The sequence below is a fragment of the Conger conger genome, chromosome 12 (genome assembly GCF_963514075.1).
Source record: "Conger conger chromosome 12, fConCon1.1, whole genome shotgun sequence".
Taxonomy (NCBI): Eukaryota; Metazoa; Chordata; class Actinopteri; order Anguilliformes; family Congridae; genus Conger; species Conger conger.
This window is the reverse complement of record NC_083771.1, coordinates 996,863-1,118,878: the sequence shown is the minus strand read 5'-3', so window position 1 is coordinate 1,118,878 and position 122,016 is coordinate 996,863. Positions and strand designations below refer to the sequence as shown.

The following is a 122,016-nucleotide window of genomic DNA, read 5'->3' as shown; positions in this document are numbered from 1 at the left end:
CAGGCGGCTCGCAGCTCCCCTGGAATTACGCCAGGTGAAGCCTGGAGCCGCCGGATGTGCTGCCCGGAAGGAGTCGACCAGGCCGTAGTCCCTGACCAGCTCCGCCAGCGCTCTCGCTGAATAATCCCCCCCAGCAGCGCTAGCCCCACCCCCATCCAGCGACACGTTAAAGTCCCCCCCCAGGATGATCCGCCTGGAGGTGGACAGACTGGGCACCATTTCTCTGAGGACCTCCAGTCTCCGCCCACTCCGAGTTGGCCCGTACACGTTAAAAACTCGTATTTTAAAAAGACCCTGATTAATGTCTGTGTACATCGCCCGACCTTCCACAATGTCCACCGACTCCTGGATTTCTAGATCAACGCCCTTCACCAAAATCCCCAGCCCATCGGCATGAACGCTGCCCACCGACCACGCCGATGGGCCCCACGTCCACTCCTCTGAGAAACCCAGTACATCCCCCATGTCCCGAAGGTGCACCTCCTGTAATAAAAACACATTGCCTCTTGTTGCCGCTAAAGAGGCAAAAAGTGCCTGCCTCTTCCCCGAGTTTCGTAAACCCCGTACATTCAATGTGATTACATTCAAACCCATTTTTTAAACAAAATTTTTACAAACCTTCAATCTCCTTCCTTCTCAGAGGAGTCCCCCCCTCCCTCGAGTCCTTTCTCCATCCCCATCACCCCTGTGATCCCCGCCACGTCCCAGCCCGCAAACTGGGAAGCCGGGCTGACTGCCGGTCCCGCTGAGGCCGCAGAGGCTCCGGATGACTCCTCCAGGTCCACCTCAATGTCCACCTCCTGGGCCTCCCCCTCCGCCGAGTCCGATAGGGCCAGGAACCTGTTCTGCAGAGGGATGCCCGGTCCCGCCTTTGCTTCCCTCCCGTTCGTGTCCCCAGAGCGAACCCGCTTTCGTGCTGCCACCTGCGCCCACACTGGCACCGCCCCCTCTGGAGGAGGGCTGTCCCCCCACGCCAACGGGGTCTGCAGGTCCGCTGTGGTGCACATGGCAGCTCCTTCCGCCTCTGGGGACAAAACCTCCTCCACAGGAGGCGCCGACAAAGGGGAGAATAGCTCTGGCGAGCCCTCACTTGGGACCCCGGACTCCTCCGCCAAGGCCCTCGCCTTCATCACCACTGCCCCCAGCCCCAAACCCAGGCCAGGACGCGAGGAAGGCCCGAAGATCTGCTCTCTCCCGGACCTCCAATCCATGCCTCCCAGAACCGGAGCAGGGTCCCGATCCCGCAGCCCCATAGCCGGTGAGTAGGCCCGGACCGGACCGGAATCCGGACCCAGACCGGAACCCGGAACCGGACCAGAACCCGGACCGGAACCCGAACCGGAATCCGGAGCCGGACCGGAACCGGAACCGGAACCCGGAGCCGGACCGGACCCGGACCGGAACCCGGAGCCCGCACGGAATCCGGAGCCGGACCGGAACCCGGACCGGAACCCGGAGCCGGACCCGGACCAGAAACCGGAGCCCGACCGGAAGCCGGACCCGCACCGGAACCCGGACCCGACCCAGACCCAGCCACCATGGTCTCACTGGACCCCCTTGCCTCTTTCTCTGGACTCCCATCCGCTCCACTCCGTGGCTTATCCAAGGCTGAGGCCTCGCTCCTGTGCCCAGGATGCAGGGATGGTTCCGGAACAGGAGCCAGCCCACCAGGCCCCACCCCTTCCTGATCCGGCCTAGTGGCCAAGGCCGCCGCAGAGCCTGGGCTAGTAGTGCTGGAAGGCCCAGCCCCGTGCTCCGAGGCCTGCCCTCCCTCCGTAGCCGACTCCCCTGCTTCTCGCCCGGCCTTCTTGGTGCTAGGCCGTGCTCGACCTCCAGGAGGCCCAGAGTAGGCCCCAAACTCACCCTGCACCAAGGCCGCAAACGACCTCACCCTTTCCGGGCAGGCCCGGAAAAGGTGCTCCACACTCCCGCAGAGACTGCAGGTTTTCGGGGCCACACAGTCTTTTGTAGCGTGCTCCGTCGATGCGCAATGTCTACATCGGTCGGTGGAGCACACCGCCTTAACATGCCCATACATTCCACACCGACGACAAAACAACGGTTGCCCTGGGTAGACTAGGTCTCTTGGTTCTGTTATCTCTTCCCACGGCTTTTCTTATCACTCCTACGCTGATGACACCCAACTCTTCATTTCCTTCCCCCCCGACACCCAAATCACCACACAGATCTCTGCCTGCTTGGCTGATATCTCTGCGTGGATGACTTCCCATCACCTGAAGCTCAACCTTGCCAAAACTGAGCTTCTCTACATCCCTGCTAAGTCCTCTCCGTCAATCGACCTCTCATTGACTGTTGAGGACTTTGTAGTTTCCTCCTCCCGTACGGCAAAGAATCTTGGGGTGAATCTTGATAACTGCCTCACCCTGGCTCCACTAGTATCCTGCACTGCCAGAACCTGCAGGTTCTTTCTGTATAATATACGCCGTATCCGTCATCTCCTGACTGAGAAAGCCACCCAGCTCCTAGTCCAGGCGCTCGTCATTTCCCGCCTGGATTACTGCAACTCCCTCCTAGCCGGTCTCCCAGCGTGTGCCATCAAGCCCCTCCAGCTGGTCCAGAATGCTGCAGCCCGCCTGATCACCAATCAGCCCAGGTCGGCTCATGTCACTCCGCTTCTCATTGGCCTCCACTGGCTTCCCATTGCCGCACGCATCCGTTTCAAGGCCCTAGTGTTGGCATTTCAGGCTGCTAAGGGGACTGCCCAACCTTACATACAATCCCTGATCACTCCCTACTCCCCAGCTAGACCACTCCGGTCTGCCTTACGGTTCCCTCTCTACGTGCACCTGGCGGTCGAGCTGCACGTTCACGCCTGTTTTCCGTTCTGGTTCCTCAGTGGTGGAATGACCTGCCTACCACTGTCAGAACAGCAGAATCCCTCCCCCTATTTCGACTCAAAACCCACCTTTTCAAACTCTACCTTAGTCCTCCCTCCTGATTTCCCCTGCCCCTCCTTTCTGATATCCCTATCCTTGTCTAACCCCCCCCCCCCCAAAAAAAACAAAAAACTACAACTTAAATCGCTACTCTAACCTCCTGCTCGGGGGTTTTGACTTCCGAGCGGAGGTGGAGGAGACGAGGCGCCTCATGGCTGCCATGGCGGAAGCCCAGGGGAAGGGCGTTATTTTTAGGAGCAGGGAGAGGGACATAGATGAGGGAGAGGCCTGCACCAGGTACCTTTTTAAAAGGGTGATGGCGCAGGGAGCCCTCATGAAGGGTTTGAGAAAAGAGGATGGCTCCTTGGCTCAAACGAGTGAGGGTTTGAGGGAGGAGGTGGAAAGGCTCTACTCCAACCTCTTCTCCACCAAGGAGGTGGTGGAGGAGAGGTTGGAGGAGTTTCTGAGGGTAATAGACAGAACTGTTGGAGAGGGGGTGGGTCTTGAGGCCCCCATAGTTTTAGCCGACCTGTCCACCGCCCTGAGGTCTTTTAAAAAAGGGAAGGCTCCAGGGGCAGATGGCTTGCCCCTGGAATTTTACGAGACCTTTTGGGATCTGGTGGGTCCAGATTTGGAAAACGTTTTTAAGGATTTTGATTTTAGGGAGCAGCTCCCAGACAGTTTTAAGGAGGGAGTTGTGACCCTATTATTTAAAAAAGGAGAGGTGACGGACCTAAAAAACTGGCGTCCGATCACACTTTTAAATTTTGATTTGAAACTTTTTAGCAAAATTTTAACAGGAAAAATGAAATCGGTTTTAGGGGGATTGATACACCCGGATCAAACCTGTGCAGTGGCCGGAAGGAGGATCACGGACAGCCTGGTGTTGGTGAGAGATGCCATCTGTCTGGCGAGAGACAGAAATCTGAAATTAGCTCTTCTAAATTTAGATTTCGAAAAGGCTTACGATCGGGTCTCGCACCAGTACATGTTCAGTGTACTGCAAAAGATGGGCTTTCCGGCCAGGTTTCTAGCTCGGGTGGGACTCCTTTACGCGGGGGCGAGGAGTAGATTCTTGGTTAATGGGACCCTAACCAGGGCAGTGAAAATCAACTGCGGCGTCCGCCAGGGGTGTCCGTTATCCCCCCTTCTGTTTGTGTGCTGTATAGAGCCATTTGCAGAGGTCTTGAGAAGGGAAGCCTGGATAGCGGGTTTAAAGATCCCGGGTAGTGGGGGGAGGGAGGCCAGGTGCATCTTTTATATGGACGATGTCACAATTTTATGTAGTGATGCTCGCTCTGTAAAAAAGGTCTTAGAGAAGGCGGGGTTGTACGGGGAGGCCTCAGGGTCGAGGCTGAACCAGGGGAAATCGGTCCTGAAAACCCTTGGAGTGTGGGAGGAAGGAGAGCGCCAAGCACTCCCCCTGGTGGGGACTCGGGGGGATGTGCGGGTGCTGGGACTCATTTTTAATTCAGAAGGGAAGGGGGAGGAGAACTGGGAGGTGGTGCTGAGGAAGGCTGAGCGCAGGCTCCAATTTTGGCAGCTCCGGAGGCTCACCTTCCAGGGGAAGATCCTGATTTTAAAGTCTGTGTTGGTCCCGTTATTGTCTTTTGTGGGTGTCATTTTTGTTCCGTCGCGTTCTGTCCTGTCTCGTCTAAATCGGTGTGTGTTTCGGTTTTTATGGGGAGGGGGGTGGGAACGGCTCCGGAGGGAATGGGTTAGGCGGGAGCCTGAGAAGGGCGGGAGGGGGGTCCCAGATTTTTACCGGGTGATGTTGAGCCAATTTGTAGCTCTACATATATCTATGGTTTTAAAAATGGAAACGAAGGGATCCTTTTTAGTACGTTTTTTTATAGGGAGGTACCTGAAGCGGCTGGGCCTTATTAAGGTGCCCCTTACGGTGCCCATGGCGTTTGAGATGCCCAAGCCATATCGGCCGCTTCAGGCCTTTCTGGGGAAGTGTGGGTTGGAGGGGGAGGGGGAGGGTACCCTGGCCTCTCACCGTGCTATCCTCTCTTTTGTGCAGGGCAGAGACCAAGTGTGTCCAGTGCGCGGGCTGGCGGTAGGCCAAGCAACAACCGTTTGGAGCGCGGTCACCCATCCGGATCTGCTCCACAAACACAGGGACCTGGCGTGGTTCGGCGCCCACGAGGTGTTGCCAGTGCGGGCAGTTATGCACGCGAGGCGCCTGGCTACTGTTGCGGGGTGCCCCCGGGATGGATGCCAGGATGAGGAGTCAGTCCGCCATGCAATGTGGGACTGTGAGGCCGCCAGGGAGCTCTGGAGGCTGGCCGACCCCCTGCTGAGCCTCTTCTTCAGAGGCGGGACAATTACCCTGCAGCACGCCCTTTACGGGGCGGGGAAACAGGCGCTGGGGACCAGGAGCTGGAGGGCCATGTGGCTCACGGCAAACTGCTGCAAGGAGGCCCTCTGGACAGCCAGGACTCTCTGGGTGGAGGAGAGGAGGGCACTGGAACCTGAGGCAGTGTGGCGGCTGGCAAAATCCCGGGTCAGGGACTATATGAGGAGAGACCGGAGGAGAAAAGGCGCGGACGAGGCCCGGACGATGTGGGGCCCCGCAGCATGGACTCTCGTGGGTGCGGACTGAGGAAGAGCAATGGGCGGTTTTTGTGTTTGTGGAATAGAAGGGAGAGGAGTGTGTTTTTTAAGGACACAGGGCTGCCCATTACAAAAGAGTGGAAAGGCTAGGGTCTTAAAGTGGGATTTTAATAGGTCTTTTGTGGGTTGTGTTTTAACAGTCTTAAAGTTTATTTATTTATTTATTTATGTTCTTTTAAGACTGGTGTATTTAATGTTTTTAGTTTTGGAAAGGTGTCTGGTGAACCTGTTTTGCCCCAGTGGGAGAGGGGAAAATGAAACCGTTTTTGTCTTTTACTTTTACCTTTTGGGGTGGTGGCGGGAAATGTTTTTTTTTTTTTTTTTTCTAAGTCTTGGTTTTTGTTGGTGTTGTTTAGTCTTTGTATTAAAGTTTTAAAAATGATTTGAATATAATGTAAAAATAATGTAAGCCCAAGGAACATGATGTAATGTAAACTGAGGGCAGATATAATAAAAAACTTAAAAACAAAAAATCTGTTCTTATCAGTTTAATATCTGATACGTCCCCTATCAGGGGACTATATATTAAACGGATTTTTGGCACAGGGAGTCGGAGAAGGAGCTTGCTCCGTCCGCTTCAAGCATCGACCCGTTATTGCAGTGCGTTCGGGAACGGTGCGCCTCTCCAAGTTTTGTGCAAAAAAAGGTTGTGTTTTGTTGTCCTTTACTAGGTGGGTGGGTTGCCGTGTTCTTCCCCCTTTTTGTTTGTTTGTTTGTTTTTTTGTATGTATGTATGTAAATTGTGTTGTAGATAGGGTGAATATGTGCCCTTGTTGTAAGTGTGCTTGCCTCTGTTTTTTAGCAAAACGATGTAGCAGTTTTGTGTGCGGGACGTAACCGTTTGTTATTGCGCTGTCTCGCTTTTCCCACCTTCCCTCTCGGATTGTCCGGCCGGCTGGCAGCAGTGGCAACCCCGGGTCAGTGGGAGTGGCTGGGAAGGGGGTAGTAAGTACGTAACAGTGTAACAGTGTACTCGGTATGTGTCGAGTGTTTTTGGCGGCTGTGCCTGCCAGTGGAGGACAGTGTATCTTGGTGGGAGGAGCAAGCTGAGTCCGGCCAGTCAGTGCGTGCGCAGGGTTCTTGGGAAGGCGGGGAGGGGGGCCGGGTGGCATCTGCCCCGAGCGCGGTCCGGGGGCACCGGGAGGGCCCATTTGTGGTTATCGCTTCTCGGCCTTTTGGCTAAGATCAAGTGGTTTGTGGTGGAGAGAAGCGACAGAAAGTAAGTATGTCTTCAGGCAATTGGAGAGCTGTAAGAAACACTGCAAGGGTGAAATGGGCAGGAGCCCCAGGGAGCATGCCCCAGAGGGAAGAATTTGTGAAGAGCTCTCTTTCAGAGAGGGATATTCTGGGCATCCAGAGGAACGGGAGAGAGGAGTTCGTAGACGTGGCCTTCAGAGGACCGGAGGCTTTCCAGGCGTTCATGGAGAGGTGCAAAAGGGAAGATCTGGGGGCTTTCCGGGTGGAGTCCATGGAGAGGAGGAACCACAGGGTGGTCATCATCAACCTGTTTGACATGAACGTGCCAGATGAGGCTGTCGGGAGGTACCTGGAGAGGTACGCCAGGGTGGTGGCCGGACCCAGATACCGGAGGGACGTCTACGGCTTCTGGAATGGCCAGAGGGTGTACGAGGTCCTGCTCCGGGAGAGTGACCATGGCTACGAGGGCTACCTCCATCCTCCAGCCCTCTGCATGGTCGAAGGAGTGAAGGGCCACATCTCGTATTCCAGGCAGCCTCCTTTCTGTCGGCGGTGCATGGAGGTGGGCCACGTCGACGCGGGGTGCAGGTCGGTGGTGTGCCACAACTGCCGGCACCGAGGGCACATGGCGGTCGAGTGCAAGGAGCCGCGCACCTGCAACGTATGTGGCTCCGGGGACCATCTCATGAGGGCATGCCCTGAGCGCCGCCGCACCTACGCCGATGCAGCCAGGGAGAGAGCAGCGCCTACACCAGGGCCAGGGGGGGCTGAGAGGCCTGTACCAGGCCCAACAGAGGCTGAGAGGCCTACACCAGGCCCAACAGAGGCTGAGAGGCCTACACCAGGCCCAACAGAGGCTGAGAGGCCTACACCAGGGCCAGCAGAGGCTGAGAGGCCTACACCAGGGCCAGCAGGGGCGGAGAGGCCTACACCAGGCCCAACAGAGGCTGACGGGCCTACACCAGGCCCAAAGGAGGCGGAGAGGCCTACATCAGGCCCAGCAGGGGCTGAGAGGCCTACACCAGGCCCAACAGAGGCTGAGAGGCCTACATCAGGCCCAGCGGAGGCTGAGAGGCCTACATCAGGCCCAGTGGAGGCTGAGGGGCCTACACCAGGCCCAACAGAGCACAGCAAGGCGGAAAGCAGGAAGGGGGAGCAGAGAGGGCCTGCACCGGGCTCAGCGGGGCCTAGCACCGAGGAAGGCCCGATCCCAGACACCGATCTGGAGCTCGGCAGCAGGGAGGGGAGGGAGACGGCGGATGAGGGCAGCGACGACTCCGACATGGAGCTGTCCATGGAGGAGGATGCCGTCATCAGGCTGAGGGGAGAGAAGAGGAAGGAGAGGCCTGAGATGGCTGGAGCTCCACCAGGGGGGAGGCAGGCAAAGGCCAGGGCCCCGACCAAAGCCAAGGCTAGGCCCAAGGACTGGGCCGAAGAGGTGGAGAAGGAGATGGGATTCGGACGTTCCATTGCCGGCGGAACCCAGGATGGGGATGGAGAAAATTTTTGGAAGGAGGTAGGCTGAAGGCCAGCACCTTTTATTACATTTTAATTAATGGAAAAAAATTTCTTGTCTCTTAATGCCAGGGGCATAAAAGACCGGGACAAAAGGTTGGCGCTGTTTTTATCTTTAAAAGAGGCGCCATTCAATGTACTTTTTTTGCAGGAATGTCATTTGGGAGGGGGGAGGGATGTGGCCATTTTTCGCAAGGATTGGGATCTGGGGCCTTCAGTGTGGTCAGTGGGCAATGTCCACGCTGACGGTTTGGGGATTTTGTTTAAAGGAAGGGGGGTAGAAATAGAAGAGTTCCTGACGATAGTCCCAGGAAGGCTCATGTGTGCGGATGTTTTGTGGGAAGGGGAGAAAATGAGATTTGTTAATGTGCATGCCCCGTGCAATATTTCTCAGCGGTATGATTTTTTTAAACTTTTGCCAGAAGTTTTGGCTACAAATAGGAGTATTATTTTGGGGGGGGATTTCAATGTGTCGGTGGATGAGGGGATAGTGGGGGGGAAGGAGGGATTTTTCAGTTCTTTATTTAAAAAAAGAGATTTTGGTTAAGTTTTCTTTGTTTGATTGTTTTAGGGAAAATGGCTGACAGGGGGAGGGGTTTACATGGGCAAATTCCAGGGGCTGCAGGAGAAGGCTGGATTATTTTTTTGTGTCCAAAAGTTTTCGTTTGAAAAAATTTGTGGTGATGCCAAGCTGGTCATCGGACCATTGTTTAATAAAGTGCATTTTGGAGGGAGGGGAGAACGAAAGAAAAAGGAGATGGAGTTTTAATGCCGAACTCCTAGAAGACTTTTGTTTTATAGAGCAATTTAAGGAGTTTTATTTGGGTTGGAAGGCCTTCAAAGCCCAGTTTTTATGTGTTTTGGATTGGTGGGAGCTGGTGAAAATCAGAATAAAGGAGTTTTGCATGGCCTACGGGATAGCCAAGAGGAGGGAAGAGAGAGAGACAGTGTGGGCACTGCAGAGTGAACTGCAATACTGGGTGGGCGTGGCAAACAGGGGAGGGAGGGTAAAGACAGAAGAGGTAAAGGCTTTAAAGGAACAAATAAGGGCCTATTATATAGAGAAAGCAAGGAGGTTTGCCTTCCTGGCGAGGGTGGAGAGGAAGGAAAAGGACGAGAGGGTAACGCCTTTCTTTTTCAAGGCGGTGAGTGCGCGCCAAAGCGAGGGATGGATGGAGGCGCTAGCTACAAACCAGGGGGAGGTGAGGCTGCAGGAGGAAAAGCTAGACGCTGCAGCGCGTTTCTATTCTGTGCTGTTTGGTAGGGAGGAGAGGGACACAGAGGAGGGGGACAGGCTGGTGGCGCGGCTCTGGAGGAAGGTAGGGGAGGGACGACAGGAAGCTCTGGGGAGGAAAATAAATAAGGAAGAAGTAAGGGAAGCCTTGTTCTCCCTAAAGGCGGGGAAAACTCCAGGGAAGGACGGGATAACAAGGGAGCTATATACCCACTTTTGGGGAGAGATGGCAGAGGACCTGGTGGAGGTGTTTAACCGGGTGGGAGAAGTGGGGAAAATGCCCCAGTCAATGAGGGAGGGGGTGATACACCTCCTATTTAAGAAGGGAGAGAGGAAAGACCTGGGGAACTGGCGGCCAATCACACTCCTCTGCACCGATTACAGGGTGCTGGGGAAGGTGCTGGCCAACAGGGCCAAGGGAGTTTTAGGGGAGGTTCTGGGGCCGGACCAAACTTGTGCGGTCCCGGGAAGGATGGGGTCCCAGAACCTAGTGTTGTTGAGGGATGTGCTGGCATGGGCTAAAAGTAGGAGAGTGGGGATAGGAGTGATTGGCCTGGACCAGCAAAAGGCTTTTGACCGGGTCGACCACGCCTTCCTGGTACAGGTCCTGGACAGAATTGGGTTTGGAGGGGGGTTTGTTGCCTGGGTAAAGGCCCTCTACAACGGAGCCTTCAGCCGGGTGAAAGTTAACGGGGCTTTGAGTACGCCGGTGAGGCAGGGTAGAGGGGTGAGGCAGGGGTGTCCCCTGTCCCCGTTGCTGTATGTGTGTGTGATAGAGCCCCTGGCAGAGCTGATGAGGCAGGACACGGTGTTTAGGGGCCTGCAGATCCCAGGCAGTGGGGGGGAGAGGGTAAAGCTGCTACAGTACGCCGATGACACCACAGTGGTGGTCTCCTCAGAGAGGGACGTGGAGAGGGTCATGGGCCTGGTGGGCCAGTACTGTCGAGGGTCAGGGTCGAAAATAAACTATGGCAAGTCGACAGTGATGGTGACCGAGGGATGGAGAGGGAGGAGGGGGGAGCAGCATGGCCTCGCAGTGTGTGAGGACGGGATGAAGGTGCTGGGGATCCGGTTCAGCAGGGAGAGGGCAGACAGGCTGAACTGGGAACAGTGCCTGGAAAAGGTAAGGAAGAGGTTAGGCTTGTGGAGGGCGAGAACACTAACCCTATCAGGTAAGGTATTGATAGTGAAGGCGGACATTTTGCCGCAACTCATTTATTTAGGGAGAGTTTTCCCGATCCCGGCGGGGTGCAAGATCATTTTAAACCGGATGATTTTTAATTTTCTGTGGGGAGGGCGTTTGGAACCGGTAAAAAGGGAAATTTTGTTTTTGCCAGTGGAGAGGGGAGGGCGGGGTCTAGTGGACGTAGGCCTGAAGCTTGAGGTGTTATACCTCAAAAGCATCGTCGACACCTTGGTGGGAGCGGAGAGCCACAAGAGTAGGCATCTCATGAGGATGTGGGTGGGGACAGCCATGAGAGAGCTGGTGGGGTGGGACAATAGGGGACATCCCGTGGTGCTACACGAGGGCAGTGCTGTTTTTGAGAGCAAACAGCGAGACCATCATGGCGCAGGGGCTGAAGGACCACAGGGCCCTATATAAAGCGCTCTTGGGCAGGAGGGTGAGGGAGGTAGAGAGGGAGGTGGAGAGAAATGGAGGGCAGTGGAAGTTTTTGTCGGCCAGGTGGCTCCCAAACCGAGCAAGCGACCTGAACTGGTTGGGCGGTCTGGGGAGATTGCCGGTGAGGGAGAGGATGCACAGGGCTGGCACTGCCAGGAGCCCGGTGTGCCCCAGGGGCTGTGGGAGGGAGGAGACAGGAGGGCATGCCCTGTGGGAATGCCCTTTTGCTAAGGTCTTTTGGGGGAGGGCAAATAGGGTGGTGTTCCTCCCGATATGAGCCACAGCAGTGGACAGAGCAGCAGCCATGAAGGCTGTTGGTTTGGAGAGGGTGAAGGCTGAGGAAAGGGAGGTGTTCAGCCTCCTGGTGAGCTGGGGGAAGCTGGCCTTGTGGGACAGCCGAAATAGGAAAATTGTGAACCCCTCAGACGGCATGACGGGGGTGCAGTGCTACAAGGGTTGGGAAAGAAGGGTGGCGGTGGAGATAAGGGTGTGCGCCCAGGTAGAGGGACAGGAGAGGTGCAGAAATAAATGGGGAAAGGTGAAGGCCGCCTTAGGCCTAAAATAGTGGCCTAATAAAATTAGGCCGATGAAAGTGTAAATAGTGTACATAAATTGTAAATAATGAATGTATATGTGTTGTGTTTGTAGAAAGCGTGAGGGGTTTGTATATTGTTTGTGTTATGTGTGTTCAATGTAAATACAATGTAATGTGATATGTGTGGAAATAAAAGTTTATAAAACAAAAAAATCTGTTCTTATCAGTCTACAACTTCCAGCGATTCAAGGACTTGCGGGAGGATTTCGAGGGACCATGACAGCCCCAGGACCGGAAATGGAGGGAGGAGGATTAAAGAGGAGGAACACCATTCGGCTGCAGGTGGAGGCGGAGAAGAGAGGAACCATTGACCTACGCTACATCATACTGAGGGTATTTAAAGATTTTTTTGGTGTGGGAGTCGAGCGCATGTACTGTGTGCAAGATCACCAGGGAAGAGGCCTATATGATGTTACTTTGGAAAGTGAGGCGTTGTGTTTGGAGGTTTATGAGGCCTATAAGGAGAAGAGGAAAGAGGAGATATTGGAGGGCCTTTCCATGGAGCCACTCTTTTCAAGGGATGTGAAGCTGGTTACCGTACTAATGTACAACCCGTTTGTCACGGCAAAAGAGGTGGAGGTGTTTTTGGGGCGATACTGCACGGTGTTGAGGCCCGAGGTGAGGATGAGGAACTACTTCGGTGTCTGGAATGGGAAGAGGCAGTACCTTGTGAGGCTAAGGCCTGAAGAGGAGTCGGTGGGCGGTGTGAGGCATCTGCCTGCAGTTTTTTCCATCGGGCAGGATAAGGGGTTCCTAACTTACCCAGGCCTGCCCACGTACTGCAGGAGATGCCTCAAATACGGCCACATGTCAAAGGACTGCAGCTCTTTTGTTTGTTTGGCATGTGGGGAGGAAGGCCATGCGGCACGCGAGTGCCCCAGAGGAAGGAAGTGCCATCTGTGCGGGAGTCTGGAACACCTGATCCGGGACTGCCCCGCCCGGAGGCGCACTTACGCCGAGGCAGCCGGAGGACAGCCAGCTCCCCCTGGTGGAGGGGAGGAGGAAGCGCAGCAGAGCCAGGCAGAGGAAAGGGGACGGGAGCAGGGCAGTGCTGCTCCTGCCGATGCAGCGCCCCCTGGAGGAGAGGAGGAGGGAGCGCCGGAGGCAGCTCCTGCAGCAGAAAAGGCGGGTGAGGAGGTGGTGGAGGAGTCGGAGCTGGAGGCCTCGACTTCATCAGTGCCGTCATCAGGAGAGGTGGGCCCCACCCCACGTCCTCGGGGCAGGAGGGGAGAGGCGACGGCAGGCAGAGCAGTGCCGGCCCCGGGCGGAGCAGAGGTGGGGGCAGGAAAGGCACCCCCAGAGGGAGCCCTTGTGGCAGGGGCAGCTGGGGCTGAGGAAGGAGGCCTGGAGGGAGGGGTGAAGCGCAGCCGCACCCTCACGTGGGCGGAGGCCACAGAGGAGCTGGCGGTGGAGAGCACCAGCGGGGAGAGCGGATCTCCAGGGGAAAAGGAGAAGAAGAAGAAGAAGAAGAAGAAGGTCAGGCTCGGCGTGGTCAGGGGGGGATTGCACCTGGACTCTGGGGACTCCACTGACGTGTCGAGCAGTGAGAGCCTGGTGTGGGACATGGCTTCCCCCCTGTCCGAGTGTGGGTACGACGAGGGGCCGGTAAAACAGAGGGCCCCGAACGAGGTACCGTTTTTAGATTGCGAGGAGGGAGGGGGAGGGAGGGTGGGGGGGTTTGGCCTGTGAGGCTGGGAGGGAGGAGGTTTTTTGTTTTTCGTCAGGTTTCAGTCATGGCTGGAAATTTAACTGTACTGACCTGTAATGTGAGGGGTCTGAGAAAGGATGGAAAGAGGAGGGGGGTTTTTCATTTTTTGACGGGACAGAGATTTTTTGTTTGTTTTGTGCAGGAGGGGCACCTGAGGTCCAGTGAGGACGCTCAGAAATTTGCTTTTGAGTGGAAGAGGGGGCTTTCTTTTTGGAGTGTGGGAGGGGTACATTCTTCAGGGGTGGGAATTTTGTTTGGAGGGAGGGAGATAAAAGTTATAGATGTGTTCTCATGGGTTCAGGGGAGGGTCCTCGTGGTGGACGGGGATTGGAGGGGAATCAAACTGAGGTTTGTGAACGTGTACGCTCCAGCCTTGCTACAAAGGCGAAGGAGTTTTTTTTTGTCTCTGGAGCAGGTGTGTGCTACAAGCAGGTATGTAGTGATGGGGGGGGATTTTAATGTTTCTTTTGAGGCACCAGATGCTTCGGCAGCACACCTGAAAGGGGTGTTGGGGAGGTTCTCCTTGAAGGACGGTTTTAGGGAGGTGTGGCCAAGGGACCCGGGGCTTACCTGGGGGAACAGCAGGGGGGCCAAGTCCCGTCTTGATTATGTTTTTGTTTCGGGGGGGCAGAGGGTGAAGGCGGCGGAGGTGATCCCGCTGTTTTTTTCAGATCACAGCGGGGTGGCGGTGACAGTGGGGTGGGATGCGCCAGCGTTTGGGAGAGGGTGCTGGCGCATGAACGTCCAGATCCTGGAGGAGGAGGCCTTTTGTGTGCGCTTCAGGGAGGCGTACCGGGGGTGGAGGAAGCTGAAGCCATTTTTTAACACGGCAACAGAGTGGTGGGAGCTGACAAAGGCCAGGATTAAGGCCTTAGCTATCGCCTACTGCCAGGGAAAGAAGAGGAAGGAGCAGAGGTACTCCCTTAAGCTCCAAAGGGAGCTAGAGGGGCTCTATGTGGGATGGAACAATGGGGGGGAGTTTGATGAGGGGAGGTGGGAGTTGTTAAAGGCAGAGCTGAGGGCTCTGCACGAGGACAAGGCGCGCTCCCTGGCTTTTAAGAGCCAGGGAGAGAAATATGAGAAAGACGAGACCTGCTCCTCGTATTTCTTTCAGAGGGTGAGGGCGATGAGGGCAAAGAGGGTGATGGAAGGGCTGAGGGGGGAGGACGGGAGGGTGCAGAGAGGAACGCAGGAGATGATAAAGGTGGCCTCCTGTTATTACTCTCACCTTTTCGGGGAAAGAGAGGTGGACAGGAGTGCCTCTGAGAGGTTTCTGGGTCTGGTGGAGCAGAGGGTGCCGGAGGGAGTGAGGGCAGTCCTGGAGGTGCCCTTCAGCTCGGAGGAGCTCAGAAAGGCACTCTCCGGGATGAAGGGAGGGAAGGCCCCGGGGAAGGATGGGATTCCCAAGGAATTTTTTTCTAAATTCTGGGAGGTGGTGGGCCCAGACTTTTTGGATGTCGTGGGGGAGATATTCGAGAAGGGGGAGCTCGCCCCATCGATGAAGGAGGGAGTGGTGGCCTTGTTACATAAGAAGGGCGATGAGCTTGATTTGAACAACTGGCGCCCGATAACACTTCTGGGCGTCGACTACAAGCTCATCGCCCGGGCACTGGCGGGTCGGCTGAGTTTGGCCATGCCGTTCCTGGTGGGGGAGGACCAGACCTGTGGGGTGGAGGGAAGATCGGCGGCATGGAACCTCCAGCTCACGCGGGACGTTTTGTGCTGGGTGGAGGAGAGGAACCTGCCATTAGTCATGGTTTCGCTAGATATGGAGAAGGCGTTTGACAGGGTCAGCCACAGTTTTCTGTTTGGGGTTTTAGCGCGGTTGGGTTTTGGGGAGGGTTTTTTGAGGTGGCTGCAGCTGCTGTATAGGGGTGTGGGGAGTAGGGTAGGGGTGAACGGGCATTTGGGGGATATGGTGTGGCAGAGGGGGGGGGTAAGGCAGGGGTGCCCCTTATCACCCCTCCTCTTTGTACTATACATGGAGCCGGTGGCAGAGGCAATAAGGAGAGATGGAGGGATCAGAGGGGTGCCAATGCCAGGGGCGGGGGGGGAGGCTTTGAAGGTGGCGTTATACGCCGATGACGTGTGCCTGTTTCTGGAGGGGGACAGGAGCGTGCGAAGGGCGATGGAGGTGGTGGGGGACTTTGCCAGGGGGGCGGGAGCCGCTATCAACCTGGAAAAGTCCACCATTAAATATTTAGGGGTGTGGAAGGGGAGGAAGGATAGACAGTGTGGGCTGCAGGTGTTTTCAGAGCCAGTGAAGGTTCTGGGGGTGGAGTTTGGGGAGGGGGTAAGGAGGGACGCGGGGAGGAACTGGGAGAAGAGGGTGGCGGGCGTGAAGGCCAAATTAGGCCTTTGGTCCACACGCCGGCTCACACTGTCTGGGAGGGCCCTGGTCCTAAAGGCCGACATCCTGCCCTCCTTAATTTATTTGGCCTGTGTGTTCCCGGTGCCCGTGCGGCTTAGGAGGGAGCTGGTGCGGGCGGTGTTTAAGTTTTTGTGGGGAGGCTACGAATACGTGAGGAGGGAGGTGATGTACATGGCGGTGGAGGAGGGAGGGAGGGATGTGCTTCACCTTCCCCTCAAGTTAGATGTTTTGTTTTATAGTAATTTGTGTGTTTCTTTGGTTTCCCCACAAAGGCATAAGTTTCAGTTTTTTGTTCGTTTTTGGTTCGTGTCTTGTGTGCGGGGTTTGGTGGGGTGGGACAACAGGGTGCCAAGGGGGCAGGTGGCCCCTGCTCATTATGCGCAGGTAAGTCGCTGGGCCAGGAGGCACGAGGAGTGTGCGGACAGGGAGTTGGTGCTGCACCACAGGGCCCTGTACAAGGCGCTAAAAGAGCGGCTGAGGCCGGGGGGGGGGGACAGGAGTGCCGGTGGGGCGGGAGGTCTGGGCGGCGATCCAGCCAAAAGGCCTGGAGAACCGCCTGAGGGACCTGAACTGGCTGGTGGCCTACGGGAGGCTGCCTGTGAGGGACGTCCTGTACCGGCACAGGCTGACCCAGAACAGGTTCTGTCCGAGGGAGGGCTGTGGGAGGGAGGAGGAGACCGTGGCCCATGTCTTCTGGGGCTGCCCCTTTGCCCAGGAGGTGTGGCAGCTGATGGGGAGGAGGTACAGGAGCATAAGGGGGGTGACACGGGAGGGAGTGTTGTGTGGAGAGGGGTTGGGGAGGGAGAAGGGGAGGGCCAGGTTTCAGACGCTGCTGCTGCTGAGCCTGACAAAGCAGAAGCTGTGGGGGGCGCGGGGGGAGAGGGGAGCGGTGAAGACGGGGTGGACAGGGAGGGGGGTGGTGCGGATGGTGGAGGCGGAGGTGGAGCGGCGCTTCCGATGGGAGGTGCTCAGGTGGGGTTTCCACGCCGCGTGGGAGCGATGGAAGGGGGTGAGGTAGGGTTTTTGAAGGGTTTTGTGTGTAGGGCTGTTTTTGTTTGTTTTCTTGTTTGGTTTGTATTGCTGTCTCTGTTTTTTGAGATTTTTTGGTTTGAAATGCGTTTTTGTATGGTGGGAATGTGTTGGGAAGGGGGAGGGGGAAAGAATGGGTTTTGGGACTTTGGGACTTGGTTGGGAAGGGGTGGGGTTTGGGGTTTTTTCTGTTAAAGAGAGATGTAGAGAGGTTTTGGTTTTGGATTTTGTTGTAAAGTGTGTGTATGTAAAGTGATGTCTGAGCGGACAATAAAATAATTTAAATATAAAAAAAAAAAAAAAATCTGTTCTTATCAGTTTAATATCTGATACGTCCCCTATCAGGGGACTATATATTAAACGGATTTTTGGCACAGGGAGTCGGAGAAGGAGCTTGCTCCGTCCGCTTCAAGCATCGACCCGTTATTGCAGTGCGTTCGGGAACGGTGCGCCTCTCCAAGTTTTGTGCAAAAAAAGGTTGTGTTTTGTTGCCCTGTTCTTCCCCCTTTTTGTTTGTTTATTTTGTATGTATGTAAATTGTGTTGTAAATAGGGTGAATATGTGCCCTTGTTGTAAGTGTGCTTGCCTCAGTTTTTTAGCAAAATGATGTAGTTTTCTGTGCGGGACGTAACTGTTTGTTGTCATTGCGCTGTCTCGCTTTTCCCACCTTCCCTCTCGGATTGTCTGTCTGTCCGGCCGGCTGGCGGCAGTGGCAACCCCGGGTCAGTGGGAGTGGCTGGGAAGGGGGCCGGAGGCGCCTGGTGCGCTGAAAGGTCACATTTCGCTCGGGTTTCTCTTCAGCACGAATTAACCTGTTGCCTACCACTGGCTTGCTAGTGGTAGACAAGGGGTTTTCGGCTGTTCCTTGAGAGGCTTCTCAGAGCTTGTGTCCCTTCTCTCTCTCCCTTTTTCCTCCCTTTCTTGGCTCCTTCGCCCCTCTCTTTTTTCCACCTGGTTTTTCCTCCTAACCTGACGGGCTGCGAGTTCCGTTCCCAGTACGTGGCTTGACCGCGGCTGGTGCGGACTCGCAGTTCACGGACCACCCCCGGAACAGCTGTACCTGGAGCGAGGAGAGAGTACCAGTGGCTTGACCGCGGCCCTCTCTGACCTCCAGGTACCCCAGGGCCTGTTGGGAGGAACCAACCAGGTGGCTGGAGAGAAGGAGCGAGGGAGCTGATCCAGGAACTGCGGAGGGAGCTGCCGTTGCCAGAGCCTGCCACCAGAGGGAGCCGGACCCGGAGGAGCCTCGAGGATCCAGAGTGCCAGCCAAGAAGCCCGGGACTCCACCACCTTTTCCTGGACTGAGGCGGCGACGAGGATCCTCGAGAGCCAGCCAGCGGAGGCAGAGACTCGCCTGGAGGCCACCCTGCCAGAAGACTCCCGCCATCCGGAGGACGAGCTCCACTGCTGCAGAACGCTTTCCTGCCGAAAGCCAGAGGCGAGTACCAGAGCTGCCCGGAGAGAACGCCCGGAAGGGCTGCTCTCCGGGCCTGTACCAGCCTTGCTGGGCCTTCGCCGGTTGCTCTCTCTGCCTCTGGTTTTTCAGGCCCTGCAGCAGATCCAGCGGGACCCCTCCGGAGGACGAGGCGTGCGGAGCAGGCAGAAAGGGGGATCCGTGGACCTCCCCCCAGAAGACGGCGGCGCCCTTTGGATCCGGACCTGCTTGCTGTGTACCGGACCAACGCTTGGCGCCCCCCCACCGGAAGGGAGGTTCACTAGCGGCAGGGGAGCTGAACCATCGGCCCCCCTTGCATGTTCGGTCCCCCTGGGACAGGCCATCAACCTCAGGCGTTTCTTGTTTCTCTGCCTACAGCTGGACTCCGGCCCCCAGCAGGAATGGCGACGGCGGCTCAGCCAGGTGTGCGGCGCCACAATGCCGTCCGGCTAACCCTCCTGAACAGCGGAGAGGGGGGCAGCAGCGACAGGGTAGGCCCCCTGGTGGAGCACGGGGTGAATGGCGCAGCTGTGGAGGGCGCCACCGAGCCAGCGTCCACTAGGGGGGGAACCAATGCTGCTGCCCCAACAGCCAACAGCCAGAGGAGAGTGACAGGTATGACCCGCCTGGAGTTTAGCCGGGCAGTGCTTCAGCGAGCCATGGGCTTCGTGCCAGGCGACCTGAACTGCCTGGTGAAGGTTCCAGGTAACGCTGATATCTTTGAAATTAGCTTTAAAAACGCTAATGTCCTGGAGAGGTTCTGTCCCCAATCACCACAGTAAAGGAGGAGCCTGACTCCGACATCCTCATCACGGTGGAGGAGTCAGACTCCTCAACCACAGACACTGATGACACCATCACACCCTGGCAGAAGGCGAAATCCAAAAAGGGCAAAAGAATGAGATCACCAAAAACTACAGTTCAGCACAATTTTCCCACCCAGCCTGCAAATCCAGCAATAACACGCCAAACCAAACTAGCCAAAAGAGCCGTTGTGACAAACCAAAAAGAAACCCCACAAACTTCCGTTAGGCCAAATCCCCTACCACGCCCAAACAAACCAACCCCACCACCATCAAAGCCGAGACAGACCGGTTACCACACCTTTAGCACTCTTCATCCCAGAACCACTAAGGACCAGCCAGTCCCTGGTCCAGACTCTGTAAACGGGACCCAAACAACATCCGCCTCTCAGGGCCCTCCAGGGGCTGGGGGGAAGCCTGGGGTAAGAACATCTGCCCCCACCTCTCCAGGACGGAACCTCCCAGGCAGTCGGGAGGGGAGACCCATGGGAGCACATGGTCAGGGGGTGAGTAGGCGCCAAAATAACCCAGACACAATTTTTTCTACAATTGACCAAATGTGCCAGAAAATTTCCAGTAACAACTCCGGTACACCAGACACACACCAAAAATAAACTTTATGGAAAACACAATCACATTAACAACACTCAACACTCGCAGCATTAAACATCCAGACAAACGCTCAACAGTTTTCTCCATTCTTTCACAAATCCCCTCGGACGTCGTCCTGCTCCAGGAATGTGGTATCCCGTTCCGGGAGTTGGATGGCGTTCTGGGGGGGGAATGGAGAATGGGAGACTCTCTCTGGTCTGGCTCTAACATCGCCAGAGCTGATGGGGTCGGCACGTTGACGAAGAATCCCTTTGTTAAAACAACAGCACACAATATTGTGGAGAGTGGGCGAATCCTCGTCACTGATTTCGATGTCGGGGGTTCCCCACTCAGGGTCGTCAACGTGTACGGCCCCACCAGTGTGGCCGAGAGAGTCTCCCTTTTCACAAAATTACGCTCCATATTACACACTACAATGCCCGTCGTCGTAGGGGGAGATTTCAACTGTGTTTTAAGAGATGAGGACCGCAGCAAACCAAGGCCGGACCGCTCCGGCACCCTGCTGCGGTCCCTCATCGAGGATTTCTCCCTCTGCGACGCCGGGGGCGCCTCTCCTCCCCAGCATACGTTTGTGAGTTCCTCTGGCTCCTCCTCATCCAGAATTGACATGTTTCTGCTCTCCCCAGGCCTGAGGGTGCACAGCTATTCCATCAAGGCGGTGCACTTCTCGGACCACCACATGGTAACCGTGTCCCTGGTCTGGGAGAAATCGATAACCGTGGGTAAGGGGCTCTGGCGAATGAACATCAGCCATCTCCAAGACCCCCAGGTGCGTCTCTCCTTCTCGAGAAGATACCAGGAGTGGGTGAGTCTGAAACATCTCTTTGACTCCCCGGTGGAGTGGTGGGAGATGGTGAAGGAGCGAGTGCGGGGCTACTTCCGGGCAGTCGGGCGGAGGAAGGCGAGGGAAAGGAGGGCAGTTTTTGAACGCCACAATGCTGCCCTCCAAAGACTAAGCCTCCTCCAGTCCCGAGGCCTGGATGTTAGCAGCGAAATCGCACAAGCTCGGCAGAGCCTCACCACCCTCTACCGGGAAGAGCGGAAGAAACAGACCTTCCGCTCCAAACTCCAGGGCCTCGAGGAGGATGAGAAATGCACACGGTTTTTCTTCCGCAGGGCACGGACCAAGACGAATAACATCTTGTCTCTCTATAACAGCAGAGGTGTGGTGGTGTCTGAAGAGGCGGAGGTCCGGGAGGTGGCCAGGGAGTTCTACGAGGGCCTTTATAGCGAGAGGCCCTCAGACGGGGCTCTCATGGACACCTTCCTGGGCTGCCTGGACAGACGCCTGGGAGATGAGCAGATGGAGGCGGAGTTGAGCACTGAGGAGCTCACCAGGGCCGTGCACTCCCTGAATACACACAAAGCTCCGGGCCCTGACGGAATCCCAGCTGAGTTTTACCAGGCTCACTGGGATCTCCTGAAGGGGGACGTGGCGGAAGTGTTCAGGGCTGCGTACAGGGAGGGGCGGTTAGGCGCCTCACTGAGACAGAGCTCAGTAGCTCTTGTCCCAAAGAAGGGGGACCTGAAGGACCTCCGCAACTGGCGGCCGATCAACCTCCTCTCAGTCGATTATAAGATCATGGCGAAGGCGCTGATGGGGAGGTTCCAAGGCCTGATAACATCGGTGATCGGACCGGACCAGACCTGCAGTGTGCAGGGGAGGTCCATAAATGACAACCTGCTCCTCGCGAGGGATCTAATCATCCACTCCGGGGAGCGGAGGTCCCCCTTGTGCCTTCTCAGTCTCGATCAAGAGAAGGCATTTGACCGGGTGAGTCACGTGTGCTTGGAGAGAGTGCTGGAGAAAATGAACATTCCTGGCCCCCTCCTGCGCTGGACAAAGATCTGTCTGACAGACATAACGGGCAGAGTGGTTGTCAATCGACAGCCCTCTGCCCCGTTCGATGTCAGGTCTGGCGTCAGGCAGGGGTGCCCTCTAGCATCTCTCCTGTACGTCATCTACCTGGAACCGTTCCTCCAGGCCATCAGGGCCAATCCAGGAGTGGTGGGCTATCCACTCCCTGGAGCGGGGGGGGAACGGCTAAAGGTGATGGCGTACATGGACGACATTGCCATCGTCGCCACAGACAGTCGTTCTATCGCTTGTGCCACCAAGGTGTTGGACGACTTCTGTGTGGCCACTGGCGCCCTGGTCAACAGGGACAAGAGTGAACTGTTTCTGTCTCCACATTGGAGTGAGGAGCTGACCGTTTCCTTCCCTGTGCGTAGGAATACCATCAAGCTCCTGGGGGTGACCTTCCAGGCTGACGGAGGAGGGAGAACCAGCTGGGAGGGAGCCCTCCGCCACGTCCAAAATAAAATCAGGAGCTGGAGTGCACGGCCCTTGACCATGGCGGGTAAGATCCTTGTCCTGAAGGCAATTGTCCTACCCATTCTGCTCTATGTGGGGAGGGTGTTTCCCCCAGACAAAGCCACCGGGAAGCTAATCACCCGGATGGCTTTCCGCTTTGTCTGGGGGAGCACCATGGAAAAACTTAAACGCGTCACCCTCCTCAAAGAGGAGCGGAATGGGGGGCGGGGGGTCCCAGACATTGTGAACATCATTATGGTGCAGGGTCTGGCCACCCTTGTCCAGAATGCAGGGAAGGTGGGTAAGGCCTCTGGTACCTTTGCCAGGTACTATGCCACCCCCTTCCTCAGAGCAATGGGCTTGGGTGTGCTGGACCTCACCATACCCTACAGCTGGGACCCCCCCTATGTCTATCGAGCCCTGAAGGACTTTGCCTACAGGACGGGTCTGCCCAGGGCTGGCCTAACCTCGTGGAGCTACAAAATGATCATGGCTCATTTACGATCTGGCCAAATTGTAACGCTCCCGAGGGGGGGGCCAGACCTGGACCCGCAAGTCATCTGGGCAAATGTGACACATAAGTGTCTCACAAACAAACAAAAAGACATTGCCTGGATGACAGCCCATAGGTGTCTCCCCACTAGAACATTTATGTATCGCCGGCACTTAGCCCTGACTGAACGCTGCCCCCACGGATGCACTGACTCGGAACACATCCACCACCTGTTCTGGGAGTGCTCCGTGGCCAGGCGGGTCTGGGGCCTTGTTTGTTCCTCTGTCCCCCTAAGCAGGTTCCTGCCGAGGTCCTCCCTGATGGCTGAGGGCATCCTCTACGGTCCGCCGGGGGGATGCAAGACCACCGTGCTCCAGCGTCAGTGGAGGATCATCAACACAGTGAAGCAGGTCCTGTGGGAGACGAGGAACATCAAGGTCTACCAGAAAACATCTGTAGACCTGATCACTCTCCGGAGGAGGATCCAAAACCTCCTCCAGGACGGCATTCTGGTGGACATCCGCACTAACAAGAACCTGGCGAGAGAGAAGTGGGGGGTGGACCACTGGAAAGAATTCATCATATAGTCCACCCCCCCAAGGGACACAGAAGGGACACAGAAGCCTCTCGGGATAACCAAACCTGAGCGGAATGGACTCTTTCTTTACTATTTTTCTCGTCTTTTAATTCACCTTAGTTTCTTTATTGTTGAAATTGATTTTGTTAAGTTTTGTAAGATCTCTTTGGAATATTTTGTAATCACTCTCTCTTTAAGTTTGTTTTCATTCCTTTGATGTCTTTGTTTCATTAGTTTAAGTTCTTGATTAAATGATTATTTTGTGTTAATTAGTGTGTTTTAAAAAAAGAAAAAGAATTTAAAAATGTAAAGAAATGTAAAAAAACCAATAAAACCACATTTTACTAAAGATTTCCGTGGAGAGGAACGCACCTGAGTTTGTGCTATTTTTGGATGCTCCGTCCACAGGACGGGGCAACTTCGAACGGTTTAAGGACAGACGGCAATGTGCGACAGGTATGCGGGTTGCTTGCGAGTCGCCGACTTGCTCGTTTCTGGCTTATCGCGTGCGATCGATGCCCCGCTCGCTAAATAGCTTTGGTCGCTGCCTAGAGAGCAGCTATTCAGTAAGTAACTCGGTAGTAAGTACGTAACAGCGTACTCGGTATGTGGTGAGTGTTTTTGGCGGCTGTGCCTGCCAGTGGAGGACAGTGGATCTTGGTGGGAGGAGCCAGCTGAGTCCGGTCGTTACGGTAGCTCGCCGACCGGCCAGTCAGTGCGTGCGCAGGGTTCTTGGGAAGGCGGGGAGGGGGGCCGGCCCCTGGGCCAGGTGGCGTCTGCCCCGAGCGCGGTCCGGGGCCACCGGGAGGGCGCCGTCGGCAGGGGCCAGTGTGCGGTTATCGCTTCTCGGCCTTTTGGCTAAAAGAAAGAGAAGAGGATGGAGACACCAGACGGTGGATTGCCGGCCTATCGGGTGCGGCTGCAGAACACGGTTCGTGTGGAGATGGAGGAGGGAGAGAAACGCAACGGCTTTAATTTGGATTTTTTTGTTGAAAAAGTTTTGAAAGATATTTTGATGGTGGATCGGAAAACGGTGTTTTGTTTGCAGGATTTTTCCCAAAGAGGGTTTTTTGATTTAACCTTTTTTTCGGAAGCGGCATGTTTTAATTTGCATCGAAAGTTCTTGGAGTGCGAAGGAAATCCGGCGCTACAAGGCATTACGATGCATTTGCTTTACACCAAGGCCCTGAGACCTCTTACCGTCCACATGTACAACCCTTTTGTGCGGGAGGAGGACATCTTGGCTTTCCTGCAGAGGTATTGTTCGGAGGTGAAGGAGGCAGTCAAGCTGAAGGACAAGTTTGGCTTCTGGAACGGTAAGAGGCGGTTTTATGTACGTTTTAAGCAAGATCCCTCAGGTGTGGGGGGGATCGCGCATCCACCAGGGGCCTTCTCCATAGGCCCGGACAGAGGCTACCTGGTGTACCCAGGCCAGCCTTTGTACTGTAGACGGTGTGGGATGTACGGGCACGTTAAGGCGGTGTGCTCCACCGACCGATGCAGACATTGCGCATCGACAGAGCACGCGACAAAAGACTGCGTGGCCCCGAAAACATGCAGTCTTTGCGGGAGTGTGGAGCACCTTTTCCGGGCTTGCCCAGAAAGGGTGAGGTCGTTTGCGGCCTTGGTGCAGGGTGAGTTTGGGGCCTATTCTGGGCCTCCTGGAGGTCGAGCACGGCCTAGCACCAAGAAGGCCGGGCGAGAAGCAGGGGAGTCGGCTACGGAGGGAGGGCAGGCTTCGGAGCACGGGGCTGGGCCTTCCAGCACTACAAGCCCAGGCTCTGCGGCGGCCTTGGCCACCAGGCCGGATCAGGAAGGGGTGGGGCTTGGGGGGCTGGCTCCTGTTCTGGATCCGTCCCTCCGTCCTGGGCATGGGGGCGAGGCCTCAGCCTTGGAGGAGCCACGGAGCGGCGCGGATGGGAGACCGGGGCAGGAAGCAGGTGGATCCAGTGAGGTCATGGCGGCTGGGTCTGGGTCGGGTCCGGTTTCCGCTGCGCCCCCGAGCTCCGGTCCGGGTCCTGCTCCTGGGTCCGGTCCGGCTCCGGATTCCGGTTCGGGTTCCGGTCCGGGTCCGGATTCCGGTCCGGGTTCCGGTCCGGGTCCGGATTCCGGTCCGGGTTCCGGTCCGGCTAGGAGTTCCGGTTTGGGTCTGGATTCCGGTCCGGTCCGGGCTTTCGCCGCGAGGCCAAGAGATCGGGATCCTGCTCCGGCGCTGGGAGGCATGGATGGGAGGTCCAAGGGTGAGCAGATCTTCGGGCCTTCCTCGCGTCCTGGCCTGGGCTTGGGGCTGGGCGCAGTGGTGATGAAGGCGAGGGCCGTGGCGGAGGAGTCCGGGGTCCCGAGAGAGGGTTCGCCGGAGCTATTCTCCCCCCTGTCTGTGCCTCTTGGTGAGGAGGTCTTGTCCCCGGAGGCGGAGGGAGCGGCTATGTGCACCACGGCGGACCTGCAGACCCCGTTGGCGTGGGGGGACAGCCCTCCTCCAGAGGGGGAGGTGCCGGAGTGGGCGCAGGTGGCAGCGCGGAAGCGGGTTCGCTCGGGGGACACAAACGGGAGGGAAGCAAAGGCGGGACCGGGCATCCCTCTGCAGAACAGGTTCCTGGCCCTATCGGACTCGGCGGAGGGGGAGGCCCAGGAGGTGGACATTGAGGTGGACCGGGAGGAAGCACCTGGAGCCTCTGCGGCCTTAGTAGGACCGGCAGTCAGCCCGTCTTCCCAGTTTGTGGGCTGGGATGTGGCGGGAATAACAGGGGTGATGGGGATGGAGAAAGGACTCGAGGGAGGGGGGGACTCCTCCGAGAAGGAAGGAGATTGAAGGTAAGGGTGGGTAGGTAAAATAATTTGTTTAAAATAATGGTGTTTAATGTTTTTACTTTGAATGTGCGGGGGTTGCGGAGCTCGGGGAAGAGGCAGGCACTTTTTGCCTCTTTGGCGGCAACAGGTGGAGATGTGTTTTTGTTGCAAGAGGTGCATCTTCGGGACATGGGGGACGTACTTCTCTTTACGAAGGAGTGGACGTGGGGCCCATCGGCGTGGTCGGTGGGCAGCGTTCATGCCGATGGGCTGGGGATCCTTGTAAAGGGAGTAGGGATGGAAGTCCAGGAGTCTGTGGACATTGTGGCGGGGCGGGCAATGTTTACAGACTTGGATTGCGCTTCTTGCAAATTACGGGTGGTTAATGTGTACGGGCCGACTCGGAGTGGGCGGAGGCTGGAGGTTTTCAGGGAGCTGGTGCCCAGTCTGTCCACCTCCAGACGGATCATCCTGGGGGGGGATTTTAATGTGTCGCTGGATGGGGGTGGGGCTAGCGCTGCTGGAGTGGAACATTCAGCGAGAGCGCTGGCAGAGCTGGTCAGGGACCACGGCCTGGTCGACTCCTTTCGGGCAGCACATCCGGCGGCTCCAGGCGTTACCTGGCGTAACTCCAGGGGAGCTGCGAGCCGCCTGGATTACATCTTCGTACCAAAGGAGTGGGCGGGGGTGACCGCCACGCTGCAGCCTTCATGGGCATCGGACCATGACATGCTGCAGGTGGCGGTCCCCATTCCCGACACGCAATGGGGGCCGGGGTACTGGAAGCTGAATACCTCCCTAATAAAATCTAGGGTATTCCAGGAGGCTTTTAGAGGGCTGTATAAGGCCGTGAGGGCTCTGCGGGGCTTGTACCCCACAGCGGTGGAGTGGTGGGAGGCGGCCAAAGGGCGTTTCGGGCTGTTCTGCCGAAACTTCAGCATGGCGCAGCGGCGGAGGGAGCGGGCTGAGGTGAGGAGGTGGTTAGATCTCCTCGCCTATATGCACGCCCAGCTCAACAGGGGGAGGGCAGTGAGGTGGGAGGCGTATGAGGGGGCGAAGGAGAGGGTGAGAAGCCTCCTGGAGGGAAGAGCTAAGGCCTCGGCCTTCCAGGGCCGGCTGAGGGAGATGGAGGAGGGGGAGAAGGCCACCGCATATTTTTTTCAGGCTGCTGAGGCTCGGAGGAGGGCCGCCGTGATCACCGGGTTGAAAGGGGAAGCGGGGCTGGAAACGGGGGTCCCGGAGATGCTGGGGATCGCGGAGGGCTTCTTCCGAGACCTCTTCAGCAGGAGAGAGTGCGACCCGGAGGAGCAGGAGGCACTGTTGGGGTGTGTGGTGCCCCGGTTGGGGCGGGAGGAAGGGCAGGCACTGGAGGCGGAGCTCAGTTTGGAGGAGCTGACAGGGGCGCTCCGCTCCATGAGGGAAGGGAAGGCCCCGGGGCATGACGGACTCCCGTGGGAGTTCTACAGGGAGTTTTGGGACATCATTGGTCCGGATCTCGTGGAGGTTTTTCAGGCGCTTCTGGAGGGGGGAGCGCTGTCGGCCTCCATGAGAAAAGGAGTGGTGTCGCTGCTCTTTAAAGGAGGGGACAGGGCTGACCTAAAGAACTGGCGTCCAATCACCCTGCTGACGGCGGACTATAAGCTGCTGGCCAAAGCAGCTGCGGTCCGCCTGAAGCAGGTGATGGACGTCCTGGTCAGCCCTGACCAGACTTGTGGGGTACCTGGGCGGTCCTGCAGCTGGAACCTGGTTCTGCTGCGGGACACAATTGACTGGGTGCGCGATCGGGGCCTTCCTCTGGCGGTGGTTAGCATCGACCAGGAGAAGGCCTTCGATCGGGTGCAGCACGCCTTCCTCTTCCGGGTCCTGCAGCAGATGGGTTTGGGCCCCCATTTTCTGTCCTGGTTGCGCATTCTGTACAGGGGAGTGTACAGCTGTGTGAAAATAAATGGGTTTCTGAGCGGGGCTGTGGAGCAAGCGGGGGGGGTGCGGCAGGGGTGCCCAATCTCCCCGCTGCTCTACGTCCTGTTCATGGAGCCCTTCGCAGAGCTGGTGCGTCGGGACCCAGGTGTGGACGGGGTGAGGATCCCAGGGGCTGCAGGGGCCGAGTTGAAGATCCAGCAGTATGCTGATGACACAACAATTTTTGTGTCTTCAACTCGGTCCCTGGCAAGGGTGAGAGTCCTGGTGGACAGGTTTGCGGCAGGGACGGGCTCCAGGGTGAACCTGTCCAAGTCCTCAGTCCTGCTGTGTGGCCGGTGGAGAGAGGAGGTGAGGGACTATGGTGGCTGGGAGCGGTGCCAAGGGGGACTGAAGGTGTTGGGGGTGCGCTTCTTTCCCCAGGGCAGTGGTGAGCGGAACTGGGAAGAACGTATGGCGCTGGTGAGATCGCGGCTGGGGGTGTGGGCACGCAGGCGGCTGTCGCTGACTGGGAGGGTGGTAGTGGTGAGGGCTGTCCTGCTCCCGCTACTCTTGCATCTGGCCTACGTCTTCCCAGTTCCTGCTAGGATCAAGGTGGCCCTGACCAGGGCCATGTTCAAGTTTCTGTGGGGAGGGAGGTACGAGTACGTGCGTCGCGACCTCATGTACATGCCAGTGGACATGGGGGGTCGCGGCGTGCCGAGAATCCCCCTGAAGCTTGACGCGATATTTACAGCTTTCGCATGTAGAATGGTCCTGGAAAGGGTCCCACATAAGTGCTACCACTTCGCCCGTCTCCACCTGGCAAACGCGCTGAGGCACTGGGTGCCGCTGACCCACGTGGCTCCACGGGCAGAACAGCAGTCCCCGGCCTATCAGGCGGTGCTGCGCTTTCTTAGGCAGTGCCCGGCTCCAGTGGAGAGGGAGAGACTTCTCCAGCACAGGCTGCTGTATAAGAGCATTGCGGGCAGGCAAGTGGCAGGTCCTGAAGGGGTGCCGCTGAACCTCGAGTGGGGCAAGGTGAGCGGGGGGAGGGCACCAGGGGTGGTGCGGGACCTCCACTGGCTGTGCGCGATGGGCAGGCTGTCGGTGCGGGAAGTGTTGCATCGCCATGGGTGCAGTGCCTGCCCACTCTGTCCAAGGGGCTGTGGGCTGGTGGAGTCGGTGGCTCACGCCCTATGGGAGTGCCGGTTCGCAAGGGTGTACTGGGGGTTGGTGCAGGGCCTCCTCAGTGGGATAGGGCCTGCCTTCACCCTGAGCAGAGAGAGAGTCCTGTATAGGCGGGGGCTGGCAGCAGTGGGAGCTGTGGCTGAGGGTGTAGTGTGGGAGGTGATAGGGTATGGCAAGTGGGTGCTGTGGGAGGACAGGATGGCAGCAGTGGGGACGAGGCTGAGGGTCCTGACTCCCAGCCAGCTCTACTATAGGTTCTCGGGGAGGGTAGCGGAGAGAATAAGGGGGGATGGGGTGGTGCACGGGTGGGAATGGGTGCGGGAGTACTGGGGAGGCCTGGAAAGGCTCTTCCTCTGGGAGGGGGGTTCCGGGAATAGGTAAAGATGTAAATATGTAAATATAATGTATGTGATTGGGGTGGTCGGGTTTGGGGTTTGTGGGGTGGGGCTTGCTTGTGGGGAGGGGGGAGGGTGGGGTTCTTCTTGTTGTTTTTGTATTTGTATTGTTTTTGTTGTTGGAGTTGTTTGTTTGGGGTTTTGTAATTAGGGTAAGTGGGGGGTGGGAGGGGGTGGGGTGGGGGGTTGTATGGTTGTTTCGGTTCTGTTTTTGTTTGGTTTGAAATGTGTTGATACAGTGGGAATGTGTTGGGACTTTGGGACTTCAGGGGAGGGTGGGGTTTTGAGTTTACAGTTGTTAAGAGGATGTGGTTTGGAATTTGTTTGTTTATTGTTTGTATGTAAATGTAATGAGGTTGGTGCGGACCAATAAATTAATTTAAATACTACAAAAAAAAATCTGTTCTTATCAGTTTAATATCTGATACGTCCCCTATCAGGGGACTATATATTAAACGGATTTTTGGCACAGGGAGTCGGAGAAGGAGCTTGCTCCGTCCGCTTCAAGCATCGACCCGTTATTGCAGTGCGTTCGGGAACGGTGCGCCTCTCCAAGTTTTGTGCAAAAAAAGGTTGTGTTTTGTTGTCCTTTACTAGGTAGGTGGGTTGCCCTGTTCTTCCCCCTTTTTGTTTGTTTGTTTGTTTGTTTGTTTTTTTTGTATGTATGTAAATTGTGTTGTAAATAGGGTGAATATGTGCCCTTGTTGTAAGTGTGCTTGCCTCTGTTTTTTAGCAAAATGATGTAGTTTTCTGTGCGGGACGTAACTGTTTGTTGTCATTGCGCTGTCTCGCTTTTCCCACCTTCCCTCTCGGATTGTCTGTCCGGCCGGCTGGCGGCAGTGGCAACCCCGGGTCAGTGGGAGTGGCTGGGAAGGGGGCCGGAGGCGCCTGGTGCGCTGAAAGGTCACATTTCGCTCGGGTTTCTCTTCAGCACGCACAAATCTTTCGCCTTTTACTAAAGATTTCCGTGGAGAGGAACGCACCTGAGTTTGTGCTATTTTTGGATGCTCCGTCCACAGGGCGGGGCAACTTCGAACGGTTTAAGGACAGACGGCAATGTGCGACAGGTATGCGGGTTGCTTGCGAGTCGCCGACTTGCTCGTTTCTGGCTTGCCGCGTGCGATCGATGCCCCGCTCGCTAAATAGCTTTGGTCGCTGCCTAGAGAGCAGCTATTCAGTAAGTAACTCGGTAGTAAGTACGTCACAGTGTACTCGGTATGTGGTGAGTGTTTTTGGCGGCTGTGCCTGCCAGTGGAGGACAGTGGATCTTGGTGGGAGGAGCCAGCTGAGTCCGGTCGTTACGGTAGCTCGCCGACCGGCCAGTCAGTGCGTGCGCAGGGTTCTTGGGAAGGCGGGGAGGGGGGCCGGCCCCTGGGCCAGGTGGCGTCTGCCCCGAGCGCGGTCCGGGGCCACCGGGAGGGCGCCGTCGGCAGGGGCCAGTTTGCGGTTATCGCTTCTCGGCCTTTTGGCTAAGATCAAGGGTAAGAGCCATGACGGTTCATGGTTCCCCTTGAGTCTCTGCCTTAGGCCTGGAGCTTGCCAGATCGGCTCTCAAGCCAGGCTTCGGCCTGGTGGTGAGGAGCGGTCGGGGGGTGTTGTTTTTCCCTCCTTATTGTGGAGTTAGGACCCTACGGGGCTTGAGTGATACCCTGCGGGGTCTGAGTGAATACCCTTCGGGGTCTGAGTGAATACCCTACGGGGTCTGAGTGAATACCCTTCGGGGTCTGAGGGAATACCCTTCGGGGTCTGAGTGAATACCCTTCGGGGTCTGAGTGAATACCCTTCGGGGTCTGAGTGAATAAAAAATTTAAGAAATCTGTTCTTATCAGTTTAATATCTGATACGTCCCCTATCAGGGGACTATATATTAAACGGATTTTTGGCACAGGGAGTCGGAGAAGGAGCTTGCTCCGTCCGCTTCAAGCATCGACCCGTTATTGCAGTGCGTTCGGGAACGGTGCGCCTCTCCAAGTTTTGTGCAAAAAAAGGTTGTGTTTTGTTGTCCTTTACTAGGTAGGTGGGTTGCCCTGTTCTTCCCCCTTTTTGTTTGTTTGTTTGTTTGTTTGTTTTTTTTGTATGTATGTAAATTGTGTTGTAAATAGGGTGAATATGTGCCCTTGTTGTAAGTGTGCTTGCCTCTGTTTTTTAGCAAAATGATGTAGTTTTCTGTGCGGGACGTAACTGTTTGTTGTCATTGCGCTGTCTCGCTTTTCCCACCTTCCCTCTCGGATTGTCTGTCCGGCCGGCTGGCGGCAGTGGCAACCCCGGGTCAGTGGGAGTGGCTGGGAAGGGGGCCGGAGGCGCCTGGTGCGCTGAAAGGTCACATTTCGCTCGGGTTTCTCTTCAGCACGCACAAATCTTTCGCCTTTTACTAAAGATTTCCGTGGAGAGGAACGCACCTGAGTTTGTGCTATTTTTGGATGCTCCGTCCACAGGGCGGGGCAACTTCGAACGGTTTAAGGACAGACGGCAATGTGCGACAGGTATGCGGGTTGCTTGCGAGTCGCCGACTTGCTCGTTTCTGGCTTATCGCGTGCGATCGATGCCCCGCTCGCTAAATAGCTTTGGTCGCTGCCTAGAGAGCAGCTATTCAGTAAGTAACTCGGTAGTAAGTACGTAACAGCGTACTCGGTATGTGGTGAGTGTTTTTGGCGGCTGTGCCTGCCAGTGGAGGACAGTGGATCTTGGTGGGAGGAGCCAGCTGAGTCCGGTCGTTACGGTAGCTCGCCGACCGGCCAGTCAGTGCGTGCGCAGGGTTCTTGGGAAGGCGGGGAGGGGGGCCGGCCCCTGGGCCAGGTGGCGTCTGCCCCGAGCGCGGTCCGGGGCCACCGGGAGGGCGCCGTCGGCAGGGGCCAGTGTGCGGTTATCGCTTCTCGGCCTTTTGGCTAAGATCAAGTGTAGTATCTGTTCTTATCAGTCTACAAACTTTCAGCGATTCAAGGACTTGCGGGAGGATTTCGAGGGACCATGACAGCCCCAGGACCGGAAATGGAGGGAGGAGGATTAAAGAGGAGGAACACCATTCGGCTACAGGTGGAGGCGGAGAAGAGAGGAACCGTTGACCTACGCTACATCATACTCAGGGTATTTAAAGATTTTTTTGGTGTGGGAGTTGAGCGCATGTACTGTGTGCAAGATCACCAGGGAAGAGGCCTATATGATGTAACATTGGAAAGTGAGGCGTTGTGTTTGGAGGTGTATGAGGCCTATAAGGAGAAGAGGAAAGAGGAGATATTAGAGGGCCTTTCCATGGAGCCACTCTTTTCAAGGGATGTGAAGCTGGTTACCGTACTAATGTACAACCCGTTTGTCACGGCAAGAGAGGTGGAGGTGTTTTTGGGGCGATACTGTACGGTGTTGAGGCCCGAGGTGAGGATGAGGAACTACTTCGGTGTCTGGAATGGGAAGAGGCAGTACCTTGTGAGGCTAAGGCCTGAAGAGGAGTCGGTGGGCGGAGTGAGGCATCTGCCTGCAGTTTTTTCCATCGGGCAGGATAAGGGGTTCCTAACTTACCCAGGCCTGCCCACGTACTGCAGGAGATGCCTCAAATACGGCCACATGTCAAGGGACTGCAGCTCCTTTGTTTGTTTGGCGTGTGGGGAGGAAGGCCATGCGGCACGCGAGTGCCCCAGAGGAAGGAAGTGCCATCTGTGCGGGAGTCTGGAACACCTGATCCGGGACTGCCCAGCCCGGAGGCGCACTTACGCCGAGGCAGCCGGAGGACAGCCAGCTCCCCCTGGTGGAGGGGAGGAGGAAGCGCAGCAGAGCCAGGCAGAGGAAAGGGGACAGGAGCAGGGCAGTGCTGCTCCTGCTGATGCAGCGCCCCCTGGAGGAGAGGAGGAGGGAGCGCCAGAGGCAGCTCCTGCAGCAGAAAAGGCGGGTGAGGAGGTGGTGGAGGAGTCGGAGCTGGAGGCCTCGACTTCATCAGTGCCGTCATCGGGAGAGGTGGGCCCCACCCCATGTCCTCGGGGCAGGAGGGGAGAGGCGACGGCAGGCAGAGCAGTGCCGGCCCCGGGCGGAGCAGAGGTGGGGGCAGGAAAGGCACCCCCAGAGGGAGCCCTTGTGGCAGGGGCAGCTGGGGCTGAGGAAGGAGGCCTGGAGGGAGGGGTGAAGCGCAGCCGCACCCTCACGTGGGCGGAGGCCACAGAGGAGCTGGCGGTGGAGAGCACCAGCGGGGAGAGCGGATCTCCAGGGGAAAAGGAGAAGAAGAAGAAGAAGAAGAAGAAGGTCAGGCTCGGCGTGGTCAGGGGGGGATTGCACCTGGACTCTGGGGACTCCACTGACGTGTCGAGCAGTGAGAGCCTGGTGTGGGACATGGCTTCCCCCCTGTCCGAGTGTGGGTACGACGAGGGGCCGGTAAAACAGAGGGCCCCGAACGAGGTACCGTTTTTAGATTGCGAGGAGGGAGGGGGAGGGAGGGTGGGGGGGTTTGGCCTGTGAGGCTGGGAGGGAGGAGGTTTTTTGTTTTTCGTCAGGTTTCAGTCATGGCAGGAAATTTAACTGTACTGACCTGTAATGTGAGGGGTCTGAGAAAGGATGGAAAGAGGAGGGGGGTTTTTCATTTTTTGACGGGACAGAGATTTTTTGTTTGTTTTGTGCAGGAGGGGCACCTGAGGTCCAGTGAGGACGCTCAGAAATTTGCTTTTGAGTGGAAGAGGGGGCTTTCTTTTTGGAGTGTGGGAGGGGTACATTCTTCAGGGGTGGGAATTTTGTTTGGAGGGAGGGAGATAAAAGTTATAGATGTGTTCTCATGGGTTCAGGGGAGGGTCCTCGTGGTGGACGGGGATTGGAGGGGAATCAAACTGAGGTTTGTGAACGTGTACGCTCCAGCCTTGCTACAAAGGCGAAGGAGTTTTTTTTTGTCTCTGGAGCAGGTGTGTGCTACAAGCAGGTATGTAGTGATGGGGGGGGATTTTAATGTTTCTTTTGAGGCACCAGATGCTTCGGCAGCACACCTGAAAGGGGTGTTGGGGAGGTTCTCCTTGAAGGACGGGTTTAGGGAGGTGTGGCCAAGGGACCCGGGGCTTACCTGGGGGAACAGCAGGGGGGCCAAGTCCCGTCTTGATTATGTTTTTGTTTCGGGGGGGCAGAGGGTGATGGCGGCGGAGGTGATCCCGCTGTTTTTTTCAGATCACAGCGGGGTGGCGGTGACAGTGGGGTGGGATGCGCCAGCGTTTGGGAGAGGGTGCTGGCGCATGAACGTCCAGATCCTGGAGGAGGAGGCCTTTTGTGGGCGCTTCAGGGAGGCGTACCGGGGGTGGAGGAAGCTGAAGCCATTTTTTAACACGGCAACAGAGTGGTGGGAGCTGACAAAGGCCAGGATTAAGGCCTTAGCTATCGCCTACTGCCAGGGAAAGAAGAGGAAGGAGCAGAGGTACTCCCTTAAGCTCCAAAGGGAGCTAGAGGGGCTCTATGTGGGATGGAACAATGGGGGGGGTTTTGATGAGGGGAGGTGGGAGGTCCTAAAGGCAGAGCTGAGGGCGATGCACGAGGACAAGGCGCGCTCCCTGGCTTTTAAGAGCCAGGGAGAGAAATATGAGAAAGACGAGACCTGCTCCTCGTATTTCTTTCAGAGGGTGAGGGCGATGAGGGCAAAGAGGGTGATGGAAGGGCTGAGGGGGGAGGACGGGAGGGTGCAGAGAGGAACGCAGGAGATGTTAAAGGTGGCCTCCTGTTATTACTCTCACCTTTTCGGGGGAAGAGAGGTGGACAGGAGTGCCTCTGAGAGGTTTCTGGGTCTGGTGGAGCAGAGGGTGCCGGAGGGAGTGAGGGCAGTCCTGGAGGTGCCCTTCAGCTCGGAGGAGCTCAGAAAGGCACTCTCCGGGATGAAGGGAGGGAAGGCCCCGGGGAAGGATGGGATTCCCAAGGAATTTTTTTCTAAATTCTGGGAGGTGGTGGGCCCAGACTTTCTGGATGTCGTGGGGGAGATATTCGAGAAGGGGGAGCTCGCCCCATCGATGAAGGAGGGAGTGGTGGCCTTGCTACATAAGAAGGGCGATGAGCTTGATTTGAACAACTGGCGCCCGATAACACTTCTGGGCGTCGACTACAAGCTCATCGCCCGGGCACTGGCGGGTCGGCTGAGTTTGGCCATGCCGTTCCTGGTGGGGGAGGACCAGACCTGTGGGGTGGAGGGAAGATCGGCGGCATGGAACCTCCAGCTCACGCGGGACGTTTTGTGCTGGGTGGAGGAGAGGAACCTGCCATTAGTGATGGTTTCGCTAGATATGGAGAAGGCGTTTGACAGGGTCAGCCACAGTTTTCTGTTTGGGGTTTTAGCGCGGTTGGGTTTTGGGGAGGGTTTTTTGAGGTGGCTGCAGCTGCTGTATAGGGGTGTGGGGAGTAGGGTAGGGGTGAACGGGCATTTGGGGGATATGGTGTGGCAGAGGGGGGGGGTAAGGCAGGGGTGCCCCTTGTCACCCCTCCTCTTTGTACTATACATGGAGCCGGTGGCAGAGGCAATAAGGAGAGATGGAGGGATCAGAGGGGTGCCAATGCCAGGGGCGGGGGGGGAGGCTTTGAAGGTGGCGTTATACGCCGATGACGTCTGCCTGTTTCTGGAGGGGGACAGGAGCGTGCGAAGGGCGATGGAGGTGGTGGGGGACTTTGCCAGGGGGGCGGGAGCCGCTATCAACCTGGAAAAGTCCACCATTAAATATTTAGGGGTGTGGAAGGGGAGGAAGGATAGACAGTGTGGGCTGCAGGTGTTTTCAGAGCCAGTGAAGGTTCTGGGGGTGGAGTTTGGGGAGGGGGTAAGGAGGGACGCGGTGAGGAACTGGGAGAAGAGGGTGGCGGGCGTGAAGGCCAAATTAGGCCTTTGGTCCACACGCCGGCTCACACTGTCTGGGAGGGCCCTGGTCCTAAAGGCCGACATCCTGCCCTCCTTAATTTATTTGGCCTGTGTGTTCCCGGTGCCCGTGCGGCTTAGGAGGGAACTGGTGCGGGCGGTGTTTAAGTTTTTGTGGGGAGGCTACGAATACGTGAGGAGGGAGGTGATGTACATGGCGGTGGAGGAGGGAGGGAGGGATGTGCTTCACCTTCCCCTCAAGTTAGATGTTTTGTTTTATAGTAATTTGTGTGTTTCTTTGGTTTCCCCACAAAGGCATAAGTTTCAGTTTTTTGTTCGTTTTTGGTTCGTGTCTTGTGTGCGGGGTTTGGTGGGGTGGGACAACAGGGTGCCAAGGGGGCAGGTGGCCCCTGCTCATTATGCGCAGGTAAGTCGCTGGGCCAGGAGGCACGAGGAGTGTGCGGACAGGGAGTTGGTGCTGCACCACAGGGCCCTGTACAAGGCCCTAAAAGAGCGGCTGAGGCCGGGGGGGGGGACAGGAGTGCCGGTGGGGCGGGAGGTCTGGGCGGCGATCCAGCCGAAAGGCCTGGAGAACCGCCTGAGGGACCTGAACTGGCTGGTGGCCTACGGGAGGCTGCCTGTGAGGGACGTCCTGTACCGGCACAGGCTGACCCAGAACAGGTTCTGTCCGAGGGAGGGCTGTGGGAGGGAGGAGGAGACCGTGGCCCATGTCTTCTGGGGCTGCCCCTTTGCCCAGGAGGTGTGGCAGCTGATGGGGAGGAGGTACAGGAGCATAAGGGGGGTGACACGGGGGGGAGTGTTGTGTGGAGAGGGGTTGGGGAGGGAGAAGGGGAGGGCCAGGTTTCAGACGCTGCTGCTGCTGAGCCTGACAAAGCAGAAGCTGTGGGGGGCGCGGGGGGAGAGGGGAGCGGTGAAGACGGGGTGGACAGGGAGGGGGGTGGTGCGGATGGTGGAGGCGGAGGTGGAGCGGCGCTTCCGATGGGAGGTGCTCAGGTGGGGTTTCCACGCCGCGTGGGAGCGATGGAAGGAGGTGAGGTAGGGTTTTTGAAGGGTTTTGTGTGTAGGGCTGTTTTTGTTTGTTTTCTTGTTTGGTTTGTATTGCGGTCTCTGTTTTTTGAGATTTTTTGGTTTGAAATGCGTTTTTGTATGGTGGGAATGTGTTGGGAAGGGGGAGGGGGAAAGAATGGGTTTTGGGACTTTGGGACTTGGTTGGGAAGGGGTGGGGTTTGGGGGTTTTTCTGTTAAAGAGATGTAGAGAGGTTTTGGTTTTGGATTTTGTTGTAAAGTGTGTGTATGTAAAGTGATGTCTGAGCGGACAATAAAATAATTTAAATACAAAAAAAAAAAATCTGTTCTTATCAGTTTAATATATAGTCCCCTGATAGGGGACGTATCAGATATTAAACGGATTTTTGGCACAGGGAGTCGGAGAAGGAGCTTGCTCCGTCCGCTTCAAGCATCGACCCGTTATTGCAGTGCGTTCGGGAACGGTGCGCCTCTCCAAGTTTTGTGCAAAAAAAGGTTGTGTTTTGTTGTCCTTTACTAGGTAGGTGGGTTGCCCTGTTCTTCCCCCTTTTTGTTTGTTTGTTTGTTTGTTTTTTTTGTATGTATGTAAATTGTGTTGTAAATAGGGTGAATATGTGCCCTTGTTGTAAGTGTGCTTGCCTCTGTTTTTTAGCAAAATGATGTAGTTTTCTGTGCGGGACGTAACTGTTTGTTGTCATTGCGCTGTCTCGCTTTTCCCACCTTCCCTCTCGGATTGTCTGTCCGGCCGGCTGGCGGCAGTGGCAACCCCGGGTCAGTGGGAGTGGCTGGGAAGGGGGCCGGAGGCGCCTGGTGCGCTGAAAGGTCACATTTCGCTCGGGTTTCTCTTCAGCACGCACAAATCTTTCGCCTTTTACTAAAGATTTCCGTGGAGAGGAACGCACCTGAGTTTGTGCTATTTTTGGATGCTCCGTCCACAGGGCGGGGCAACTTCGAACGGTTTAAGGACAGACGGCAATGTGCGACAGGTATGCGGGTTGCTTGCGAGTCGCCGACTTGCTCGTTTCTGGCTTGCCGCGTGCGATCGATGCCCCGCTCGCTAAATAGCTTTGGTCGCTGCCTAGAGAGCAGCTATTCAGTAAGTAACTCGGTAGTAAGTACGTAACAGTGTACTCGGTATGTGGTGAGTGTTTTTGGCGGCTGTGCCTGCCAGTGGAGGACAGTGGATCTTGGTGGGAGGAGCCAGCTGAGTCCGGTCGTTACGGTAGCTCGCCGACCGGCCAGTCAGTGCGTGCGCAGGGTTCTTGGGAAGGCGGGGAGGGGGGCCGGCTCCTGGGCCAGGTGGCGTCTTCCCCCGAGCGCGGTCCGGGGCCACCGGGAGGGCGCCGTCGGCAGGGGCCAGTTTGCGGTTATCGCTTCTCGGCCTTTTGGCTAAGATCAAGTGTAGTATCTGTTCTTCGCGGGAGCGATGGCTTTGGAGGATGAAGAGGTGCCGACCCACCGGGTGCGGTTGAGGAATACCGTCAGGTTCGAGGTTTCGGAAGGGATGAGAGAGACGGTGACGCTGGATTTTTTCGTGGAGAAGATCATCAAAGGTCTGTTTGCTTTGGAGCCTGATTCAGTTTTTTGTTTGCAAGATGTGCCAAGTAGAGGCCTGTTTGATTTAACTTTTGTTACGGAAGCGGACTGTTTGAATTTCTACCACCGATTCAAGGAGGCTAGGGATAGTGCAGTTTTGAGAGGAGTCACGGTCTGGCTGCTGTATTCCAGGCCCCTCAGGCCTTTAGTGATTCATTTGTACAATCCTTTTGTGTTGGAGTCGGACATTTTATGTTTTTTGCACCGCTATTGCGCAGAAGTGAAGGAGGGCTCCAAAGTGAAGAACAAGTATGGGTTTTGGACTGGAAAGAGGCGGTACATGGTGAAATTCAAAATGGATTCGCTTAGCGCTGGTGGGTACAAACACCCTCCTGGGAGTTTTGCCATAGGCCCGGATAGGGGGTATCTTTACTACCCTGGAATGCCAGTGTACTGCAGGCGTTGCGGCCTATACGGTCATTTGAAAGAGGACTGTAAGGCAAGCAATTGTAGGAATTGTGGAGCTGAAGACCACCTGGCCAAGGAATGTGCCGCGCCTAAAAGCTGCAGCCTTTGTTCTAGCACGCTGCACCTGTTTCGGGCGTGCCCGGAACGGAGGAGGACCTATGCGGAGGTAATGGGAGGGGCTGCTTGTGAGGTGGAGGAAGAGGCCGTGGATCCCCCTGGTGGTGGAGGAGAGAGGAGCGCCAAGGGGACTCATCCTGTTACCGGAGGAGAGGGCAAGAGAAAGGCAAAGCACAAGCCAGGACCGGATTCCCGGAGGGGGTCCCTGGATGAGGAAACGCCAGGCCCGTCGAAAGTCCCTGCCTGCGCGCGTGCTGTTGCTGGCTCGGTCCCTGTAGCTCCTTTATCGGCTGGGGCGTCTGCACGGCCTCTGAAAGGAGGCCCCGCTCCTGCTCCTGCTCAGGCTGCACCTGAACCAGGTGGAGTGAAGGGACGGCACAAGGCGGTTTCCACTGCAGCGCTAGCTCCGGTCGCTGGCCCGGCTCCCGATCCGGTTCCGGGCGTGGTTATTCCGGAGAGCCCGGACAGCCCGGTTCATTCCGGGTTAGCGCAGCGCTTCCGCAGGGCGGCAGCGGCTGCTTTTCGAGGCAAGCAGGTGGGAGGGAAGGATCTTCCGGCTCCGGTCCCTGATCCAGCTCCAGTCCCCGAACCAGCTCCAGATCCCGAACCAGCTCCAGTTCCCGAACCAGCTCCAGTCCCCGAACCAGCTCCAGTCCCGAATCCAGCTCTGCTCCAGAATCCAGCTTCAGGGCATGGTCCAGCTCAGGCAGAGGTGGATATTGCTGGGTTGGCCTCCGGGGATCTGGGAACCCCGCTTGCTTGGGGGGACACGGAGCCTGCAGAGGACAGCATGCAGTGGGCAAGAGTGGCAGGGAGGAAGCGGGCCTCTTTCGAGGACTCCGATCCCTCCAAGCTGCACAAGTCTGGCTCTGAGGTCAATTTGTCGAACCGCTATGCGGCTCTGACATACGTGGCTGAGGAGTCGCTGCTGGAGGACAACTCGGACATGGGCCTGGGAGGGGAGTCCCCCCTCGAGTGGGACATGGAGGGGTTTGTATTAGATGATAGGGAGGAAAGAGAGTAAAGGGGATTTGGTCATGTACACTGGAAACATGGCGGAACTCAAAATAACGACCGTCAATGTGAGGGGGTTGCAGAATAAAGAGAAGAGGGGGGCGGTATTTGCACACCTCTCATTGTTGGATTTCCATATCTGCCTCCTGCAAGAGGTGCATCTGAGGGATGGGGCAGATTGTAAACGGTTTTCTAAGGAGTGGGGGAGAGGGGAGTCAAGATGGAGTGTGGGGGGAGTTCATTCCATTGGAGTGGGGGTTTTGTTTGGTGGGAGGGATTTTAAGATCGTACATTGTTTGTCTGCCGTGCAGGGCAGGGTGTTATTAGTTGATTTTGACTGGGGGAATACAAAATACAGGGTGGTCAACGTGTACGCCCCCGCTGACCCGGTTGGCAGGAGGGAGGTGTTTTCGGGTTTTGACGCTTTACTGTGCTCAACAAGGTTTTTGATTTTGGGGGGGGATTTCAATACCAGTATTGATAAGGGGAAGGATGCGAGCCTTAGGGGATTATGTTCTGTTGTACAGGGGTTTAATTTGGAGGATGCTTATCGGGTTGTGAATAAGCAGGGCCCTGGCGTGACCTGGGTGAACACAAGGGGGAGCCAGAGTCGCATCGATTATATTTTTTTACAGAAGGGGCAAAGAATAAGTTTTGGTTTTGTGACTCCAGTGTGGTTTTCTGACCACTTGGCACTTAGTGTGGGGGTTTTAGTTTCCAGTAGGACCTTTGGCAGGGGGTACTGGAAACTGAACGAGGGGATAGTGGGGGACGACGAGTTTAGGAAGCAGCTGCAATGGGCGTACCAGGGCTGGCGGAACCTGAGGCCGCTCTATGGGTCTTGGGTGGACTGGTGGGAGAGCATCAAAAGGCGGGTGGGAATTTTAGCAAGGAGGTATATGAAGCGGAAAAGGGATAAAGATGTGGGGGAGTTTCGGGCTGTGAGAAGGAGGCTGCAAGACCTTTATGAGGAGTGGAATAAGGGTTGTGAGCTGAGGGTGCAGGAGGTGGATGAGCTGAAGCAGTGGCAGAGGAGGTGGTGCGAGAAAAGGGCAGGCATTTTTTGTTTCAAGGCACAGAAAGAGCGCTTTGAGAAGGATGAGAGGTGCAGTGCCTTCTTTTTTCAGACGGTGAGGGCGGCGACGGCCAGGACAGCTGTAGGTGGGCTTAGGGGGCAGAAAGGGGAGCTGCACACGGACAGCGGGGGGATGTTAGGGGTCGCCGCATCTTTTTACCAGCAGCTGTTTGGCGAGCAGGAGGTGGACCAGCAGTGGGGGGATCACTTTCTGGGGTTCCTCGACAGACGAGTTCCGGAGGCTGTGAGGGCGGAGCTAGAGCTCCCGTTCTCCAAACAGGAGTTGTGGGAGGCCCTGAAAGGGATGAGCAGGCGGAGGGTCCCTGGCAAGGATGGGATGGGCAGGGAGTTTTATGTGGAGAACTGGGAGTTGCTGGGGGCTGGTTTCTTAAAGGTGGTGGAGGAAATATTTGCGGGAGGGCAGTTAAGCCCTTCTATGAGGGAGGGGGTGGTGTCCCTCCTGTATAAGAAAGGAGACCCTGAGGAGCTGAGCAACTGGCGGCCCCTGACTTTGTTAGGGGTCGACTACAAGATAATTGCTCGGGCCCTAGCTGCAAGGTTGGGCAAGGCCATGCCACACGTGATCCATAGCGATCAGACGTGTGGGGTAGAGGGTAGGTCTGTGCTGTTCAACCTGCAGCTGGTTAGGGATGTGGTGAGCTGGGTGGAGGACAGAGGCCTTCCTCTGGTCCTGGTGAGTCTGGACCAGGAGAAGGCTTTTGACAGGGTCTGCCATAGTTTTTTGTTTAGAGTTTTGGAGAGGTTGGGTTTTGGCGCCAATTTTAGAAGGTGGGTAAGTATACTTTATTCCGGAGTTGGCAGCCAGGTCAAGATAAACGGGTTTTTAGGAGATTTTGTGTTGCAGACAAGGGGCGTGAGACAGGGTTGCCCCCTGTCCCCCCTGCTGTATGTTTTGTATTTGGAGCCCCTGGCAGCTGCAATGCGTGCGGATAGGAGAGTGGAGGGGGTGTGGCTCCCAGGTAGTGGGGGAGCAGTTTTAAAGATGTCGGCATATGCAGACGACATGACGTTGTTTGTCACTAGCGACAGGAGTGTAGAGTGTGCTCTTGAGCTGGTAGGCCAGTTTGGGAGGGCATCTGGGTCTGCATTAAATATAGGTAAGTGTAAGATTAAATTTTTCGGAGCCTGGGCAGGAAGGAGGGACAGTCTAGGTGGGATGGAGGTCTGCGCCGGCCCTTTAAGGGTGCTGGGGGTGGATTTTATGGAAGGGGACAGTAGCGGGTTGAATTGGGGCAAGAGGATTGCGATGGCCAGGAGGAAGCTAGGCTTGTGGCAGCAGCGGCCTCTGTCCCTCATGGGGAAGACCACGGTGCTGAAGGCCGAGGTTCTTTCGTCTTTGGTTTTTTTGAGTTTGGTGTTTCCTTTGCCAGCTAGGCAGCGTAAAAGCCTGACGAGGGCTGTTTTTCGTTTTCTGTGGGGCTCGTATGAGTACGTTCAGCGAGCCCGCATGTATCAGCCGGTATTGGAGGGAGGGCGTGACGTGCCGTGCTTAGGGCTGAAATTTGACACTCTTTTCTTTTGCAACTTGTGTACGGCGCTCACTGCCCCACTGCAGCACAAGCACCAGTATTTTGTGCGGTTTTGGTTTGGGGGGTTTATGAGGCAGCTGTGTGCGTGGCAGAATCTGGTGCCAAAGGCAGAGACCAGGCCCAGCCACTATTGGCACGCAATGAGATGGGCGAGGAGAAATGAGGAGTGCCAGGACCCGGGTTTGGCTGTCTCGCACAGAGACTTGTACAGCGTGCTGAGGGCTAAACTGAAGCCGGGGGAGGTGGTGGGAGTGCTGAAAGTGGTATGGGGAAAGGTTCAGGCGAAGAGACTGGGGAACAGGCTCAATGACCTGAACTGGTTGGTGGCATTAAACCGGTTGCCAGTGAGGGACACGCTGTACCGCCATGGCATATCCCGCAATTGTTTCTGCCCCAGAAACACATGTTTTGGGGTTGAGACGGTTGACCATGCGCTTTGGAGCTGTGGGTTTGCACGGGCGGTGTGGGGGGACATTAAAAGCAGGTTCCCGGTTCTGCAGGGACTCACACAGAAGGGAGTGCTCTTCGGAGAGGGGCTGCAAGGGGTCAGAGGCAGGGACGTTTTTGTGGTGCTTCTCACAGTATCGCTGGTGAAGAAGGCCCTGTGGGACGCTCGCTGCCTGGCAGTGAGGTGTAGCGTGGAAGGGAAGGTGGAAGGAGTAGTCAGGTGGGTTAAGACTGAGTTGGGGTGGAGATTTCGGGTGGAGGAGGAAAGGTGGGGATTCCATGCCGCTAGGGAGAAATGGAAGAGTATTTGGGAGGGTTTACAGGAGGGGTGAGTATAGGTAAGTAAGGAGGTATAGTTTTGCCTTGTTGTGTATGTAAGTATATAGGATGGTTGTGACTGTATATGTGGGGGTGTAACAGATGTGCAAATATGTTTTAGTTAAATAGGTGTGTGGGACTGTGTTGGGGGAGGGATGAAGGGATTTTGTTTAAGACGGGATTGTGTTATGTACAGGAAGGGGACTTTGTTGGGAGGGATTTTGTGTTCTGAGTTAGATTTAGTTTTTTGAGCGGCATGGAAGTGGGTGGGCCTGGGTTGGCATGTGGAAATGTAAAAATGTATTGATGAATTGTATTGTTCCTGTTTTGTGAAATAAAGTCTCATTAATCTGTTCTTATCAGTTTAATATCTGATACGTCCCCTATCAGGGGACTATATATTAAACGGATTTTTGGCACAGGGAGTCGGAGAAGGAGCTTGCTCCGTCCGCTTCAAGCATCGACCCGTTATTGCAGTGCGTTCGGGAACGGTGCGCCTCTCCAAGTTTTGTTCAAAAAAAGGTTGTGTTTTGTTGTCCTTTACTAGGTGGGTGGGTTGCCCTGTTCTTCCCCCTTTTTGTTTGTTTGTTTTTTTGTATGCATGTAAATTGTGTTGTAAATAGGGTGAATATGTGCCCTTGTTGTAAGTGTGCTTGCCTCTGTTTTTTAGCAAAATGATGTAGTTTTCTGTGCGGGACGTAACTGTTTGTTGTTATTGCGCTGTCTCGCTTTTCCCACCTTCCCTCTCGGATTGTCTGTCCGGCCGGCTGGCGGCAGTGGCAACCCCGGGTCAGTGGGAGTGGCTGGGAAGGGGGCCGGAGGCGCCTGGTGCGCTGAAAGGTCACATTTCGCTCGGGTTTCTCTTCAGCACGCACAAATCTTTCGCCTTTTACTAAAGATTTCCGTGGAGAGGAACGCACCTGAGTTTGTGCTATTTTTGGATGCTCCGTCCACAGGGCGGGGCAACTTCGAACGGTTTAAGGACAGACGGCAATGTGCGACAGGTATGCGGGTTGCTTGCGAGTCGCCGACTTGCTCGTTTCTGGCTTATCGCCTGCTTGCCGCGTGCGATCGATGCCCCGCTCGCTAAATAGCTTTGGTCGCTGCCTAGAGAGCGGCTATTCAGTAAGTACGTAACAGTGTACTCGGTATGTGTTGAGTGTTTTTGGCGGCTGTGCCTGCCAGTGGAGGACAGTGGATCTTGGTGGGAGGAGCCAGCTGAGTCCGGTCGTTACGGTAGCTCGCCGACCGGCCAGTCAGTGCGTGCGCAGGGTTCTTGGGAAGGCGGGGAGGGGGGCCGGCCCCTGGGCCAGGTGGCGTCTGCCCCGAGCGCGGTCCGGGGCCACCGGGAGGGCGCCGTCGGCAGGGGCCAGTTTGTGGTTATCGCTTCTCGGCCTTTTGGCTAAGATCAAGGGTAAGATCCATGATGGTTCATGGATCCCCTAGGGTCTCTGCCGGAGGTCTGGAGCGTATTACACCTGCTCTCAAGCCAGGCTTCGGCCTGGTGGTGAGGAGCGATCGGGGGTATTTTAGGTTCCCCCTGATAGACTAGTACCCTTCGGGGTTAGAAATGTACCCTTCGGGGCCTGAATTGAACCCTTCGGGGCTATCTGATTGGATTTATTGTTACTGGAACTTGGATTTGGATATGGATTGACTTGGATTTTGATTCGGACAACGGCGCTGTTGTATATATGTGAATAGGCTTAGTTAGAGTAGATTTAATAATAAAAAGGTAAAACTCTTAGCCAACGCTAATGCCTTGACTTTGAGCTTCACCACAAAAAAAAAAAAAAAAAATCTGTTCTTATCAGTTTAATATCTGATACGTCCCCTATCAGGGGACTATATATTAAACGGATTTTTGGCACAGGGAGTCGGAGAAGGAGCTTGCTCCGTCCGCTTCAAGCATCGACCCGTTATTGCAGTGCGTTCGGGAACGGTGCGCCTCTCCAAGTTTTGTTCAAAAAAAGGTTGTGTTTTGTTGTCCTTTACTAGGTGGGTGGGTTGCCCTGTTCTTCCCCCTTTTTGTTTGTTTGTTTTTTTGTATGCATGTAAATTGTGTTGTAAATAGGGTGAATATGTGCCCTTGTTGTAAGTGTGCTTGCCTCTGTTTTTTAGCAAAATGATGTAGTTTTCTGTGCGGGACGTAACTGTTTGTTGTTATTGCGCTGTCTCGCTTTTCCCACCTTCCCTCTCGGATTGTCTGTCCGGCCGGCTGGCGGCAGTGGCAACCCCGGGTCAGTGGGAGTGGCTGGGAAGGGGGCCGGAGGCGCCTGGTGCGCTGAAAGGTCACATTTCGCTCGGGTTTCTCTTCAGCACGCACAAATCTTTCGCCTTTTACTAAAGATTTCCGTGGAGAGGAACGCACCTGAGTTTGTGCTATTTTTGGATGCTCCGTCCACAGGGCGGGGCAACTTCGAACGGTTTAAGGACAGACGGCAATGTGCGACAGGTATGCGGGTTGCTTGCGAGTCGCCGACTTGCTCGTTTCTGGCTTATCGCCTGCTTGCCGCGTGCGATCGATGCCCCGCTCGCTAAATAGCTTTGGTCGCTGCCTAGAGAGCGGCTATTCAGTAAGTACGTAACAGTGTACTCGGTATGTGTTGAGTGTTTTTGGCGGCTGTGCCTGCCAGTGGAGGACAGTGGATCTTGGTGGGAGGAGCCAGCTGAGTCCGGTCGTTACGGTAGCTCGCCGACCGGCCAGTCAGTGCGTGCGCAGGGTTCTTGGGAAGGCGGGGAGGGGGGCCGGCCCCTGGGCCAGGTGGCGTCTGCCCCGAGCGCGGTCCGGGGCCACCGGGAGGGCGCCGTCGGCAGGGGCCAGTTTGCGGTTATCGCTTCTCGGCCTTTTGGCTAAGATCAAGTGGTTTGTGGTGGAGAGAAGCGACCAATTTTGTAAGTATGGCGAGCAGTAACTGGAGAGCAGTTCGGAATACCGTGAGAGTAAAGTGGGCAGGAGCCCCAGGGAGAATGCCCCAGAGGGAGGAGTTTGTCAAGGCCTTCGTCTTGGAGAAGTTCTCGCTGTCAGAGAACGACATCCTGGGGATACAGCGGAATGGAAGGGAGGAGTTCGTGGATGTAGCCTTCAGAGGACCGGATGCATTTAAGGCATTCATGGAGCGGTGCAAGAGGGAAGATCTGGGGTCATACCGCGTTGAGTCCATGGAGAGGAGGAACCACAGGGTGGTGATTATCAACCTCTTCGACATGAACGTGCCGGACGAGGCTGTCGGGAGGTACCTCGAGAGGTACGCCAGGGTGGTGGCCGGACCCAGATACCGGAGGGACGTCTACGGCTTCTGGAATGGCCAGAGGGTGTACGAGGTCCTGCTCCGGGAGAGTGACCATGGATACGAGGGCTTCCTCCATCCTCCAGCCCTCTGCATGGTCGAGGGAGTGAAGGGCCACATCATGTACTCCAGACAGCCTCCCTTCTGTCGGCGATGCATGGAGGTGGGCCACGTCGACGCGGGGTGCATGTTGGTGGTCTGCCACAATTGCCGACAAAGAGGGCACATGGCGGCCGAGTGCAAGGAGCCGCGCACCTGCAACGTCTGCGGCTCGGGGGACCATCTCATGAGGGCATGCCCTGAGCGCCGCCGCACCTACGCCGACGCAGCCAGGGAGAGAGCAGCGCCTACACCAGGGCCAGCGGGGGTGGAGAGGCCTGTACCAGGCCCAACGGAGGCTGAGAGGCCTACACCAGGCCCAACAGAGGCTGACGGGCCTACACCAGGCCCAAAGGAGGCGGAGAGGCCTACATCAGGCCCAGCAGGGGCTGAGAGGCCTACACCAGGCCCAGCAGGGGCTGAGAGGCCTACACCAGGCCCAACAGAAGCTGAGAGGCCTACATCAGGCCCAGTGGAGGCTGAGGGGCCTACACCAGGCCCAACAGAGCGCAGGAAGGGGGAGCAGAGAGGGCTTGCACCAGGCTCAGCGGGGCCTAGCACCGAGGAAGGCCCGATCCCAGACACCGATCTGGAGCTCGGCAGCATGGAGGGGAGGGAGACGGCGGATGAGGGCAGCGACGACTCCGACATGGAGCTGTCCATGGAGGAGGATGCCGTCATCAGGCTGAGGGGAGAGAAGAGGAAGGAGAGGCCTGAGATGGCTGGAGCTCCACCAGGGGGGAGGCAGGCAAAGGCCAGGGCCCCGACCAAAGCCAAGGCTAGGCCCAAGGACTGGGCCGAAGAGGTGGAGAAGGAGATGGGGGATTCGGACGCTCCATTGCCGGCGGAACCCAGGATGGGGATGGAGAAAATTTTTGGAAGGAGGTAGGCTGAAGGCCAACACCTTTATTACATTTTTATTCATGAAAAAAAAATTTTTGTCTCTTAATGCCAGGGGCATAAAAGACCGGGACAAAAGGTTGGCGCTGTTTTTATCTTTAAAAGAGGTGCCATTCAATGTACTTTTTTTGCAGGAATGTCATTTGGGAGGGGGGAGGGATGTGGCCATTTTTCGTAAGGATTGGGATCTGGGGCCTTCAGTGTGGTCAGTAGGCAATGTCCACGCGGACGGTTTGGGGATTTTGTTTAAAGGAAGGGGGGTAGAAGTAGAAGAGTTTCTGACGATAGTCCCAGGAAGGCTCATGTGTGCGGATGTTTTGTGGGGAGGGGAGAGAATGAGATTTGTCAATGTGCATGCCCCGTGCAATATTTCTCAGCGGTATGATTTTTTTAAACTTTTGCCAGAAGTTTTGGCTACAAATAGGAGTATTATTTTGGGGGGGGATTTCAATGCGTCTGTGGATGAGGGGATAGTGGGGGGAAGGAGGGATTTTTCAGTTCTTTATTTAAAAAAAGAGATTTTGGTTAAGTTTTCTTTGTTTGATTGTTTTAGGGAAAATGGCCGACAGGGGGAGGGGTTTACATGGGCAAATTCCAGGGGCTGCAGGAGAAGGCTTGATTATTTTTTTGTGTCCAAAAGTTTTCGTTTGAAAAAGTTTGTGGTGATGCCAAGCTGGTCATCGGACCATTGTTTAATAAAGTGCATTTTGGAGGGAGGGGAGAACGAAAGAAAAAGGAGATGGAGTTTTAATGCCGAACTCCTAGAGGACTTTTGTTTTATAGAGCAATTTAAGGAGTTTTATTTGGGTTGGAAGGCCTTCAAAGCCCAGTTTTTATGTGTTTTGGATTGGTGGGAGCTGGTAAAAATCAGAATTAAGGAGTTTTGCATGGCCTACGGGATAGCCAAGAGGAGGGAGGAGAGAGAGAGAGTGTGGGCACTGCAGAGTGAACTGCAATACTGGGTGGGCGTGGCAAACAGGGGAGGGAGGGTAAAGACAGAAGAGGTAAAGGCGTTAAAGGAACAAATAAGGGCCTATTATATGGAGAAGGCAAGGAGGTTTGCCTTCCTGGCGAGGGTGGAGAGGAAGGAAAGAGATGAGCGAGTAACGCCTTTCTTTTTCAAAACGGTAAGTACACGCCAAAGTGAGGGATGGATAGAGGCGTTAGCCACAAAGGAGGGGGAGGTAAGACTGCAGGAGGGAAAGCTAGACGCTGCAGCGCGTTTCTATTCTGTGCTGTTTGGTAGGGAGGAGAGGGACACAGAGGAGGGGGACAGGCTGGTGGCGCAGCTTTGGAGGAAGGTGCAGGACGGACAACAGGAAGCTTTGGGGAGGGAAATAAATAAGGAAGAGGTAAGGGAAGCCTTGTTCTCCCTAAAGGCGGGGAAAACTCCAGGGAGGGACGGAATAACAAGGGAGTTATATACCCACTTTTGGGGAGAGATGGCAGAGGACCTGGTGGAGGTGTTTAACCGGGTGGGAGAAGTGGGGAAAATGCCCCAGTCGATGAGGGAGGGGGTTATACACCTCCTATTTAAGAAGGGAGAGAGGAAAGACCTGGGGAACTGGCGGCCAATCACACTCCTCTGCACCGATTACAAGGTGCTGGGGAAGGTGCTGGCCAACAGGGCCAAGGGAGTGTTGGGGGAGGTTCTGGGGCCGGACCAAACTTGTGCGGTCCCGGGAAGGATGGGGTCCCAGAACCTAGTGCTGTTGAGGGATGTGCTGGCCTGGGCTAAAAGTAGGAAGGTGGGGATAGGAGTGATTGGCCTGGACCAGCAAAAGGCTTTTGACCGGGTCGACCATGCCTTCCTGGTACAGGTCCTGGACAGAATGGGGTTTGGAGGGGGTTTTGTTGCCTGGGTAAAGGCCCTCTACAACGGAGCCTTCAGCCGGGTGAAGGTTAACGGGGCTTTGAGTGTGCCGGTGAGGCAGGGTAGAGGGGTGAGGCAGGGGTGTCCCCTGTCCCCTTTGCTGTATGTGTGTGTGATAGAGCCCCTGGCGGAGCTGATGAGGCAGGACACGGTTTTTAGGGGCCTGCAGATCCCAGGCAGTGGGGGGGAGAGGGTAAAGGTGCTGCAGTACGCAGATGACACCACAGTGGTGGTCTCCTCAGAGAGGGATGTGGAGAGGGTCATGGGCCTGGTGGGCCAGTACTGTCGAGGGTCAGGGTCAAAGATAAATTATGGTAAGTCGATAGTGATGGTGACCGAGGGATGGAGAGGGAGGAAGGGGGAGCAGCATGGCCTGACAGTGTGTGAGGACGGGATGAAGGTGCTGGGGATCCGGTTCAGCAGGGAGAGGGCGGACAGGCTGAACTGGGAACAGTGCCTAGAAAAGGTAAGGAAGAGGTTAGGCTTGTGGAGGGCGAGAACACTAACCCTATCAGGTAAGATATTAATAGTGAAGGCGGACATTTTGCCGCAACTTATTTATTTAGGGAGAGTTTTCCCAATCCCGGCGGGGTGCAAGATCAGTTTAAACCGGATGATTTTTAATTTTCTGTGGGGAGGGCGTTTGGAACCGGTAAAAAGGGAAATTTTGTTTTTGCCAGTGGAGAGGGGAGGGCGGGGTCTAGTGGACGTAGGCCTGAAGCTTGAGGTGTTGTACCTAAAAAGCATCGTCGACACCTTGGTGGGAGCTGAGAGCCATAAGAGCAGACATCTCATGAGGATGTGGGTGGGGACAGCCATGAGAGAGCTGGTGGGGTGGGACAATAGGGGGCCGAGGGCGGAGGATATCCCGTGGTGCTACTCAAGGGCGGTGCTGTTTTTGAGAGCAAACAGCGAGACCATCATGGCGCAGGGGCTGAAGGACCACAGGGCCCTATATAAAGCGCTTTTGGGCAGGAGGGCGAGGGAGGTAGAGAGGGAGGTGGAGAGAAATGGAGGGCAGTGGAAGTTTTTGTCCGCCAGGTGGCTCCCAAACCGAGCAAGCGACCTGAACTGGTTGGGTGCGGTCTGGGGAGATTGCCGGTGAGGGAGAGGATGCACAGGGCTGGCACTGCCAGGAGCCCTTTGTGCCCCAGGGGCTGTGGGAGGGAGGAGACAGGAGGGCATGCCCTGTGGGAATGCCCTTTTGCTAAGGTCTTTTGGGGGAGGGCAAATAGGGTGGTGTTCCTCCCGATATGGGCCACAGCAGTGGACAGAGCAGCAGCCATGAAGGCTGTTGGTTTGGAAAGGGTGAAGGCTGAGGAAAGGGAGGTGTTCAGCCTCCTGGTGAGCTGGGGGAAGCTGGCCTTGTGGGACAGCCGAAATAGGAAAATTGTGAACCCCTCAGACGGCATGACGGGGGTGCAGTGCTACAGGGGTTGGGAAAGAAGGGTGGTGGTGGAGATAAGGGTGTGCGCCCAGGTAGAGGGACAGGAGAGGTGGAAAAAGAAATGGGGAAAGGTGAAGGCGGCCTTAGGCCTATAATAGTGGCCTAATAAAATTAGGCCGATGAAAGTGTAAATAGTGTACATAAATTGTTAAATAATGAATGTATATGTGTTGTGTTTGTAGAAAGCGTGAGGGGTTTGTATATTGTTTGTGTTATGTGTGTTTAATGTAAATACAATGTAATGTGATATGTGTGGAAATAAAAGTTTATAAAAAAAAATAAAATAAAAAAAAAAATCTGTTCTTATCAGACGGAAACGAAACTTTTTTTCGCGATTAGAGGATTTTTTCTGTGTGGGGGACCATGACGGCGCCAGGACCAGAGAGTTCGGGAGGAGCATTGAGGAGGAGAAACACAATCCGGCTGCAGGTGGCGGTGGAGGAAAGAGGGAAGGTGGATCTGCGCTTCATAATAGTAAGAGTGTTTCATGATTTTTTTAATGTCGGAGTCGACAAGATGTATTGCGTGCAGGATTACCCAAGTAGGGGACTTTTTGACGTGACGCTGGAGAGTGAGGGCCTGTGCTTGGAGGTTTTCGAGGCCTACAAGGAGAGGAAGGAGGCAGAGGTCTTGAAGGGGATAATTATGGAGCCGCTGTTCTCAAACAATGTGAAGCTGGTTACCCTACTTACCTACAACCCCTTTGTTACGGCGAGAGAGGTGGAGGTTTTCTTGGGGAGGTATTGTACAGTGTTGAGGCCCGAGGTGAGGGTGAAGAACTACTTTGGTGTGTGGAATGGGAAGAGGCAGTACCTGGTGAGGCTCAGGCCTGAAGAGGAGGCGGTGGGAGGTGTGAGGCATCTGCCTGCAGTTTTTTCCATCGGGCCGGATAAGGGCTTCCTTACCTATCCAGGACTGCCCACATACTGCAGGAGATGCCTCAAATACGGCCACATGTCCAAGGACTGCAGTTCCTTCGTTTGTTTGGCGTGTGGGGAGGAAGGCCATGCGGCACGCGAGTGCCCCAGAGGAAGGAAGTGCCATCTGTGCGGGAGCCTGGAACACCTGATCCGGGACTGCCCAGCCCGGAGGCGCACCTACGCCGAGGCAGCCGGAGGACAGCCAGCTCCCCCTGGTGGTGGGGAGGAGGAAGCGCAGCGGGGACGGGAGCAGGGCAGTGCTGCTCCTGCTGGTGCAGCGCCCCCTGCGGGAGAGGAGGACGAGGCCCAGGGACAGGGAAGCAAGGCAGCGGGGGAGGAGCAGAGAGAGGAGACAGAGCTGGTGTTGGAGGCAGCTCCTGTGGCGGAGAAGGCGGTCGAGGAGGTGGTGGAGGAGTCGGAGCTGGAGGCCTCGGCTTCAGAGGTGCCGTCATCGGGAGAGGTGCCCCCCACCCCATGTCCTCGGGGCAGGAGGAGAGAGGCGAAGGCAGGCAGAGCAGTGCCGGCCCCGGGTGGAGCAGAGGTGGTGGGCCAAGCGGAGGCTGCAGGAAAGGCACCCCCAGAGGGAGCCCTTGTGTCAGGGGCAGCTGGGGCTGAGGAAGGAGGCCTGGAGGGAGGGGTGAAGCGCAGCCGCACCCTCACGTGGGCGGAGGCCACAGAGGAGCTGGCAGTGGAGAGCACCAGCGGGGAGAGCGGATCTCCTGGGATGGAGAAGAAGAAAAAGAAGAAGAAGAAGGTCAGGCTCGGCGTGGTCAGGGGGGGATCGCACCTGGACTCGGGGGACTCCACTGACGTGTCGAGCAGTGAGAGCCTGGTGTGGGACATGGCTTCCCCCCTGTCCGAGTGTGGGTACGACGAGGGGCCGGTCCGACAGAGGGCCCCGAACGAGGTACCTTTTTTAGATTGTGAGGAGGGAGGGGGAGGGAGGGTGGGGGGGTTTGGCCTGTGAGAGGGAGGTTTATTGTTTGGTTTCCTCAGTTAGGTATCATGGCAGAAAGTGTAATGGTACTGACATGTAATGTGAGGGGTCTGAGGAACGATGGAAAGAGAAGGGGGGTTTTTCATTTTTTGTCACAAAAGAGGTTTTTTGTTTGTTTTGTGCAGGAGGTGCACCTGAGGTCCAGTGAGGACGCTCGCAAATTTTCTTTTGAGTGGAAGAAGGGGTTTTCTTTTTGGAGTGTGGGAGGGGCTCATTCTTCCGGGGTGGGAATTTTGTTTGGAGGGAGGGATATAAGAATAAGAAATGTGTTTTCTTGGGTTCAGGGGAGGGTCCTCGTGGTGGACGGGGATTGGAGGGGAAGAAGGCTGAGGCTCGTGAACGTCTATGCTCCAGCCTTGGTACAAAGGAGAAAATATTTCTTTGTGTCCCTGGAGCAGGTGTGTGCCACGAGCAGGGTGGTAGTGATGGGGGGGGATTTTAACGTTTCTTTTGAGGTGCCGGATTTCTCGGCGGCACATCTGAAGGGTGTGTTGGGGAGGTTCTCCTTAAAGGACGGTTTTAGGGAGGTGTGGCCGAGGGACCCGGGGCTTACCTGGGGGAACAGCAGGGGGGCTAAGTCCCGCCTTGATTATGTTTTTGTTTCGGGGGGGCAGATGGTGAAGGCGGCGGAGGTGATCCCGCTGTTCTTTTCGGATCACAGCGGGGTGGCGGTGACAGTGGGGTGGGATGCGCCAGCATTTGGGAGGGGGTGCTGGCGCATGAACACACAAGTGCTAGAGGAGCGTGCGTTTTGGGGAGGAGTACAAGGGATGGAGGGCGCTGAAGCCCTTCTTCAGTACCGCGGTTGAGTGGTGGGAGGTAACAAAGGCCCGAATTAGGGCCTTTGTTATCAGATACTGCAGGGGAAGGAGGAGGAGGGAGCAGAGGTACTCTCTTAAGCTCCAAAGGGAGCTAGAGGGGCTATATGTGCGGTGGAACAAGGGGGAAGGGTTTGATGAGGGGAGGTGGGAGGGGTTAAAGGCAGAGCTAAGGGCGCTGCACGAGGGGAAGGCGCGCTCCCTGGCTTTTAAGAGCCAGGGAGAATTACATGAAAAAGGGGAGGCGGTTTCGGCCTACTTTTTTCAGAGGGTAAGGGCGATGAGGGTGAGGAGGGTGATGGAAGGGTTGAGGGGGGAGGACGGGAAGGTGCAGAGAGAGGTAAAGGAGATGCAGAAGGTGGCCTCCCGGTACTACGCCAAACTTTTTGGGGAAAGGGAGGTGGATACGGTGGCCGCAGAACATTTCTTGGGGTTGGTGGAGCAGAAGGTGCCGGAGGGAGTGAGGGCGGTCTTGGAGGTGCCCTTCAGCTTGGAGGAGCTCGGAAGGGCCCTCTCTGGGATGAAGGGAGGGAAGGTCCCGGGGAAGGATGGGATCCCCAAGGAATTTTATTGTAAATTCTGGGAGATGGTGGGCCCAGACTTCTTGGACGTAGGGGGGGAAATATTTGAGAAGGGGGAGCTTGGCCCCTCGATGAAAGAAGGAGTGGTGGCCATGCTCTTTAAGAAGGGCGATGAGCTTGACATAAAAAACTGGCGCCCAATAACACTTCTGGGCGTCGATTACAAGCTCATCGCCCGGGCACTGGCAGGCCGGCTGAGGTTGGCCATGCCGTTCCTGGTGGGGGAGGACCAGACCTGTGGGGTAGAGGGGAGAACAGCTGTGTGGAATCTCCAGCTCACGCGGGATGTCCTGTGTTGGGTGGAGGAAAGGCACCTCCCGCTTGCCTTGATTTCTCTCGATATGGAGAAGGCTTTCGATAGGGTAAGTCATAGATTTTTGTTTGGGGTTTTAGGGCGTTTGGGTTTTGGGGTAAAGTTTTTAAGGTGGCTGCACGTGATGTATAGGGGTGTAGGGAGTAGGGTAGGGGTTAACGGGCACTTGGGGGACATGGTGTGGCAGAAGGGGGGGGTAAGGCAGGGGTGCCCTTTGTCACCACTCCTTTTTGTTTTGTATTTAGAGCCAATGGCGGAGGCAATTAGGAGGGAGGGAGGGATAAAAGGGGTGCCAATGCCAGGGGCGGGGGGTGAGGTTTTGAAGTTGGCAATGTATGCGGACGATGTGTGTTTGTTTATGGATGGGGACAGGAGTGTGCGGAGGGCGATGGAGGTGGTGGGGGACTTTGCCAGGGGGGCGGGGGCCGCTATTAACCTGGCAAAGTCAAAAATTAAGTACTTAGGGGCGTGGAAGGGGAGAAGGGATGGACAGGGGGGGCTGCAGGTAAGTATAGGGCCAGTGAAGGTACTGGGGGTAGAGTTTGGAGAGGGAGACAGGAGGGACGCAGCGAGGAACTGGGAGAGGAGGGTGGCGGGGGTGAAGAGCAAATTAGGCCTCTGGACGACACGCCGGCTCACACTGTCCGGGAGGGTCCTCGTCCTAAAGGCCGACATTCTGCCGGGGCTGATTTATTTGGCCTGTGTTTTTCTGTTGCCCGTGCGGCTTAGGAGGGAGCTGGTGCGGGCCGTGTTTAAGTTTTTGTGGGGGGGTTATGAATATGTGAGGAGGGAGGTGATGTACATGGCGGTGGAGGAGGGAGGGAGGGATGTGCTTCACCTTCCCCTCAAGCTAGATGTTTTGTTTTTTTGTAATGTGTGTGTTTCTTTGGTTTCCCCCCAGGGGCATAAATTTCAGTATTTTGTTCGGTTTTGGTTTTCATCGTTTGTGCGGTTTTTGGTGGGGTGGGACAACAGGGTGCCGAGGGGGCAGGTGGCCCCTGCTCATTATGCGCAGGTGGGGCGCTGGGCCAAGAGGCACAAGGAGTGTGCAGATAGGGAGTTGGTGCTGCACCACAGGGCCCTGTATAAGGCCCTAAAAGAGCGGCTGAGGCCTGTGGGGGGGACAGGAGTGCCGGTGGGGCGGGAGGTGTGGGCGGCGATCCAGCCAAAGGGCCTGGAGAACCGCCTGAGGGACCTGAACTGGCTGGTGGCCTACGGGAGGCTGCCAGTGAGGGACGTCCTGTACCGGCACGGGCTGACCCAGAACAGGTTCTGTCCCAGGGAGGGCTGTGGGAGGGAGGAGGAGACCGTGGCCCATGTCTTCTGGGGCTGTCCCTTTGCCCAGGAGGTGTGGCAGCGGATGGGGAGGAGGTACAGGAGTGTAAGGGGCGTGACACGGGAGGGAGTGTTATTTGGAGAGGGGTTGGGGAGGGAGAAGGGGAGGGCCAGGTTTCAGACGCTGCTGCTGCTGAGCCTGGCGAAGCAGAAGCTGTGGGGGGCGCGGGGGGAGAGGGGGGCGGTGAAGACGGGGTGGACAGGGAGGGGGGTGGTGCGGATGGTGGAGGCGGAGGTGGAGCGGCGCTTCCGATGGGAGGTGCTCAGGTGGGGTTTCCACGCCGCATGGGAGCGATGGAAGTGGGTGAGTTAGGGTTTTTGAAGGGTTTTGTGTGTAGGGCTGTTTTTGTTTGTTTCTTGTTTGGTTTGTATTGCTGTCTCTGTTTTCTGAGATTTTTTGGATTGAAATGCGTTTTGTATGGTGGGACTGTGTTGGGAAGGGGGAGGGGGAAAGAATGGGGTTTGGGGACCTTGGGACTTGGTTGGGAAGGGGTGGGGTTTTGGGGTTTTTTTTCTGGTAAAGAGAGATGTAGAGAGGTTTTGTGTTTGGATTTTGTTGTACAGTGTGTGTATGTGAAATGATGTCTGAGCGGACAATAAAATAATTTAAATACAAAAAAAAATCTGTTCTTATCAGTTTAATATCTGATACGTCCCCTATCAGGGGACTATATATTAAACGGATTTTTGGCACAGGGAGTCGGAGAAGGAGCTTGCTCCGTCCGCTTCAAGCATCGACCCGTTATTGCAGTGCGTTCGGGAACGGTGCGCCTCTCCAAGTTTTGTGCAAAAAAAGGTTGTGTTTTGTTGCCCTGTTCTTCCCCCCTCTTTGTTTGTTTGTTTGTTTGTTTGTTTGTTTTTTTTGTATGTATGTAAATAGGGTGAATATGTGCCCTTGTTGTAAGTGTGCTTGCCTCAGTTTTTTAGCAAAACGATGTAGTTTTCTGTGCGGGACGTAACTGTTTGTTGTTATTGCGCTGTCTCGCTTTTCCCACCTTCCCTCTCGGATTGTCTGTCCGGCCGGCTGGCGGCAGTGGCAACCCCGGGTCAGTGGGAGTGGCTGGGAAGGGGGCCGGAGGCGCCTGGTGCGCTGAAAGGTCACATTTCGCTCGGGTTTCTCTTCAGCACGCACAAATCTTTCGCCTTTTACTAAAGGGGCGAATGGCGCAGCTGTGGAGGGCGCCACCGAGCCAGCGTCCACTAGGGGGGGAACCAATGCTGCTGCCCCAACAGCCAACAGCCAGAGGAGAGTGACAGGTATGACCCGCCTGGAGTTTAGCCGGGCAGTGCTTCAGCGAGCCATGGGCTTCGTGCCAGGCGACCTGAACTGCCTGGTGAAGGTTCCAGGTAACGCTGATATTTTTGAAATTAGCTTTAAAAACGCCAATGTCCTGGAGAGGTTCTGGAACCTCTATAGAGAGGGGAAGGACAGGTCTCCCCTCAACAACTTTCAAGTTGAGCCCCTGTCCGACACGGAAAGCAAAGTGGTCACTGTACAGTTTTTTAATGAAACTGTACAGGACCACGATGTGAGTACGTGGTTGGGCAGGTACGGCCTAGTAAAATCTGAAGCCAGGAGGGTCCTGGATGAGGATGGAGTCTGGACCGGGGCCAGGAAATGGCTGGTCCAGCTCAAGCCTGATCCCTCTGCAGTGGGGGGGGTATGTCACATCCCCAGTACCATCACGCTGGGGAGACACCGGGGCGTGGTGTTTTATTACGGCATGCCCAAGCTGTGCAGGAACTGCGGCGAGTTAGGTCACTTGGCCGCAGCCTGCACAGTGGTCAAGTGCAAGTCGTGTGGCGGCGAGCACGAGACCAGGGCGTGCCGTGACCCGAGGCCCTGTAATCTTTGCGGGGTGAGGGGGCATCTCTTCCGGGATTGCCCCCTCTCGTACGCGAACAGGGCCCGGAGCACCGCGCCCCCACCACCGTCAATGACTGCCCCCCCTCCCCCACCCTGCCCTACCCCCACACCACGCATTAGAGCACCCACTCCCCCTTTGCCCCAGCCTGACAGCCTAACCCCCACAACACAAACACTACCAATCCTTCCCTGCAGCACAACACCGGCAACCCCCACCTCAATAGCACCCCCTGTTACCCAACCCTCTGTCATCACAGTAAAAGAGGAGCCTGACTCTGACACCCCCATTGTGGTGGAGGGGTCAGACTCCTCATCTGCAGAATCGGACACAAATTCCATCACTCCGTGGCAAAAACCTAAACGAAAGGGGAAAAGAATTTGATCACCCACAACAGCCAAACCGCAAAATACACCCAGCCAGCCTCCAAACCCAGCAATAACACGCCAACCGATCAACGCCAAAAGACAAACAGTACAATCAAACAAAAAACACAGTACACAGTCCCAAATCTTTCGCCAGGCCCAATACCCTTCCCAAACCTCCCACCCATCCACCAAAATCAGTACATCACAAGGAAAACTTACAGAACATTGGCACACTTCACCCCCATTCCATCAGGGACCAGCCAGCCCCCGGTCCGGACTCTCAAAGGGAGGCGACAACATCCCCCCCCTCCCAGGCCCTCCTAGGCCCGGGGGGGAGGCCTGGGGCAAAAACAACCACTCCCACCTCTCCAGGACGGAACCTCCCAGGCAGTCAGGAGGGGAGACCCATGGGAGAACATGGTCAGGGGGTGAGTAGGCGCCACAATAACCCGGATACAATTTTCAATACAATAAATCAAATTTGTCAGAATATGGCTAACAGCCATACTGGATCACCAGACACCCAAAAACAATAAAATATCATGGCATACAACTTTACACTTACCACACTTAACACCCGCAGTATCAGACACCCCGATAAACGCACCACCGTTTTCTCCATTCTGTCACAGATCCCCTCAGACGTCGTCCTGCTCCAGGAATGTGGGATTCCGTTTCGGGAGTGGGATGGCGTTCTGGGGGAGGAATGGAGAATGGGAGACTCTCTCTGGTCTGGCTCAAACATCGCCAGAGCTGATGGGGTCGGCACGTTGATGAAAAATCCCTATGCAAAAATAACAGCACACAGCATTGTGGAGAGTGGGCGAATCCTCGTCACCGATCTCGAGGTCGGGGGTTCCCCACTCAGGGTCATCAACGTGTACGGTCCCACCAGCGTGGCCGAGAGAGTCTGCCTATTCACTAAACTACCACCACTGTTACACTGCACAATGCCCGTCGTCGTAGGGGGAGATTTCAACTGTGTTTTAAGAGATGAGGACCGCAGCAAACCAAGGCCGGATCGCTCCGGCATCCTGCTGCGGTCCCTCATCGAGGATTTCTCCCTCTGCGACGCCGGGGGCGCCTCTCCTCCCCAACACACTTTTGTGAGTTCCTCTGGCTCCTCCTCATCCAGAATTGACATGTTTCTGCTCTCCCCAGGCCTGAGGGTGCACAGCTATTCCACCAAGGCGGTGCACTTCTCGGACCACCACATGGTAACCGTGTCCCTGGTCTGGGAGAAATCTATAACCGTGGGTAAGGGGCTCTGGCGGATGAATATCAGCCATCTCCAAGACCCCCAGGTGCGTCTCTCCTTCTCGAGAAGATACCTGGAGTGGGTGAGTCTGAAACATCTCTTTGACTCCCCGGTGGAGTGGTGGGAGATGGTGAAGGAGCGAGTGCGGGGCTACTTCCGGGCAGTCGGGCGGAGGAAGGCGAAGGAAGGGAGGGCAGTTTTTGAACGCCACAATGCTGCCCTCCAAAGACTAAGCCTCCTCCAGTCCCGAGGCCTGGATGTTGGCAGCGAAATCGCACAAGCTCGGCAGAGCCTCACCACCCTCTACCGGGAAGAGCGGAAGAAACAGACCTTCCGCTCCAAACTCCAGGGCCTCCAGGAGGATGAGAAGTGCACGCGGTTCTTCTTCCGCAGGGCACGAACCAAGACGAATAACATCTTGTCTCTCTATAACAGCAGAGGTGTGGTGGTGTCTGAAGAGGCGGAGGTCCGGGAGGTGGCCAGGGAGTTCTACGAGGGCCTTTACAGCGAGAGGCCCTCAGACGGGGCTCTCATGGACACCTTCCTGGGCTGCCTGGACAGACGCCTGGGAGATGAGCAGATGGAGGCGGAGTTGAGCACTGAGGAGCTCACCAGGGCCGTGCACTCCCTGAATACACACAAAGCTCCGGGCCCTGACGGAATCCCAGCTGAGTTTTACCAGGCTCACTGGGATCTCCTGAAGGGGGACGTGGCGGAAGTGTTCAGGGCTGCGTACAGGGAGGGGCGGTTAGGCGCCTCACTGAGACAGAGCTCAGTAGCTCTTGTCCCAAAGAAGGGGGACCTGAAGGACCTCCGCAACTGGCGGCCGATCAACCTCCTCTCAGTCGATTATAAGATCATGGCGAAGGCGCTGATGGGGAGGTTCCAAGGCCTGATAACATCGGTGATCGGACCGGACCAGACCTGCAGTGTGCAGGGGAGGTCCATAAATGACAACCTGCTCCTCGCGAGGGATCTAATCATCCACTCCGGGGAGCGGAGGTCCCCCTTGTGCCTTCTCAGTCTCGATCAAGAGAAGGCATTTGACCGGGTGAGTCATGTGTGCTTGGAGAGAGTGCTAGAGAAAATGAACATTCCTGGCCCCCTCCTGCGCTGGACAAAAATCTGTCTGACAGACATAACGGGCAGAGTGGTTGTCAATCGACAGCCCTCTGCCCCGTTTGATGTCAGGTCTGGCGTCAGGCAGGGGTGCCCTCTAGCATCTCTCCTGTACGTCATCTACCTGGAACCGTTCCTCCAGGCCATCAGGGCCAATCCAGGGGTGGTGGGCTATCCACTCCCTGGAGCGGGGGGGGAACGGCTAAAGGTGATGGCGTACATGGACGACATTGCCATCGTCGCCACAGATAGTCGTTCTATCGCTTGTGCCACCAAGGTGTTGGACGACTTCTGTGTGGCCACTGGCGCCCTGGTCAACAGGGACAAGAGTGAACTGTTTCTGTCTCCATATTGGAGTGAGGAGCTGACCGTTTCCTTCCCTGTACGTAGGAATACCATCAAGCTCCTGGGGGTGACCTTCCAGGCTGACGGAGGAGGGAGAACCAGCTGGGAGGGAGCCCTCCGCCACGTCCAAAATAAAATCAGGAGCTGGAGTGCACGGCCCTTGACCATGGCGGGTAAGATCCTTGTCCTGAAGGCAATTGTCCTACCCATTCTGCTCTATGTGGGGAGGGTGTTTCCCCCAGACAAAGCCACCGGGAAGCTAATCACCCGGATGGCTTTCCGCTTTGTCTGGGGGAGCACCATGGAAAAACTTAAACGCGTCACCCTCCTCAAAGAGGAGCGGAATGGGGGGCGGGGGGTCCCAGACATTGTGAACATCATTATGGTGCAGGGTCTGGCCACCCTTGTCCAGAACGTAGGGAAGGTGGGTAAGGCCTCTGGTACCTTTGCCAGGTACTATGCCACCCCCTTCCTCAGAGCAATGGGCTTGGGTGTGCTGGACCTCACCATACCCTACAGCTGGGACCCCCCCTATGTCTATCGAGCCCTGAAGGACTTTGCCTACAGGACGGGTCTGCCCAGGGCTGGCCTAACCTCGTGGAGCTATAAAATGATTATGGCTCATTTAAGATCTGGAGAAATTGTAACGCTCCCGAGGGGGGGGCCAGACCTGGACCCGCAAGTCATCTGGGCAAATGTAACACACAAATGTCTTACAAACAAACAAAAAGACATTGCCTGGATGACAGCCCATAGGTGTCTCCCCACCAGAACATTTATGTATCGCCGGCACTTAGCCCTGACAGAGCGCTGCCCCCACGGATGCACTGACTCAGAACACATCCACCACCTGTTCTGGGAGTGCTCCGTGGCCAGGCGGGTCTGGGGCCTTGTTTGTTCCTCTGTCTCCCTAAGCAGGTTCCTGCCAAGATCCTCCCTGATGGCTGAGGGCGTCCTCTACGGTCCGCCGGGGGGATGCAAGTCCACCGTGCTCCAGCGTCAGTGGAGGATCATCAACACCGTGAAGCAGGTCCTGTGGGAGACGAGGAACATCAAGGTCTACCAGAAAACAGCTGTAGACCTGGTCACTCTCCGGAGGAGGATTCAAAACCTCCTCCAGGACGGCATTCTGGTGGACATGCACACCAACAAGAACCTGGCGAGAGAGAAGTGGGGGGTGGACCATTGGAAAGAATTCATCATATAGTCCACCCCCCCAAGGGACACAGAAGGGACACAGAAGCCTCTCGGGACAACCAAACCTGAGCGGAATGGACTCTTTCTTTACTATTTTCTCGTCTTTTAATTCACCTTAGTTTCTTTATTGTTGAAATTGATTTTGTTAAGTTTTGTAAGGTCTCTTTGTAATATTTTGTAATCACTCTCTCTTTAAGTCTGTTTTCATTCCTTTGATGTCTTTGTTTCATTAGTTTAAGTTTTTGATTAAATGATTATTTTGTGTTAATTAGTGTGTTTTAAAAAAAAGAAAAAGAATTTTAAAATGTAAAGAAATGTAAAAAAACCAATAAAACCACATTTTACTAAAGATTTCCGTGGAGAGGAACGCACCTGAGTTTGTGCTATTTTTGGATGCTCCGTCCACAGGACGGGGCAACTTCGAACGGTTTAAGGACAGACGGCAATGTGCGACAGGTATGCGGGTTGCTTGCGAGTCGCCGATGAGCCGAGCCGACTTGCTCGTTTCTGGCTTATCGCCTGCTTGCCACGTGCGATCGATGCCCCGCTCGCTCAATAGCTTTGGTCGCTGCCTAGAGAGCTATTCAGTAAGTAACAGCGTACTCGGTATGTGTTGAGTGTTTTTGGCGGCTGTGCCTGCCAGTGGAGGACAGTGGATCTTGGTGGGAGGAGCCAGCTGAGTCCGGTCGTTACGGTAGCTCGCCGGCCGGCCAGTCAGTGCGTGCGCAGGGTTCTTGGGAAGGCGGGGAGGGGGGCCGGCCCCTGGGCCAGGTGGCGTCTGCCCCGAGCGCGGTCCGGGGCCACCGGGAGGGCGCCGCCGGCAGGGGCCAGTTTGCGGTTATCGCTTCTCGGCCTTTTGGCTAAGATCAAGGGTAAGATCCATGATGGTTCATGGATCCCCTAGGGTCTCTGCCGGAGGTCTGGAGCGTATTACACCTGCTCTCAAGCCAGGCTTCGGCCTGGTGGTGAGGAGCGATCGGGGGTATTTTAGGTTCCCCCTGATAGACTAGTACCCTTCGGGGTTAGAAATGTACCCTTCGGGGCCTGAATTGAACCCTTCGGGGCTATCTGATTGGATTTATTGCTACTGGAACTTGGATTTGGATATGGATTGACTTGGATTTTGATTCGGACAACGGCGCTGTTGTATATAATGTGAATAGGCTTAGTTAGAGTAGATTTAATAATAAAAAGGTAAAACTCTTAGCCAACGCTAATGCCTTGACTTTGAGCTTCACCAAAAAAAAAAAAAAAAATCTGTTCTTATCAGTTTAATATCTGATACGTCCCCTATCAGGGGACTATATATTAAACGGATTTTTGGCACAGGGAGTCGGAGAAGGAGCTTGCTCCGTCCGCTTCAAGCATCGACCCGTTATTGCAGTGCGTTCGGGAACGGTGCGCCTCTCCAAGTTTTGTGCAAAAAAAGGTTGTGTTTTGTTGCCCTGTTCTTCCCCCTTTTTGTTTGTTTGTTTGTTTGTTTGTTTGTTTTTTTTGTATGTATGTAAATAGGGTGAATATGTGCCCTTGTTGTAAGTGTGCTTGCCTCAGTTTTTTAGCAAAACGATGTAGTTTTCTGTGCGGGACGTAACTGTTTGTTGTTATTGCGCTGTCTCGCTTTTCCCACCTTCCCTCTCGGATTGTCTGTCCGGCCGGCTGGCGGCAGTGGCAACCCCGGGTCAGTGGGAGTGGCTGGGAAGGGGGCCGGAGGCGCCTGGTGCGCTGAAAGGTCACATTTCGCTCGGGTTTCTCTTCAGCACGCACAAATCTTTCGCCTTTTACTAAAGATTTCCATGGAGAGGAACGCACCTGAGTTTGTGCTATTTTTGGATGCTCCGTCCACAGGACGGGGCAACTTCGAACGGTTTAAGGACAGACGGCAATGTGCGACAGGTATGCGGGTTGCTTGCGAGTCGCCGATGAGCCGAGCCGACTTGCTCGTTTCTGGCTTATCGCCTGCTTGCCACGTGCGATCGATGCCCCGCTCGCTCAATAGCTTTGGTCGCTGCCTAGAGAGCAGCTATTCAGTAAGTAACAGCGTACTCGGTATGTGTTGAGTGTTTTTGGCGGCTGTGCCTGCCAGTGGAGGACAGTGGATCTTGGTGGGAGGAGCCAGCTGAGTCCGGTCGTTACGGTAGCTCGCCGGCCGGCCAGTCAGTGCGTGCGCAGGGTTCTTGGGAAGGCGGGGAGGGGGGCCGGCCCCTGGGCCAGGTGGCGTCTGCCCCGAGCGCGGTCCGGGGCCACCGGGAGGGCGCCGCCGGCAGGGGCCAGTTTGCGGTTATCGCTTCTCGGCCTTTTGGCTAAGATAGGCGGTCGAATCGTTGGTTGGTGAGAGAGGAGTCTTGTCACGCCCAAAAAAAAGTAAGTAAATAATAGTTGTCTTTTTTGTTGCTTGTGTTGCTTGTGTCTTTTTTGTGTGTAGATTGTGTTAAGAGCCCAACCGGAGAGGAGGAGTGAGGGGGTCCTCCGGGAGGGTAAGGCCCTTTTTGGGCTTGCTTTTCTTTGTTTCTTGGTTTGTTGGAGGTCTGTGTAGAATTGTTTGTAGTGTGGTGAAATTTGTGTGGTGGCGTATCCGGGATGGCGGCTGCTAGGGTCGGCGCCCGGAGGCACTGCTGTGTGCGTTTCTCCCTAAAGGAGAAGGAAGGGAAGCTCCTGGAGATGTCCCGTTTGGACTTCTCCAGGAAGCTTCTCATGGGAGCCTTAAAGTTTGTGCCGGGAGACATAAACTGTTTGGTTGTGCTCCCGAGGGGTCGGGGCTTTGACGTAAGCTTCCGCACCCCTCAGCTGTTGGGTTCCTTCTGGAACTCAATCGAGAACATTAAAGAGAGCTTCTCAATGTTCGACATTGAGAGGCTCACAGACGACTCGGTTAAATACATCGTGTTCAAGATGTATAATGAGACGGTGGAGTCGGAAGACCTGGTAGCCTGGCTAAAAAACTACTGCCTGGTGAGGGGGCCAGCCCAGAAAATTATGGATATAGACGGTATCTGGACGGGGAGTTGGAAGGTCCCGGTGAAATTAGTGGAGGATAGAACTGGTTATGGGGGGTTGAGACACCTGCCCTCCCTTATTGTTCTTGGGGAAAACAGGGGGCTGGTGTTTTACCAAGGCCAGCCAAAGCTCTGCAGGAAGTGTGGGGCCTATGGTCACCTGGCAGAGGCCTGCCAGGTCATTTTTTGCAATCGGTGCAGGGAGGTGGGGCATCTCGCCGCTGATTGCAAGAATGGAATCAGGTGCAATCTCTGCAGGTCTTCAGACCACCTGTTCAGAGATTGCCCTGATTCCTACGCGAACAGGGCCAAGCAGGCGAGGGCTGACGCCCGGGAGAGGCAGCGGGAGGAGGGGGAGGCCATGAGGAAGGAGCAGGAGGAGAAGGAAGAGGGAAAGGGTGAGGAAGCCCAAGAAGGGGCAGAAGGTGAGAATGGTGGTCAGGGTGTGGCTGGAACGAGTGGAGTGAGTGAGAATGTGGGAGAGAATGAGGGAGAGCCAGGTGGAGTGAATGGGGGAGCAAACGAGGGAATGAGTGTGGGCGTGGCTGGGGGGAAGAGTGCAGGTGAGAATGGGGGAGTAAATGAGGGAACGAGTGTGGGCGTGGCTGGAGGGAAGGGTGTTGGTGAGAATGTGGGGGAGAAGGAGGGAGAGGCAGGTGGAGTGAATGTGAAGGTTAATGACGGAACGAGTGTGGGCGTGGCCGGGAAAGAAGGTGCAGGTGAGGAGGTGGAAGTGAAGGAGGGGGAGAACAGGGAGAAAGAAATGGCCTGTGAACCCGTCGAGTCTCTGTACTCTGACTCCGACTCTGACGCAGTCTTCATGGAGACTGTAACAGAGGGGGAGAGTGATGAGGAAATGTTGGTGGAGGGAATGGTCCGCAAAAGAGGTGCAGAGACTGGAACGGAAGGGGTGGAAAGAAAGAAAAGGGGGGTGAGGGAGAGGTGGGGCCTGATGGCTGGGCTGTCAGACAGCGGGTCATCGGGCTCCTCCCCAATCTACCCGGAGCAGGGACAAAACCAGGCCCCCTACATATCAGAGACTGAACCATCGTCATCTGCTGGGTCACCAGCAGGTGGCAGTGGGGTTTTAAAGTGATGGTGAGTATGGCATTTCTTTTAACTTCGTGGTGTTTTTAACTCTTTCTACCTGTTCTAACCCTCACTTCTTAATTTAAAAAGAAATTTTAATAAAATGGCTTCCCAGCACATGCCCCTCACGGTGGCAACCATTAATGTGTGCAGCGTGAGGACATTAAAGAGGGCAAGATCTGTGTTGTGTGCTTTGGAAAGTGTGCAAGCAGATGTGATTTGCCTACAGGAGTGTGGGCTGCCATATCGCTCCTCCTACAGGTTGTGGGAGGACCTATGGCAGCAGGGGCCGTCTCTCTGGAGCGGCTCCCACTCCAATCGGGCGGATGGTGTGGCAGTGCTGGTGAAGAACAGGAATATTGAGGTGAAGGGGAGCACAGTGGTGAGAACAGGCAGAGTTTTAACTGTATCTCTCTGTTTTAATGAAATGACTTTTAACCTCGTGAATATTTATTGCCCGCAGGGGAAGCAGGAGCGCTGGGAGCTCCTTCAGGAGCTCCCCACATACCTTTTAGGGAGAGCTCCTCTGCTATTGGTTGGGGATTTTAATTGCGTTTTAAACAGGGCTGGGCGGAGGGGAGCAGGGGAGGATTTTAAAATGGACAAAACGTCTTTTTATTTGAAAAATTTAATTAATGATTTTAAACTCACAGATATTTATTCTGTTCTTAACCCGGGGCAGGAGGGTTTTACCTGGCGCACGAGTGATGGATCCCGGGCATCGAGGATTGACTTCCTCTTTGCCAGGGGTTTTGCTGGTCTGGCATCGTCTCTGAGCCCGGTATTTTACTCAGACCATTCCCTGCTGTGCTGCTCCCTGGCTGTGAAGTCAGGTGTAGCAGTCGGCAGGGGAATATGGAAACTGAACTGCCGGTTGTTGGAGGACCCGGCAGTAGTGATGGCTTTTAATGAAGTGTATGAAGAATGGCGGACCCTCCAATGTTTTTATGAGACCCGGGCTGAGTGGTGGGAGTGGGTAAAAAAACAAATAAAGGGATTTTTTATTAAACAGGGGAGGGAGAAAAAAGCAAAGGAGAGGAGGGTGTGGGTGGGACTACAAAAAAGATTAAATAGGTACGGGAACTTAATAAATATGGGGTTTGATTTTAAAGAAGAATACAAAGAGGTCAAAAGAGAGATGGAGTTTTTAATGGAGAAGAAATGCCAGAGCATCATTTTTAGCAGTAGAGAGAAAGAGATTGAGGAAGGAGAAAAATGTACGAGATTCTTTTTTAAAAAGATTTTATCAAGGAATATTTTAATGAAAGGTCTGAAGGGAGAAGATGGAGTTTTAAATACTGATACAGATGGCATGCTGAGGGTGGTGGAGGGGTTTTATGGTAATTTATTTAGGGAAAAGGAGGTAGAGGAGGAAAGGACGGGGGAGGTGCTAAATTTTATAGAGGGGGTGGTGGAGGATAGCGGCATTTTGGAAGGAGGAATTGGGAGGGAAGAGATAACACGCAGTTTCAAGTCTTTTAAAAAAGGCAAAGCACCTGGCCTAGATGGGCTGCCACAGGAATTTTATGGAAAATTTTGGTATTTATTAGAATCAGATCTTTTAAATATTTTTAACGAATTTGACAATTTTAAAATTTTACCTAAGAGTTTTAGAGAGGGGGTGGTCACACTAATTTTTAAGAAAGGAGAGAGGCACGAGATAAAGAATTGGCGCCCGATCACCCTTTTAAATTTCGATTTTAAGCTCTTGAGTAAGATTTTAACCCTGAGGATGAGGACGGTTTTACCTGACGTGATCCACCCGGATCAAACTTGTGCTGTGGCTGGAAGGAGGATCACTGACAGCCTCGTACTGGTAAGAGACGCCATTTGTTATGCGAGAGACAGAAACATTCGGCTCGCCGTACTAAATTTAGATTTTGAAAAGGCGTTCGATCGAGTCTCGCACCAGTACCTGTTCAAGGTGCTGGGGAAAATGGGCTTTTCGGCTGGGTTCATAGCACGGGTGGGGCTTCTGTACACGGGGATTAGAAGCAGAATCCTGGTGAACGGGGTCCTCTCCAAGGCAGTAGACGTCCGCTGCGGTGTCCGCCAGGGCTGTCCGTTATCGCCACTTCTGTTTGTGTGCTGTATAGAGCCACTGGCACAAGTGTTGAGAAGGGATACCCGGATATCAGGGCTGGGCATTCCAGGGAGCGGTGGGCAGGAGGCCCGCTGCATTTTATACATGGATGACGTGACCGTACTCTGCACTGACCAGCCTTCCATTGACCGGACTGTTGACAGGACAGTGTGGTTTGGGAGGGCCTCAGGGGCAAGACTCAACAAGGACAAGTGCGACCTGAAACTGTACGGACGTTGGACAGAGACCGACGACAAGGCAAGACCTGACCAAGTGAGAATCCTCGGGGTCCATTTTAATTCTGACGGACATGGGGATGGGAACTGGGAGGGGATTTTAAGAACAACTGAAAAACGGCTGGGGTTTTGGAGACTGAGGGAACTATCGCTGGAGGGCAAAATACTCATTTTAAAATCAGTGATTTTACCCTTGTGGCTGTTTGTGAGTGTTGTGTTTGTGCCGTCTCGTGCCGTGTTGTCTCGTCTTGATCGTGCTGTGTTTTATTTTTTATGGGGCACAAAATGGGAGCGGTTGCCCAGAACGGTGGTGAAGAAGGAACCAGAGAAGGGTGGGAAGGGGGTTCTGGACTTTTACACTGTGTTGTGGTGCCACTTTGTGGCGCTGCAGGTGTCCTTGTGTCTGTCCTTGTCATGTAAAGCGTCCTTTTTTGTCAAGTTTTTTAGCGGGGCCTATTTTAAAAGCATTGGGGTGGTGAAGGTGCCTTTAACGGTGCCTTTGGCTTTTAAAATGGTGGGAGGGTATGTGAAGATGAAGGCCTTTTTAAAGAAGATGGGGTTGGAAGGGGTGGGAGCGGGGGTTTTAACTAACCACAAGTCTCTCCTGTCCTTTGTGCAGGGTAGGGATCCGGTGAGCCAGGTGCGTGAGCTGGCAGTAGGTCAGCCGGAAGAAGTTTGGAACGCTGTGGCCCACCCAGATCTGCTGCATCGCCATAGAGACCTGGCCTGGCTGGCGGCGCATGGGGTCCTCCCGGTCCAAGGAGTGCTGCATGCCCGGAGACTGGCCAGGACTGCAGAGTGCCCTTGGCCCAGGTGTGAAGAGGAGGAGTCGGTCCGCCACTGTCTATGGGACTGCCCAGTGGCAAGGACCCTCTGGACACAGTGCGGGCCCCTGATCCAGCTGCTGCTGGGAGCGGGACTGACCCTGCAGTGCCAGATGGTGCTGTACGGCGTGGGCAGGGGAAGGACCTCACGCCGGTGGAGGTGCCTGTGGCTGGCCATAAACTGTGGGAAACAGGCCATCTGGACTGCCCGCACTGTGTGGATCAAAGAGAACAGGGCCTTGTCACCGGAGGCACTGAGGAGGGTGGCGTTTGCCTCCCTCAGAGACTACATGTGGCGTGACCGGCGGAGAAGAGGAGTGGACTGGGCCAAGGGGGCATGGGGGCATGCAGCCTGGACAATGATCATGGGGCCGGGAGGGCCAGCCTGACCGGCCTGGATCTGTTATGACGAGGTAACAGGGGCGGTGTGAAGGCAGGTTGTTTAAGAGCGCCCACCGCTGCCCGGTACAAAGGTCTTCTGTTTTAATGATTGTGGTGGTTATTTTAAATATTGTGTGTGCTTTTATCGATAAAAAGGGAAGGGCAAAGGGTCCTCGCGGGAATTTTAATGAAATTACTTGCTTTTATTGTATTTAAATATATGTTTTTACTGTAATGTAATTTTGTTATTTATGAAGTGATATTTATTTCTGTAAGGACATGCCCGAGCACAAACAATGTATTGTATTTTAAAAATGTGTTGATATAATAAACCTTTCAAAAACAAAATCTGTTCTTATCAGTTTAATATCTGATACGTCCCCTATCAGGGGACTATATATTAAACGGATTTTTGGCACAGGGAGTCGGAGAAGGAGCTTGCTCCGTCCGCTTCAAGCATCGACCCGTTATTGCAGTGCGTTCGGGAACGGTGCGCCTCTCCAAGTTTTGTGCAAAAAAAGGTTGTGTTTTGTTGCCCTGTTCTTCCCCCTTTTTGTTTGTTTGTTTGTTTTTTTTGTATGTATGTAAATAGGGTGAATATGTGCCCTTGTTGTAAGTGTGCTTGCCTCAGTTTTTTAGCAAAACGATGTAGTTTTCTGTGCGGGACGTAACTGTTTGTTGTTATTGCGCTGTCTCGCTTTTCCCACCTTCCCTCTCGGATTGTCTGTCCGGCCGGCTGGCGGCAGTGGCAACCCCGGGTCAGTGGGAGTGGCTGGGAAGGGGGCCGGAGGCGCCTGGTGCGCTGAAAGGTCACATTTCGCTCGGGTTTCTCTTCAGCACGCACAAATCTTTCGCCTTTTACTAAAGATTTCCGTGGAGAGGAACGCACCTGAGTTTGTGCTATTTTTGGATGCTCCGTCCACAGGACGGGGCAACTTCGAACGGTTTAAGGACAGACGGCAATGTGCGACAGGTATGCGGGTTGCTTGCGAGTCGCCGATGAGCCGAGCCGACTTGCTCGTTTCTGGCTTATCGCCTGCTTGCCACGTGCGATCGATGCCCCGCTCGCTCAATAGCTTTGGTCGCTGCCTAGAGAGCAGCTATTCAGTAAGTAACAGCGTACTCGGTATGTGTTGAGTGTTTTTGGCGGCTGTGCCTGCCAGTGGAGGACAGTGGATCTTGGTGGGAGGAGCCAGCTGAGTCCGGTCGTTACGGTAGCTCGCCGGCCGGCCAGTCAGTGCGTGCGCAGGGTTCTTGGGAAGGCGGGGAGGGGGGCCGGCCCCTGGGCCAGGTGGCGTCTGCCCCGAGCGCGGTCCGGGGCCACCGGGAGGGCGCCGCCGGCAGGGGCCAGTTTGCGGTTATCGCTTCTCGGCCTTTTGGCTAAGATCAAGTGGATTGTGGTGGATAGAAGCGAAAGTAAGTATGTCATCGAGCAACTGGAGAGCCGTAAGGAATACTGCAAGGGTGAAATGGGCAGGAGCCCCAGGGAGCATGCCCCAGAGGGAGGAATTCGTGAAGAGTTTTGTTTTGGAGAAGTTCTCTCTGTCAGAGAGGGATATTTTGGGCATCCAGAGGAATGGGAGAGAGGAGTTCGTCGACATGGCCTTCAGAGGACCAGAAGCATTCCAGGCATTCATGGAGAGATGCAAGAGGGAAGACCTGGGGCCGTGGAGAGTGGAGTCCATGGAGAGGAGGAACCACAGGGTGGTGATTATAAACCTGTTCGACATGAACGTGCCGGACGAGGCTGTCGGGAGGTACCTCGAGAGGTACGCCAGGGTGGTGGCCGGACCCAGATACCGGAGGGACGTCTTTGGCTTCTGGAACGGCCAGAGGGTGTACGAGGTCCTGCTGCGGGAGAGTGACCATGGCTACGAGGGCTACCTCCATCCTCCGGCCCTCTGCACGGTCGAAGGAGTGAAGGGCCACATCTCCTATTCTAGGCAACCTCCTTTTTGTCGGAGGTGCATGGAGGTGGGGCACGTCGACGCGGGGTGCAGGTCGGTGGTGTGCCACAACTGCCGGCAGCGAGGGCACATGGCGGTCGAATGTAAGGAGCCGCGCACCTGCAACGTATGTGGCTCCGGGGAGCACCTCATGAGGGCATGCCCTGAGCGACGCCGCACCTACGCCGATGCAGCCAGGGAGAGAGCAGCACCTGCACCAGGCCCAACGGAGGCTGAGAGGCCTACATCAGGCCCAACAGAGGCAGACGGGCCTACACCAGGCCCAACGGAGGCGGAGAGGCCTACATCAGGCCCAGCAGAGGCTGAGAGGCCTACACCAGGCCCAACAGAGGCTGACGGGCCTACACCAGGCCCAAAGGAGGCGGAGAGGCCTACATCAGGCCCGGCGAGGGCTGAGAGGCCTGCATCAGGCCCGGCAGAGGCTGAGGGGCCTATACCAGGCCCGAAGGAGGCAGAGGGGCCTACACCAGGCCCAGCGGAGGTGGAGGGGCCTACACCAGGCCCGAGGGAGGCGGAGGAGCCTACACCAGGCCCAGCGGGGCCTAGCACCGAGGAGGGCCCGATCCCAGACACCGATCTGGGTCCCGACAGCATGGAGGGGAGGGAGACGGCGGAGGAAGGCAGTGACGACTCCGACATGGAGTTGTCCATGGAGGAGGATGCCGTCATCAGGCTGAGGGGAGAGAAGAGGAAGGAGAGGCCTGAGATGGCTGGAGCTCCACCGGGTGGGAGGCAGGCTAAGGCCAGGGCCCCTACCGAAGCCATGGCGAGGCCCAAGGACTGGGCCGAAGAGGTGGAGAAGGAGATGGGGAGTGCGGAGGCTCCACTGCCAATGGATCCGAGGGTGGCCATGGAGAAGATTTTCGGACGGAGGTAGGCCGGAGGCCAATAATTACTTTAATACAGTAATGGAGAGGATTTTCATGTCTCTAAATGCCAGGGGCATAAGGGAACGGGACAAAAGAGTGGGACTGTTTTTATCATTGAAAGAGGTCCCTTTTGATGTATGTTTCCTGCAAGAATGCCATTTGGGAGGGGGGAAGGACGTGGCTATGTTTAGAAGGGATTGGGTTTTGGGGCCTTCAATATGGTCAGTGGGAAATGTACATGCGGATGGCTTGGGGATTTTGTTTAAGGGAAGGGGGGTTATGGTAGAGGAATTCCTGACCGTAGTCCCAGGAAAGCTCCTGTGCGTGGATGTTTTGTGGGGGGGGGAGAAACTACGGCTCATAAACGTGCATGCCCCGTGCAACATTTCTGAGCGTTTGGTTTTTTTTAAGTTGTTGCCGGATTTGTTGGCCACGAACAGAGGTATAATTTTGGGAGGGGATTTTAATGTGGCTGTGGACGAAGGGATAGTGGGAGGAAGGAGGGATTTTTCTGTTAGTTATTTAGAAAAAGAGATTTTAGTTAGGTTTTCTTTGTTTGATGGGTTTAGGCAAAATGGCCGACAGGGGGAGGGGTTTACATGGGCGAACTCCAGGGGCTGTAGGAGAAGGCTGGATTATTTTTTTGTTTCAAAGGCGTTTAAGTTAAAAAATTTTGTGCTGTTGCCAAGCTGGTCCTCCGACCATTGCGCAATAAAATGCATTTTAGAGGGAGGGGAACGGGAGGAAAGCAGGACGTGGAGCTTTAATGCTGAACTCCTGGAAGATGCGGGGTTTGTGGAGCAGTTTGCAGAATTTTATTTGGGGTGGAAGGCCTTCAAAGCCCAATTTTCCTGCATCTTGGAGTGGTGGGAGGTGGTGAAGCAAAGGGTGAGGGAGTTCTGTGTGGCCTACGGTATAGCGAAGAGGAGGGAAGAGAGAGAGAGGGTGTGGGCACTGCAGAGCGAGTTGCAATACTGGGTGGGCCTGGCAAACAGGGGAGGGAGGGTAAGGACAGAGGAGGTCAAGGCCTTAAAAGAGAGCATAAAGGCACACTATATAGGGAAAGCAAGGCGGTTTGCCTTCCTGGCAAGGGTGGAGAGGAGGGAAAGGGACGAAAAGGTAACGCCTTTCTTTTTTAAAGCGGTGAGGGAGCGCCAAAATGAGGGATGGATCGAGGCGATAATGACAGGCCAGGGGGAGGTTAGGAAGCAAGAGGAGAAGCTGGACGCAGCAGCGCGTTTCTACTCAGTGCTGTTTGGGAGAGAGGAGAGGGACACAGAGGAGGGGGACAGGCTGGTAGGGAAGCTCTGGAGGAAGGTAAGGGAGGGACAGCAGGAGGCCCTGGGGGGGAAGATAGGTCAGGAAGAGGTAAGGAAGGCCTTGTTCTCCCTAAAAGTGGGGAGGGCTCCAGGGAGGGACGGGATCACCAGGGAGTTGTACACCCACTTCTGGGGAATAATGGCCGAGGATTTGGTGGAGGTTTTGAACCGGGTGGGAGAAGTGGGGAAAATGCCCCTATCTATGAGGGAGGGGGTAATAAACCTCTTGTTCAAGAAGGGAGAGAGGGCAGATCTGGGGAACTGGCGGCCAGTCACACTCCTCTGCACCGACTACAAGGTGCTGGGGAAGGTGATGGCTAACAGGGCCAAGGGGGTGCTGGGGGAGGTTCTGGGGCCGGATCAAACCTGTGCGGTCCCAGGAAGGATGGGGTCCCAGAATTTGATCTTGCTGAGGGATGTGCTGAGCTGGGCGAGGAGCAGGAAAGTGGGGGTAGGGGTGATCGGTTTGGACCAGCAGAAGGCGTTCGACCGGGTGGACCATGCCTTCCTGGTGCAGGTGCTGGGCAGGATGGGGTTCGGGGAGGGCTTTATCGCCTGGGTGAGGACCCTCTACAACGGGGCTTTCAGCCGGGTGAGGGTGAATGGAGCCCTGAGTGCGCAGGTGAGGCAGGGTAGGGGGGTGAGGCAGGGGTGTCCTTTGTCCCCGCTACTATACGTATGTGTCATAGAGCCCCTGGCGGAGCTGATGAGGTAGGACAGGGAGTTCAAAGGCCTGCAAATCCCAGGCAGCGGGGGGGAGAGGGTAAAGGTGCTGCAGTATGCAGACGACACCACAGTAGTGGTCTCCTCAGACGGGGACATAGGGAGGGTCATGGGCCTGGTGGGCCAGTACTGTAGGGGGTCGGGGTCAAAAATAAATCATAGCAAGTCGGCAGTGATGGTGACCGAGGGATGGAGAGGGGGAAGGGGGGAGGAGCAGGGCCTGGCAACGTGCGAGGACGGGATGAAGGTGCTGGGGGTTCGATTCAGCAGGGAAAGGGCGGATAGGCTGAATTGGCAGCAGTGCCTGGAAAAGATAAAGAGGAGGGTGGGCTTGTGGAGGGCGAGAGCGTTGACTCTGACAGGTAAGGTATTAGTGGTGAAGGCAGACTTGTTGCCACAGTTAATTTATTTAGGGAAAGTGTTTCCGATACCGGCGGTGTGCAGGGTGAGGCTGAACCGGCTGATTTTTAATTTCTTGTGGGGAGGGCGGTTGGAGCCGGTAAAGCGGGATGTGTTGTTTTTGCCGGTGGAGAAAGGGGGAAGAGGCCTAGTGGACGTGGGCCTAAAGCTGGATGTTTTAAATCTAAAGAGCATTTTCGACACACTGGTGGGAGATGAGGGCCACAAGTGCCGGCACCTCATGAGGATGTGGGTGGGGACGGCCATGAGGGAGCTGGTGGGGTGGGACAATAGAGGGCCGAGGGCAGAGGACACCCCGTGGTATTATACAAGGGCAATGATGGTCTGGAGGGCAAATAGAGAGCTCATCAGGGCACAGGGGTTACAGGACCATAGAGCCCTATATAATGCGATCCTGGGTAGGAGGACGAGGGAGGCAGAGAGGGAGGTGGAAAGGTGTGGAGGGCAGTGGAGGTGGTTGACGGCCAGGTGGCTCCCAAACCGGGCAGGAGACCTCAACTGGCTGGGAGGCCTGGGAAGACTGCCAGTGAGGGAGAGGATGTATAGGGCTGGCACTGCCAGGAGTCCGCTGTGTCCCAGGGGCTGTGGGAGGGAGGAGACGGGAGGGCACGCCCTATGGGAATGCCCTTTCGCAAGAGTGTTCTGGGGAAGGGCAAACAGGGGGGTGTTTCTCCCGGTATGGGCCACAGCAGTGGGAAAAGAGGGGGTCATGAGGGCTGCTGGGGTGGAGAGCCTGGAAGATGACAGGAGGGAGGTTTTCAGCCTCCTAGTGAGCTTGGGGAAACTGGCCCTGTGGGACAGCAGAAATAAAAAGATGCTGAATCCCTCAGATGGCATGACAGGAGTGCAGTGTGTCAAGGGGTGGGAGAGAAGGGTGGAGATGGAGATGAGGGTGTGCGCCCGGGGAGGGGGAAAAAAAAGGGGTGAGAAGATATGGGAAAAGGTGAAGGACGCCTTGAGCCTGTAAAGAGGCAAAAGTGTAAATAGTGTAAAACGGATTTTTGGCACAGGGAGTCGGAGAAGGAGCTTGCTCCGTCCGCTTCAAGCATCGACCCGTTATTGCAGTGCGTTCGGGAACGGTGCGCCTCTCCAAGTTTTGTGCAAAAAAAGGTTGTGTTTTGTTGCCCTGTTCTTCCCCCTTTTTGTTTGTTTGTTTGTTTGTTTGTTTTTTTTGTATGTATGTAAATAGGGTGAATATGTGCCCTTGTTGTAAGTGTGCTTGCCTCAGTTTTTTAGCAAAACGATGTAGTTTTCTGTGCGGGACGTAACTGTTTGTTGTTATTGCGCTGTCTCGCTTTTCCCACCTTCCCTCTCGGATTGTCTGTCCGGCCGGCTGGCGGCAGTGGCAACCCCGGGTCAGTGGGAGTGGCTGGGAAGGGGGCCGGAGGCGCCTGGTGCGCTGAAAGGTCACATTTCGCTCGGGTTTCTCTTCAGCACGCACAAATCTTTCGCCTTTTACTAAAGATTTCCGTGGAGAGGAACGCACCTGAGTTTGTGCTATTTTTGGATGCTCCGTCCACAGGACGGGGCAACTTCGAACGGTTTAAGGACAGACGGCAATGTGCGACAGGTATGCGGGTTGCTTGCGAGTCGCCGATGAGCCGAGCCGACTTGCTCGTTTCTGGCTTATCGCCTGCTTGCCACGTGCGATCGATGCCCCGCTCGCTAAATAGCTTTGGTCGCTGCCTAGAGAGCAGCTATTCAGTAAGTAACAGCGTACTCGGTATGTGTTGAGTGTTTTTGGCGGCTGTGCCTGCCAGTGGAGGACAGTGGATCTTGGTGGGAGGAGCCAGCTGAGTCCGGTCGTTACGGTAGCTCGCCGGCCGGCCAGTCAGTGCGTGCGCAGGGTTCTTGGGAAGGCGGGGAGGGGGGCCGGCCCCTGGGCCAGGTGGCGTCTGCCCCGAGCGCGGTCCGGGGCCACCGGGAGGGCGCCGCCGGCAGGGGCCAGTTTGCGGTTATCGCTTCTCGGCCTTTTGGCTAAGATCAAGGGTAAGATCCATGATGGTTCATGGATCCCCTTGGGTCTCTGCCTTAGGCCTGGAGCTTATAAAACCGGCTCTCAAGCCAGGCTTCGGCCTGGTGGTGAGGAGCGATCGGGGGTTTTATTTTTTTCCCCCTGATTAGCGTAGCGCCCTTCGGGGATTGAATTGGACCCTTCGGGGATTGAATTGGACCCTTCGGGGTCATTGGATTGGACTTACTGATATCGGAATTTGGAAATTGGACTGGGATTGATTTGGATAATGATTCGGACAACGGCGCTGTTGTATATATGAGAATAGGTTAGCTTAGCGTAGATTTAATAAAAAAAGGTAAAACTCTGAGCCAACGCTGAGGCCTTGACTCTGAGCTTCACCACAAAAAAAAAAAAAAAAAAAAAGAAATCTGTTCTTATCAGTTTAATATCTGATACGTCCCCTATCAGGGGACTATATATTAAACGGATTTTTGGCACAGGGAGTCGGAGAAGGAGCTTGCTCCGTCCGCTTCAAGCATCGACCCGTTATTGCAGTGCGTTCGGGAACGGTGCGCCTCTCCAAGTTTTGTGCAAAAAAAGGTTGTGTTTTGTTGCCCTGTTCTTCCCCCTTTTTGTTTGTTTGTTTGTTTGTTTGTTTGTTTTTTTTGTATGTATGTAAATACAGGGGGGCCGGCCCCTGGGCCGGCCCCTGGGCCAGGTGGCGTCTGCCCCGAGCGCGGTCCGGGGCCACCGGGAGGGCGCCGCCGGCAGGGGCCAGTTTGCGGTTATCGCTTCTCGGCCTTTTGGCAAAGATAAAGACGGGAAGAGGATGGGAACGCCGGAAGGTGACGTGCCGACCCACAGGGTGCGGCTGAGGAACACGGTTCGGGTGGAGATGGAGGACGGAGAGAGGAGGAAAGGTTTCACATTGGATTTTTTTGTGAAGAACATCTTGAAGGAGTTACTGAGGGTTGACAGCGAGACAGTTTTTTGCCTCCAGGATTTTTCCCCACGAGGGTTTTTTGATTTAACGTTTGTGTCAGAAGCCGCCTGCTACAACCTGCACCAGAAATTTGTGGAACACAAAGAGGACCCGGCACTGCAAGGGATTACCGTCCATCTGCTATACAACAAGGCCCTGCGACCCCTGATGATCCACCTCTACAATCCCTTTGTTCGGGAGGAGGACATCCTGGCCTTCCTGCTCAGGTACTGTTCAGATGTGAGGGAGGGGGTGAAATTGAAAGATAGATTTGGTTTTTGGAACGGGAAAAGACGTTTTAATGTCCGTTTCAAGCAGGATCCTTCAGGGGTGGGGGGGGTAGCACATCCTCCTGGGGCCTTCTCCATAGGCCCGGACAGGGGCTACCTTGTCTACCCAGGGCAACCTTTGTACTGTCGTCGGTGTGGGATGTACGGGCATGTTAAGGCGGTGTGCTCCACCGACCGATGTAGGCATGTGCATCGACGGAGCATGCTACAAGAGACTGTGGGGCCCCGAAAGCATGCAGTCTCTGCGGGAGCGTGGAGCACCTTTTCCGGGCCTGTCCGGAAAAGGTGAGGTCGTTTGCGGCCTTGGTTCAGGGAAATGTTGGGGCCTACTCTGGGCCTCCTGGAGGCCAAGCATGGCCTAGCACCAAGAAGGCCGGGCGAGAAGCAGGGGAGTCGGCTACGGAGGGAGGGCAGGCCTCGGAGCACGGGGCTGGGCCTTCCAACACTACTAAAAGCCCAGGCTCGGCGGCGGCCTTGGCCACTAGGCCGGTTCAGGAAGGGGTGGGGCCTGGGGGGCTGGCTCCCGTGCTGGATCCGTCCCTCCGTCCTGGGCATGGGGGCGAGGCCTCAGCCTTGGAGGAGCCGCGGAGCGGCGCGGATGGGAGACCGGAGCAGGAAGCAGGCGGATCCAATGAGGTCATGGCGGCTGGGTCTGGGTCGGGTCCGGGTCCGGTTTCCGGTGCGCCCCCGAGCTCCGGTCCGGGTCCTGCTCCTGGGTCCGGTCCGGGATCCGGTCCGGCTCCGGAGTCCGGTTCGGGTTCCGGTCCGGTTCCGGTTTCCGGTTCGGGTTCCGGTCCGGCTAGGAGGCCAAGAGATCGGGATCCTGCTCCGGCGCTGGGAGGCATGGATGGGAGGTCCGGGGGTGAGCAGATCTTCGGGCCTTCCTCGCGTCCTGGCCTGGGTTTGGGGCTGGGCGCAGTGGTGATGAAGGCGAGGGCCGTGGCGGAGGAGTCCGGGGTCCCGAGAGAGGGTTCGCCGGAGCTATTCTCCCCCCTGTCGGTGCCTCTTGGTGAGGAGGTCTTGTCCCCGGAGGCGGAGGGAGCGGCTATGTGCACCACGGCGGACCTGCAGACCCCGTTGGCGTGGGGGGACAGCCCTCCTCCAGAGGGGGAGGTGCCGGAGTGGGCGCAGGTGGGAGCACGGAAGCGGGTTCGCTCGGGGGACACAAACGGGAGGGAAGCAAAGGCGGGACCGGGCATCCCTCTGCAGAACAGGTTCCTGGCCCTATCGGACTCGGCGGAGGGGGAGGCCCAGGAGGTGGACATTGAGGTGGACCGGGAGGAAGCACCTGGAGCCTCTGCGGCCTCAGCAGGGCCGGCAGTCAGCCCGTCTTCCCAGTTTGTGGGCTGGGATGTGGCGGGATTTACAGGGGTGATGGGGATGGAGAAAGGACTCGAGGGGGGGGGGACTCCTCTGAGAAGGAAGGGGATTAAAGGTTTGTTAAAATTTTGTTTAAAATGGTTGTAAATGTGATTACTTTGAATGTTCGGGGATTGAGAAACTCGGGGAAGAGGCAGGCACTTTTTGCCTCTCTAGCGGCGACAAGGGGAAATGTCTTTTTGTTGCAGGAGGTGCACCTACGGGACACGGGGGATGTACTGGGGTTCTCGGAGGAGTGGACGTGGGGCCCATCGGCGTGGTCGGTGGGCAGCGTTCATGCCGATGGGCTGGGGATCCTGGTGAAGGGTTTAGGTTTGGAGATCCAGGAGTCTGTGGACATTGTGGCAGGGCGGGCGATGTACGCAGACATAAATCAGGGTCCTCGTAAAACACGAGTTTTTAACGTGTACGGGCCAACTCGGAGTGGGCGGAGACTGGAGGTCCTCAAAGAACTGGTGCCCAGTCTGTCCACTTCCAGGCGGATCATCCTGGGGGGGGATTTTAACGTGTCGCTGGATGGGGGTGGGGCTAGCGCTGCTGGGGGGGATTATTCAGCAAGAGCGCTGGCGGAGTTGGTCAGGGATTACGGCCTGGTCGACTCATTCCGGGCGGCACATCCGGCGGCTCCAGGCTTTACCTGGCGGAACTCCAGGGGAGCTGCGAGCCGCCTGGACTACATTTTTGTGCCGAAGGAGTGGGTGGGGGTGACCGCCACGCTGCAGCCTTCATGGGCATCTGACCATGACATGCTGCAGGTGGCGGTCCCCATTCCCAACACGCAATGGGGGCCAGGCTACTGGAAGCTAAACCTCCCTAATAAAGACTAGGGCGTTCCAGGAGGCCTTTAGGTGCTTTTATAAGGCCGTGAGGGCTCTGCGGGGCTTGTACCCCACAGCGGTAGAGTGGTGGGAGGCGGCCAAAGTGCGCTTCGGCCTTTTCTGCCGAAATTATAGTATGGCGCAGCGGAGGAGGGAGCGGGCTGAGGTGAGGAGGTGGTTAGATCTCCTCACTTATATGCACACCCAGCTTAACAGGGGGAGGGCAGTGAGGTGGGAGGCCTATGAGGGGGCAAAGGAGAGGGTGAGGAGTCTCCTAGAGGGAAGGGCTAAGGCCGCGGCCTTCCAGGGCCGGCTGAGGGAGATGGAGGAGGGGGAGAAGCCCACCGCATATTTTTTTCAGGCTGCTGAGGCTCGGAGGAGGGCCGCCGTGATCTCTGGGTTGAAAGGGGAAGCGGGGCTGGAAACGGGGGTCCCGGAGATGCTGGGGATCGCGGAGGGCTTCTTCCGAGACCTCTTCAGCAGGAGAGAGTGCGACCCGGAGGAGCAGGAGGCACTGCTGGGGTGTGTGGTGCCCCGGTTGGGGCGGGAGGAAGGGCAGGCACTGGAGGCGGAGCTCAGTTTGGAGGAGCTGACAGGGGCGCTCCGCTCCATGAGGGAAGGGAAGGCCCCGGGGCATGACGGACTCCCGTGGGATTTCTACAGGGAGTTTTGGGACATCATTGGTCCGGATCTCGTGGAGGTTTTTCAGGCGCTTCTGGAGGGGGGAGCGCTGTCGGCCTCCATGAGAAAAGGAGTGGTGTCGCTGCTCTTTAAAGGAGGAGACAGGGCTGACCTAAAGAACTGGCGTCCAATCACCCTGCTGACGGCGGACTATAAGCTGCTGGCCAAAGCAGCTGCGGTCCGCCTGAAGCAGGTGATGGACGTCCTGGTCAGCCCTGACCAAACTTGTGGGGTACCTGGGCGGTCCTGCAGCTGGAACCTGATTCTGCTGCGGGACACAATTGACTGGGTGCGCGATCGGGGCCTTCCTCTGGCGGTGGTCAGCATCGACCAGGAGAAGGCCTTCGATCGGGTGCAGCACGCCTTCCTTTTCCGGGTCCTGCAGCGGATGGGTTTGGGCCCCCGGTTTCTGTCTTGGCTGCGTATGCTGTACAGGGGAGTGTACAGCTGCGTAAGAGTGAATGGGTTTCTGAGCGGGGCTGTGGAGCAAGCGGGGGGGGTGCGGCAGGGGTGCCCAATCTCCCCTCTGCTCTACGTCCTGTTCATGGAGCCCTTCGCAGAGCTGGTGCGTCGGGACCCAGGTGTGGACGGGGTGAGGATCCCAGGGGCCGCAGGGGCCGAGTTGAAGATCCAGCAGTATGCTGATGACACAACAATTTTTGTGTCTTCAACTCGGTCCCTGGCAAGGGTGAGGGTCCTGGTGGACAGGTTTGCGGCAGGGACGGGCTCCAGGGTGAACCTGTCCAAGTCCTCAGTCCTGCTGTGTGGCCGGTGGAGAGAGGAGGTGAGGGACTACGGTGGCTGGGAGCGGTGCCAAGGGGGACTGAAGGTGTTGGGGGTGCGCTTCTTTCCCCAGGGCAGTGGGGAGCGGAACTGGGAAGAACGTATGGCGCTGGTGAGATCACGGCTGGGGGTGTGGGCACGCAGGCGGCTGTCGCTGACTGGGAGGGTGGTAGTGGTGAGGGCTGTCCTGCTCCCGCTACTCCTGCATCTGGCCTACGTCTTCCCAGTTCCTGCAACGATCAAGGTGGCCCTGACCAGGGCCATGTTCAAGTTTCTGTGGGGAGGGAGGTACGAATATGTGCGTCGCGACCTCATGTACATGCCGGTGGACAAGGGGGGTCGCGGCGTGCCGAGAATCCCCCTGAAACTTGACGCGATTTTTACATCGTTCGCGTGTAGGATGGTCCTGGGAAGGGTCCCCCACAAGTGCTACCACTTCGCCCGTCTCCACCTGGCGACCGCACTGAGGCACTGGGTGCCGCTGACCCACGTGGCTCCACGGGCAGAACAGCAGTCCCCGGCCTATCAGGCGGTGCTGCGCTTCCTTAGGCAGTGCCCGGCTCCAGTGGAGAGGGAGAGCCTTCTCCAGCACAGACGGCTGTACAACAGCATTGCGGGCAGGCAGGTGGCAGGTCCTGAAGGGGTGCCGCTGAACCTCGAGTGGGGCAAGGTGAGCGGGGGGAGGGCACCAGGGGTGGTGCGGGACCTCCACTGGCTGTGCGCGATGGGCAGGCTGTCGGTGCGGGAAGTGCTGCATCGCCATGGGTGCAGTGCCAGTCCACTTTGTCCAAGGGGCTGTGGGCTGGTGGAGTCGGTGGCGCACGCCCTATGGGAGTGCCAGTTCGCAAGGGTGTACTGGGGGTTGGTGCAGGGCCTCCTCAGGGGGATAGGGCCTGCCTTCACCCTGAGCAGAGAGAGAGTCCTGTACAGGCGGGGGCTGGCAGCAGTGGGAGCCGTGGCTGAGGGTGTAGTGTGGGAGGTGGTAGGGTATGGAAAGTTGGTGCTGTGGGAGGACAGGATGGCAGCAGTGGGGAGGAGGCTGAGGGTCTTGTATGGTTGTTTCGGTTCTGTTTTTGTTTGGTTTGAAATGTGTTGGTACAGTGGGAATGTGTTGGGACTTTGGGACTTCAGGGGAGGGTGGGGTTTTGAGTTTACAGTTGTTAAGAGGATGTGGTTTGGAATTTGTTTGTTTATTGTTTGTATGTAAATGTAATGAGGTTGGTGCGGACCAATAAATTAATTTAAATACAAAAATAAAATCTGTTCTTATCAGTTTAATATCTGATACGTCCCCTATCAGGGGACTATATATTAAACGGATTTTTGGCACAGGGAGTCGGAGAAGGAGCTTGCTCCGTCCGCTTCAAGCATCGACCCGTTATTGCAGTGCGTTCGGGAACGGTGCGCCTCTCCAAGTTTTGTGCAAAAAAAGGTTGTGTTTTGTTGCCCTGTTCTTCCCCCTTTTTGTTTGTTTGTTTGTTTATTTTGTATGTATGTAAATTGTGTTGTAAATAGGGTGAATATGTGCCCTTGTTGTAAGTGTGCTTGCCTCAGTTTTTTAGCAAAACGATGTAGTTTTCTGTGCGGGACGTAACTGTTTGTTGTTATTGCGCTGTCTCGCTTTTCCCACCTTCCCTCTCGGATTGTCTGTCCGGCCGGCTGGCGGCAGTGGCAACCCCGGGTCAGTGGGAGTGGCTGGGAAGGGGGCCGGAGGCGCCTGGTGCGCTGAAAGGTCACATTTCGCTCGGGTTTCTCTTCAGCACGCACAAATCTTTCGCCTTTTACTAAAGATTTCCGTGGAGAGGAACGCACCTGAGTTTGTGCTATTTTTGGATGCTCCGTCCACAGGACGGGGCAACTTCGAACGGTTTAAGGACAGACGGCAATGTGCGAGAGGTATGCGGGTTGCTTGCGAGTCGCCGATGAGCCGAGCCGACTTGCTCGTTTCTGGCTTATCGCCTGCTTGCCACGTGCGATCGATGCCCCGCTCGCTCAATAGCTTTGGTCGCTGCCTAGAGAGCAGCTATTCAGTAAGTAACAGCGTACTCGGTATGTGTCGAGTGTTTTTGGCGGCTGTGCCTGCCAGTGGAGGACAGTGGATCTTGGTGGGAGGAGCCAGCTGAGTCCGGTCGTTACGGTAGCTCGCCGACCGGCCAGTCAGTGCGTGCGCAGGGTTCTTGGGAAGGCGGGGAGGGGGGCCGGCTCCTGGGCCAGGTGGCGTCTGCCCCGAGCGCGGTCCGGGGCCACCGGGAGGGCGCCGTCGGCAGGGGCCAGTTTGCGGTTATCGCTTCTCGGCCTTTTGGCTACGATAGGCGGTCGAATCGTTGGTTGGTGGGAGAGGAGTCTTGTCACGCTCAAAAAAAGTAAGTAAATAATAGTTGTCTTTTTTTGTTGCTTGTGTTGCTTGTGTCTTTTTTTGTGTGTAGATTGTGTTAAGAGCCCAACCGGAGAGGAGGAGTGAGGGGGTCCTCCGGGAGGGTAAGGCCCTTTTTGGGCTTGCTTTTCTTTGTTTCTTGGTTTGTTGGAGGTCTGTGTAGAATTGTTTGTAGTGTGGTGAAATTTGTGTGGTGGCGTATCCGGGATGGCGGCTGCTAGGGTCGGCGCCCGGAGGCACTGCTGTGTGCGTTTCTCCCTAAAGGAGAAGGAAGGGAAGCTCCTGGAGATGTCCCGTTTGGACTTCTCCAGGAAGCTTCTCATGGGAGCCTTAAAGTTTGTGCCGGGAGACATAAACTGTTTGGTTGTGCTCCCGAGGGGTCGGGGCTTTGATGTAAGCTTCCGCACCCCTCAGCTGTTGGGTTCCTTCTGGAACTCAATAGAAAACATTAAAGAGAGCTTCTCAATGTTCGACATTGAGAGGCTCACAGATGACTCCGTGAAGCACATTATTTTTAAGATGTACAATGAGACAGTGGAGCCAGAAGACCTGGTTGCGTGGCTGGCCAACTACTGTCTCGTTAGGGGGCCAGCCCAGAAAATCATTGATGTCGACGGTATCTGGACGGGGAGCTGGAAGGTTCCCGCGAAATTGGTGGAGGACAGAACCGGTTATGGGGGTTTGAGACACCTGCCCTCCCTCATTGTGCTGGGGGAAAATAGAGGGCTGGTCTTTTATCAAGGCCAGCCAAAACTGTGTAGGAAATGTGGGGCCTATGGTCACCTGGCAGAGGCCTGCCAGGTCATTTTTTGCAATCGGTGCAGGGAGGTGGGGCATCTCGCCGCTGATTGCAAGAATGGAATCAGGTGCAATCTCTGCAGGTCGTCAAACCACCTGTTCAGAGATTGCCCTGATTCCTACGCGAACAGGGCCAAGCAGGCGAGGGCTGACGCCCGGGAGAGGCAGCGGGAGGAGGGGGAGGCCATGAGGAAGGAGCAGGAGGAGAAGGAAGAGGGAAAGGGTGAGGAAGCCCAAGAAGGGGCAGAAGGTGAGAATGGTGGTCAGGGTGTGGCTGGAACGAGTGGAGTGAGTGAGAATGTGGGAGAGAATGAGGGAGAGCCAGGTGGAGTGAATGGGGGAGCAAACGAGGGAATGAGTGTGGGCGTGGCTGGTGGGAAGAGTGCAGGTGAGAATGGGGGAGTAAATGAGGGAACGAGTGTGGGCGCGGCTGGTGGAAAGGGCGCTGGTGAGAATGTGAGAGAGAACGAGGGAGAGGCAGGTGGTGTGAATGTGAAGGTTAATGAGGGAATGAGTGTGGGCGTGGCCGGGAAAGAAGGTGCAGGTGAGGAGGTGGAAGTGAAGGAGGGGGAGAACAGGGAGAAAGAAATGGCCTGTGAACCCGTCGAGTCTCTGTACTCTGACTCCGACTCTGACGCAGTCTTCATGGAGACTGTAACAGAGGGGGAGAGTGATGAGGAAATGTTGGTGGAAGGAATGGTCCGCAAAAGAGGTGCAGAGACTGGAACTGAAGGGGTGGAAAGAAAGAAAAGGGGGGTGAGGGAGAGGTGGGGCCTGATGGCTGGGCTGTCAGACAGCGGGTCATCGGGCTCCTCCCCAATCTACCCGGAGCAAGGACAAAACCAGGCCCCCTATATCTCCGAGACGGAACCATCGTCATCTGCTGGGTCACCAGCAGGTGGCAGTGGGGTTTTAAAGTGATGGTGAGTATGGCATTTCTTTTAACTTCGTGGTGTTTTTAATTCTTTCTGCCTGTTCTAACCCTCACTTCTTAATTTAAAAAGAAATTTTAATAAAATGGCTTCCCAGCACATGCCCCTCACGGTGGCAACCATTAATGTGTGCAGCGTGAGGACATTAAAGAGGGCAAGATCTGTGTTGTGTTCTTTGGAAAGTGTGCAAGCAGATGTGATTTGCCTACAGGAGTGTGGGCTGCCATATCGCTCCTCCTACAGGATGTGGGAGGACCTATGGCAGCAGGGGCCGTCTCTCTGGAGCGGCTCCCACTCCAATCGGGCGGATGGTGTGGCAGTGCTGGTGAAGAACAGAAATATTGAGGTGAAGGGGAGCACAGTGGTGAGAACAGGCAGAGTTTTAACAGTATCTCTCTCTTTTAATGAAATGACTTTTAACCTCGTGAATATTTATTGCCCGCAGGGGAAGCAGGAGCGCTGGGAGCTCCTTCAGGAGCTCCCCACATATCTTTTAGGGAGAGCTCCTCTGCTATTGGTTGGGGATTTTAATTGCGTTTTAAACAGGGCTGGGCGGAGGGGAGCAGGGGAGGATTTTAAAATGGACAAAACGTCTTTTTATTTGATTAATTTAATAAAGGATTTTAAACTCACTGATATTTATTCTGCTCTTAACCCGGGGCAGGAGGGTTTTACCTGGCGCACGAGTGATGGATCCCGGGCATCGAGGATTGACTTCCTCTTTGCCAGGGGTTTTGCTGGTCTGGCATCGTCTCTGAGCCCGGTATTTTACTCAGACCATTCCCTGCTGTGCTGCTCCCTGGCTGTGAAGTCAGGTGTAGCAGTCGGCAGGGGAATATGGAAACTGAACTGCCGGTTGTTGGAGGACCCGGCAGTAGTGATGGCTTTTAATGAAGTTTTTGAAGAATGGCGGACCCTCCAATGTTTTTATGAGACCCGGGCTGAGTGGTGGGAGTGGGTAAAAAAACAAATAAAGGGATTTTTTATTAAACAGGGGAGGGAGAAAAAAGCAAAGGAGAGGAGGGTGTGGGTGGGACTACAAAAAAGATTAAATAGATACGGGAATTTAATAAATATGGGGTTTGATTTTAAAGAAGAATATAAAGAGGTGAAAAGAGAGATGGAGATTTTAATGGAGAAGAAATGCCAAAGCATCATTTTTAGGAGTAGAGAAAAGGAGATAGAGGAAGGAGAAAAATGTACTAAAATCTTTTTAAAAAAGAATCTATCAAGGAATATTTTAATGAAAGGTCTGAAGGGAGAAGATGGAGTTTTAAATACTGATACCGAGGGCATGCTAAGGGTGGTGGAGGAGTTTTACAGTAATTTATTTGGGGAAAAGGAGGTAGAGGAGGAAAGGATGGGGGAGGTGCTAAATTTTATAAAGGGGGTGGTGCAAGACAGAGGCATTCTGGAGGGAGGAATTGGGAGGGAAGATTTAAATTATAGTTTTAAGTCTTTTAAAAAAGGCAAAGCACCTGGCCTAGATGGGCTGTCACAGGAATTTAATGAAAAATTTTGGTATTTATTAGAATCAGATCTTTTAAATATTTTTAACGAATTTGACAATTTTCAAATTTTACCTAAGAGTTTTAGAGAGGGGGTGGTCGCACTAATTTTTAAAAAAGGAGATAGGCATGAGATCAAGAATTGGCGCCCGATCACCCTTTTAAATTTCGATTTTAAACTCTTAAGTAAGATTTTAACCCTGAGGATGAGGACGGTTTTACCTGACGTGATCCACCCGGATCAAACTTGTGCTGTGGCTGGAAGGAGGATCACTGAGAGCCTCGTACTGGTAAGAGATGCCATCTGTTATGCGAGAGACAGGAACATTCGGCTCGCCGTGCTAAATTTAGATTTTGAAAAGGCGTTTGATCGAGTCTCGCACCAGTACCTGTTCAAGGTGCTGGGGAAAATGGGCTTTTCGGCTGGGTTCATAGCACGGGTGGGGCTTCTGTATACGGGGATTAGAAGCAGAATCCTGGTAAACGGGGTCCTCTCCAAGGCAGTAGACGTCTGCTGCGGTGTCCACCAGGGCTGTCCGTTATCGCCACTCCTGTTTGTGTGCTGTATAGAGCCACTGGCACAAGTGTTGAGAAGGGATACCCGGATAACAGGGCTGGGCATTCCAGGGAGCGGTGGGCAGGAGGCCCGCTGCATTTTATACATGGATGACGTGACCGTACTCTGCACTGACCAGCCTTCCATTGACCGGACTGTTGACAGGACAGTGTGGTTTGGGAGGGCCTCAGGAGCAAGACTTAATAAAGACAAGTGTGACCTAAAGTTGTACGGACGTTGGACAGAGACTGAACTCTCTGGAATGCCAATGAATGTAAGACCTGACCAGATGAGAATCCTCAGGGTCCATTTTAATACCGACGGACGTGGGGATGGGAACTGGGAGGGGATTTTAAAAAATACAGAAAGACGGCTGGGGTTCTGGAGACTGAGGGATTTATCACTGGAGGGCAAAATTCTTATTTTAAAATCAGTGATTTTACCCTTGTGGCTGTTTTGTGAGTGTTGTGTTGTGTTTGTGCCGTCTCGTGCCATGTTGTCTCGTCTTGATCGTGCTGTGTTTTATTTTTTATGGGGCACAAAGTGGGAACGGTTGCCCAGGACAGTTGCCAAAAAGAAACCAGAGAAGAGTGGGAAGGGGGTTCTGGATTTTTACACTGTGTTGTGGTGCCACTTTGTGGTGCTGCAGGTGTCCTTGTGTCTGTCCCTGTCTTGTAAAGCGTCTTTTTTTGTCAAGTTTTTTAGCGGGGCCTATTTTAGAAGCATTGGGGTGGTGAGGGTGCCTTTAACGGTGCCTTTGGCTTTTAAAATGGTGGGGGAATATTACAAGATGAAGGCCTTTTTAAAGAAGATGGGGTTGGAAGGGGTGGGAGCGGGGGTTTTAACTAACCACAAGTCTCTCCTGTCCTTTGTGCAGGGTAGGGATCCGGTGAGCCAGGTGCGTGAGCTGGCAGTAGGCCAGCCAGAAGAAGTTTGGAACGCTGTGGCCCACCCAGATCTGCTGCACCGTCATAGAGACCTGGCCTGGCTGGCGGCGCATGAGGTCCTCCCAGTCCAAGGAGTGCTGCATGCCCGGAGACTGGCCAGGACTGCAAAGTGCCCTTGGCCCAGGTGTGAAGAGGAGGAGTCGGTCCGCCACTGCCTGTGGGACTGCCCGGTGGCAAGGACCCTCTGGGCACAGTGTGGGCCCCTGATCCAGCTGCTGCTGGGAGCGGGACTTTTCCCACCTTCCCTCTCGGATTGTCCGGCCGGCTGGCAGCAATGGAAACCCCGGGTCAGTGGGAGTGGCTGGGAAGGGGGCCGGAGGCACCTGGTGCGTTGAAAGGTCACATTTTGCTCGGGTTTCTCTACAATTTGTATTAATCTAATGCCCTCTGCTGGGGACACTGGGTTTGCAGGTGTTGAGGCATTTTGTGGATGGGGTGGCAGTTCTTGTGAAGTTCTGAGCCAGCAGGGGGCACTAAGCCCTAGGTGTGGGGAAAATGGTTTTAACTGTGATACCGTGTTTTTAAGAGGCTTAACTGATTTTAAATCCCTTACAAAAAAAAATGGCCACCATCTCAATTGCCACAATTAACGTGAGAAGCATCCGTACTCCAGGGAGGGCGCAGGCAGTGTTTGCGAACCTGGAAACTGTGGGGGCAGACATCCTCTGCCTACAGGAATGCTGCCTGCCCCTCAGCTCCTCCTATAAACAGTGGGAGAGGAGGTGGACCCACGGCCCGTCGGTGTGGAGTGGGTCGGATGGGAACAAGTCGGATGGGGTGGCAGTCCTGGTGCGAAACACAAGGGTGGAGGTGGTGGGTCACACGGTGATTAGACCAGATAGGGTTTTAGCGGTTTCTTTGAGTTTTGGGGGTGTGGCATTTCGGGTAATAAATGTTTATGCCCCAGCGTTAAAGCAGGACAGATTTGATTTATTTCACGGGTTACCCCCACACCTGCTGGGGAAGGTTCCACTTTTTGTTCGTGGGGGATTTTAATTGCATTTTAGAAAGGGAAGGGAGAAGGGGTTTTGGGGATTTTAGATTAGATAAGACCTCTTTGTTTTTAAACACGGTTTAAAAGGATTTTAAACTTAGACCTTTTAAAAGAAGCAAATCCAGCTCCGGGCTTTACCTGGAGTAGTCCGGATGGGGCCAGAGCCTCCAGAATAGATTTTATTTTTGGAAGGGAGGTGGCTGCGGCTACAGCACGGGCAACCCCTGTGTTTTTTTCGGACCACGTCCTCCTGACCTGCTCCCTGGTGCTGGAAGGCGGCCTGGAAGTAGGAAGGGGGGTGTGGAGGCTGAACGGTCTCCTGCTAAAGGAGCGGGGAGTGCAGGAGCAGTTCAGGAAGGAGTACATGGCCTGGAAGTCTCTCCTGGACCTTTTTGGGAGCAGGGCGGAGTGGTGGGAGGACACAAAGCCCAAAATAAAGAGCTTTTTTTATCCACGCTGGCGTGGAGAAGCGGGAGAGAGAGAGGCGCGTGTGGGCCGGGCTCCAGAGGCGCCTCAATCGCTACTCTAACCTCCTGCTCGGGGGTTTTGACTTCCGAGCGGAGGTGGAGGAGATGAGGAGCCTCATGGCTGCCATGGCGGAAGCCCAGGGGAAGGGCGTGATTTTTAGGAGCAGGGAGAGGGACATCGACGAGGGAGAAGCCTGCACCAGGTACTTTTTTAAAAAGGTGATGGCGCAGGGAGCCCTCATGAAGGGGTTGAGAAAGGAGGATGGCTCCTTGGCTCAAACGAGTGAGGGTTTGAGGGAGGAGGTGGAAAGGTTCTTCTCCAACCTCTTCTCCACCAAGGAGGTGGTGGAGGAGAGGTTGGAGGAGTTTCTAAGGGTAATGAACAGAACTGTTGGAGAGGGGGTGGGTCTTGAGGCCCCCATAGTTTTAGCGGACCTGTCCACCACCCTGAGGTCTTTTAAGAAAGGGAAAGCTCCAGGGGCAGATGGCTTGCCCCTGGAATTTTATGAGACCTTCTGGGATCTGGTGGGTCCAGATTTGGAGAAAGTTTTTCAGGAGTTTGATTTTAGGGAGCAGCTCCCGGACAGTTTTAAGGAGGGAGTTGTGACGGACCTAAAGAACTGGCGTCCGATCACACTTTTAAATTTTGATTTGAAACTTTTTAGTAAAATTTTAACTATCAAAATGAAATCAGTTTTAGGGGGATAGATACACCCGGATCAAACCTGTGCAGTGGCCGGAAGGAGGATCACGGACAGCCTGGTGTTGGTGAGAGATGCCATCTGTCTGGCGAGAGATAGAAATCTGAAATTAGCGCTTCTAAATTTAGATTTCGAAAAGGCTTACGATCGGGTCTCGCGCCAGTACATGTTCAGTGTACTGCAAAACGATGGGCTTTCCGGCCGGGTTTCTAGCTCGGGTGGGACTCCTTTACGCGGGGGCGAGGAGTAAATTCTTGGTAAACGGGTTCCTAACCAGGGCAGTGACAATCAACTGCGGCGTCCGTCAGGGGTGTCCCTTATCCCCTCTTCTGTTCGTGTGCTGTATAGAGCCATTTGCAGAGGTCTTGAGAAGGGAAGCCTGGATAGCGGGTTTAAAGATCCCGGGTAGTGGGGGGAGGTGGGGGGAGTGTGGTTTAGTTTTGTGTGGTGGCGTATCCGGGATGGCAGCTGCTAGGGTCGGCGCCCGGAGGCACTGCTGTGTCCATTTCTCCCTGAGGGAGAAGGAAGGGAAGCTCCTGGTGATGTCCCGTTTGGACTTCTCCAGGAAGCTTCTCATGGGAGTGTTGAAGTTTGTGCCAGGGGACAAACTGTTTGGTGGTTCTCCCCCAGGGGCGAGGCTTTGATGTAAGTTTCAGAACCCCCCAGCTGTTGGTTTCTTTTTGGAACACCCTCGAGAAATCAAGGACAGCTTCTCAATGTTTGACATTGAGAGGCTTACAGACAACTCTGTTAAGTACATCATCTTTAAGATGTACAACGAGACGGTAGAGGCAGAGGACCTGGTTTCATGGCTGACTAACTACTGTCTCGTTCGAGGGACAGCTCAGAAAATACTAGACATTGATGGTATCTGGACGGGGAGTTGGAAGGTGCCAGTAAAATTGGTGGAAGACAAAACGGGTTACGGGGGATTGAGACATCTGCCCTCCCTCATTGTCCTGGGAGAGAACAGGGGGCAGGTCTTTTATCAAGGCCAGCCAAAACTGTGCAGGAAGTGTGGGGCCTATGGTCACCTGGCAGAGGCCTGCCAGGTAATTTTTTGTAATAGGTGCAGGGAGGTGGGGCATCTTGCTGCTGAGTGTGGGAATGGGATCAGGTGCAACCTCTGCAGGTCATCAAACCACCTGTTCAGAGATTGCCCTGATTCCTATGCAAATCGGGAGGGAAGAAGTAAATTATAATTTTGGTTTTTTTTTTAAGATAGTTTTTAGGCCTTTCAGCTTTATTGGACAGAATCCTGGTGAACGGGGTCCTCTCCAAGGCAGTAGGTGTCCGCCAGGGCTGTCCGTTATCGCCACTTCTGTTTGTGTGCTGTATAGAGCCACTGGCACAAGTGTTGAGAAGGGATACCCGGATATCAGGGCTGGGCATTCCAGGGAGCGGTGGGCAGGAGGCCCGCTGCATTTTATATATGGATGACGTGACCGTACTTTGCACTGACCAGCCTTCCATTGACCGGACTGTTGACAGGACAGTGTGGTTTGGGAGGGCCTCAGGGGCAAAGCTGAATAAAGACAAGTGTGACTTGAAACTGTACAGACGTTGGACAGACTGAACTCTCTGGAATGCCAATGACCGTAAGACCGGGACAGGTAAGAATCCTCAGGGTCCATTTTAATACCGACGGACGTGGGGATGGGAACTGGGAGTGGATTTTAAAAACAGAAAAACGCTGGGGTTTTGGAGCCTAAGAATTATCACGAGGGAAAAATTTTAAAAATCTGTGATTTTTCCCTTGTGGCTGTTTGATAGTGTTGTGTTTGTGCTGTCTCGTGCAGTGTTGTCTCGTCTTGATCGTGCTGTGTTTTATTTTTTATGGGGCACCAAATGGGAGCGGTTGCCCAGAACGGTGGTAAAAAAGGAACCAGAGAAGGGTGGGAAGGGGGTTCTGGATTTTTACACTGTGTTGTGGTGCCACTTTGTGGCGCTGCAGGTGTCCTTGTGTCTGTCCCTGTCTTGTAAAGCGTCTTTTTTTAGCGGGGCCTATTTTAGAAACATTGGGGTGGTGAACTCCCCACCCAGCAATAGCGTGCCATATGAAACAAGCCAAAAGAACAGTTCCACTCAACCCCAAAAACCTCCCTCTCTGCCAAAACGAACCAGCTCCACCTCCATCAAAGTCCAACCAAACAGGTCACTATATCTCCAACATTTTACATTTTGTTTATTAGGGCCCAAGCACCGTAGGGTGCGAAGGACCCTATTGTTAATTGGAAGGATTATCATTATTATTATAGGAAGTCAGCCATTTTGGATTTAGTGCGTTTTCACGTGTACTAAACTTTTAAATACTCCTGCTAGGGGGTTTCATCACATTCACACCAAATGTGGTCAGAATGGTCTCAGGATAGTAATGATTCTGAATTGGTAGGATATACCTACAATTTGCATGTCTAGCCACGCCAACAGGAAGCGGCCATAATTTCATGGTCTACATTGTCTGATCTGGCTGATATTTTACAAATATGTTCATTGTTGGAGTGTAATCACATCATATACCAAGAACGGGTCAATGTTATAGCGCCACCATCTGGCAACAGGAAGTGAGGTTATCATATTTGTATGTGTTCCTGCAAGGGCATTTATCACATTCACACTAAATGTGGTCAATATGATCTTAGGATAGTCCTGACCCTAAATTGCGAACGGATTTTTGATATCTCGAACGGTATGGCAATGGCGAGGCGTACAATACACACGTTGGGTCTCATTCATGAAACGTGAGCTGAACAAATTTGTGTGTAAAATGCGAGCAGAGGGAAATTTACGGGTTTTTGGCATTCATCAATATTTTAGTAGCTCCGATCTTTTCGTAGCTACTAACAAAATCTACACCTGCTGCTGACCACCTTGTGTAAATTCAAGAATGCACATAAATAATGCTTGTCACTACTGGAAATTTACGTTTTTATTCATATTGCGCGCTCTGTTATGTAAACAATACGCAGATGCCTTTGAAACACGTGATATGAACATGACAATTAAAAATATAATACATTTAGTTAAATTAGTTGGCAATTAGCAGGTTTAAGATCCAGATTAGGTTCATGATTGTGAATTATCTATGAAAATCAACTCAATAGATTACACATTCTTTGTGACGCATTTGCTTACATAAACCGGAAAAACTTTAATTCCGTTAATGTGCAACTGATCTGTGAGGCACACGCTGCTACTCAGGCCGTTGTGGAGCGCACAAATGGGGTCTTGAAGGCAAGATGGATCTGCCTGGACAATAAAGGTGGTACCCTACTTTATGCACCCGTGAAGGTGTGCAAAATAATATTAGCCTGCTGTGTCCTGCACAAAGTGGCCATTAAACAGGGCCTTCCCCTGCCTGAAGTCCCCAATGCAGAGGAACGACTGCCTCCGGAACCAGCTCTTGGGCCTCGAAATGCGGCTGCTATACAGACACGCCAGCGACTTGTAGAGCAATTTTAAGGTAAGTGTTGCTAAGACTGAATAAGCTGTGCACATTTTAGGCCGACAAGCTTTGCAAAAAGTTAGTTTCATTTGTATTTTGTTTTATATTTATATACAACATCCTGTTTCAGTAGGCTACCTCAGTTCATTTTCAGGTCATGCTCTTTAAAATGTATACAAATAGGCTATATTTAATTATCAGAGTAAAAGAGAGTAGCTTGATTATCTTGTAGTAAATAAGTGTTTTCCCAGGATAAACACAGACATCACACAATACTGACAACATAACGCTTTATTGTTGAGGACGCAAAAGTGCTTTGCAGATTTCCTTCAAGCTGGTGTTAATTTCTTGGAGGGACGTGTCGATTTGGTTGACTGCTGTAAGTAGACTCTTGATTCCTCAGGACCTCATCCGTAAGGACAGCCGGATCACCTCTTCGGCCTCGGTACCTGGGTGCAGCAGGAGCAGCAGCGGCGGCAGCAGGTGGTGGAGCCACATCATGGGAGGTGCACTCGCCAGCTAGAAATATGACACAACATTTGTTTTTTTTCGTTTTATGTGTGGCTCTTTTTTCATTTGAAAGAAACATTAAATAAATCTTAATTGAAAAATGTTTAATTTACGTTGGATGCAGACTGACTTATTTTTACATTACATTACGTTACATTACGTAGACGCTCTTATCAGGAGCGACGTACAACAAAGTGCAAATCAAACACAAGAACACGTGCAAAAGTGGACCTGAGAGGACAGTACAGTTCCGAGTCCTAGTGTAAACATACAGAAATTCAGAACCCTTGAAGAGTTGTTTGGAGCTGTACAGTACAAAACAGAGCTTTAGGCTATTAAGATTCAAATAATTTGAAGACGATGCATACAAAACTGCAGTGGGCTATACGCTATCCGTATCCTTTCTTGAAATGAATGTTAAATAGCTGTACATTCCGACACGGATATCCATTACGCACCATATCGCACAATATAACATTACTGGTTTCCCGTTTCCACTTCATTCAATCCGAAGAGAAACCCCCACAAATGTTCTGTTTGTTTGGTGGGACTGTACGACCTAGGTTAAACTACACTAACCACTAAGCTATCAGTGATGGTTTTCAGAATGTATTATGATACAACAATTATCACCTTACCATCTGGGTTTGATGTTGTCTCCAGTGGAGGCATGTCGGTGTCTCCGTCAGGTATAATTCCTGACAGAGAGGTCTCCCCAATAATGCCAGCGATGCGCTCGTCAGCAGGTGATATTTGTGCCTGTGAGCCTCCTCCTCCTGTGGCTGATGCATGTTTTTTTTGTGCGCTTATGCGTTTCTTTGCCTCCAGTTTCATGTCAAACCATTTACGTTTAACCTCGGATATGGTTCTATTGTCTACAGAGGCAACATTAACAGCATCTGTCACCTCCTTCCAGGCCTTCGCTTTGCCTGTCCCTGTCACAACACCACTACTGATAGAAGAAAATGAAATATTTTTTACCCAATAACATATTTCACCCAAGATGATTTCGATCTCCGCTTCGGAAAAGGATTTTTATATATATATATATATTTTCTCTCTCTTTCCTTGTTTGTGCCATGATGACTGACAGGTCGACTGGATGCTTCTACACCTCCTTATATGGCAATCATTGTCTATTCATGGGCGGGGATTTATGCTAATTGCTGATTACCGGGAGCGCGCTTTCACTTTACGATGGATTGGCATTCATGATCATACACACGAGTTTACGATCAGATCTGGGTTTCCCGCGGCGTTCATGAATCCGGAGTAGGTTTTTAGTAGTGTGGACGTTTATGTGCAAATCTGCACATAGACTTACTAACGTTTCATGAATGAGACCCGTTATGCGCAAAAACAGGAAGTGGGCTTCATTTCGTTCTACATCGTCTGATCTGGCTGATATTTTACAAATATGTTCACTGTTGGAGTGCAATCACATCCATATACACATTCATGTGGGAGTGGCTACACAGCGCCCCCTGTTGTTATTTTCTAATATTGAGGACATATACTTTCACGTAAATGCACCAAATCTGGTAGACCTTTAGGTCTCCTCAAGACACACATTTCTCATTTGCATCCCTTAACTTTTCCGAACAGGAAGTCAGCCATTTTGGATTTTGTGTGTTTAAGTGTTTTTACACGTACCAAACTTTGAAATACTCCTCCTAGGGGGTTCATCACATTCACACCAAATGTGGTGAGAATGGTCTCAGGATAGTCCTGATGCTAAATTGAAAGGATATTTCTGATCTCTCAAACGGTACGGTACGGTGTACAATTTTATGTCGCGCCGTGCCAACAGGAAATGGCCGTAATTTCATTCTAGATCGTCTGATCTGGCTGATATTTCACACATATGTTCGTTGTTGGAGCTATATACAAAACAGCTGTTTGGAAAGTTAGCTTGCAAACCAAGAAGTCTTAAGGAATTTGAGGCGTTTCTATTTGACTTCATTTGAGAGAAAATTGTAGGCTCCCTTGAGGAAACAGTGAAGCTGACTACACAATCTATTTGACTCAGACAAATTGCGTCACTAACTTCCCTCCATTTCTGATACGCGGATTCCATCTATTGGCAAAAAGTGGTGATTTGTTCAAGTGATTTGTCAACGATTGTTTGTTTTTTATAGAGAGCCAGTATGCATAACGATGTATGATTTACAGCTGCTGCCTACGTGACAAAATGTATTGACAACACCCAGCCCAACGTTTCTTTTATCTATCTTCATTATATGAATAGAATAACTAAAATAAATATCAAAGACATTTAGACTTAGACAGGCTTTTACTGGCAGGACAGTATCATATTTAAAAGATTAACACATAGGCTATAATACAGTATAATGCATTGATGTGAACTGTTATTTTGTTACTAAATCATATTGTAGCATATTTAGGAATATAAAAAACAGCCCTTAGCACAGTTAGGTTGCAAACCAAGAAGTCTTTTTGTCGCGCTGAATTAATTAACGGTTGCATTCATTTCTCAGGAATGAAGTGAAAAAGAAACGTTAGCATCTGAGGTGGCTCATATCAGCTGCTCGAACCCTACATGATCATGAGACCGTTATGTTCAACAACGGTATCGCAGGCAGGTAGTTTCGAGATGACACGCACAGGCTAACAGCAGCCAGTCTCTGTGAGGCCAAAAACAGGTCAGCTACATTGGTTTACATGAATAGAAAACTTTCAGTTAAATCGCCAGCTCTGTTAGTTTATTAGGCTTGTCATTAAACACCAACTAAGAGAACAAAATCTCGCTAGAAAAGGCAACTTAAAAGGCAAATACCGTATTGAGGGCAGAGAGTTGGCATCTCCTTTATATTTGGCTGAACAAATGCGTTTCAGGCAGGATAATTATCGCTGAATCCTTGCAATATTATCCGACCCTTCATTGACAAAATGATTTAACCAAGAAAAAAGAAACATACAACTTTTGGCCAATAGATGTGACCCAGGTATAAAAAATAGGGCACTGTAGCGTAGTGGTTAAGATATTTGACTGGGACGGTCAGTGGTTTGATCCTCGGTGCAGCCACAATAAGATTGAATAGATCTTTAAGCCAATGGTTTAATTTTGAATGCATATTTATAACCTAATGTCTTTTCAAGCATAAATTGTGCCTCCCAGTGTAAAAACTGTGATAATTAATCTCTGCTCTCCATCATTGTGCGGGTAAACATTACAGGACTGTAGCATGTTATCACGTTGCGCAAGCAAGAAGTGATTTTTTGTTGATATCTTTTAGGCCTTTTTCAGCTTTATTGGACAGTATAGTATAGAGAGACAGGAAGAATGGGGGCGAGAGAGAGGGCAAGAGAGAGAGAGAAATACGACAAATGTCAGACGGTCGGATTTGATCCGCCGACGTCGCGGCTCGCAATGAGCATGCGGTCAGTGCTCTATAGGCTGCGCCACCGAGACGCGATTTTTGTTTCATTCTACATTGTCTGATGTGGCTGAAACTTCACACCTGTTCATTTTCGTGCCAGGCAAACAGGAAGTGGTCTGACTTCAATTCTCCATTGTCTGATGTGACGGCAACTTTACACAGATGCTCATTGTTGGAGTGTAATCAAATCGATATACCAAAAATGGCTCAATGTTATAGCGCCACCATCTGGCAACAGGAAGTGAGGCTTATATCATAGTTTTATGCATTCCAATAGCGGCACCAACATCTTCATTGATCAAAGGGGAATTCCTGTGCACACGATACGTTGCCCAGGAAGGTAATTATTTCCAAAGTGTGTATATATTGTTAATCATGGCATTGGCACAACTATGCCACCAAGGCGACTGCGCCCATGGTGCTTGGGCCCGCTCATTGCTGCTTGCAGCTATATTTATTATTATTATTCTCTTTAAATGGGAACAGTTTACCTGAGCAATCATGAAAAGAAACCAGAGAAGATGTGGTGCCACGTTTTGGTGCAGCAAGAGTCCTTGTGTTTGTCTTGCAAGGCTTTTGTGAATTAATTTAGCGGGGCCTATTTAAGGAGCATTGGGGTAGTCTGGGTTCCTTTAACCCTTTGCCTGATTTCAGAGTTTGCCTAACCCTTCTGATTTGTTTGCGCCACATCCGTTTATTTGGTTTTGACTTTTGATTCCGTTTTTTTGCTTTGATTTTTGCCTACCCCGTATGTACCTTTGCCCTTTTATTTTCTGGATTTTGACCTCATCACTTTTTCAACTTTCCTTTTGCATCTCATTTTGGCTTGGTTATCTTGTGATCTCTTGGCTTTGGACTTGGAATATAATAAACAATGTTTGGCAATATCCCTTGCTCTGCGTCTGGGTTCTCAGGGCCGTACATAACAAATATGCAAGTTTTGTTCAGCACAAATTCTGACTCATCTCATCCATATTGACACGGGGTGATGATTATTCTCTGGCAGGGGAGGGGCGATATCATGACCGCCTACTGTAAAGCTTGATAATTACAGTGAAGTACAGGCGAGTCACTTCTTTTGAGGTGAACATTTTATCACGGAAAATGGCACGAATGACTGGACTTCAGGTGCTGCATGCCTTGTGGAAGAAGCAAACAACTCATCTGGTATCGACAGTGATGAAGAGTCATTCTGAACAGCAAAAGGAACCAGCTGAGGAACAACTTCATGAGTAAATGCATTTCCTGCATGTGGACTGCAACTTCTCCAACTTTGAATAAAGTAATATTTACATTTGTAAATTACTATACGTGATGTGTAGTGGTGTAGCCAGGATTCTAAAACTGGTTGTACTTGCAGCACAATCAATATTAATGGACTGTATCTATGTTCAGGGAAATGGCAGAAAAAGAACACTTTGCTAAACAGACCAACTGCAAGAGGAAGTGTATGTCTTAAGATAATATTGTTAAATATGTGCTGTATAAAAACCTGTGGTGTTCTTCCAAATAGTCAATAATGCATGTTTGTAAGTTCCCACTCTGTTCTGAATTCATAAAGGATTCTTACCATTACATCTCAAAATCATACCTCTGCATTTTTTTCTTAGGTAGAGGCACCTTTGTTTGTAGGCTATACACACATACAGGATTTATAAATTAGATTTTTTGGACAGTGCTGCAACAAATTCTATACATGCTATACAAAGAACTGTCATCACTGGAACAGGAAGCAGTGGCACTTATGGAGGAGCTCACTGCACAGCTGTGTGGTGTCTCAGAGACGGAACCCAAGGAATCTCAACAGGCCATGTATGATCATGTGCCTGTGCCTCCAGCCACACAGACTCTGGATGTCAACAAGGTGGCGTCGTATGGTCGCAAGAGGTGCATGCTGTGCAGGATGGACATTGGGAAGAAACAGAACACTCCGGGTGATGTCCCCCTTTGTGGACAGCTAAAAGGGCACATTTGGGATATTTGGGAATTGCATCTTCATTGTATGTAGATTGTGTGGTGATTTCAATAAGTTCCTGAATCAAAATATGTATGTCTTTGAAATGGCTCACCGAGTACTGCTTTGTGGAAAGGCGTTCTCTTAGAGGTAGGGAGGGGTCAGGCCAAGTGTGAAAAGCCTACTTACTCAGCCTTATATTTTATATTTCTAATTGGATTTACTACAATATCTTTGAGACCCAAGACCAAGATGAACAAATGTCAGCAATCCAAACAATTGGTTAGTGCAGGTTCTTGCAACATTCCTGTACGGGCTCAAAACTGAGGGTTTGAATGTGTGATTCTAGAACAATTTACAACCCAGAAATGATTCAGTCCTACTTGCTGTTCTCATATGATTGTAGTGGAGTTTGTGCTGAAACACTTTGGAATCACTGTATATAAATTTGATTAAAATGACAAATGTCAGAGCGTGGCAGTCATTACTTCTCATTTTGCCTTCAGACCCCAGAGGGTTAAAGCTGAGCAGAAACAGCTTTTGCACTGAAAGCACTGCCTAAGCACATTTGGGATAAATAAGGACTTCTGGGTGTGTGTGATGTGAATTTATGGAGTAACAAGGGAGTTTCTGGCATAAAGTACTCAGGCTATTTGTCAGGAGATAGATGGGTTGAAGTAGAGGCCAATGTTTGAACATCGAGCCACAGAAATAAGTTTGAGGCAATTTGATACTCCAGAAATGTACTGTTCCTCATTGCAATCCCAAAAGCCAGGCTTCTGCCCAGTTTCTAACTGGGGACCAGTCTCGTGTGAGGCAAATGCGATAACCATGATACTTTTGAAACCACATGGCAGCAAGGCATCATAATTAAACTGCACCCTGGTCCTGGAGAGCTGCAGGATGTGCTGGCTTTCGTCTCCACCTTAAAATAAGCAACCGATTCAGACCCAAGAAACCAGGTGAGGTGAGTTAATTGTGTAATCAATGGCTTTCATTGATCAATTAATGCCAAGTAACAACGAAATCCAGCACACCCTGCGGCTCTCCAGGACCAGGGTTGCCGACCCCTGAATTAGGGGAACCACAAGAGGAGAAAGGGAAAATGGTAGAAGAATCCAATTAGACTTATGAGGCACTGCCAAACACAGTTTCTAAAGAGTAACTGGAGTAGCTCCACACAAACTGGAGAGCTTTAGAAAGAGAGAGAATATTCCAGAAAATTGATACAGCCACCTGAAGACAAAGTAACATGAGAAGAGAAGTGCTGAATGTCTTTTAAAATATCTGTGCTACTGGGCATTGGCTCAGGGTCTGAAGCAAAATGAAACACACAAACCCAGAAATGAGGGGAAAATGAGCCTTAAATAGAGTAGGCCCCGCCTACCAATAATGGATAATTGGTTTGGTAATTAGACTGCACCTGGCTACCAATTAACCAAGGCAGCAATCTGCACACGTGAGCCAAAAAAAAATACCGGCTGGAAAATGAGTTGGGAAACCCTGACAGCGGTAAAAGGAAATCTCAGATCCTGAGTTTGATGTGTAGTTTGTGCAGTGGAGTGGCTATCACGTTTCCCAAGAAAACAAAAGGTCCTCAGTTTAAAGCTGAGCAAGAACTGCCTCAGCACACTTGTGATGAACAAGGATTCATGGGTGTGGCTGACGTGCATTTACGGATTAACAAATTCTTCTGGCATAAAGTACTCAGGCTAATTGTCTGGAGATAAATTCAAACACTGGTCTCTGCTTGAACCTTTCGGATATCAACGTTAAGCCACAAATATAAGTTATAGGCACTACACTGCAGAAACTACACGTCAATTTCCTGAGAATGTGCCCTTTTTGTGACTAAGCATTAAAAAAAATTATTATGATATCTTGCTGGCATATGGTTTCTTGTGTATTGTGCTTATTACGTTAGCCTCAAAAGACAAAGGTCCCTAAATTGGGCAGAAGCATGGCTTTTGGGATTGCAACGAGGAACAAAGCGCATGTCTGGAATATCAAATTGCATAAAGTTTCTCTCTGTGGCTCAACGTTGATGTAAGAATTTCAAACATTGGTCTCTACCTGAACCTATCTATGAATCTGACAATTATCCTGAGAACATTATGCCAAAAGAACCATCTTGTTAATCCATAAATTCATGTCACCCACACCCACAAATCCTTGTTCATGGCAGGTGTGCTTAGGCAGTGGTGATAGAGCAGAAACAGCTTTTTCACTGTCTCAAACCAAGGACCGTTAGCATTCTTGGCAAACCTGATAGCCACTACACTGCAGAAACTTCACATCAAGCTCAATACCCGAGTAATTTTGGCAGGAAAAAGTGCTTCGACACAAAAAGATTGTGCACTTTGATTAACTTAGCATTCAAAGCAATTAATATATCTTTCTGGCATGCGGTTTGGATTGTGTAGTGCTTATCACGTTAGCCTCACACGCGATATGTCCCTAGTTTAAAGCCGAGCAGAAACATGGATTTTGGGATTGCAACAAGGAACACAGTCCATGTCTGAAATATCAATAGTGTAAAACTTCTCTCTGTGGCTCAACGTTGACATCTGTCAAGTCCAAACATTGATCTGTACTTGAACCAACCTATCTATCTCCTGACAATTAGCCTGAGTAATTTATGCCAGAAGAGCTACATTGTTAATCCAAAAGATCATGTGACCCATGAATCCTTAGTTATCTTAAGTGTGCTTGGCCAATGTGAAAGCCGTTTCTGCTCGGTTTTGAACCAAGAACCTTTAGCGTTCTTGGCAAACATGATAGCCACTAGCCTGCAGGAAAATGTGCTTCAAACAAACATTTTTTGTAATTTTCATAATTTAGCATTCAAAGCCATTAATATACCTTGCTGGCACGTAGTTTCGGTTGTGCAGTGCTTATCACATTAGCCTCACACGTGATAGGCCCTCAGTTTAAAGCCAAGCAGAAACATGGCTTTTGGGATTACGAGGAACACAGTGCATGCCTGGAGTACGAAATTGTCAGCAACACATCATATTAATTGCGTTTAATTAAAAGTTATGAAAATTGCACAACGATTTTGTGTTGAAGCACATTTTCCTGCTATAAGGGAGTGGGGATGGAAGACCAGCCGAGACCTAAAAGGGAATCTTAAGTTACCCACTGGACGTGTGATAGCCACCAATAGAATCTAGGGGAACCACAAGAGGAGAAAGGGAAAATGGTAGAAGAGTCCATTTAGACTTATGAGGCACTCCCAAACAGTTTCTATAGAGTAACTGGAGTAGCTCCACACAAACTGGAGAGCTTTAGAAAGAGAGAGAACATTCCAGAAAATTGATACAGCCACCTGAATACAGAGTAACATGGCTTAGGAAGAGAACCTCAACAGGGTGAAATCAGACAACAAAACTCTAATCTTAATCCTAAGAAAAGAGAAGTGCTGAATGTCTTTTAAAATATCTGTGCTACTGGGCATTGGCTCAGGGTCTGAAGCAAAATGAAACACACAAACCCAGAAACAAGGGGAAAATGAGCCTTAAATAGAGTAGGCCCCGCCTACCAATAATGGATAACTGGTTTGGTAATTAGACTGCACCTGGCTACCAATTAAGGCAGCAATCTGCACACGTGAGCCAAAAAAAGGTACTGGCTGGAAAATTAGTTGGGAAACCCTGACAGCAGCAAAAGGAAATCTCAGATCCTGAAAATTTTTATTTTGACACTTTCTTGCACATTTTTTCTTTTGTCATATTTGGCACATTTTCTATTCATTTCAGTCCAAAGAATCAAAATTTTAAAACAGCTGGATTTTTTCGTTTTTCAGGCCCCCCTCAACTATTGGACAGACTAAAGATATACATTTTTAGCCTAGCTTTAAATAAGGTGATAGTGTCCGCACCTCAAACATGAGCAGGCAATTTGTTCCACAGGAATGGAGCACAATCGGAAAAGGCTCTGCCACCTATGGAACTTTTAGTTATTCTAGGAATAACAAGGAGGCCTGCACCCTGTGAACGGAGTATTCATGAGGGAGTATAAGGATGAAGTAAATTGTTTACATACAGAGGGGCAAGCCCATGTAAGGCTTAAAAAGTCAGAAGTAGTATTTTGTAATCTATTCAGAAATTAACAGGCAGCCAGTGAAGTGAAGCTAACACTGGGCTGATGTGCTCAAATCTCCTTGTTCTAGTAACAATACGAGCTGCTGCATTTTGAATTAGCTGGAGCCCTTTCAGAGAGCAATTTGCACATCCAGACAAAAGAGCATTGCAGTAATCTAATCTTGAGGTAACAAAAGCATGGACTAGCTTTTCTGCACCATTTAGGGACAGTATCTTCTGAATTTTGGAGATATTCCTCAAGTGATAAAAAGTAACCCGAGAGATGTTTTTAATATGTACATCAAATGCAAGATGTGGATCAAAAGTAACACCAAGGTCTTTGATGACAGCACTGGAAGTGATAGAAATTCCATCAATGTTTGGCATATCGTCAGATAATTTAGGGACTTGGGCCCCACTAACATTATCTCGGTCTTATCTGAGTTCAGCAAAAGAAAGTTATGACTCATCCATTTCTTTATGTCTTGAAGACACGCTTCCATTTTGACAGCTGGACAACTTCCTCAGGTGTGACTGATAGATACAACTGTATGTCGTCAGCATAGCAGTGGAAGTTAATGCCATGTTTGTGAATAACTTGTCCCAGGGGAAGCATATAGAGAGAGAAAAGCAAGGGCCCAAGCACAGATCCTTGTGGTACTCCGTGTCTAACCCTGGATTGATAAGACAATGGTTCTTTGGGCATGAAGTACTCAGGCTAATTGTCAGGAGATAGATGGGTTGGTTCACGTAGAGACTAATGTTTGACATTTTCTGAAATTACCCGGAAACCACGGTGATGAGTTTTTACGCAATTTGATAATCAGACATGCGCTGTGTTCCTCGTTGTAATCCCAAAAGCCATGTTTCTGCTTGGCTTTAAACTGAGGGCCTATTGCGTGTGAGGCTAACGTGATAAGCATTACACAACCAAAACCGCATGCCGGCAAGATATATTAATCGCTTTTAATACTAAATTATGAAAATTGCACAATCTTTTTGTGTTGAAGCATGTTTCCCTGCTAAATGAAATCTCAGATGATGAGTTTGATGTGTAGTCTCTGCAGGGTAGTGGCTATCATGTTTGCCAAGAACGCTAAAGGTACTCGGTTCAAAACCGAGCAGAAACTGCTTTCACATTGGCCAAGCACACTTGCGATAACTAAGGATTCATGGGTCACGTGTTCTTTTGGATTAACAACGTAGCTCTTCTGGCATAAATTACTCAGGCTAATTGTCAGGAGATAGCAAGGTTGGTTCAAGTACAGACCAATGTTTGGACTTTTCTGATATCAACGTTGAGCCACAGAGAGAAGTTTTACACAATTTGATATTCCAGACATGCACTGTGTTCCTTGTTGCAGTCCCAAAATCCATGTTTCTGCTCGGCTTTAAACTGTGGACCTTTCGCCTGTAAGGCTAACGTGATAAGCACTACACAACCGAAACCGCATGCCAGCAAGGTATCATACTAATTGCTTTTAATAACAAGTCATGAAAACTGCACAATCTTTTTGTGTTGAAGCACTTTCTCCTGCCAAAATAACTAAGGTTTTGAGCTTGATGTGAAGTTTCTGCAGTGTAGTGGCTATCATGTTTGTCAAGAACGCTAAAGGTTCTTGGTTCAAAACCGAGCAGAAACTGCTTTTTCCACTGTAAACACTGCCAAAGCACATTGCGATGAACAAGGATTTGTGGGTGTGGGTGACGTGAATTTATGGATTAACAAGATGGTTCTTCGGGCATATTATACTCAGGCTAATTGTCAGGAGATAGATGGGTTGGTTCATGTCGAGACTAATGTTTGAAACTTTCTGACATTAACCTTGAGCCACATTGATGAGTTTTTCCGCAATTTCGTACTCCAGACAGGCGCTGTGTTCCTCGTCGCAATCCCAAAAGCCATGTTTCTTCTCGGCTTTAAACTGAGGGCCTAACGCGTGTGAGGCTAACGTGATAAGCATTACACAACCAAAACCGCATGCCGGCAAGATATATTAATCGCTTTTAATACTAAATTATGAAAATTGCACAATCTTTTTGTGTTGAAGCATGTTTCCCTGCTAAATGAAATCTCAGATGATGAGTTTGATGTGTAGTCTCTGCAGGGTAGTGGCTATCATGTTTGCCAAGAACGCTAAAGGTTCTCGGTTCAAAACCGAGCAGAAACAGCTTTCACATTGGCCAAGCACACTTGAGATAACTAAGGATTCATGGGTCACGTGTTCTTTTGGATTAACAACGTAGCTCTTCTGGCATAAATTACTCGGGCTAATTGTCAGAAGATAGCCAGGTTGATTCAAGTACAGACCAATGTTTGGACTTTTCTGATATCAACGTTGAGCCACAGAGAGAAGTTTTACACAATTTGATATTCCAGACATGCACTGTGTTCCTTGTTGCAGTCCCAAAATCCATGTTTCTGCTCGGCTTTAAACTGTGGACCTTTCGCCTGTAAGGCTAACGTGATAAGCACTACACAACCGAAACCGCATGCCAGCAAGGTATCATACTAATTGCTTTTAATAACAAGTCATGAAAACTGCACAATCTTTTTGTGTTGAAGCACTTTCTCCTGCCAAAATAACTAGGGTTTTGAGCTTGATGTGAAGTTTCTGCAGTGTAGTGGCTATCATGTTTGTCAAGAACGCTAAAGGTTCTTGGTTCAAAACCGAGCAGAAACTGCTTTTTCCACTGTAAACACTGCCAAAGCACATTGCGATGAACAAGGATTTGTGGGTGTGGGTGACGTGAATTTATGGATTAACAAGATGGTTCTTCGGGCATATTATACTCAGGCTAATTGTCAGGAGATAGATGGGTTGGTTCATGTCGAGACTAATGTTTGAAATTTTCTGACATTAACCTTGAGCCACATTGATGAGTTTTTCCGCAATTTCGTACTCCAGACAGGCGCTGTGTTCCTCGTCGCAATCCCAAAAGCCATGTTTCTTCTCGGCTTTAAACTGTGGACCTTTCGCCTGTAAGGCTAACGTGATAAGCACTACACAACCGAAACCGCATGCCAGCAAGGTATCATACTAATTGCTTTTAATAACAAGTCATGAAAACTGCACAATCTTTTTGTGTTGAAGCACTTTCTCCTGCCAAAATAACTAAGGTTTTGAGCTTGATGTGAAGTTTCTGCAGTGTAGTGGCTATCATGTTTGTCAAGAACGCTAAAGGTTCTTGGTTCAAAACCGAGCAGAAACTGCTTTTTCCACTGTAAACACTGCCAAAGCACATTGCGATGAAAGAGGATTTGTGGGTGTGGGTGACGTGAATTTATGGATTAACAAGATGGTTCTTCGGGCATATTATACTCAGGCTAATTGTCAGGAGATAGATGGGTTGGTTCATGTCGAGACTAATGTTTGAAATTTTCTGACATTAACCTTGATATAATAGTCTCTGCAGGGTAGTGGCTATCATGTTTGCCAAGAACGCTAAAGGTTCTCGGTTCAAAACCGAGCAGAAACAGCTTTCACATTGGCCAAGCACACTTGAGATAACTAAGGATTCATGGGTCACGTGTTCTTTTGGATTAACAACGTAGCTCTTCTGGCATAAATTACTCGGGCTAATTGTCAGAAGATAGCCAGGTTGATTCAAGTACAGACCAATGTTTGGACTTTTCTGATATCAACGTTGAGCCACAGAGAGAAGTTTTACACAATTTGATATTCCAGACATGCACTGTGTTCCTTGTTGCAGTCCCAAAATCCATGTTTCTGCTCGGCTTTAAACTGTGGACCTTTCGCCTGTAAGGCTAACGTGATAAGCACTACACAACCGAAACCGCATGCCAGCAAGGTATCATACTAATTGCTTTTAATAACAAGTCATGAAAACTGCACAATCTTTTTGTGTTGAAGCACTTTCTCCTGCCAAAATAACTAGGGTTTTGAGCTTGATGTGAAGTTTCTGCAGTGTAGTGGCTATCATGTTTGTCAAGAACGCTAAAGGTTCTTGGTTCAAAACCGAGCAGAAACTGCTTTTTCCACTGTAAACACTGCCAAAGCACATTGCAATGAACAAGGATTTGTGGGTGTGGGTGACGTGAATTTATGGATTAACAAGATGGTTCTTCGGGCATATTATACTCAGGCTAATTGTCAGGAGATAGATGGGTTGATTCATGTCGAGACTAATGTTTGAAATTTTCTGACATTAACCTTGAGCCACATTGATGAGTTTTTCCGCAATTTCGTACTCCAGACAGGCGCTGTGTTCCTCGTCGCAATCCCAAAAGCCATGTTTCTTCTCGGCTTTAAACTGTGGACCTTTCGCCTGTAAGGCTAACGTGATAAGCACTACACAACCGAAACCGCATGCCAGCAAGGTATCATACTAATTGCTTTTAATAACAAGTCATGAAAACTGCACAATCTTTTTGTGTTGAAGCACTTTCTCCTGCCAAAATAACTAAGGTTTTGAGCTTGATGTGAAGTTTCTGCAGTGTAGTGGCTATCATGTTTGTCAAGAACGCTAAAGGTTCTTGGTTCAAAACCGAGCAGAAACTGCTTTTTCCACTGTAAACACTGCCAAAGCACATTGCGATGAACAAGGATTTGTGGGTGTGGGTGACGTGAATTTATGGATTAACAAGATGGTTCTTCGGGCATATTATACTCAGGCTAATTGTCAGGAGATAGATGGGTTGGTTCATGTCGAGACTAATGTTTGAAATTTTCTGACATTAACCTTGAGCCACATTGATGAGTTTTTCCGCAATTTCGTACTCCAGACAGGCGCTGTGTTCCTCGTCGCAATCCCAAAAGCCATGTTTCTTCTCGGCTTTAAACTGAGGGCCTTTCGCGTGTGAGGCTAACGTGATAAGCATTACACAACCAAAACCACATGCCGGCAAGATATATTAATCGCTTTTAATACTAAATTATGAAAATTGAACAATCTTTTTGTGTTGAAGCACGTTTTCCTACAAAAGGAAATCTCAGATAATGAGTTTGATGTGTAGTTTCTGCAGGCTAGTGGCTGTCCTGTTTGCCAAGAACGACAAAAGTCCTCGGTTTGAAATGAAGCAGAAACAGTTTTTTCCACTGTAAACACTGCCAAAGCACATTGCAATGAACAAGGATTTGTGGGTGTGGGTGACGTCAATTTATGGATTAACAAGATTGTTCTTTGGGCATAATGTACTCAGGCTAATTGTCAGGAGATAGATGGGTTGGTTCACGTAGAGACTAATGTTTGAAATTTTCTGACATTAACCGTGAGCCACAGTGATGAGTTTTTTAGCAATTTGATATTCAGACATGTGCTGAGTTCCACTTTGCAATCCCAAAAGCCAAGTATCTGCTTGTGAGGCTAACGCGATAAACACTACACAACCGAAACCGCATGCCAGCAAGGTTTCATACGAATTGCTTTTAATACTAAGAAGTTATGAAAATTGCAACAACAAAAAAATTGTGTTGAAGCACGTTTCCCTGCAAGCTAGTGGCTATCATGTTTGCCAAGAACGCTAAAGGTTCTCGGTTCAAAACCGAGCAGAAACAGCTTTCACATTGGCCAAGCACACTTGAGATAACTAAGGATTCATGGGTCAAGTGATCTTTTGGATTAACAACGTAGCTCTTCTGGCATTAATTACTCGGGCTAATTGTCAGGAGATAGGTTCAAGTACAGATCGATGTTTGAACTTTTCTGATATCGACGTTGAGCCACAGAGAGAAGTTCTACGCAATTGATATTCCAGACATGGACTGTGTTGCTTGGTGCAGTCCCAAATTCCATGTTTCTGCTTGGCTTTAAACTGGGGACGTTTTGCGTGAGAAGCTCACGTTATAAGCACGACACAACCGAAACCGCATGGCAGCAAAATATATTAATTGCTTTGAATGCTCAGTCATGAAAATTGCACAATTTCTTTGTGTTGAAGCATGTTTTCCTGCCAAAATAACTCCGGTATTGAGCTTGATGTGACGTTTCTGCAGTGTAGTGGCTATCATGTTTGTCAAGAACGCTAAAGGTTCTTGGTTCAAAACCGAGCAGAAACAGCTTTTTCCACTGTTAGCACTGCCAAAGCACATCGCGATGAACAAGGATTTGTGGGTGTGGGTGACTTCAAATCATGGATTAACAAGATGGTTCATTGGGCATAATGTACTCAGGCTAATTGTCAGATCATAGATAGATTCCAGTAGAGACCAATGTTTGAACTTTTCTGATGTCAATGTTGAGCCACAGAGAGATGTTTTACGCAATTTCGCTAACGCGATAAACACTACACAACCGAAACCGCATGCCAGCAAGGTTTCATACGAATTGCTTTTAATACTAAGAAGTTATGAAAATTGCAACAAAAAAAAATTGTGTTGAAGCACGTTTCCCTGCAAGCTAGTGGCTATCATGTTTGCCAAGAACGCTAAAGGTTCTCGGTTCAAAACCGAGCAGAAACAGCTTTCACATTGGCCAAGCACACTTGAGATAACTAAGGATTCATGGGTCAAGTGATCTTTTGGATTAACAACGTAGCTCTTCTGGCATAAATTGCTCGGGCTAATTGTCAGGAGATAGGTTCAAGTACAGATCGATGTTTGAACTTTTCTGATATCGACGTTGAGCCACAGAGAGAAGTTTTACGCAATTGATATTCCAGACATGGACTGTGTTGCTTGGTGCAGTCCCAAATTCAATGTTTCTGCTTGGCTTTAAACTGGGGACCTTTTGCGTGAGAAGCTCACGTTATTAGCACGACACAACCGAAACCGCATGGCAGCAAAATATATTAATTGCTTTGAATGCTCAGTCATGAAAATTGCACAATTTCTTTGTGTTGAAGCATGTTTTCCTGCCAAAATAACTCCGGTATTGAGCTTGATGTGACGTTTCTGCAGTGTAGTGGCTATCATGTTTGTCAAGAACGCTAAAGGTTCTTGGTTCAAAACCGAGCAGAAACAGCTTTTTTCCACTGTTAGCACTGCCAAAGCACATCGCGATGAACAAGGATTTGTGGGTGTGGGTGACTTCAATTCATGGATGAACAAGATGGTTCTTTGGGCATAATGTACTCAGGCTAATTGTCAGATCATAGATAGATTCCAGTAGAGACCAATGTTTGAACCTTTCTGATGTCAATGTTGAGCCACAGAGAGATGTTTTACGCAATTTGATACTCCAGACATGCGCTGTGTTCCTCGTTGCAAACTCAAAAGCCATGTTTCCGCCCAGTTTGTAAGCAGGGACCTCTCACGTGTGAGGCTAATGTGATAACCACTACACAACCGAAACCACATGGCAGCAAGTTATCATACTAACTGCTTTTAATACTAAGTCATGAAAATTGCACAATCTTTTTGTGTTGAAGCACGTTTTCCTACAAAATGAAATCTCAGATAATGAGTTTGATGTGTAGTTTCTGCAGGCTAGTGGCTGTCATGTTTGCCAAGAACGACAAAAGTCCTCGGTTTGAAATGAAGCAGAAACAGTTTTTTCCACTGTAAACACTGCCAAAGCACATTGCGATGAACAAGGATTTGTGGGTGTGGGTGACGTCAATTTATGGATTAACAAGATGGTTCTTCGGGCATAATGTACTCAGGCTAATTGTCAGGAGATAGATGGGTTGGTTCACGTAGAGACTAATGTTTGAAATTTTCTGACATTAACCGTGAGCCACAGTGATGAGTTTTTTTAGCAATTTGATATCCAGACATGTGCTGAGTTCCACGTTGCAATCCCAAAAGCCAAGTATCTGCTTGTGAGGCTAACGCGATAAACACTACACAACCGAAACCGCATGCCAGCAAGGTTTCATACGAATTGCTTTTAATACTAAGAAGTTATGAAAATTGCAACAACAAAAAAATTGTGTTGAAGCACGTTTCCCTGCAAGCTAGTGGCTATCATGTTTGCCAAGAACGCTAAAGGTTCTCGGTTCAAAACCGAGCAGAAACAGCTTTCACATTGGCCAAGCACACTTGAGATAACTAAGGATTCATGGGTCAAGTGATCTTTTGGATTAACAACGTAGCTCTTCTGGCATAAATTGCTCGGGCTAATTGTCAGGAGATAGGTTCAAGTACAGATCGATGTTTGAACTTTTCTGATATCGACGTTGAGCCACAGAGAGAAGTTTTACGCAATTGATATTCCAGACATGGACTGTGTTGCTTGGTGCAGTCCCAAATTCAATGTTTCTGCTTGGCTTTAAACTGGGGACCTTTTGCGTGAGAAGCTCACGTTATTAGCACGACACAACCGAAACCGCATGGCAGCAAAATATATTAATTGCTTTGAATGCTCAGTCATGAAAATTGCACAATTTCTTTGTGTTGAAGCATGTTTTCCTGCCAAAATAACTCCGGTATTGAGCTTGATGTGACGTTTCTGCAGTGTAGTGGCTATCATGTTTGTCAAGAACGCTAAAGGTTCTTGGTTCAAAACCGAGCAGAAACAGCTTTTTTCCACTGTTAGCACTGCCAAAGCACATCGCGATGAACAAGGATTTGTGGGTGTGGGTGACTTCAATTCATGGATGAACAAGATGGTTCTTTGGGCATAATGTACTCAGGCTAATTGTCAGATCATAGATAGATTCCAGTAGAGACCAATGTTTGAACCTTTCTGATGTCAATGTTGAGCCACAGAGAGATGTTTTACGCAATTTGATACTCCAGACATGCGCTGTGTTCCTCGTTGCAAACTCAAAAGCCATGTTTCCGCCCAGTTTGTAAGCAGGGACCTCTCACGTGTGAGGCTAATGTGATAACCACTACACAACCGAAACCACATGGCAGCAAGTTATCATACTAACTGCTTTTAATACTAAGTCATGAAAATTGCACAATCTTTTTGTGTTGAAGCACGTTTTCCTACAAAATGAAATCTCAGATAATGAGTTTGATGTGTAGTTTCTGCAGGCTAGTGGCTGTCATGTTTGCCAAGAACGACAAAAGTCCTCGGTTTGAAATGAAGCAGAAACAGTTTTTTCCACTGTAAACACTGCCAAAGCACATTGCGATGAACAAGGATTTGTGGGTGTGGGTGACGTCAATTTATGGATTAACAAGATGGTTCTTCGGGCATAATGTACTCAGGCTAATTGTCAGGAGATAGATGGGTTGGTTCACGTAGAGACTAATGTTTGAAATTTTCTGACATTAACCGTGAGCCACAGTGATGAGTTTTTTTAGCAATTTGATATCCAGACATGTGCTGAGTTCCACGTTGCAATCCCAAAAGCCAAGTATCTGCTTGTGAGGCTAACGCGATAAACACTACACAACCGAAACCGCATGCCAGCAAGGTTTCATACGAATTGCTTTTAATACTAAGAAGTTATGAAAATTGCAACAACAAAAAAATTGTGTTGAAGCACGTTTCCCTGCAAGCTAGTGGCTATCATGTTTGCCAAGAACGCTAAAGGTTCTCGGTTCAAAACCGAGCAGAAACAGCTTTCACATTGGCCAAGCACACTTGAGATAACTAAGGATTCATGGGTCAAGTGATCTTTTGGATTAACAACGTAGCTCTTCTGGCATAAATTGCTCGGGCTAATTGTCAGGAGATAGGTTCAAGTACAGATCGATGTTTGAACTTTTCTGATATCGACGTTGAGCCACAGAGAGAAGTTTTACGCAATTGATATTCCAGACATGGACTGTGTTGCTTGGTGCAGTCCCAAATTCAATGTTTCTGCTTGGCTTTAAACTGGGGACCTTTTGCGTGAGAAGCTCACGTTATTAGCACGACACAACCGAAACCGCATGGCAGCAAAATATATTAATTGCTTTGAATGCTCAGTCATGAAAATTGCACAATTTCTTTGTGTTGAAGCATGTTTTCCTGCCAAAATAACTCCGGTATTGAGCTTGATGTGACGTTTCTGCAGTGTAGTGGCTATCATGTTTGTCAAGAACGCTAAAGGTTCTTGGTTCAAAACCGAGCAGAAACAGCTTTTTTCCACTGTTAGCACTGCCAAAGCACATCGCGATGAACAAGGATTTGTGGGTGTGGGTGACTTCAATTCATGGATGAACAAGATGGTTCTTTGGGCATAATGTACTCAGGCTAATTGTCAGATCATAGATAGATTCCAGTAGAGACCAATGTTTGAACCTTTCTGATGTCAATGTTGAGCCACAGAGAGATGTTTTACGCAATTTGATACTCCAGACATGCGCTGTGTTCCTCGTTGCAAACTCAAAAGCCATGTTTCCGCCCAGTTTGTAAGCAGGGACCTCTCACGTGTGAGGCTAATGTGATAACCACTACACAACCGAAACCACATGGCAGCAAGTTATCATACTAACTGCTTTTAATACTAAGTCATGAAAATTGCACAATCTTTTTGTGTTGAAGCACGTTTTCCTACAAAATGAAATCTCAGATAATGAGTTTGATGTGTAGTTTCTGCAGGCTAGTGGCTGTCATGTTTGCCAAGAACGACAAAAGTCCTCGGTTTGAAATGAAGCAGAAACAGTTTTTTCCACTGTAAACACTGCCAAAGCACATTGCGATGAACAAGGATTTGTGGGTGTGGGTGACGTCAATTTATGGATTAACAAGATGGTTCTTCGGGCATAATGTACTCAGGCTAATTGTCAGGAGATAGATGGGTTGGTTCACGTAGAGACTAATGTTTGAAATTTTCTGACATTAACCGTGAGCCACAGTGATGAGTTTTTTTAGCAATTTGATATCCAGACATGTGCTGAGTTCCACGTTGCAATCCCAAAAGCCAAGTATCTGCTTGTGAGGCTAACGCGATAAACACTACACAACCGAAACCGCATGCCAGCAAGGTTTCATACGAATTGCTTTTAATACTAAGAAGTTATGAAAATTGCAACAACAAAAAAATTGTGTTGAAGCACGTTTCCCTGCAAGCTAGTGGCTATCATGTTTGCCAAGAACGCTAAAGGTTCTCGGTTCAAAACCGAGCAGAAACAGCTTTCACATTGGCCAAGCACACTTGAGATAACTAAGGATTCATGGGTCAAGTGATCTTTTGGATTAACAACGTAGCTCTTCTGGCATAAATTGCTCGGGCTAATTGTCAGGAGATAGGTTCAAGTACAGATCGATGTTTGAACTTTTCTGATATCGACGTTGAGCCACAGAGAGAAGTTTTACGCAATTGATATTCCAGACATGGACTGTGTTGCTTGGTGCAGTCCCAAATTCAATGTTTCTGCTTGGCTTTAAACTGGGGACCTTTTGCGTGAGAAGCTCACGTTATTAGCACGACACAACCGAAACCGCATGGCAGCAAAATATATTAATTGCTTTGAATGCTCAGTCATGAAAATTGCACAATTTCTTTGTGTTGAAGCATGTTTTCCTGCCAAAATAACTCCGGTATTGAGCTTGATGTGACGTTTCTGCAGTGTAGTGGCTATCATGTTTGTCAAGAACGCTAAAGGTTCTTGGTTCAAAACCGAGCAGAAACAGCTTTTTTCCACTGTTAGCACTGCCAAAGCACATCGCGATGAACAAGGATTTGTGGGTGTGGGTGACTTCAATTCATGGATGAACAAGATGGTTCTTTGGGCATAATGTACTCAGGCTAATTGTCAGATCATAGATAGATTCCAGTAGAGACCAATGTTTGAACCTTTCTGATGTCAATGTTGAGCCACAGAGAGATGTTTTACGCAATTTGATACTCCAGACATGCGCTGTGTTCCTCGTTGCAAACTCAAAAGCCATGTTTCCGCCCAGTTTGTAAGCAGGGACCTCTCACGTGTGAGGCTAATGTGATAACCACTACACAACCGAAACCACATGGCAGCAAGTTATCATACTAACTGCTTTTAATACTAAGTCATGAAAATTGCACAATCTTTTTGTGTTGAAGCACGTTTTCCTACAAAATGAAATCTCAGATAATGAGTTTGATGTGTAGTTTCTGCAGGCTAGTGGCTGTCATGTTTGCCAAGAACGACAAAAGTCCTCGGTTTGAAATGAAGCAGAAACAGTTTTTTCCACTGTAAACACTGCCAAAGCACATTGCGATGAACAAGGATTTGTGGGTGTGGGTGACGTCAATTTATGGATTAACAAGATGGTTCTTCGGGCATAATGTACTCAGGCTAATTGTCAGGAGATAGATGGGTTGGTTCACGTAGAGACTAATGTTTGAAATTTTCTGACATTAACCGTGAGCCACAGTGATGAGTTTTTTTAGCAATTTGATATCCAGACATGTGCTGAGTTCCACGTTGCAATCCCAAAAGCCAAGTATCTGCTTGTGAGGCTAACGCGATAAACACTACACAACCGAAACCGCATGCCAGCAAGGTTTCATACGAATTGCTTTTAATACTAAGAAGTTATGAAAATTGCAACAACAAAAAAATTGTGTTGAAGCACGTTTCCCTGCAAGCTAGTGGCTATCATGTTTGCCAAGAACGCTAAAGGTTCTCGGTTCAAAACCGAGCAGAAACAGCTTTCACATTGGCCAAGCACACTTGAGATAACTAAGGATTCATGGGTCAAGTGATCTTTTGGATTAACAACGTAGCTCTTCTGGCATAAATTGCTCGGGCTAATTGTCAGGAGATAGGTTCAAGTACAGATCGATGTTTGAACTTTTCTGATATCGACGTTGAGCCACAGAGAGAAGTTTTACGCAATTGATATTCCAGACATGGACTGTGTTGCTTGGTGCAGTCCCAAATTCAATGTTTCTGCTTGGCTTTAAACTGGGGACCTTTTGCGTGAGAAGCTCACGTTATTAGCACGACACAACCGAAACCGCATGGCAGCAAAATATATTAATTGCTTTGAATGCTCAGTCATGAAAATTGCACAATTTCTTTGTGTTGAAGCATGTTTTCCTGCCAAAATAACTCCGGTATTGAGCTTGATGTGACGTTTCTGCAGTGTAGTGGCTATCATGTTTGTCAAGAACGCTAAAGGTTCTTGGTTCAAAACCGAGCAGAAACAGCTTTTTTCCACTGTTAGCACTGCCAAAGCACATCGCGATGAACAAGGATTTGTGGGTGTGGGTGACTTCAATTCATGGATGAACAAGATGGTTCTTTGGGCATAATGTACTCAGGCTAATTGTCAGATCATAGATAGATTCCAGTAGAGACCAATGTTTGAACCTTTCTGATGTCAATGTTGAGCCACAGAGAGATGTTTTACGCAATTTGATACTCCAGACATGCGCTGTGTTCCTCGTTGCAAACTCAAAAGCCATGTTTCCGCCCAGTTTGTAAGCAGGGACCTCTCACGTGTGAGGCTAATGTGATAACCACTACACAACCGAAACCACATGGCAGCAAGTTATCATACTAACTGCTTTTAATACTAAGTCATGAAAATTGCACAATCTTTTTGTGTTGAAGCACGTTTTCCTACAAAATGAAATCTCAGATAATGAGTTTGATGTGTAGTTTCTGCAGGCTAGTGGCTGTCATGTTTGCCAAGAACGACAAAAGTCCTCGGTTTGAAATGAAGCAGAAACAGTTTTTTCCACTGTAAACACTGCCAAAGCACATTGCGATGAACAAGGATTTGTGGGTGTGGGTGACGTCAATTTATGGATTAACAAGATGGTTCTTCGGGCATAATGTACTCAGGCTAATTGTCAGGAGATAGATGGGTTGGTTCACGTAGAGACTAATGTTTGAAATTTTCTGACATTAACCGTGAGCCACAGTGATGAGTTTTTTTAGCAATTTGATATCCAGACATGTGCTGAGTTCCACGTTGCAATCCCAAAAGCCAAGTATCTGCTTGTGAGGCTAACGCGATAAACACTACACAACCGAAACCGCATGCCAGCAAGGTTTCATACGAATTGCTTTTAATACTAAGAAGTTATGAAAATTGCAACAACAAAAAAATTGTGTTGAAGCACGTTTCCCTGCAAGCTAGTGGCTATCATGTTTGCCAAGAACGCTAAAGGTTCTCGGTTCAAAACCGAGCAGAAACAGCTTTCACATTGGCCAAGCACACTTGAGATAACTAAGGATTCATGGGTCAAGTGATCTTTTGGATTAACAACGTAGCTCTTCTGGCATAAATTGCTCGGGCTAATTGTCAGGAGATAGGTTCAAGTACAGATCGATGTTTGAACTTTTCTGATATCGACGTTGAGCCACAGAGAGAAGTTTTACGCAATTGATATTCCAGACATGGACTGTGTTGCTTGGTGCAGTCCCAAATTCAATGTTTCTGCTTGGCTTTAAACTGGGGACCTTTTGCGTGAGAAGCTCACGTTATTAGCACGACACAACCGAAACCGCATGGCAGCAAAATATATTAATTGCTTTGAATGCTCAGTCATGAAAATTGCACAATTTCTTTGTGTTGAAGCATGTTTTCCTGCCAAAATAACTCCGGTATTGAGCTTGATGTGACGTTTCTGCAGTGTAGTGGCTATCATGTTTGTCAAGAACGCTAAAGGTTCTTGGTTCAAAACCGAGCAGAAACAGCTTTTTTCCACTGTTAGCACTGCCAAAGCACATCGCGATGAACAAGGATTTGTGGGTGTGGGTGACTTCAATTCATGGATGAACAAGATGGTTCTTTGGGCATAATGTACTCAGGCTAATTGTCAGATCATAGATAGATTCCAGTAGAGACCAATGTTTGAACCTTTCTGATGTCAATGTTGAGCCACAGAGAGATGTTTTACGCAATTTGATACTCCAGACATGCGCTGTGTTCCTCGTTGCAAACTCAAAAGCCATGTTTCCGCCCAGTTTGTAAGCAGGGACCTCTCACGTGTGAGGCTAATGTGATAACCACTACACAACCGAAACCACATGGCAGCAAGTTATCATACTAACTGCTTTTAATACTAAGTCATGAAAATTGCACAATCTTTTTGTGTTGAAGCACGTTTTCCTACAAAATGAAATCTCAGATAATGAGTTTGATGTGTAGTTTCTGCAGGCTAGTGGCTGTCATGTTTGCCAAGAACGACAAAAGTCCTCGGTTTGAAATGAAGCAGAAACAGTTTTTTCCACTGTAAACACTGCCAAAGCACATTGCGATGAACAAGGATTTGTGGGTGTGGGTGACGTCAATTTATGGATTAACAAGATGGTTCTTCGGGCATAATGTACTCAGGCTAATTGTCAGGAGATAGATGGGTTGGTTCACGTAGAGACTAATGTTTGAAATTTTCTGACATTAACCGTGAGCCACAGTGATGAGTTTTTTTAGCAATTTGATATCCAGACATGTGCTGAGTTCCACGTTGCAATCCCAAAAGCCAAGTATCTGCTTGTGAGGCTAACGCGATAAACACTACACAACCGAAACCGCATGCCAGCAAGGTTTCATACGAATTGCTTTTAATACTAAGAAGTTATGAAAATTGCAACAACAAAAAAATTGTGTTGAAGCACGTTTCCCTGCAAGCTAGTGGCTATCATGTTTGCCAAGAACGCTAAAGGTTCTCGGTTCAAAACCGAGCAGAAACAGCTTTCACATTGGCCAAGCACACTTGAGATAACTAAGGATTCATGGGTCAAGTGATCTTTTGGATTAACAACGTAGCTCTTCTGGCATAAATTGCTCGGGCTAATTGTCAGGAGATAGGTTCAAGTACAGATCGATGTTTGAACTTTTCTGATATCGACGTTGAGCCACAGAGAGAAGTTTTACGCAATTGATATTCCAGACATGGACTGTGTTGCTTGGTGCAGTCCCAAATTCAATGTTTCTGCTTGGCTTTAAACTGGGGACCTTTTGCGTGAGAAGCTCACGTTATTAGCACGACACAACCGAAACCGCATGGCAGCAAAATATATTAATTGCTTTGAATGCTCAGTCATGAAAATTGCACAATTTCTTTGTGTTGAAGCATGTTTTCCTGCCAAAATAACTCCGGTATTGAGCTTGATGTGACGTTTCTGCAGTGTAGTGGCTATCATGTTTGTCAAGAACGCTAAAGGTTCTTGGTTCAAAACCGAGCAGAAACAGCTTTTTTCCACTGTTAGCACTGCCAAAGCACATCGCGATGAACAAGGATTTGTGGGTGTGGGTGACTTCAATTCATGGATGAACAAGATGGTTCTTTGGGCATAATGTACTCAGGCTAATTGTCAGATCATAGATAGATTCCAGTAGAGACCAATGTTTGAACCTTTCTGATGTCAATGTTGAGCCACAGAGAGATGTTTTACGCAATTTGATACTCCAGACATGCGCTGTGTTCCTCGTTGCAAACTCAAAAGCCATGTTTCCGCCCAGTTTGTAAGCAGGGACCTCTCACGTGTGAGGCTAATGTGATAACCACTACACAACCGAAACCACATGGCAGCAAGTTATCATACTAACTGCTTTTAATACTAAGTCATGAAAATTGCACAATCTTTTTGTGTTGAAGCACGTTTTCCTACAAAATGAAATCTCAGATAATGAGTTTGATGTGTAGTTTCTGCAGGCTAGTGGCTGTCATGTTTGCCAAGAACGACAAAAGTCCTCGGTTTGAAATGAAGCAGAAACAGTTTTTTCCACTGTAAACACTGCCAAAGCACATTGCGATGAACAAGGATTTGTGGGTGTGGGTGACGTCAATTTATGGATTAACAAGATGGTTCTTCGGGCATAATGTACTCAGGCTAATTGTCAGGAGATAGATGGGTTGGTTCACGTAGAGACTAATGTTTGAAATTTTCTGACATTAACCGTGAGCCACAGTGATGAGTTTTTTTAGCAATTTGATATCCAGACATGTGCTGAGTTCCACGTTGCAATCCCAAAAGCCAAGTATCTGCTTGTGAGGCTAACGCGATAAACACTACACAACCGAAACCGCATGCCAGCAAGGTTTCATACGAATTGCTTTTAATACTAAGAAGTTATGAAAATTGCAACAACAAAAAAATTGTGTTGAAGCACGTTTCCCTGCAAGCTAGTGGCTATCATGTTTGCCAAGAACGCTAAAGGTTCTCGGTTCAAAACCGAGCAGAAACAGCTTTCACATTGGCCAAGCACACTTGAGATAACTAAGGATTCATGGGTCAAGTGATCTTTTGGATTAACAACGTAGCTCTTCTGGCATAAATTGCTCGGGCTAATTGTCAGGAGATAGGTTCAAGTACAGATCGATGTTTGAACTTTTCTGATATCGACGTTGAGCCACAGAGAGAAGTTTTACGCAATTGATATTCCAGACATGGACTGTGTTGCTTGGTGCAGTCCCAAATTCAATGTTTCTGCTTGGCTTTAAACTGGGGACCTT

The 122,016-nt window shown here is 52.0% G+C and overlaps 16 non-coding genes and 8 pseudogenes across 16 annotated transcripts; all 24 read left to right on the top strand.

The window, feature by feature from the left end:
* Positions 1–5,970: 5,970 nt before the first annotated feature.
* On the top strand, positions 5,971–6,142 carry LOC133106401 (U2 spliceosomal RNA; annotated as a pseudogene).
* Positions 6,143–17,061: 10,919 nt separating this feature from the next.
* LOC133106438 (U2 spliceosomal RNA) lies at positions 17,062–17,243 on the top strand. The gene has a single exon (XR_009704491.1). It is a non-coding gene; the product is annotated as a U2 spliceosomal RNA (small nuclear RNA).
* A 12,418-nt stretch (positions 17,244–29,661) lies between these two features.
* On the top strand, positions 29,662–29,844 carry LOC133106466 (U2 spliceosomal RNA). The gene has a single exon (XR_009704504.1). It is a non-coding gene; the product is annotated as a U2 spliceosomal RNA (small nuclear RNA).
* Positions 29,845–30,203: 359 nt separating this feature from the next.
* Positions 30,204–30,320, top strand: LOC133105883 (U5 spliceosomal RNA). The gene has a single exon (XR_009704071.1). It is a non-coding gene; the product is annotated as a U5 spliceosomal RNA (small nuclear RNA).
* Positions 30,321–31,068: 748 nt separating this feature from the next.
* On the top strand, positions 31,069–31,260 carry LOC133106442 (U2 spliceosomal RNA). The gene has a single exon (XR_009704494.1). It is a non-coding gene; the product is annotated as a U2 spliceosomal RNA (small nuclear RNA).
* Positions 31,261–31,619: 359 nt separating this feature from the next.
* LOC133105882 (U5 spliceosomal RNA) lies at positions 31,620–31,736 on the top strand. The gene has a single exon (XR_009704070.1). It is a non-coding gene; the product is annotated as a U5 spliceosomal RNA (small nuclear RNA).
* Positions 31,737–32,157: 421 nt separating this feature from the next.
* On the top strand, positions 32,158–32,263 carry LOC133106554 (U2 spliceosomal RNA; annotated as a pseudogene).
* Positions 32,264–37,423: 5,160 nt separating this feature from the next.
* On the top strand, positions 37,424–37,601 carry LOC133106553 (U2 spliceosomal RNA; annotated as a pseudogene).
* Positions 37,602–37,956: 355 nt separating this feature from the next.
* On the top strand, positions 37,957–38,073 carry LOC133105881 (U5 spliceosomal RNA). Its single transcript, XR_009704069.1, has one exon. It is a non-coding gene; the product is annotated as a U5 spliceosomal RNA (small nuclear RNA).
* Positions 38,074–38,495: 422 nt separating this feature from the next.
* On the top strand, positions 38,496–38,586 carry LOC133106572 (U2 spliceosomal RNA; annotated as a pseudogene).
* A 5,383-nt stretch (positions 38,587–43,969) lies between these two features.
* On the top strand, positions 43,970–44,153 carry LOC133106330 (U2 spliceosomal RNA). Its single transcript, XR_009704472.1, has one exon. It is a non-coding gene; the product is annotated as a U2 spliceosomal RNA (small nuclear RNA).
* Positions 44,154–44,499: 346 nt separating this feature from the next.
* On the top strand, positions 44,500–44,616 carry LOC133105880 (U5 spliceosomal RNA). Its single transcript, XR_009704068.1, has one exon. It is a non-coding gene; the product is annotated as a U5 spliceosomal RNA (small nuclear RNA).
* A 792-nt stretch (positions 44,617–45,408) lies between these two features.
* On the top strand, positions 45,409–45,604 carry LOC133106488 (U2 spliceosomal RNA). Its single transcript, XR_009704513.1, has one exon. It is a non-coding gene; the product is annotated as a U2 spliceosomal RNA (small nuclear RNA).
* A 346-nt stretch (positions 45,605–45,950) lies between these two features.
* Positions 45,951–46,067, top strand: LOC133105879 (U5 spliceosomal RNA). The gene has a single exon (XR_009704067.1). It is a non-coding gene; the product is annotated as a U5 spliceosomal RNA (small nuclear RNA).
* Positions 46,068–56,825: 10,758 nt separating this feature from the next.
* On the top strand, positions 56,826–57,000 carry LOC133106424 (U2 spliceosomal RNA; annotated as a pseudogene).
* Positions 57,001–63,592: 6,592 nt separating this feature from the next.
* On the top strand, positions 63,593–63,785 carry LOC133106471 (U2 spliceosomal RNA). Its single transcript, XR_009704507.1, has one exon. It is a non-coding gene; the product is annotated as a U2 spliceosomal RNA (small nuclear RNA).
* A 328-nt stretch (positions 63,786–64,113) lies between these two features.
* On the top strand, positions 64,114–64,230 carry LOC133106108 (U5 spliceosomal RNA). Its single transcript, XR_009704285.1, has one exon. It is a non-coding gene; the product is annotated as a U5 spliceosomal RNA (small nuclear RNA).
* A 6,081-nt stretch (positions 64,231–70,311) lies between these two features.
* Positions 70,312–70,483, top strand: LOC133106329 (U2 spliceosomal RNA; annotated as a pseudogene).
* A 316-nt stretch (positions 70,484–70,799) lies between these two features.
* On the top strand, positions 70,800–70,916 carry LOC133105740 (U5 spliceosomal RNA). Its single transcript, XR_009703933.1, has one exon. It is a non-coding gene; the product is annotated as a U5 spliceosomal RNA (small nuclear RNA).
* A 5,314-nt stretch (positions 70,917–76,230) lies between these two features.
* On the top strand, positions 76,231–76,370 carry LOC133106588 (U2 spliceosomal RNA; annotated as a pseudogene).
* A 324-nt stretch (positions 76,371–76,694) lies between these two features.
* Positions 76,695–76,811, top strand: LOC133105739 (U5 spliceosomal RNA). Its single transcript, XR_009703932.1, has one exon. It is a non-coding gene; the product is annotated as a U5 spliceosomal RNA (small nuclear RNA).
* An 815-nt stretch (positions 76,812–77,626) lies between these two features.
* LOC133106536 (U2 spliceosomal RNA) lies at positions 77,627–77,817 on the top strand. Its single transcript, XR_009704542.1, has one exon. It is a non-coding gene; the product is annotated as a U2 spliceosomal RNA (small nuclear RNA).
* Positions 77,818–83,402: 5,585 nt separating this feature from the next.
* On the top strand, positions 83,403–83,583 carry LOC133106314 (U2 spliceosomal RNA; annotated as a pseudogene).
* Positions 83,584–83,911: 328 nt separating this feature from the next.
* On the top strand, positions 83,912–84,028 carry LOC133105737 (U5 spliceosomal RNA). Its single transcript, XR_009703931.1, has one exon. It is a non-coding gene; the product is annotated as a U5 spliceosomal RNA (small nuclear RNA).
* The last annotated feature ends 37,988 nt before the right edge of the window (positions 84,029–122,016 follow it).